General features: G+C 34.3%; 1 long non-coding RNA gene across 2 annotated transcripts; it reads left to right on the forward strand.

Moving 5' to 3' along the window:
* The first annotated feature begins 38740 nt into the window (after nt 1-38740).
* LOC134739290 (uncharacterized) lies at nt 38741-83681 on the forward strand. 2 transcript variants are annotated; one of them, XR_010125910.1, is made up of 3 exons: nt 38741-38918; nt 42182-42251; nt 83357-83681. It is a non-coding gene; the product is annotated as an uncharacterized LOC134739290 (long non-coding RNA). The 2 variants fall into 2 exon arrangements; XR_010125911.1 differs by lacking the exon at nt 83357-83681 and adding an exon at nt 51235-53823.
* The last annotated feature ends 60498 nt before the right edge of the window (nt 83682-144179 follow it).

A 144179-nucleotide genomic window follows, 5' to 3' on the forward strand; every position in this document is an offset into this window, starting at 1 on the left:
ACACTTCTAACATCACATCCATCACTGTCAGCTAATGATATTGATTCTATTTCTTTCAGAAAATACAAACTTTCAGAAAAAAGGTATCCAAAATGGCATACTAAAACAACTATTCTCTGAATCCATAGCTTCACTCTTACTACAATAGATGGACCATCCTTGTTCTAATCTAAGGTCCGTCCTTCCTTTCTGCCCTATGTTCTATTTCATCTTCCTTTAACAAGGATATTTCACTATCAATTGTCACTTATATTCCTGAATATTCCTGAATCATATATTTTTTTAATTTTTTACTGGATCATTTCTCAAGAGCATACAAATAGTCCCTGATATGTCCTGTTTTAAGAAAGAAAGAAGAAAAACTTTCTTAACCCCAATTATTGTTCCATTTGTAATTCACAACTTTATGGAAAACTCTTTACATTATTGTCTCTAATCACAATGCCTCACAGGAAATGAACCATTAATCTTATTGACTTCAATATATAAGCTAGTATTTTCTTGATTCAAGCTGTAATGGGATTGCTGTAATATCCCAATGAAATAGCTGAAATAGCTGTAACCGCCTTTTGATTGGTTTCCCAGACTCTAACTCTACTCCTTTTTTTTGTTGTTGTTGGAGTCTTGCACTGTAGCCCTGGCTGGAGTGCGATCTCAGCTCACTGCAACCTTTGCCTCCCAGGATCAAGCAATTCTCCTGCCTCAGCCTCCCAAGGAGCTGGGATTATAGGCGCCCACCACCACGCCCAACTAATTTTTTGTATTTTTAGTAGAGACGGGGTTTCACTATGTTGGGCAGGCTGTTCTCAAACTCCTGACCTCGTGATCCACCCACCTTGGCTAGCCTTACTCTTTATAGGCAGTTCTACAAGACAACTAAAATGATCCTCCCAAAATATAAGTCTGTGCATATCATCCTTTTGCTAAAACCTACTCCACTCAAAGCAAAATCCAAATCTTTATATGGCCTACAATACCTACATAATGTGAACACCATCACCTCCACAACTCTCTTTCCCCATTCCTGACATTTGGCCTCCAGCCTTAGGGCATCTTTGCCTAAAACACGCTTCCTCCAAGTTTCCACATTATTTTTCTCATACTTTTTTCAGGTCTCTGATCAAATAGTTTCTTACTATCTGTTCTTCCCTTGATCATATTGTATAAAATAAAAGTAGCACTTTACCCCTTCCTGAACTTATTTTTTTCTATAGGACTTTTGCCCCCTTATGTATAATTGTCTGTTTATCTGTTTATTGTTGGAAGACATTTTATCAGTCTTTTTAAATATTTTTCTTAAATATTAAATTTTTCATAAAACATATGACTCAACATTTTATCCATCTTGTTCATGTATAAGTACCTATTAAAGTGCCTAGAATGCAGAATATATGCATTAAATATCTGTTGAATAAGTAATTTTTAAGACTACCTCATAGGAAAAATACCACATGGTGAAATGATTTAAATATATTTACCTGCTGAGTGATGCACAGAAAGCTGCAAATTTGTAACACTTTCTACTCCAGAGTGAGTTTTATTGAAGTGGAGATTTCAGTTTATTACAATTTTTCATCTGTAATCACCAATTGAAAGTTTACATCAATGTATTTTCTGAGACTGATACCTGCATTAATGTGTAGATGTTACTACATTGATAATTCTCATAAAAGACAACTATAGGTGATTAAAAATGATGGAACATTAATTTACAATAAAACATAAAGCAAAATTGGTATCTATATTAAAATATTAAAAATTACAAGAGTAGGAAGCATCTTTAATGTTAAATTTTTTTAAAAATTCTTTTATTTTGTCATAATCCCTGGACAGACAAATTAAATACAACAGCTATGTTGACCACTTAAAAAAAAAAAAAAAACAAAACCTGCTATAGGTGTCTTACAATGGTCTGTAGAAGCCAGGGCCCTTCAACAAACTAGCCTCCCTTGTTTTATTGTTCTCCAGAGATGACTTGTCCTTAGTCTCAAGTTTTCGGGCCATGAAGTTTAGTTACCTTTACATGCTAACAGGCCAGGAATAATTTTACATAACATCTGCCGTAATAAGAGGTTTAATAAATTAAGTTACAGCAATATACTTTGCTCTTCACGGACTGTATTGAATATATGGAGTAATTCTTTTCCAAATGTTTGCTCTAATTTTTAACATGGATTGAGGCATTTGATTTGGTTTCTATTTTGGGATAAAATCTTCGTAACATTGGGGGTTGATTTTAAATTCCTCTGAAAAGTAGGCTTTATCTTTTTCTTCCTTAAGATATATTACAATTTCAAAAATATTATTTATGAACCCATTTTATCTTCTTAGTCCAGAAGTTTTTAATGTCAGAAAATGTATCATTTCTTTCTTTATTCCCAATGTCTAGTGATATGTATGCTGCATGTAGGAAGTGATAATTAAACCCTGAATAAATAAAAGTTACCTATTTCTAAGAAAATGGATTTTCTGCATCTCAATCAATTTTGCATTTGCCTCATTTGCTATGGCAGATCTATATAATTTGTTTATGTATAGATGTACGCAGTATTTCCATGTACAACAATTATATAAAATTCAATTACAATGTTACTTTATTTCATAACTTGGAAGATGAGTGATATAATGAAATGAATGACTTGGGTGTATATTTGCGTATGTGTGTGTGTCTGTGGACATATATATATATATATATATGTATATATACACACACACAATTTCTCTCCAAATCCTCACTGCACCTGGCCTTGATTTTTCTCATTGAAAAAATAAATCAGAAAAAAATTTAGTTATTTCCCAATTCTAAAATTTCATTAGCTCAAAAAAAAATATTTAAAAAGTTATTCAGTTATAAACGGCTCCATTCTAGTGCATCTAATAATAGTCTCTGTTTCTCTGTCTCTCCATCTCTATTTCTCTGTGTCTTTCTTTCTTTTTTACTAATATCAGTAGAATAGGTCAACTCAATACTAGCCCTAGGTTCATTTGCAGTGTGGCCTTGGGTGGTAACTAAACTTTTCTGTGATTCATTGTATTTATCTTTAAAAAAATATGAGCAGAGTAGATACTTTATGAGGTTACTGTGAAAATGAAATTAGATAATATTTTCAAAGTATATAGTACAATATTGAATACAATGTAAGCCACCCATAATTCCTAGTGATATTATTAAATATATCATATTCATTCATATCCTCCTTTTATTACTTTTCATTCATCTGTTTATTCAATAACAATTTATCAAATTGCTTTTAATTAACTTTTCCTTTCAAAAAGTAATGCCTATTATGTTCTAAGCATCTAGAAGACTATAATAAAAATACAGACAAAATGTTCAGCCTTGTGGATATTACATTTTATTGAAGAAGACAGACAATAAACAACATAACCTAGTAAAAGAGTAAAGCACGTAGTATATAGAAGTTATAAGTGCCTGGGAAAAAGAGAAAGAAGAGCTAAGTAAAGCGGAATGCAAATTCAGAGAGAATGGGACCCGATCTTAAATAGACTGGTCAGAATGGGCCTGAGTGATTAGATGAACAAAACTTGAATGGCGTCAATAGTAAAATCCATGCATGTCTATCATACATTTACACATAATTTTAGATTGGATATTTTATTTAGGGAAAAATTATTTTCAAAATACAACTACATGACAATATGGTTTAATGAAAGGATCATCTCCTCCAAGAAGAATTCGCTGACTTCCTTGAGCGTATTGGAGCTCCTCCTATATGCTTCTATATGCATAGGGAGTACTGAATTTATTTTTATTCTTTATAAAATGTTATAAAGATCGGTCTTCGTCCTTATTCTAACAGCAGTTACATGTACTTCTTTAGAGGGGAGAGTGAGACAGCCAGGTGGGAGGGGGGGGTCCCTGGAAAAACTTATAAACATTTTATAAAAAAATACTAATTGATCAAAATTGTCACTTGTCAATCAGTAATCAATTGACTTAGTTGGTACCTGGGCTTAAACAGCTGATTTCAAACAGTGATAAATAAAAATTCAATCAAAATGAGATGATTTGTGGTCATTGTTGTTCAATTTGTATATCTCTATCATCTATTGTGAAATGTACATATTATTGTTGCAGGACTTTTCTTTTGTTCAGCTAAAGACAGGGTTATTTGTCCTAAGACCGCAAAAATTCAGGCTTGCAGACAATTTGAATATGAGTAAGAGAGGGTTGTATTTGGTGAAAAGCAAGAAAAGGGGGAAACTGGGTCTCTGGCTAGGCCACAGTTGCTGCTAGAGCACTTCCCTCCTGGCCGTTGGAATCCCACTTTCCACACAGGAAGAGGAGGGGCCAGTCTCCTCCCTGCTGCAAAGGAGGTGAACTTCTGTGTCTTCACCCCAGTGCACATTCCCAGTGTGCATGTCAGTTACAGTATTTCCAGGGACCTCCCTCCCGCCTGGCTGTCTCACTTTCCCCTCTAAAGAAGTACATGTAACTGCTGTTAGAATAAGGACGAAGACCAATCTTAACTGCTTCCTGCTGACAGGGGGCGCTGTTTTGGAAAACTGCAGTCAGAGATCCCTCAGAGGCTGATGTAATGGTTCTTAGCAGAAAGGACTATGATCAGCAGAAAGGACAATCATCAGGAGCTCTGGTTGCATGACGGTTTGGAGTTTGATGGCCTGAAGGCAAGAACAGACAAACTGGGTCATTAAAAAACATGTTTCAAAATAAAACAAGGGGAGGGGTAAGGACAGCTCAATAATCCCAAGGCCTTTAACCGGTTTGCATAGGGCAAGGGAGGCCAAAAGCCCGACTAGTAAAGAAGTTTTACCCTTTTTCCAGCATGTTGGGCTTCTGGGTTCCCTTCCCCTGAACTCAGTCCTAAGTCAACCAGTTTAAGGTCTGGAAAACTAACTCTTTCCAGTTTGGAGGACGCATCAGAGAGGAGTGTCCCATAGTATGGAGACACAACTACCTATCAGTGAAGAGAGAACCAAGGGGGAGAAAGAATAAAAGGTGCTTTTCAAACGAGTCCCAGGTGTTCAGGATGCATTTGAAAGGGGTACAGACTGAAGATGAATGGCTATCCATCTAGAAAGAGGGGAGTAGGTGTCCCTGGTTCCCTTCTCTTCCTAGCAGATACCTGAGGTAAGAGAGGGAGAGAGGGAAAAGCATCTTCTTTCCCTCTTCTGTCCTCACATGCCAAGTCCCGGCAATCTTGGCAGGCATCGCCATGAGTGTTAAAGACGTTTGCACCCATGAAGCAGGAGGGCCAAGGGGGTGGGAATCATTTGCTCTTACCCACATATGCCAATTTTCCCCTGCTGTCAGTAGCCTTGGATTACCTAGACCTCATTTATGCCATGGATACTAACGTGGCCTTTATTCATGGAACAGGAAGCTTGGGGTTGGCTTAATCAGCAGGAATCAGCCATGCTCACCTTCATTGTGCCTTTTAACTTCCATTATTATCTGCCTCTGGATCCCTCAGATCCAGTTTTCCTTCCGAGGGCTTTGACCCAAAGCTTGGAAGTGAGTTTGTGACAAAAATGTGTATTGTGGGGGGTGGGGGGTGGGGGGGTGGGAGGGTGGGGGCGGTTGTTGCATGGACTCCTTATTATAAGCCAAACACTAAGGTGAAACTTTGGAACTGAGTCCTCCTCCAACAAGAAAGAGAAATCGATATCTTGTGACACACCCAAATAACTGATGGCTGTAAGTGTGCTTGCTAGGATTTGGATGCATGGTGCTTGGCTTTGGTTAACTCCCTTGGTCTTACTTTCCCAAAAAGGAAACGTCCGGGTGATGGGCACCCTATTTATTCCCATCACCTGTCAGAATTTGCAGGATAATTGCTCAGAACTAGAATGTTGATCCAGATTTCTACATTACCCTTCTTTTTTGTTCTAAGCTGGAGCCAGAGATTGCTGGTTAGTTCACAGGAACAAGCAGGTTTAGCCTAAAATGTAGGTAAAAACTTGAAAACAACTAATGAGTTTAGAATATAATGACAAACCTATGGTAAGTTTTGAAACATAATTTCTCTCTCTCTCTAGTTCTCATATTTGTCAAGAAAAAAATCATCATAGGACAGAGTTGTTTGCAAAATAGACTTTATTCTTACACTTGGCCTGATTATTTGCATAAAGTGCAGCAAGAATAATTATTTCTATATAGGCCTTTGGACTGACTTTGATGGAAGTGTGTTCCACAAGCAATCTCAGATAAACCTTTTTAAAGCTGAGCCCAGCCAAAGATTTGTGTCCTCAAATACCTGCGAGTTGGGTGATCCTTTCTTCTTAAGTTCCCAGCATAAACTTGGAGCTTCTAAAGCTTTTAGAAAGTGACATTCCATACTGACCACAGGTCAGGAAGCCTGTACAGGGACTGTGTAGGCAAGGCTATGAGGCCAGTTTCCCACTGGGCTTGTATTGGTTCTGCAAGTAGAGATTGACTCCTTAAAGGGAAGCATACCCTTCTAGTTAAAGCCTTTGCAAAATGATCAGTTTTTTAAATTGTGTCCAGCTGCAAAAGAAAAACGGATTTTTATTGCATGGATGTGAGCAACTATATTGTCATAAGAATACTCACAGAGTTTCCAAATTCTAGAGGAACCAGGCAGAAAGCAACAAACATGCTCCAAATTTTGTTCATAGGAGAATAACTTACTCAGATATTAAAGGCTGTAAATAGTTCAAAATAAGTTTGCTTGACTCTGAAAAACAAATCAAGGATCAGCAGTATTGCAAGCAAAAGTCAAAATGGTTGCTTCAGATTTCTCAGTTCAGTCCATTAAGTTAACTCTTGTTTTGCTTGATATTCGTGAACATTTTAGCTCTTCATGAGTCCTGTACACTTTCCTTTATTCCAATGTCACAGTCTCCAAAGTTACCAGAATGCTGTATCTGAGAGTGCCTGTTACAGTTCTATAACTTGTTATACACCATCTTTTGAAAAGGATTAAAACAAGACAACAATTGTCTGTGAATACCAAAATGTCCAGAATATTATAATTAGCAAGACAATTGATAAAGAAGTTTGATTATCTCTGTGGTTTACTATAACTTAACATAACAAGCTTAATTATGTTTGGTAGCATATACTTAGACATTAGAATTTTAGAAAGTTGCATACAATTTTTGTAACATATATTATTCACAAAAATATATCATAAAGAAGATTGAACATCATTTTGGCAATCCCATACACATAAACATGTCAAATAATCCTGTTTACCACTTTTCTGGACATTCCAGGGGCCCTCTGGATTATTTGAAAAGCCAGGTGTCAGGAAATACAATTTTGAAACTGAAGTTTGATTTTGGGAAGGCTTTTAAATATATTTAAAGCACTCGATATTATGAAATAGAATTCCAGATTACCATAAATTATTTATCAAAAATGATGACTCAGAAATTTTAAAGAAGCAAAAACTTTTATAATCCTTTATAAATTTTGCCAAACAGCAGATTAGCATTTTAAGAATACCTTGTTGTGTTTTAATTTCAATGCTCAGTTTACAGAAAAAAACTTACAATACCCTTTTGATTTCAGTTAATATGTTCACATACAGAACCTCTTCTACAAGACTATTTTCCACAATTCTTCCACCACTTCTTGGAACCTTCAGCTTTTTCTTATCTAATTTAAAACAATCCTTTAATCCTAAGCCAAAGTTTACATTTATATGACTTCTTATAACCTTTCACTATAAAAACACATTTACTATTCTTACACAACTTGCATGTAAATCTATTTTCAGTAGTCTCAATTACATGTTATAATGGTAACTTCTAGCAATTTTTAACTTTAATGTAAAACCTGCAAGTTGTTTCCATGGTGTGCTAAGTGCAGCCAAGTTTTGCCTTCTTAATTAAGGGCATGGTAATTTCCATATGCCTCCAAGCCTTACCAGTTGTAAAGCCAGCAAGTCAAATAGTTCTCAAAACCCGAAAGGAGTTTGTAACCTTAAAACATCTAGCAAACTTTGACTCTGATGTGCATAGTTTAGTTCACTTATTTACATTTTGATGACATCTGCTTCCTACCAGTAATATTTAAGGCTGTTTTTACTCCTCAAAGATTAAAGTCACATGAACTGAAAGGTACCACAGTTTTTATCTTCCCTTTAAAAAAATATTTTGCCCAATAACTTGTCTTCCTTTCAGGCTAATTTAATTAGACCTCTTTTTACAAACTTCACATACTCACACATATACAGTCAGGAGAAAACCCAGTTGCTGGGTGAGGCCCTTTAAGAGACAGAGCTAGGAAAACATACAGATACCAAATCAGAAAGAAACTTATTCCCTAAGGCAGGATTGCTAAACAAAATCTAAATTTCCTAAGGCAGGATTGCTAAACAAACCACCAGAGTCACCAGGCATACCCACACCGCAGGATGTAAAACAAAATGGAAGCTTAGAAGTTTGCTAGGTACCATACAGACATGCAAAGCACAACAGATTGGTGACAGCCCAAGACCAGCCCAACAAATCTTTTTTCACAATTAAAACATTACAGAAAATAAAAACAGTAATAGTTTGAGGAAGGGCTGGCATAGTAAAATGCTTTCTAAAAAGAATAAAAAACTTTTAAACTTAACTTGAAAAGAAACAGTTTAAAAATGCCTGGGGAAGAACCTCTTATTCTTATGCAAGTGATTTCTCCACCAGGGAGATTAGTTTAATCACTGTGTGATAAAGCTGAATCCCTTGGCTCAGGAAGACTGTTGGCTTGTGGTTGGGAACCAGCCAGCTGGCTTTGTGGGACCCTTAGGCCATGCATCGCAGCTCTGGCAGGGAGGGGAAGGGAAGCGGAGAGCCCCTACTGACCTGTCCATCCCCAAAAAAGGGAAGAAAGAGCCTTTCCCTCAACCCCCAGGAGTGACGGGGTTGGGAGCATGTTTCCCCTAACCTTAAAAGTCTGAGGATGAAAAAACTTAGAAGGGAGAGGGAAAAAGAATTCTTGGTTTGTATTTCACTCACTGCTTCTGGGCCCCACATTGGGCGCCAAAAAATATTGCAGGACTTTTCCTTAGTTCAGCTAAAGGCGGGGTTGTTTGTCCCATGGCCACAAAAATTCAAGCCCAGACAATTTGAATGGTGAGTAAGACAGGGTTTTATTAAGTTATAAGAAGAAAAGGGGGAAACAGAGACTCTCGCTAGGCCAGAATCCCTGCTAAAGTACTTCCCACCTGACTGTTTGAATCCCAGGTTTCACACAAGAAGAGGAGGGGCCAGTTCCTCCCCAGTAAAAAGGGTGTGAACTTCTGTGTCTCCACCCCAGTGTGCATTCCCAGTGCGCAGATCAATTGGAGTATTTCCAAGGACCCGTTTCCACCTAGCTGTCTCATTACACTGCAGGTAGCTGAACTATTTTAAGTAAAGAGAAAATACCATAAAACCTTCACTTCATCATTTAACCATGAATCTGCCCATTCCTTCTTTCACAATTGCTTTCCCTTATACAGTTGAGGCTTGCTTGTGTGCTAGGAACTGCACTGAGGACTGAGGAGACAATAGCCAACTGGTCTCTGAGAATAGCCTGTGTCCTTCAAATAGAGAAGCTTGCATCCACTTTCTGGAAGCTAACTCTGTAATATTTTTTACAATTAATTATTAGAGGAACATAATTATCATTGTACATGTTGCTGAGTTAATATACCTTAAGAATTTATAATTTTTTCAGTTTAAATTCAAATTTATTTTTTAAAAGATCTCTAAGGTGACAGATACCATAGCTGTCTTGAAAAATCTGTTGTTTATAATGACTCTGTGACCTATGTATTCTTTAACCACATCTTACAGAGGAGAACAGTGAATCTCCAAGCAGCTTGTTAATGGTAATCAACTAATAAGTGTCCAGAACTTACCTTTAACTGCAGGGATCTCAGACATAACAACTCATATTAATTCAACAACTTTTTACTCAACTACACCGTAACAACATTATTTGAAGAAGACTTCACAATAGCAGGGCTCATGGTAGCAGAATGAGTTGTCCTTAAATCTGTAAACATCTGAAGATATTTTTGTCTCCATGATAATATATCTGTGTGATTGCTACTTGTCATACTGGCATTTGTAGATAAATTTTGCAGCTTGTATATTTTCAGGTTTGGTCTTTTGATTTGGTTAGCATCAAGTAGTCAAGTAGTCCCTAAGACACTCACTTCACTCCCATAGTTTCAGTTGGTAAGAAAACAATTAGCTCCAATGGATTTAGACAGTTTGTTACTCAATGCAAAGTAGTGTGAGCTTTATGTCTGCATCTGTTCCATACCTCTCCCAGGTCTCATGGGGCCAATACTGAGGCAATCTTAGTTTTATTTGTACACATGAGGGTCTGCTTTATTGTTGACAATCACTGAGGTTAGAAACTTTCCAATTTGATAAGAGGTTTTCTATCAAACATGCCCATCTTCTCCTCCAAAGATAGATATTTTTATAACCTGGGAATATAATCAAGGGTGGAAAGCAGGCATTCTCTATATATAATGGTACTGGTTAGGAAATAAATCCACTTTCTGTTACAGAAAGAGACACAATCTCTAGACTCCCAGGCAATTTCCTGTCAAACATTCTTGAAAAAAAGTCCCAGACCAAAGTTGTCACTAGATATGTAGGAATGCCCTGAAGAATTGCCTCCCAACACTTGGATATCGTAGGTATCCTTGTCAATTTGCCTCAACTTAGGTGTTCATAACATTTTAGGTTATTTGAGACTTTGCTATAACCTATACTGGGTGCCTGGTCTATCTGATTTTCCAGGCCTCTTCTGCAGATTTCCTTTATTCCCTACTACATGGGTCCCATGGCAAGCTTACAAATTAAACTCAGATACTCTCCAAGCCCCACCCTGGGACCTAGGAAAGTGAAATTCCAGCTCTTTGTTCTATCATGCTATATTTCTTTGTTGACCTTGACATAGCAACAGCCCAAGGTTAAGGAGGAATAGGTTGTATGGGGTAATTTCCTTCTAAAATTCACATGCAAATGTGAACAAACACTCTCCTGTTTTCCGGGTTACCTTTAACCTATCTAACACATCTTTCTCTTGTAAAGTTGATAGCCACAAGATCAGAACCTGCTATTCTTTGGATATTTGTCCCCTCAAATCTTATCTTGAAATTTGATTCTCAATGTTGGAGGTGAGGCCTAATGGAAGATGTTTGAGTGATGGGAACAGACCCTTCAGGAATAGATTAACGCCCTGAGGGGAGGGAGTTGAGTGATTTCTCACTCTATTCATTCCTAGGAAAGTTTCTATTAAAAAGCCTGATGCTTCCCCCATTTCACTCCTTTCTTCTCTCTGGCCATATGATCTCCATACACACCAGCTGCCCTTTCGTCTTCCACCATGAGTGGAAGCAGCCCAAAACCCTCACCAAAAGCTGATTCTGGTGCCATGCTTCTTGTACAGCCTGCAGCACAATAAGCCAAATAAGCCTATTTTCTTTATAAATAACCAAGCCGCAGGTATTCCTTTATTGCAACACTAAATGGACTAAGACAGAGCCTAATTAAATGATCCCCCTCTGCCTCCATTCCTAACTTTTCCTGGCAATGCACTAGAGACAGAAGAGTCAGGCTTTATGTTTCAACTTTGGTCACCTTCATATGTCAAAAGCGTATCATATATTATCTCTCTATCTTCTATCTATCTTTCTTATTATAAATGCTATATATATTTTATTTGAGTTTTTCTGTCCTGACTCTTCTTTAAAGGCACTTAGAAAACCCTTGCTCTCTACTGTTTTCTACAAAACTTGTCTTTCAACCATATTGCTGTGCAGCAAAATATTGCAAAGAATATTAGAACATAACTAATATTAATTTTTATTTTATACTTTTATGGTTATAATCTAAATACTCCATAATCCCAATCTCAGAGCCAAGTCTTGATTTGACTAGGAAAAATGTCACCTTCAGAAAAAACGCAAATTAAAAAAAAAAGTCAATGTATCTTTAATGTTACCCCCACCTGCAAATAATTATTTATTACATCTTAATTTTTCTAGATTTAAATTCAGAACCACCATGGCTAACAGTCCCACTAAATGCTGATTAAGTTTCACCATTTTGACAGTCATAAGTTTCTGTCTGTTTTAACTTTTGCATTACAAGAAATTGTCTTGTTTTTTCTCAGTACTAAGGGTGATACTATATGTGTTGACAGCATTGTTTTGAGAAAAAATAGATTCGGTTTTAGAAGGAAAGATTTCAAGGTAGAAGGCTGACAGGAAGATTACCCTATTATGGTTCCCTTCTAGGGCATCTTTCTGTTCACATTCTTAGAAGTATGAATGTAAAATACAATAATTAATTCCTATAGCTACATCCTACTATGTAACTGCTTGCCCACATTTAATTCTTTTATTATATATTGGTTACACCATGCTCTTTAATTGTTACTGTCATATTTTTTAGTACACACTATCAAAATGAATCAGTTTGGTCAATGAAGCACTCACTTATTTTCAACTGCCTAACATTCATTATTATGCTCCCAGATGCTCAATTTTATTTATTTTTATCTCCTGTATTCATTTTCAATATAATGAACACAGGCAAAAATAATTTAAGACAATTAGCATCTCATAGCAGCTCCAAACAAATCACCCTCACTGAAGCTTCCCTGTTACAACAGATTTTTATTTTTCAACATTTAGAAAAGATTCCTGAATATTCATACATCTTTGTTTGAACTTTGGCAAAAAAATTAATATTTGGCAAAATGTTGACATGAACTTTTGTCTAGAAATTAGGCAGCCTGAATTTTCTTCTTAGTCTGACAATAACTATGAAAACTTGAGAAAGAAAGAAGATCCATGAAACTGTTTTCTCATTCCTAAAGTGAAGATGTTGAATAATACAATCATAAAATACTTTTTGGCTCTGCAATTTCAGGATTCTTTGTTTTGATTATAATGATTTCTCTATTTAAAACAAAAGTATGATTGTATACAAAAGTGTTGCATAAACATAAGTGTAATTCATTGACCAATTAATTTATTCAATAAGCATCTATTGAGCACTTAGTATGTTAAAGGCAGATAGTCTCTCCTGAGTAGAGTAAAATGAGTGACAAATAGTTCTTATCATGAAGAAGTTTGTATGTATTTAGGTGATATATACAACTAAAGAACACTGGTTTGGTACTAAACTAGAACTAAATTAATCACCAAATTCATTTTAGTCTTAATTTTGAGTAAGCTAACAAAACTACATTTTATCATTTTGTCTGAAAAAAATTGACTAGCCCATTCATTCAACAATGTTTGCGTACTATGTGACAGACACTGAACTAAATGTTGGTAAGCAAAATATTTCAAAAACACCTTTGCCTATGAATTTTCTGTTCTCTTTCCCTGGAATGTCTTTCCCAAATCTTTGTGTGACTCACTCCCTTACTTCATTCATCATTGGAAAGTAAGCTCTCTTAAGAATAAAATGAAGTGAGTGAGGAAAAGAAAAAAGTCAAAGATGACTCCCAGAATTTTTTTCCCAAGTAAATTGGTGATGATAGTACTGATTCTTGAAGTGTTAAAGAGAAAGGATGTTCAGAGTTTCAGGGAGGAAAACCAAGATTTCTGTTTCATGTCTTACAGTTGGGAAGCAAGTTATGGATGAAAGTGAATATGTGGAATTAGCAGTTGGATGTATGAATCTGAAGGCCTAGAAACCAACTGGGACTAGAGATATAAATTTGAGATTATTCAGCATACAGATAATATGTAAAGTCATGAGGCTTTAATAAAATTACCTGGAGAGTTAAAATTGACAGTAAAAAGAAAATTTTTGTTTATTCTGGGAATTGAGACAGCACTGAATGTGTTATAAATTTATAAAGATAATACATTTTAGGAAAAAACTGATTTGTTTTTACACTTGAGTCTGAATTGAAAGCTAAGACAAATTTTATTTCATGTTTCTCTTTTATTGCTAAGCTTCATGCCCCAGCATGGGAGCTATTTCAAAGATCTGAAAACTAAAATTGGGGAGAAAATAAGAATTAGTGCAGAGTGGGTGGTAAGGGAAGAAAAATGAATTTATGATACTAGCATTATATTTTATTTCCCTGTTCATTTGCATTTACATGACTACTTTAAACATGTAGTTTCTTTTGGATCACAGTTTTAAAATTATTTTTCTTTTCCCAATAATTCATGAAATGTTTCTGTTTGAAGATGAATAGTGTTTAGGATGTTCTCTTTTTTTGCTGCTGACAGGAGTATAAAAAGTTACTGGGAAATGAATTGTGTTTTATATTAGAAGTTAGAAATGTCTAACTGTTAGGTTATATAGAATATATGCTTCTAGACCTGCACTATTGAACTGTGCAGGAGGAAGAATAATAAAAATTAAGTTGCAGGTGGTGTGTAGACATGTATCCATCTTCTTTGAAATTAGTCATATTTTCTCACGGGTAACTGGGACCTGCGTTTATGGGTTCTTGGGTTTGAGTAATTCTGGCGACTTTCATGATTGTTTATAAATAATATTCCATTGATATTGATATATCTAAAGTTCATTAAATGTTTTGTGCCAAATTTCAAATCATTCATTATGCTGAAGAGTTTTCGTTTTCTGGAATGGTTCTATATTTTTAACATTTTTATCATATCTTAAATGAAGACAGAAGCACATGTAGAGATTCCCAAGATCTTTAGCAACCGGAAGAAGTGAATTAAGAGTAAACTTTATATCTATTAGACTGGCAAAACCTGAAAAGGTGGAGATTGCCGGATGCTGTCTATAATGTGTTTTGCTGTTGAGAATGCAAATGGTAGAGCCATATTTGGGAGCAAGTCTTAGCAATTCCTTTCTTAAATATCCCAAATAAATTAATTCAGTCATCCACAAAGAGACATATATGTATATATTCATTGCAGCTTTATCCAGGCAGTTCATGAGTTGTAGATGACATTGTTGTTCATCACTGAAAGAGAACATAGGTAATGTGTAGATGAGAGTGGTAGATACATACATTGAAGGCATTAGAAGCCACAAACTAGATGTATTCATAGAAATAAGTATAGGTCTTAAATGTACTGTTTAGTAGGAAAAAAAGAAAATAAGTAAGGAACAATGAGATATGAAATGTATATCACAATAAAATGTAGTTAGAGGTACATGTACATAAAACATTTTGTAAAATACACAAATTGCACATTAAATATAATTGAATTACTGCCTGTTGTTGGGAATGAGAATGAGGTGAACAAAGAGGAAAATCCTTGAACAGACCAAAGATGATAATCTCCCATGAACTGTGGTATAAAATCCTAAAAGAAAAAACATTGTGAGTTGCAAGCACATAAATGGTATTTAAAATCATGGATTAATGATGACCCCTAGGGAAAGTGTACAGTTACAGAAAAATGCCATTCAATATAACACTGTAACACTATAAAAATTTAAATAGCAAACAGACAAGATGAGGAATGAGTATGAAACTGTCAATAATAGTGTTTACATAGTCCTTACTGTGCTAGTCATTGTTCTAAGTCATTATCATGTTTAACTTATTTAATCAAGCATCAACGTAAGTTAGCCAACATCATCCTCATCATTATCTTCAGTTTACAGATTTGGAAACTGAGAGGAAAAATTTTTTTCTGAAATCGCACAATGAGTGGAAAACTTTAGTTTCAAATGCTAGGAGCATTGCTTCAGAGCTTATGGATCAAGCCATTACACTGTGCTCTCTCAATACTTGGCAAAACTAATGGTTTGGAGTCATGGATGCATGAACAATAAAGTTTCCAAATTAAGGCAGTAGTCACTTGGGTTAAATGTTGTCTGTAGTAAGGTAAGAAAAGCAAGAGAGATGAGAAGTTATAAGTGGCAAGGAGTTATAAAATCACAGACTGTGATTTTATAGAGCACACAGAACTGAGACTTCACAACCTACTCATCATTTCTACTTCATTCATTATTGAATTAGCAGTACAAACTCATTTTTTTCCATAAAATTCAAAGTTGGTAATGAAAGAATAGAAAATTGAGTGAAAAGTAAAATAAGAAAAAATAAAAAGTAGAGGTAATTACAGATTACAACAGTTGAGGTTCTTGGTCAGCTGACTAAGCTGCAATGATGAGAGATGTAAGTGAAGACAACAGATCTAAATGAATCCAGAAAAGAAGCCTCTGTTACAGAGCCTCAGATGCCCTAAAATTTTGAATGAAATGAAAACCTAAGCCTAGAATCACTTAATATCTTCTGAAGACATTACAGCATAACATCAAGTGATAATACTAGAAATTACTATTGTTGACTCTTAGTTATTCAAAGAAAGATAAAATTATGTTCAGTTAACTTTCTAATACATTTTATAGAGTGTTCTATCAAAGGGAAAAAAGGAGATTGACTCTTAAAATTGACTGGGAATGTCAAATAACATAATACTCTCCACTGAAATCGTGTGGGTTAATGAAGAGGTCATAACGAGTAATTATAGATCACTATAGAAATGTTATATATGCTATAGAAATTATATATACGCTATAGAAAGACTGTTGCTTGCTTCTGTGTGCATGGTGTAGATTTCACCAGTGTTTATAACTCATCATTCAAGGTAGTCTTAATTTACAAAGTTACAAAACTTACTCAATATAAAGCAGGACAGAATGCACCCATACATTTATAAAACAGAGTTATCAAGACACAGCAATAAAAGAGAGAGTCATATTTTATACTTAAGCCTGAATAAGAATACATGCATAGATAAGTTTTAATTTATTTGTCAAATGGTTTGCTATATCTAATTTAGGTCCTATTGAAAGCAGTATGACATTTAAGAAAGAAAGATTATATGATAAATACAAATTCAGCAGTGTCAAGAAAGAAGATAGATCTGATTAATCATGGGTTCCAGTTTGGAAAAGATACAAGTTAACAAATTAATAATTTGTTTAACAGTCTTCTGATTGAGAAGTAGGGTGACCTATAGAAAATTTGCAGGCACAACTTGATTCCATGGTAATGAGTACTGATTTTGATCCTTATTGATAGGAAACACTTCACAGAGAAGAGAAGTAGTTGCTGTCAGGTAGAACATATAGAGAATAGGAATTAAGAGATTCATTGATTCCAGAGTCAGACTGCTTGGCTCTGAATCCCAGCCCTGCAATTTATTAGAAATGTAATATTGTTGATTTACTTAACCTTTTATGCCACCTTTTTCTTTTCTGTAAATTCAGAATATTAGCACTTACCTTGTAGGGTTATTATAAATACTAAAATATCTATTTTGTGTGAGGCACGTAGAACAGTACCTGGCATGTTACTATTAAAATTAAAGACAGAGAACAAGTTAAATAATGAACAATTTCTGCTTCTGTCATCATTGAAATGTAAACTTATGCCACTATATTTATTATTTGAATGTTTTATATTATACATACTTCACACCAGAACATAATGGCTTTTGTCTTAATCAGAAGATATTAATATCAGGACTAAAATGAAACCCCCTAGCTAAATTTAAAAATCAAGGGATCTTGAAAAATTGGACAGGTTACAAATGGAAAAAGTATCAAATACAAAAATGGCTAGCTTCAAAACAGACAAGTGAAGTAAAAACCAAATAATCAGACCTAAGTCACAAAGTTCAAGATAAAGTATAAGCAGGGATATGTTATGTTCAAATAATATTTTAAAATCGAGTTCCTGAATGTTGGGCATTGCTAAATCCCTTCTGCCGGTGATCGCTTTGGTCACACAGACCATGACTGGGCTGACCCTGTAGGTAGAAGTCAAAGTACTCCAAAGGTAGACAAAGGATGAATGAAGGAAATAACACCTAGTCTCAATAGGAATAGTTGTGCCATTCATTAATTTATTTTTAGATAGAATGGTAGTATCATCAAATAAATTATGTTATAAATGTCAAACTTGAAAACATCTTTTCTTATGTCAATTTCAATGACAGAATTCTCAAAAGACTGCATTGTTATGAGTGTCTTAAGTAGCTGTACATATACCGATAAAAGAAAATACTTAGAGAATCTCAGGAAAGAAGAAAAATAGATCTTAATTGTAGTTTTTACTCATCCATGTTTTAATGAGAAATTATGTCCTGCATGATAAAACCTTCAATCACAAGTACAAAAACTGTAACTTTGGTGTTAGAAATTTTGAAAACTTCCTCTATTTAACTGTTAGGAAACAGTGAGAAAGTATGTGTTGTAAAGATAGAGCCAATTAATTTGAAAAAAGAAGACCTCAGCTAAATCCAACTCAAGGCTGACATTGAGCAATTAGTTTAAACTCCATCTCAATTTACTAAAGATGAGTCAAATGTGCTCTCTCTCCTGCACAGTTGGAAGGCCAAATCAAGGAGTGTGTAGATAAAATGTTTAAACCACTTAAATGTCCTACAGATGCAAATTACTATTGTTATAGAGCATAGCTGACATCGATATAATTCTGGGATGATATATTGTAATTATCTATGTCTGTATAATAAATGTTTTGTTTTGGCCAATCGATTTTTGTTGCTTTCTTAGAACAGGGTGACTCAAGAAGAATAAAACATTTTTAACATATAGTATCCAAAAACTGGTATACATACAAACATGTTGTAAAACACAATAGTAAAAGAACTATCACAGTTATTTATATAATTTTATAAATGCTGATTCTGTGCCTTTTATGTCATATTGCATACATCAACCTTGAACTTCATCTCAGATGGACAGAAAAATATCACCTTTAGTGGGTAAAATGATATACTGCATAATTAATCACCCAAAACAGAATAGGTTTGATAGTAAAACGAAAAATTAAAAATAATAAATATTATATTTAAAAATATATATTATAATTATCAATGATTGTTTTATTATTTTGACATACTCATAAAATATTTTATTCAAAAATAATTTTCAAAAAATAATTTGTAAAAAATTACAAATTCACATGAAAGCAAAATTTATAACCTTCATGTTTATTTTATGATTATCAAAAAATAAAAGCAATGTAACTATTCTTAGCACATAGTCATATACTTTAATCATTTTCTTACACTTAAATGTGTCTAATACTATACCTTGAGTCTTTTTCTGAATATAATTTAAAAAATAGATTCTAATTATTATTGTTTTATATATATCATTAGTCTATTATATGGCCTAGTTTTTTAAAAATATAATTGGCGACAATATTATTTAAGCTTTCATTTTAGACTAATTGCCTTTTTGTAGATGATAATCTTTTAATCGATAAATATTCTCTATATAGACAATGATATGCTTAGTAAGCTCAGGGAAAATGCTACTAAGAGGAGGTTATCTCAAGTCTCAAATTTTTCATGTTATAATATGTAAATATTTCAACTCTATTTTTTTAAGAATACTCTTTGTCTGCAAAGATTCTCTTCTTTTGATAAATATTTTATGGTTGTAATATGCAAATTCCCAGCCCATCTTTTTCTACTCACTCAAATGAGACTCCAGAAAGTTTGTATACAATCAGAAACAATGAAAATGAAGGAATGCTTTCCTCATGTGTAAATTTACCTCAAAATGAAGTTTGGATAATTTTTGTGTTTTGTCAATCAGATATGTGAAAAAAACACTTATTTAAAAATATTTGTAATTTTTAATTACTTTGTTAGGAACAAAATATATTGCCTACCTGCATTTTTATTAATTATGTAATTATGAGAATTAGTGATGTCAATAATGCTAATAATGATACACTAGTAGCAATGATAGACTTTTTCTGAGGACAGTGTAAAACAATTCAGGTTAAGCCATTAGCATAGTCCTTGTCCTATAATTAAAGCTCAACACATTTTTATGCAGCTTTTATTTCTCAAATTAATCTTCTGTTTAGCTTGTTTTTCCAATTTGTAATTAGTGCATTTATTGTTTTTTTGTAAGTTTATGAATTCTGCATTTAAACTGAGGTCATTCATTGTTGTCATTAAATGTCAATTTTTTAAATTTATCATTTCCTTTTAACTTCATAAATTTTGTTTGTTACCAGGCATTGATTTTTAATTTTTAAATAGACTTTATAGATTTTTTTTTTGAGTTTTAAATTTTGTTTGGTGTACATTCACATGTTATACTAATTTTTTGTTTTCGACTTCTATTTTCAAAATGAAGAAGTTATTCTTTCTCCTAAATAAAAAATATTTTGCTGATATTTTTATGTAATAGCTTATCCTTTTCTAAGGTAAGAAGTAGTTTATCTAGAATTTTGGTATAACGCATGAGGCATGAATTTTACTTTTTTTCACAAGTTTCAGTTAAATGTTTTACCATAGATAAAAGTCCATCTTTAACACACACTTTTAAATATACTATTATGTATTAATTTTACAAGCATAAATCTCTATTTTTGTTCTGTTTATTCTCTTGGTTTGTTAACATATGACTCTGATAGGAGCATATAGTTTTCGTTATTTTGCATTCTTTAACTTGATTGTGGTAAGTCTGAAATAATAGCAGGAGTTTTAAAAGGATATATATTCAAGCTATTTCCAAAGATATGATTATGAAATATTTTGAGGTTTCCTTTAGTGATAGGGGGTTAACAGATGGCTGTTAACATGAGATAAGTTGAGTTCACCAGGGTGATGAGTACTTAGGAGGTGGTAGAACTGCATGCACACTTTATTTAGCTACTAGATAAATATGCATTTCCATAATCTTCATCTTCAATAAAGAATTTATACATTAGAGTTAGAAGGTAAGAAAGGGTGAAATGAATCCAATCATTTTCTGAAAAATTTCATAACTAATTCTATGTGGTAGTTACACAACGAACAATCAATCAGACAAGGAAATCTAAAAAGAGAAAGCTCTTTTTCAACTTTAATTAAAATAAGACCTTATAAGTTAAAAATCCACTGTGCTAAGATTTGGCATAGTTTTGAAAAGAGATCTGCTTCTAGCTCAGGATGACATGCAGAAAAGTAGGATTTTTCACCAAAACTAATCTCATGTTTCTTTTATATAAGGGCAAATCCAAAATCAATTCTGCTTTAACAGAATTGATTCGGGATCAGGATTACATATAAACGCTGAATCAACATTCAAGACAACAAACTATACTGGAGACCTTCTTAATGCAGATTGACAGTCACTAGATGAATGTGACGTAATTGATCCTTGTTCTTGGTCTAATAATTATTCATTTATGTCCGAACAATTTTCAGAGCAACACTCATTCTCCCCTTCCTAAGATTTTTAAATTATCTCCACAGTCCTAAAGTTCAAGTTCCTGAAATTTCCTTTTTTATAGTACTAAGTACAATTTCTGGAAACCTAACAATCCTGAGAAATTTGGCAACTTAATTATCTGGAAAAACTTCCTAGGAAATAAGCAATTAAAAGTGATTAATCTTAGGGGATGTTATTTTGAAGATACTGTCTGAAGGATGTTCTAGGTGGATATGAAAATGTTTTTATTTCAAATTTGAAAGATTAATATGGTTTATGTTTGGTTTATTTTTCTTTTTTAAACTCTCTTAAATCTACACTTATATTTCTGGATTTACTGTTAACATTCTTGTCAATGGATTCCTAATTTCAGACATGTATCATTTTAATAATCTTCCAAGAATGTTTTTGTTTCCATAGTGGTATAAAACTTCTTTCAACAGGACAATGATCGCTGACCTTGCCACTAAGAGTAAAAAAATGTGCTGAACACCTTTACTGGGATACTAGTCACTGTGAGTTTACAAAGAAAACAGTTTTTCCTCCACCAACACTACTAAAGCTGACTTATTATTTTTTGTATAATTTTTCATCTTATGACTCACACAGATCTTTGGAGATTAGGTTCACCGGCCTTGGCCAAGCTAAATTTGGCCTTAGCTGATTCTGTCTTCTCTGGTGTAGAGGAAACCACTTTTTTTTTTTTTCTTGTAAAGTTGGTCTCGTCTGGCCCAACATTTGTATTGGTAAGTTTACACTCCATGATCATTTATATTATCGTACTGCTTTCATTAGATTGGTAGCTCAAATTTTAGATCTTTCTGGGGGTGAGACAAGAAGCTCATTTTTTTTCTCCCTGTCCTTGGTAATTGAGATTAAAAAAAGGGTAAAAATAATTCTAGGTTGGGTATATCTTCTCTGTAGATGCAAAATCTCTCTTGGTTGGATTTCCTATGTTCAGTCATTTAATTATTAATGAATATTACAATAATATTTAACTGTGGCCTATATCTAATCCACAATTTCCAACCAGTCTTAGTTGGTATTAATACTAATATTTTGATATCCTTATCTTTTACTTTACTGGTTTAATTCTCAATTAATTCTGAACTTATAGGTGATATATGAAGTGTAGGAAATAATTAGTAGTAAACCGTGATAGAAGAATACACCTGTTTCTACAAAAAAATACAAAAATTAACCAGGCATGGTGGCGCAACTACTCAGGAGACTGAGGTGTTCGGAAGATCACTTGAGCCCAGAAGGTTGAGTCTAAGTGAGATGTGGTGGTACCACTGCACTCCAGCCTGGGCAACAGAGTGACAACACTGTTAAAAGAGAGACAGAGAGAGAGAGAGAGAATTAATAATTCTGCTCATAGCAGATACTTGTGTTCTTGTTAACACAAATTTTCAATAAGACCTTATCTCTTACTTTCTTGTTTTCCTTCGCTATAGGATTAATTATTCAATTCCAGCTTTTCTGGAAGCCAGAAGTCAAAATATACTTGGGATTTCTATAAATATTTTTTAATTATGGTAAGAACAAACAACATGAGATCTATGTTCTTACCAAAATTTTAAATGTATTATACAGTATGATAACTATAATTAAGCACAATGTTGTACAGAAGTTATCTAGAAATTATTCACCTTACATAACTGAAATTTTATGTCCATTTAATGGAAACATTCAATTTCCCTTCCTCCCTATCTCCTAACAACCACCACTCTACTTTCTGCGTCTTTGTGTTTGACCATTCTTGTTACCTCCTATAAGTAGAATAATGCAGTATTTGTCCTTCTGTGACTAGTTCATTTTATTCAGCAAAAATTTTCTCAAGTTTCATCCATGTTGGTGCATATGGGAGGTGTGATGCTTAATATTGTCAACTTGATTGGACTGAAGGATACAAAGTATTGATAATGTGTGTGTCTGTGAGGGGGATGCCAAAGGAGATTAACATTTGAGTCAGTGGGCTGGGAAAGGCAGACCCACCCTTAATCTGGATGGGCACAATCTAATCAGCTGCCAGCACAGCTAGAATGTAAGCAGGCAGAAAAATGTGAAACAAGAGACTGGCCTAGTCTTCTGGCCTACATCTTCCTCCCATGCTGAATGCTTTCTGCCCTAGAACATCGAACTCCAAGTACTTCAGATTTGGAACCCAGAATGCTTTCCTTGCTCCTCAGCCTGCAGGTGGCCTGTTGTGGGACCTTGTGATTATGTGAGTTAATACTTAATAACTCCCCTTTATATATATGTGTGTGTGTGTGTATATATATATATAAACTCCCCTATACATAAATATAAATATATATAATAAAATATGAATAGATATCTAATATATAATAAATATATATTTATATAAATACATATTTATAGAAATAAAATAAATACACACACACACACATATATATATATACACACACACACACATTCCATTAGTTCTGTCCCTCTAGAGAACCATGACTAATACAGGAGGATTTACTTCTTTTTATAGTTGCATAATATATCTTTAAAATACGTCATATATTCATTATCCAGTCACCTGCCCTGGACATTTAGATTGTTTCTATATCTTGGCTATTATAAAAAATGCTACAATAAATATGGGAATGCAGATATCGCTTCAAAATGATAATTTTAAACCTGTTGGAAAATTATAAATAATAGAGATTGATGGATTATAAGGTAAGTCTGATGTTAATTGTTTTGAGAAATCTCTATATTGTTTTTCATAGTGGCTGCGCCATTTTACATTCCCACTGACAAGGTACAACGGTTCCAACTTCTTCACATACACATATGGATATTATGGTGTTGTCATTTTCTTAAATAATTACCATTGTAACAAGTACGAGATAATGTCTTATTATAGTTTTGATTTGCATTTTTCTTTTGATTAGTGACTGGATTATTCCCTTTTATGTTGCTATAATGGAATATGCGAGACTGGAACATTTATAAAGAAAAAAGGCTTATTTGGTTCACAGTCCTGTAGGCTGTACACAAATTATGGCACCTACATTTGCTCCTGATTAGGACCTCAGGAAGCTTTTACTCATGATGGAAAGAAAAGGGGGCCAATGTATCATATGGCAAGAGAGGAAACCCAGAGACAGAGTAAGGAGGGAGGTCCTAAACTCTTTTTAACAATCAGATCTCATGTGAACTACTAGAGTGACAACTATTTACTGCTGAGAGGGCACTAAGCCATCCATGAGGGGTATGTCTCCACCTCCCACTAGGCTCCACCTTCAATATTGGAGATCGAATTTCATCAAGGCATTTAGAGGAGGAAAATATCCAAACTATCTCAATGAAGTTGAGCATCTTTTTATACAAATTTTGGCCAATCGTATGTCTCCTTTGGATAAATGTGCATTCATGTACTTTGCTCATTATTTGTTTTTTGCTAAGTTCTGTAAATTATTTTATATATTTTAGATTTAACCCTTATCAGATATATGGTTTGTAAATACTTTCTTCCATTCAATAGACAGTCTTTTCACTCTATTGATTGTTTTCTTTGCAGAGCAGCAGCTTTTTAGTTTGACGTAGTCCCACTTGTCTTTTTTTTCTTCTTCTTCTTTTACTTGGGATTTTTTTCACAGGTAGTGAGACGAGCATGAGTGGAGCAGGAGACGGCTGTCCCCCACCCACTAGGAATATCAGATGATGGTTCAGCAATCATCACATTGCCTCTCTGAAAGTGATAAATTGGCAGCTGGCACCAGGGAGAGGCCATTTCCTGATGGTCCACACCTGTTGCCCTAAGGTGTTAATTGAATGCAGATTCCGGGGAGAAACAACTTCCTGGGCATGTGCATAAGAGACAAAATGGCAGGTATGACCTTCTGGGGACACTCCACCAGAAAAGGGAAGAATACCTCAGATGGGCATGCATACAACTTCCTAAACACACTGCTCACGCCCTCCTCCCAAGGGTAAGGAGGGCACTGCACATGCAGGCAGCCCACCCTAAGGGAAGCATCCTGGGAAAGGGGTCAGTCTATATGGTTCTGGGATCAAGATTAAACACCACATTAGACCTTCAAGTTGCCTACTTGGGTCTCATCTATGTGTATTTTTCTTTCCTTTCTTTTCTGCTCTAAAGCTTTTTTAAATAAACGTACACACCCTTCCTCTAAAACTTGCCTTGGTCTCTTTTTCTGCCATATGCAACTGAGTCAAATTATTTCTTCTGAGGATGAAAAAATTGAGGTTGCTGCAGTCCCATACAGATTCACCATCGGTAACTCAGATACCTTCTACTGGCCATAAATTTGGTGTTCTATTCAAGAAATAATTGCTAAAACCAATGTCTTAAAGTGTTTTTCTTCTAAGAGTTTTACAGTTTCAGGTCTTACACTTAAGTATTTAATTAATTTGAGTTGATTTTATGCATGATGTAGGATGTGTGTAATATTCAGTTTTTCTAACACTATTTGTTGAAGAGACTATTCTTTTTCCACTGTGTATCCTTAGAAGTGTTGCTGAAGTGTTGCTGCACAGTTTATTTTATATATGTATATATATACATATATACATATATAAATATATATATACATATATAAATATATATGTATATATAAACATATATATGTGTGTGTATATATATGTATATGTGTATATATATACACACATATGTGTGTGTATATATATGTATATGTGTATATATATACACACATATGTGTGTGTGTGTGTATATATGTATATGTGTATATATATATATAATATATGGGATATTTCTCAGCTATCTATTCTATTCTATTGGTCTGTAAGTCTGTCTTTTTCTCAAAATTTGTAATTTTTTTTTTTTTTTAAATTTATGACAGAGTCTCACTCTGTCACCTAGGCTGGAGTGCAATGGAACCATCTTGGCTTACTGCAAACTCTGCCTCCTGGGTTCAAGCAATTCTCTTCCCTCAGCCTCCCGAGTAGCTGGGACTACAGGTGCCTGCCACCACACCCAGCTAATTTTTGTATTTTTAGTAGAGACAGGGTTTCACTATGTTGTTCAGGGTGGTCTGGAACTCCTGACCTTGTGATCCACCTGCCTCAGTCTCCCAAAGTGCTGGGATTACAGGCGTGAGCCACCATGCCCAGACAAAACCTTGTAATTTTAATTAATGTCGCTATGTAATAAATCTTGAAATCCGGACGTGTAATGCCTCCAACTTTTTTCTTCGCTACAGACAATGTTTGTTTCTCCTAAAAATTTCTATGTTGAAGCCTGGTCCCCAGAAAAATGGTAGATGGAGGTGAGTCCTTTGGGAGATTATTAGGTTGTTGATAGAAAGATGGACAGTAAAGGCCATCTGATGAGGTCTCAGATGAACATAAGAAGTATGTTATTGAATGGTAGAGGAAAGGCCATCATTATCATAAAGTGGCAAGGAATTTGGCTTAATTTTTTTTGCTAGTGTTTTGTTGAAGGTCCAACTTGTGAACAATAAAACTGGATATTTAGATGACGCTATTTCTAAGCAAAATGTTGAAGGTGTATCTTCGTTTCTCCTGACTGCTGATAGCAAAACATAAGAAGAGAAAATGACTTGAAGATAGAATTGCTAATCAAAAAGGAAGCAGAATTCTCAGCCTGTTTATATTGAAAAGAATGAGAAGCCAGTTTACGAGGGAACACTAAGGAGTAAGTAAGCAATTGCTTGATAAGGATATTAGTATGGATCACCCTTCTCAACAGAAGCCAGGAGCTAATCTACAAGACAATCAAAGAATGACCAGGAAGGCAACAGAGATCATCAGGGCTGCCCCTCTTATCACAGAGTGCAAAAACCTGGAGGCAGAGCAGTTTCAAAGTAGGGGCCAACAGCAGCAGCCTGCCCTCAGTCTCTGTTGTTGCACACTTCTTGATATCACAGGCTCTACTCCCTGTACTCCAGCTGCAGGTTTCTTTCCTGTCCCAGGTGGGGCTCTGATGGGTCTCAGTGTGGGATGGGCCCTGGTAGCTGCTCCTCTGGAGAGCACAAACAGGAAACTTTGGCAGTATCTGTGCAGTGCTGTCACTGCCAGCTTACAGAAAACTGTGGTATGGGATGCACCCAGCAGAGTTGTGGTTGGGGTCATTGCTGTGTCCATCTAGACATAAAGGATTGGGGCCTTCACAAAGAGTTCCCATTATAGTGGTGCCCAGGCAAGTCATGAGAGTAGCATTAAGATTTTATATCATTTGCCTCATTTGTTTTTGAACTTACTTGGGACATATTACTAACTTTTTTCCCCCCTATTTCTCCCTTTTGCAATGAGAATGTCTATACTATGGCTATCCCACAAGTGCATTTTGGAAGTATGTAACTTGTTTGGGTTTACTGATTCACATGTAGAGAGACATTTGCCTTAAGATAAATTCTACCCTGAGTCTCACCCATATCTGGTTTAAATGATATTTGGAAGAGACTTTGGACTTTTTAAAGTTGGTGCTGCAACGAGTTAAGACTTTTGGGGTTGCTGGAATGGAATTAATGTATTTTGCATATGAGAAGAACATTAATATTGAGGCACCAGAGATAGAATACTATAGACTAAATATGTTTCCTCAAAATGCATACATTCAAACCTAATCCCCAATACAAGAGCTCTCATGAATAGGATTACTGCCCTTTTAAAAGGGACCCCGGAAAGCTTCCTGACCCCTGCTGCCAAGTAAGGATACATTGAGAAGACAGTCATCCATGAAACAGGAACTGGCTCTTCACCAAACACCTAGACATGAAAGCTGACAGCACTTTAATAAATACTTTCTAATCTCCAGAATGTAAGAAATAAATTATGTTTATAAGCTACCAGGTGTGTGGCATTTTCATGATAGCAGCCAAATTACACTAAGACATTTTTATTTTTCAAGATTGATTTGGCCTTTTGATGTCCTTGGTGGTTGTACATACATCTTATGATTAAAAAAATTGTAAAAAATGTCACTGAAATTTTGATAGGCATTGCACTGAATCTGTAGATTATTTTGGCTAGTATGAACATTTGACAGTATTAATTCTTTTAATCCATGAACAGATGTCTTTATTTATTTCTGGCTTTTTATGTTTCTGTCATCAGTGTTTTGCACTTTTCAGTGAAAAGTCATCTTGCTTGAGTTTACTCTGAAGTATTTTATTCTTTTCCAAACTACTGTGAATACAATTGTTTTATTTTTTAAATTTCATGTTTGGATAATTCATTAGTATATACAATCATAACTGATATTTTTATTCTGCAGCTTTACAGAATTTATTTGTTCTAAAAGTTTTTTGTAGCATATTTAAGGTTTTCTACATACAAGAGTGTGTCATCTGCAAAGAATAACTTTACTTATTTTTCAGTTGAAATATCTTTTAGTTCCTTTTTTTTTTTTTTTGAATAATAGCTCTGGCAATAGCTTCCAGTATTATGTTGAATAGAAATGACAAGAATGGACATCCTTGTCTTGTTCCTGATCTTAGGGAAAATGCCTTCTGTTTTTCACCAATGAATATCATGTTAACCTGTGAACCTTTCATATATGGCCTTTACTGTGTTGAGGTAAGTTCCTTCTATACCTAATTTGTTGAGAATTTTTATCATGAAAGAACATTGAATTTTGTCAAATGCTTTTCTGCATTAATAGAGATGATCATGCAATTTTTTTCCTTTTTTTTAAATGTAGTATATCACATTGACTGATTCTGCATCATAGGGGTCAATCCTATTGGGTAATGGTGTATGTTTCCTAAAAATTTTCTGTTGAATTCTGTTTTTTGGCATTTTGTTAAGAATTTGTATGTCTATGTTCATTAGGAATATTCACCTGTAGTTTTATTTTCTTGAAATGTCTTTGTCTTTGATATTAGCATAATATTGGCCTCATTAAAATACAGTTAGAATCATTCACTTCTCTTCAATTTTTTGGAAGAGCTTGAGAAGGACTGGCTTTAATTCTTTATATATTTTATAGAATTCACCAGTGAAACTATATGGTTTGGGGATTTTCTTGTTGGAAAGTTTTTAATTACTGATTAAATAACCTTTCTAGTTATAAGTGTGTTCATATGTTATATTTCTCCATGATTCTGTCTTGGTAAATTGTATGTTTCCAGGAGTTTATCCATTTCTTCCAGCTTATCCAGTTAGTTGCTGTATATTTGATTATAACAGTCTCTTATGATCCTTTTTATTTCTGTGGCATCAGCTCTAATATCTTCTCTTTCATTTCTGATTTTATTTATTTGAGTCTTCTCTCTTTTTTCTTAGTCTAACTAAAAGTTTATTATTAACCTTTTAAAGTCAATATTTTTAAAATGTCCATACTACATAAAGCAATCTACAGATTCGATGCAATCCATATCAAAATACCAATGGCATTCTTCACAGAAATAGAACAAACACTAAAAATGTATATGAGAACAAAAAAGACCCAGAATACCCAAATCCATGCTGAGCAAAAGAACAAAACTGGAGAAATCACATTACCTGACTTCAAATTATACTACAGAATTAGTATTACAATATAGTAACCAAAACAGCCTGGTACTGGCATAAAAATAGATACATAGACAAAACAAAACAAAATAGAGATCCAGAAATAAATTTATACATCTACAGTGAACTAATTTTTGACAAAGGTGCCAAGAACATACACTGGGGTAAGGATAGTCTCTTCAATAAATGTTGTTCGGAAAACCGGACATCTATATGCAGAAGAATGAAATTAGATCCCTATATATTACCATATACCATATACATTAATCAAATCCAAATGGATTAAAGACAAATCTAAGACCTCAAATTATGAAACTACTAAAAAACAAAAAATCAGAAAAACTCTCCATGACATTGATTTTTGCAGAAATGTATTGAGTTAACCACTCTTGTGTTGCTGTGCTGATGAAGTATCATAATGAGAAGAATGTCCACTTTTTTCTACCACCTTAATTGTGGCTGGATTCACACTTGTCAGAGGTGCAGGTGCCTCTGTATTTCTTTCTGGATCTCTCACAAATGAAATTGGTCCATATAGTAATGTTGAAATAGGTGTATTCATGGGGGAAAAGAAGGGTAGATATTCTGCCTTCTTGCTGATGTCATTTCTCTATCAAAGAATTTTTTATCATGGTAATAACTGAGGGAGCTTATGTGAAACATTTCTACATTCTTATTGCCTTGAACAAATATGGGGTATATAAGGCTATAGCAACTGTACAGTTTTAGGCAAATTGAATTCTGAATAGTTTTAGAGAAATTCAGCCATGCCAGCCTTAATCTTATTGAGCTGTTTAATCACTCCAAGCATCTGCCCTCTTTAGACTTTCCATTATTTATTATAAAAAGCATAGACCTTATAGGTTATAAGCATAATCTCTTAATAACTGACTTCTATTCTCTATTCTATTACTAATAGTGTTGAATTCAGAAGTGTTTTTTATCTGAATTGCTAGAAATGTTAAGGGCAGAAACATGAAAAGTGTGCTTAAGCCAAAAAGCACTAAGCCCTCTTCCCATATTGTGCATTCCTTAGCTCTAAAATTAATGAGAAGCATGAAATGCAGGTGCTTGGTCTTTAGCATATATCAAGGAAAGACTGCCGTCCAAATTACTTTAGCACAGTGGTTCTTAAAAAGGTGGTGAGTTTTACCCAAAAATACATTTGGTGAATTCTGGAGACATTTTTAATTGTCACAACTGAGAGTAAAGTGGATTATTAGCATGTAGTGGTTGGAGGCCAGATATACTACTATACATCTTATAATATACAAAAAAAAAAAACCCACACAACAATTACCTGATCCAAATGTGAATAGAATTGAAGTTGAGAAATTGTGCCATTAGCCTAATGAATAAAAATCTTTGAGTAAAGTGAGGCAAGTAAGATTTCAAAAGTTTCAATGTGACTTCCACACAGATTTATCATCTACATGTCTGTAGCAAAGCAGCTGGAAAATTTTAATCCTGTTTTTGGCTAATTTTGTTACCCTCTATGCTGTGTAACCTTCCAATACTGGTTTCCTTTTGCATATTTTAGGTAAGTAAGCCTTATTTGCTTTACATAGATTTTTATCTGTGTCTGGCCATCACATCAATCTGAAAGGGGTATTAACATTTTTCAACATGGTGGAAATGCAAATTGGTAGCAGTAGTAAGATCTAGACGATATAATCAAACCCATTATGATCAAAGAGATTTGGAAAAGGTTGCAAGGTACTATAGAACAAAAGCCAGAAAAGATATTTTGAAATCCATATCGTTTGCTAAACTTTCATAATCTAACATTACAAAAGTCTTAGAATATATAATGTGAGCAGCAGACTATAATTCTCAAAGATATTAAAATAGAAGCTGTATTATAGAAACAAAGAAACACATAAAAATTTGCAATATTCAGACTATTTTTATCTGCTCAGGGAAAAACATTGAACCAAGGAAGGACATTGATATAGCCAGGTAAAATTTACAGATTCTGGAGCTTACTGCACAGTATTTCCCAGACACTGTGATAAAGGACCTATAATGAGTAACTTTATGTGTGTGTTTGCATGTGTTTAGAATGAATGGTAGCATATGAGGTTTCAGTGATGACGGGAAGAAGTTGATGGTCAATACTAAATTTCTAACATAAATTCACTTGTGAAGAATGTGGTTATTACTCAAATATCTAAATAAATTATGCATATTATGAGTGAATGGGATATCCTTACATATCTCCCAGAGAGTAGGATTGGGAATGCATATTTTACAGTATTAGGAAGCTCTGTATTTTCCAAAGCCAAGAACTGTGGTAAATCTGAATCAATTCAGGCTCTCTAAGCAATAAGATGACATTGACTTTTTATGTTCATTAAAGGGTTCTTGGTGCCTACTGACTCTTGAATAATGATCTGGATTGACTGATGTAAAAGGTGGATATGAGCTGCAGACTTCAGACTTTTTCTGTTACTGATGCTGCCATCTTTGACATGGAAGCCAAGGTAAAGTACTTTCAGTGAGCTGAAAGGAAAACCTCTGCAGTAATCGCCCTTTTATATCGTTGAGGAGGGTCACGAGGGAGGAGATAAAGGAGCAAAGCTCTTTTGAATGGAAAGCAACAGGCAGTTTGCCCCTGGCTGAAACTCAAAAAAATGTATCTCATGTCATCATCAGTCCTTATTGTATTATTACTTTTATGGTGTTGCATGTGTAAGCTACAGAAACGTGTTCTGATTGGAGTCTCTGGCATCAGTACAAAGGAGAGTCTCAGTGGCAGTTTTGGTCTTTGAAGTCAATTAATATCTGATAAAATTGATCGTGACTCCACTTATAATTAGTAGGCTTCTACTTAGCAGAGGTTAAAGATGCAATCACTACTAAAGAACATCAAATCCCTTCAAGATCAGGGATTTCAATAACATCCTGTCTAATGTCAATAAAACATTCAAATAATGAGCCAAGTAAATACATTGATTAAATAAAACTGGTTCCTACAGAAATATGAAAATCAGCACCATATAAGAAGAATCCATAATTTTCCTAAAAATATTACGGATGTGTAGTTAAAGTGACTTTATCCCAACAAAATGATCTGTATCTAGCAAAAGATGTTCACTCACCATTGGTCATAATTTGCAACATTTGTCTTATATTTGCAAATCTCCCCTCCATATATATATATATATATATATATATATATATACACACACACTGTAGTGAATGGCAGCATTATATCACAATATCGAGAGAGACAGAGAACATAGTACATAGTATATTGTATACAGATATAGGGTATGTACATAGTGTATTATATATTCTATGTTATATTTATATAATATATTGGCTGGAAAATTGGAAGGCAATAACATATATCACAAGTCACTCCAAAATACTTATAAATGTGTTTTCGAAGAAAACAGGAAAAAATATGTTTCAAAAAAAAAGGATCTTATTTTAACTTAATCACAAATTACTAAATTCAGAAAATTTAAAACTCATAAATCATTAATGTATGTCAATATTCAAATATCACCAATTGTCTAATAATGTCCCCTTCCAATATCAATGCATAGTCAAACATTATAATACACATTTGAACAAAGAATTTCTTTTTTTTTTTTATTTTATTTTATTTTTATTATTATTATACTTTAGGTTTTATGGTACATGTGCACAATGTGCAGGTAAGTTACATAAGTATACATGTGCCATGCTGGTGCGCTGCACCCACCAACTCGTCATCTAGCATTAGGTATATCTCCCAATGCTATCCCTCCCCCCTCCCTCCACCCCACAACAGTCCCCGAAGTGTGATGTTCCCCTTCCTGTGTCCATGTGTTCTCATTGTTCAATTCCCACCTATGAGTGAGAATATGCGGTGTTTGGTTTTTTGTTCTTGTGATAGTTTACTGAGAATGATGATTTCCAATTTCATCCATGTCCCTACAAAGGACGTGAACTCATCATTTTTTATGGCTGCATAGTATTCCATGGTGTATATGTGCCACATTTTCTTAATCCAGTCTATCATTGTTGGACATTTGGGTTGGTTCCAAGTCTTTGCTATTGTAAATAATGCGGCAATAAACATACGTGTGCATGTGTCTTTATAGCAGCATGATTTATAGTCCTTTGGGTATATACCCAGTAATGGGATGGCTGGGTCAAATGGAATTTCTAGTTCTAGATCCCTGAGGAATCGCCACACTGACTTCCACAAGGGTTGAACTAGTTTACAGTCCCACCAACAGTGTAAAAGTGTTCCTATTTCTCCACATCCTCTCCAACACCTGTTGTTTCCTGACTTTTTAATGATTGCCATTCTAACTGGTGTGAGATGGTATCTCATTGTGGTTTTGATTTGCATTTCTCTGATGGCCAGTGATGGTGAGCATTTTTTCATGTGTTTTTTGGCTGCATAAATGTCTTCTTTTGAGAAGTGTCTGTTCATGTCCTTCGCCCACTTTTTGATGGGGTTGTTTGTTTTTTTCTTGTAAATTTGTTGGAGTTCATTGTAGATTCTGGATATTAGCCCTTTGTCAGATGAGTAGGTTGCGAAAATTTTCTCCCATTTTGTAGGTTGCCTGTTCACTCTGATGGTAGTTTCTTTTGCTGTGCAGAAGCTCTTGAGTTTAATTAGATCCCATTTGTCAATTTTGGCTTTTGTTGCCATTGCTTTTGGTGTTTTAGACATGAAGTCCTTGCCCATGCCTATGTCCTGAATGGTAATGCCTAGGTTTTCTTCTAGGGTTTTTATGGTTTTAGGTCTAACATTTAAGTCTTTAATCCATCTTGAATTGATTTTTGTATACGGTGTAAGGAAGGGATCCAGTTTCAGCTTTCTACATATGGCTAGCCAGTTTTCCCAGCACCATTTATTAAATAGGGAATCCTTTCCCCATTTCTTGTTTTTGTCAGGTTTGTCAAAGATCAGATACTTGTAGATATGTGCCATTATTTCTGACGGCTCTGTTCTGTTCCATTGATCAATATCTCTGTTTTGGTACCAGTACCATGCTGTTTTGGTTACTGTAGCCTTGTAGTATAGTTTGAAGTCAGGTAGTGTGATGCCTCCAGCTTTGTTCTTTTGGCTTAGGATTGACTTGGCGATGCGGGCTCTTTTTTGGTTCCATATGAACTTTAAAGTAGTTTTTTCCAATTCTGTGAAGAAAGTCATTGGTAGCTTGATGGGGATGGCATTGAATCTGTAAATTACCTTGGGAAGGATGGCCATTTTCATGATATTGATTCTTCCTACCCATGAGCATGGAATGTTCTTCCACTTGTTTGTATCCTCTTTTATTTCCTTGAGCAGTGGTTTGTAGTTCTCCTTGAAGAGGTCTTTCACATCCCTTGTAAGTTGGATTCCTAGGTATTTTATTCTCTTTGAAGCAATTGTGAATGGGAGTTCACTCATGATTTGGCTCTCTGTTTGTCTGTTATTGATGTATAAGAATGCTTGTGATTTTTGCACATTGATTTTGTATCCTGAGACTTTGCTGAAGTTGCTTATCAGCTTAAGGAGATTTTGGGCTGAGACAATGGGGTTTTCTAGATATACTATCATGTCATCTGCAAACAGGGACAATTTGACTTCCTCTTTTCCTAATTGAATACCCTTGATTTCCTTCTCCTGCCTAATTGCCTTGGCCAGAACTTCCAACACTATGTTGAATAGAAGTGGTGAGAGAGGGCATCCCTGTCTTGTGCCAGTTTTCAAAGGGAATGCTTCCAGTTTTTGCCCATTCAGTATGATATTGGCTGTGGGTTTGTCATAAATAGCTCTTATTATTTTGAGATACGTCCCATCAATTCCTAATTTATTGAGAGTTTTTAGCATGAAGGGTTGTTGAATTTTGTCAAAGGCCTTTTCTGCATCTATTGAGATAATCATGTGGTTTTTGTCTTTGGTTCTGTTTATATGCTGGATTACATTTATTGATTTGCGTATATTGAACCAGCCTTGCATCCCAGGGATGAAGCCCACTTGATCATGGTGGATAAGCTTTTTGATGTGCTGCTGGATTCTGTTTGCCAGTATTTTATTGAGGATTTTTGCATCAATGTTCATCAAGGATATTGGTCTAAAATTCTCTTTTTTTGTTGTGTCTCTGCCAGGCTTTGGTATCAGGATGATGCTGGCCTCATAAAATGAGTTAGGGAGGATTCCCTCTTTTTCTATTGATTGGAATAGTTTCAGAAGGAATGGTACCAGCTCCTCCTTGTACCTCTGGTAGAATTCGGCTGTGAACCCATCTGGTCCTGGACTCTTTTTGGTTGGTAAGCTATTGATTATTGCCACAATTTCAGCTCCTGTTATTGGTCTATTCAGAGATTCAACTTCTTCCTGGTTTAGTCTTGGGAGGGTGTATGTGTTGAGGAATTTATCCATTTCTTCTAGATTTTCTAGTTTATTTGCATAGAGGTGTTTGTAATATTCTCTGATGGTAGTTTGTATTTCTGTGGGATCGGTGGTGATATCCCCTTTATCATTTTTTATTGCATCTATTTGATTCTTCTCTCTTTTTTTCTTTATTAATCTTGCTAGCGGTCTATCAATTTTGTTGATCCTTTCAAAAAACCAGCTCCTGGATTCATTGATTTTTTGAAGGGTTTTTTGTGTCTCTATTTCCTTCAGTTCTGCTCTGATTTTAGTTATTTCTTGCCTTCTGCTAGCTTTTGAATGTGTTTGCTCTTGCTTTTCTAGTTCTTTTAATTGTGATGTTAGGGTGTCAATTTTGGATCTTTCTTGCTTTCTCTTGTGGGCATTTAGTGCTATAAATTTCCCTCTACACACTGCTTTGAATGCATCCCAGAGATTCTGGTATGTTGTGTCTTGGTTCTCATTGGTTTCAAAGAACATCTTTATTTCTGCCTTCATTTCATTATGTACCCAGTAGTCATTCAGGAGCAGGTTGTTCAGTTTCCACGTAGTTGAGCAGTTTTGAGTGAGATTCTTAATCCTGAGTTCTAGCTTGATTGCACTGTGATCTGAGAGACAGTTTGTTACAATTTCTGTTCTTTTACATTTATTGAGGAGAGCTTTACTTCCAAGTATATGGTCAATTTTGGAATAGGTGTGGTGTGGTGCTGAAAAAAATGTATATTCTGTTGATTTGGGGTGGAGAGTTCTGTAGATGTCTATTAGGTCCGCTTGGTGCAGAGCTGAGTTCAATTCCTGGGTATCCTTGTTGACTTTCTGTCTCGTTGATCTGTCTAATGTTGACAGTGGAGTGTTAAAGTCTCCCATTATTAATGTTTGGGAGTCTAAGTCTCTTTGTAGGTCACTCAGGACTTGCTTTATGAATCTGGGTGCTCCTGTATTGGGTGCATATATATTTAGGATAGTTAGCTCTTCTTGTTGAGTTAATCCCTTTACCATTATGTAATGGCCTTCTTTGTCTCTTTTGATCTTTGTTGGTTTAAAGTCTGTTTTATCAGAGACTAGGATTGCAACCCCTGCCTTTTTTTGTTTTCCATTTGCTTGGTAGATCTTCCTCCATCCTTTTATTTTGAGCCTATGTGTGTCTCTGCACGTGAGATGGGTTTCCTGAATACAGCACACTGATGGGTCTTGAGTCTTTATCCAATTTGCCAGTCTGTGTCTTTTAATTGGAGCATTTAGTCCATTTACATTTAAAGTTAATATTGTTATGTGTGCATTTGATCCTGTCATTATGATGTTAGCTGGATATTTTGCTCGTTAGTTGATGCAGTCTCTTCCTAGTCTCGATGGTCTTTACATTTCAGTATGATTTTTGCAGTGGCTGGTACCGGTTGTGCCTTTCCATGTTTAGCGCTTCCTTCAGGAGCTCTTTTAGGGCAGGCCTGGTGGTGACAAAATCTCTCAGCATTTGCTTGTCTGTAAAGTATTTTATTTCTCCTTCACTTATGAAGCTTAGTTTGGCAGGATATGAAATTCTGGGTTGAAAATTCTTTTCTTTAAGAATGTTGAATATTGGCCCCCACTCTCTTCTGGCTTGTAGGGTTTCTGCCGAGAGATCCGCTGTTAGTCTGATGGGCTTCCCTTTGATGGTAACCCGACCTTTCTCTCTGGCTGCCCTTAACATTTTTTCCTTCATTTCAACTTTGGTGAATCTGACAATTATGTGTCTTGGAGTTGCTCTTCTCGAGGAGTATCTTTGTGGCATTCTCTGTATTTCCTGAATCTGAATGTTGGCCTGCCTTGCTAGATTGGGGAAGTTCTCCTGGATAATATCCTGCAGAGTGTTTTCTAACTTGGTTCCATTCTCCCCGTCACTTTCAGGTACACCAATCAGACGTAGATTTGGTCTTTTCACATAGTCCCACATTTCTTGGAGGCTTTGCTCGTTTCTTTTTATTCTTTTTTCTCTAAACTTCCCTTCTTGCTTCATTTCATTCATTTCATCTTCCAGGGCTGATACCCTTTCTTCCATTTGATCGCATCGGCTCCTGAGGCTTCTGCATTCTTCACGTAGTTCTCGAGCCTTGGTTTTCAGCTCCATCAGCTCCTTTAAGCACTTCTCTGTATTGGTTATTCTAGTTATACATTCTTCTAAATTTTTTTCAAAGTTTTCAACTTCTTTGCCTTTGGTTTGAATATCCTCCCGTAGCTCGGAGTAATTTGATCGTCTGAAGCCTTCTTCTCTCAGCTCGTCAAAGTCATTCTCCATCCAGCTTTGTTCCGTTGCTGGTGAGGAACTGCGTTCCTTTGGAGGAGGAGAGGTACTCTGCTTTTTAGAGTTTCCAGTTTTTCTGCTCTGTTTTTTCCCCATCTTTGTGGTTTTATGTACTTTTGGTCTTTGATGATGGTGATGTACAGATGGGTTTTTGGTGTGGATGTCCTTTCTGTTAGTTTTCCTTCTAACAGACAGGACCCTCAGCTGCAGGTCTGTTGGAGTACCTGGCCGGCCGTGTGAGGTGTCGGTCTGCCCCTGCTGGGGGGTGCCTCCCAGTTAGGCTGCTCAGGGGTCAGGGGTCAGGGACCCACTTGAGGAGGCAGTCAGCCCGTTCTCAGATCTCCAGCTGTGTGCTGGGAGAACCACTGCTCTCCTCAAAGCTGTCAGACAGGGACATTTAAGTCTGCAGAGGTTACTGCTGTCTTTTTGTTTGTCTGTGCCCTGCCCCCAGAGGTGGAGCCTACAGAGGCAGGCAGGCCTCCTTGAGCTGTGGTGGGCTCCACCCAGTTCAAGCTTCCAGGCTGCTTTGTTTACCTAAGCGAGCCTGGGCAATGGCGGGCGCCCCTCCACCAGCCTCGCTGCCTACTTGCTGTTTGATCTCAGACTGCTGTGCTAGCGATCAGCGAGACTCCGTGGGCGTAGGACCCTCTGAGCCAGGTGCGTGCTATACTCTCCTGGGGCACCGTTTCCTAAGCCTGTCGGAAAAGCACAGTATTCGGGTGGGAGAGGCCCGATTTTCCAGGTGCTGTCTGTCACCCCTGGAAGGGGAACTCCCTGACCCCTTGCGCTTCCCGAGTGAGGCAATGCCTCGCCCCTGCTTCGGCTGGCGCACGGTGCGCTCACCCACTGACCTGCGCCCACTGTCTGGCACTCCCTAGTGAGATGAACACAGTACCTCAGATGGAAATGCAGAAATCACCCGTCTTCTGCGTCGCTCGCGCTGGGAGCTGTAGACCAGAGCTGTTCCTATTCGGCCATCTTGGCTCCTCCCGGAACACCGAAAAACAGAACAAAGAATTTCAAGGGATAGAATAGCTAATTCATTATTATTTTCTAATAAATTTTATACATTTATTTGCAAGCATGACTGGTGAGAGAGAGTACACAAAATAGAAAGCCACAAATATGTGCAAAATTTGACATAATTAAAAGTTAAGGTAGCTTCTTTTTAGAATATGTTTTAGTATACATTTTTCCAGAAACCAAATAGTAGTCCTCTTGTGCATTACTGGACAAGCAAACAATAGCTTTCATTGTGGACTATGTATAAAACAAACAACTTGCAATGAATTCTTGAAGGGAATATATGGTGCAAAGCTACTTTTCACCCAGTTAACATAAAGACATACCTTGTTTTTCTGAGTAAGTAATCTATACCCCAAAATGCACCTGTGCCCTCAGCTGCCTGCTGAAAAAAAAAAAAAGTATGGTTAATTAACTAGGATGTGGTTCATAAGGTTTGTGATGTTATCTGCCTAAGGAGTATTGAATCAATTATTCACTTTTGGAAATGAAGGAAATGACAAATAAAATGTACTTTGGGGGGACTTGAAATATTCTTCTTTCAAGAATATATCCAAAGGTGGAAGTCAGCATGGCATCATGTAGACACTTTGCAAACATAGCGGATAAAACTCTGAAGTTCTTAACCCGATGAGAACACTCATAATATTTGAAAAAGGTTTAGGTGTTGATTTCAGATTTCTAATTATTTAACTGATTTTAGGCATATGTGCCTGAAGATGACAATGTCCAATAATTTTTTTAATGATATGCCAAGTGAGTCCTTAAGATGTGGCATGACACTACTATATTATATGTCTTAGCATGCTAATTTCTAAATGCTAAATGAGAACAGTTCTAGCAAATAAAATGTTAGCACAGTCTCGAATGAAAGGTTAGTGAAGCACAAGCACTCATACTTGTCTACCATTCTTGGGTGTTCTTTGTTTTTGACCACAAACATAAAGGAACATAGAATTTGCAACATTTGCATGGTATCTATACTGATCTTCCATGCACCACATGGCATTTTCTATTTCAGTATGTATGAATAACCATTATTTTGTAAGTTGGTTCCATTTTTCAGTAGATTATAGACTCTCGTTATTGCCACAACAATCATTTCACTACATATCATACAGATGTAATACAAACATTTATTATATTATATGTTGCCTTTTAATATGAAGAACCTTTATACCAGACATCTTAGAGATGCTGAATTAATATCAGAATTAACCCAAAATCCTGGTTAGACCATTACATTAGATACATATTGAAAACTATGAGTTTAGTGTTCATCTGTGTCACCCAGTATTTTAAAAAACCTCTACTCAATAAAGCAATGATAAAGGTGTCACTAGTATAACAGTTGTTCCCTCTACAACTATGTTGACTGTTTCTTAGAAATTATCTTCCCATGGGAAATCACTTATTAATAATCAGTTACTCCAGGACAAAGGGAAATACAGTGTCTGGTAGGGTGGATCCTTACATGACAGTTTTTAACTTCTTACAAACTTTAATTGCAAGGTCACTTCTATAACATAGTGTTTGTTTCATAGTACTCAATTATAACAATTCAAAAGATGAAATTGTAATTTGACACTAACATGATGAAAACTGTGGTTCTAAGGAATATAAAGGTTTTAGGAAATCACTCTCACTGAGACCAGTGTTTAATTAGTTTTAGATACCTTCTCTACTTAAAACTGATATATTAACTTGCTGGAGCTTTATTTTTCATTACCAAAGTCCCAGACTGATTAACTTGTTTTATGATCTGTGTAATCAATTGTTTATCATGAACTGAACCAACAGCTGCAGAACACAGTTGGAAATAACCCAGGAGCAAAGGAAGACATTATTTCAGGAAGAGAAAACAAAATAGAAGGAATAAAGCCAACTAAAATGTAACTTACGCAAAGATGAGTTTAAAGGTGTCTCTAGTGTGCTACTTCTTAGCTATTAACAAGAAACAGTCTCAGCCCTCAGGTCCTAAAGTAAACACACTGACACAGTGTAGGAGTAAATTATCCATGAGAGTAAAAGACAGTTTGAAGATCTTGTTTTACATGAAGTTTAATTATGTTATTTAAAAAATGATGTTCTTCATATTTTTATTGTTATAATTGTATATATCTGTTGAACCTTAAGTGATTGTTATCTTCATACATGAAGTAAACGATTTGTTTCAATTTTTGATACACATATTCAGGAATGTCTATTTGAAATAAATTTATAAGTTATTAATACTCCGTAAATTAAGTATTGTGTTAATTATAATAAGTACAATTATGTTGATACTTGGTGTGAGCAGAGTAATGGTACATTATTCAGCAGAGAATATTTTCTTTTAATTTCTTCATTTTTAATTGATTAATGTATGTACCCTTAACAATAACATAAATTAGATTTTTAAAAATATTTTGAAATTAAATTTCAAAACCAGAAGTTTTCAAAGAGAACATAGTGTGGAATAAATAAAATTAATTAAAATTAATTTTTTCATTATAATACAAATTTAAGTTGCTTTTTATTTTAGAGTTATTATTTATTTTTCAGTGACTTGCTCTACTTCCTCCCAAAGGATATCAGTCCAATCAAAAATGGTGCATATCACTCTCCTCAGCATCCATTTCTGGAAAACCTAATTAGTGACAATATCCCATAAGTAAATCAGATAGAATTCATTTTATAGCATTTTCTTCTAAACAGTATTAGTTTTATTAATTGAGCCTACTCCATTTTTCTTCCTTGATAAAATTTTGATGACTTAGGGAAATATAAAGTCACTTTATAGACAATGATTGAAATGATTGATCTTATTAGCTTTAGCAGCTTTATTTTAAAAATTAATAATATGTCTTCCTGAACAGTTCATTGACAGTCTCCACTATAACAATTCATTTTCTCAGTACAAATTAGAGAATGAGATCAGAATATGGATACACTGCAAGAGGTGGAGCCCTGGAACAAAAGTAAGAGGTAATATGCTTTCAAGCTTTTTTCAAATTTGCTTTACTATTTTTCTGTATCATCTACATATCATCTATCTATCCATCTATCTATCTATCCACCTATCTATCATCTGTCTGTCCAATCTATATTTCTGTGTGAAGGAGGAAGGGGAAATACTATATTAGAATCTTCTTTCAAATAAAAATATTGCAGAAATATTTCAACTTTTTTAAATTTCAAAGTCAGCTTTATCCAGGATTCTGTAATTGCCCATGTCATTGTTATTTTGAAGAATGTACAAATTCACTAATCTATTTAGGAGTGAATATTAATTATGTACACCTATTGCAGATATAAAGTTTCATAATATGATTCCAAGTTTGTTTTGAACAAACAAGTTAGGGCAAAAATAATCAAAAACATTAATGTGTTCATTCATTCACACATCTTTAGTATTCCTTTAGAATCATTATAAGAAAGATTATCTGCTCTACATGGAATATGCAAGGATAATTGACAAATTCTGTTATTCAGAGGATTTACATCTACTGAGGGTGATACACATATCAATACATTGTTAGAATATGGTGTAATAGCTGTGATAAAGAAGCAGTGAAGAAAGTCATATGTACTCAAATCCACAAAAGTCAACTTTAATGAGTGGATTAGGGAACACACACAATACACACACAGATGCACACACACACAGACACACCACCCCTCCCAAATTCTAATACCATGATTGTCTATGTCCCCATTTTGGCTTAGTCAATATTGTGACCAATGAGGTAATTTTAAAAAAATGTAGAATATGTAAATACTAGTTTAGACAAGACACAGTTACATAGTGTAATATGCTTTCACTTTATTCTTCTGCCACATTTTGCATCTCCTGAAGTTATTTTATATTTTGCTTTTTGCTTTCTTATTATTTTCACCTACTTAATTACTATTCTTACTCAACTGCTTTTCTTCAGTCATTTCCTGAGTTGTCCCTCTTCTCCCTTTAAGAGTTTTGTTATCTTATTCCAGTCTGCACTGGTATGCTTACTATTTTAAAAAAATGTGTTTAACCTTTATTTTAAGTTCAGGGACACATGTGCAGTTTTGTTACATAGGTAAACTTGTGTCATGTGGGTTTGTTGTACAGATTATCACCTAGGTATTAAACCTAGTATCATTAGTTATTTTTTGTGATCATCTCCCTCCTTGCACCCTCCACCTTCCTATAGGCCCTAGTGAATGTTGTTCTCCTCTATGTGTCCATGTGTTGTCATCATTTTGCTTTTACTTGTAAGTGATAACATGCGGTATTTTATTTTCTGTTCTTATCTTCATTTGCTAAGGATAACAGCCTCTAGCTCCATCCAAGTTCCTGAAAAGGCAAAGGGCATGATCTTGTTCTTATTTTTTGGCTGTATAGTATTCAATGGTGTATGTGTACCACATTTTCTTTATCCAGTCTGTTATTGATGGGCATTTAGGTCGGTTCCATGTCTTTGCTTTTGTGAAGTGTGTTGCAATGAACATATGCCTACCTGTGTCTTTATAGTAGAATAATTTATATTCCTTTGGGTATATATTCAGTAATGAGATTGCTGTGTCAAATGGTATTTCTGTCTTTAGGTCTTTGAGGAATTGCCACACTGTCTTCTACAATGGTTGAGCTAATTTACACCTTCCATCAACAGGGTATAATTCCTTTTTCTCCACAACCTCACCAGCATCTGTTATTTTATGACTTTAGAATAACAGCCATTCCACCTGGTGTTAGATGGTATCACGTTGTGGTTTTGATTTATATTTCTCTAATGATCGGTGATGTTGAGCTTTTTTTCATATGATTGTTGGTCGCAGGTATGTCTTCTTTTGAAAAGTGTCTGTTCATGTCCTTTACCAACCTTTTTATAGGGTTATTCATCTTTTTCTTGTATATTTGTTTATGTTCCTTATAGATGTTGTATATTATATTAGATCTTTGTCAGATGCATAGTTTGCAAAAATTTTCTCCCATTCTGTAGGTTGTCTGTTCACACTGATGATAGTTGCTTTTGCTGTGCAGAAGCTCTTTAGTTTAATTTGATCACAGCATTTGCCAATTTTTGCTTTTGTTGCAATTGCTTTTGGCATCTTCATTGTGAAATCTTTGCCCATGACTATGTCCTGAATGGTATTGACTAGATTGTCCTCCAGGGTTCTAATAGTTTTGGGTTTTACATTAAGTCTTAAACTACCTTGAGTTAATTTTTGTGTATGGTGTAAGAAAGGGGTTTGGTTTTCATCTTCTGCATATGGCTAGCCAGTTATCCCAGCACCATTTATTGAACAGGAAGTCCGTTCCCCATTGATTGTTTTTGTCAGGTTTGTCGAAGATCAGATAATTGTAGGTGTGTGGTCTTATTTCTGGGTTCTGTATTCTGTTCCATTGGTCTATGTGTCTTTTTGTAACGGTACCATGCTGTTTTGGTTACTGCAGCCTTGTGGTATAGTTTGAAGTTGGGAAACGTGATGCATCTGGCTTTGTTCTTTTTGTTTAGGATTGCCTTGGCTATTCAGGCTACATTTGGGTTCCATATGAATTTTTAAATAGTTTTTTCTGGTCTGTGAAGAATGTCAGTGGTAGTTTAAGAAGCATAGCATTGAATTTATGAATTACTTTGGGCAGTATGGCTATTTTAATGATATTGATTATTCCTATCCATGAGCATGAGATGTTTTCCAAATCAGAGATGTCATCTCTGATTTCTTTGAGCAGTGGTTTGTAGTTTTTCTTGTGGAAATCTTTTACCTTTCTACTTACCTGTATTCCTAGGTATTTATTCTTTTTATGGCAATTGTGAATGGGAGTTTATTTCTGATTTGGCTCTCAGCTTGACTGTTGTTGGTGTATAGAAATGCTTGTGATTTTTGCACATTGATTTTGTATCCTGAGACTTTGCTTAAGTTGTTGATCAGCTTAAGAAGCTTTGGGGCTGAGACTACATGTTTTCTATATATAGAATCGCGTCATCTGCAAAAGATAGTTTGAATTTCTCTCTTCCTATACGAATACCATTTATTTATTTCTCTTGCCTAATTGCCTTGACCAAAACATCCAATACTCTGTTGAATAGGAGTATTGAGAGTGAATATCCTTGTTTTGTGCTGGTTTTCAAAAGGAATGCTTTAGCTTTTCCCCATTCGGTATGATGTTGGCTGTGGGTTTGTCATATACAGCTCTTATTATTTTGAGGTATGTTCCTTCAACACTTTCTTTCTTAAGAGTTTTTAACATGAAGCCATGTTTAATTTTATCAAAAGGCTATTCTGCATCTATTGAGATAATTATGTGGTTTTTATCTTTAGTTCTGTTTATGTGATGAATCACATTTGTTGATTTGGTATGTTGAACTAGCCTTGTATCCCAGGGATAAAGCCTAATTGATAATGGTGGATAAGCTTTTAGATCTGCTGCTGGATTTGGTTTGCTAGTATTTTGTTGAGTATTTTTGCATCAATGTTCATCAAGGATATTGGCCTGAAGTTTTCTTTTTTGTTGTATCTCTGCCAGGTTTTGGTATTGGAATGATGTTGGCCATAGAATCAGTTAGGGAGGAGTCCCTTCTCCTCAACGTTTTGGAATAGTTTCAGTAGGAATGGTACCAACTCTTCTTTGGTAGAATTCATCTGTGAGTCTGGGCTTTTTATTTTCTTTTTTTTCTTTTTTTTGGTAGGTAGGCTATTTTTTACAGCCTCAATTTCAAAGCTTGTTATTTCTCTGTTCAGGGATTCAATTTCTTCCTGGTTCAGTCTTGGGACGGTGCATGTGTCTAAGAATTGATACATTCCTTATGTTTTCTATTTTATGTGCATAGAGATATTCTTAATCTCCGCTGATGGTTACTTGTATTTCTGCAGGGTCAGTGGTAATATATCCCCTTTGTCACTTCTGATTGTGTTTATTTGAATCTTCTCTCTTATTTATTAGTCTAGCCGTTCCTCTGTTTTGTTTATTTTTGTTTAAAAATACAGGCCCCGATTTCACTGATTTTTTGAATTTTTTTTGTGTGTCTCTGTCTCCTCCAGTCTAGTTCTGATTTTGCTTGTTACTCGTCTTCTGCTAACTAACTTTGGGCTTTGTTTGCTCTTGGTTCTCCAGTTCTTTTAGTTCTTTGTTTGCTCTTAGTTCTCTAGTTCTCTAGTTCTTTAGTTATTAACTTGAGATCTTTCTAACTTTTGATGGCAGCTTTTAGCGCTATAAATTTTCCTCAACACTGCTTTCACCATGTCCCAGAGTTTCTGGTATGTCATATTGTTGTTCTCATTAGTTTCGAAGTACTTTTTCATTTCTGCCTTAATTTTGTTATTGACTCAAAAGTCATTTGGGACCAGTTTATTCAATTTCCATGTAATTGTATAATTTTGAGGGAATTTCTTAATCTTAATTTTGAATTTGATTGTGGTGTAATCTGAGATACTTTGTTATGATTTCAGGTTTTTTTTTTTTGTATTTGGTGAGTATGTTTACTTTCCAATAATTTGATCAATTTTAGAGTATGTGCCATGTGGTGATAAGAAAAATATATATTCTCTTGTATTTGGGTGATGAGTTCTGTGGATGACTAACAGATCCAGTTGATCCAGTGCTGAGTTCAGGTCCTAAATATCTTTGTTTATTTTCCTTCTCAATGATCTGCCTAATATTGTCAGTGGGGTGTTAAAATCTCCCACTATTATTATGTTGGAGTCTAAGTGCCTTTAAAAGTCTCTAGGAACTTTCTTTATGAATCTGGGTGCTCCTGTGTTGGGTATATATATATTTAGGTTAGTTAGAGTTTTTTTGGTGAATTGAAGCCTTTACCATTATGTAAAGCTAAAACAAAACAACAAAAAAATTGGACCTTTTACCATTATATAAATGTATTACCCTTCTTTGTCTTTTTAAAATCTTTCTTGGTTTAAGGTCTGTTTTGTCAGAAACAAGGATTGTAACCCCTGCTTTTATCTGTTTTTCATTTGCTTTGCAGATTTCTCTCCATTCCTTTATTTTGAACCTATGTGGTTTTTTTTGCCTGTGAGATGGACCTCTTGAAGACACCATAGCAATGGGTCTTGGTTCTTTATCCAGCCTGCCACTCTGTGTCTTTTAATTGAAGCAGTTAGCCCATTTACATTCAGGATCAGTATTGATATGTGTGGATTTTATCCTGTCATCATGTTAGCTGGTTATTTTGCAGACTTGTTTATGTGGTTGCTTTATAGTGTATTTCAGTGTGCTTTTGTGGTAGCTGGCAATGGTCTTTCATTTCCCTAATTAGTGCTTTCTTCAAGAGCTCTTTAAGGCAGGTCTGGTGGAAACAAATTCCCTCAGCATTTGCTTGTTTGAAAAGGATCTCATTTCTCCTTTACTTATGAAACCTAGTTTGGCCAGACATAAAATTCAAGGTTGGAATTTCTTTTCTTTAACAATGTTAAATATTGGCTCCCAATCTCTTCTGGCTTGTAGGGTTTCAGCTGAGGGGTTCACTGTTAGTCTGATGGGCTTCCCTTTGTAGGTGGCCTGCCCTTTCTTTCTAATTATTTTCAACATTTTTTCTATCATTTTGACCTTAGAGAATCTGATGATTATGGGGTTTGGGGATGATCTTCTTGCAGAGTATCTTATTGGAGTTCTCTGCATTTCCTGAATTTGAATATTGGGTTGAGAAAATTCTCATGGATGACATTCTGAAATACGTTTCACAAGTTGGTTCCATTCTCCCCATCTCTTTTAGGTACACCAATGAGTCATAGATTTGGTGTCTTTACATAATCCCATATTTCTTGGAGGTTTCATTCATTCTTTTTCATTCTTTTTTTCTCTATTCTCATATGCCTGTCTTATTTTAAAAAGATGGTCTTCAAGCCTTAAGATTTTTTTTCTCCACTTGATCTATTCTGTTATTAATACTTGTGATTGCTTTATGAAATCCTTGTAGTGTGTTTTTCAGCTCTATCAGGTTGGTTATGTTCTTCTCCATACTAGCTCTTTTGTCTGTCAGCTCTTGCAATGTTTCATCATGATTTTTAACTTCCTTGCACTAGGTTATAACATACTACTGTAGCTCAATGAGCTTCATTTCTACCCATATTGTGAATTCTACTACTGTATTTCAGCTGTTTCAGCCTCAGTCCAGTTCTGAACTCTTGCAGGAGAGATGATGTGGTCATTTGGAGAAAAGAAGGTTTTCAGAAACTTTTGAGTTTTCAGCATTCTTGTGCTGATTTTTTTCTCATCTTTGTTGGCTTATCTACCTTCAATCTTTGAAGCTATTGACTTTCAGATTTTTTTTTTCTTTTCTTTTTTCTATTTGTTGACCCAGAGGATTTGATTGTGGTATAAGGTGGGTTCAGCCACCTAGCTTTGCTTCTGGAAGATTTTAGGGGACCTTTGTTCAGCTTCCAACTCCTAGACTGTGTGCTCTAACTCTGGGGGACTTGTATTGGGCACCAATTTTGTTATCTGGCTACTTGAGATTTGGAGTTAACTGTGCTGGAGAACCAACGTGTGGCAGCTGCAGCTGAATGCTAGGAAATGCAGGGGTGCCTGTCTCCCTGTAGGCAGTTACCACAGTGGTGGAGGCAAGAGAGTTTTGGAGACTGTGTGGTATTACAGTGGAAGTGGTTTGGGTTTGCAGCAGGGTATCGGCCAGCACAGGACCATGTGCCTTCTCTGTGACCCACAAGCAGTAGTGATTGCTCCAGATGTGGGAGGATGACCCGTTCTCTGAGCAACTTTGGCTAAGCAAAGTGATGTGGGGAGTTGCAGTGGGCTTGGGGGAAGTTGCAGTATGGGGAGGAAACATGCAGGCTGGTGCATGCCACAGAGGTCATCTTTCTGGCGCTCTCTACTGGTCAGGCATGGTACACCTGCATGGAAACTATGGTGTAGGCCCCCAGGGTGCCCAAGACTGCCCTGTAAGCTGGCGTGATAGGTTACTATTTATTTTCATCTTTACTATTAATTACTTCCCTCATCATCATCCTTGGAATTCCTTTATCTCTGTCATGATTAGATACAAAATTTCTGGATACCTGATTTTATACTTCTAAACATGTTTGGTTGATTCCTTCCTTTTTATAGATCATTTTCTGTAGCTATGTTGCTTCTTCAGAAAAATTAGTTAATTTTTATTTTAGTATCTGATAATACTATTCTCTCAATGACTTGATTGATATGGAGTTGCATATAGATTTTTTTTAATCAGAATTTTAAGTTGTCATTCCATGGTCTTCAATCTATCATTATTAAGGTTCCAGTTTCTATCACTGATCCTTTATATTTGTCCTACTGTTATCAAACTCCAAATGTAGGTTTGTGTACCCAATGCACAGTAAACCAATCACTGACACATCAGCACCTAGGAGCAGAGAAAGGTTTATTCAATTTGGCAAAAGTAAGAGAGTAGGAGAGAGGGTCACTCAAATTTGACTTCCTTTCAACATAAAGGAGGGCTTTTATGAGCAAGATAGAAATATTGGAGATGGGATCTCCTAGTGATCAAAGCTGATTGCATTCTTCAGATTGTAGATCTCATCAGTTCATTTCAGAGTTATAGACACCAACTACGAAGTCTGCATGATGTAAGAAGCATTGTTCTTTGAAAGAAAAACAAATTTATCAATCTTGCAGGGAGTTCTGGAGGTTAGAATACGAATGAAGTTAATCAATTACCAGTGACTACCCTCTACCAAAATGATTACTTTCAAGCAAGCATTCATGGAAGATGAAACGGTTAACATAAAAGGAAAATAAGGAAAATAACCATCTTATGATCTTTATAATAAAGGTTTGGTCGCACTACCATTATCTTCTGGGGAGCTTTTAAGTTCTGTTCATGGATTTTAGTATTCTAAAAGTCCATGAAAATATGCTCTGATTAATAAGTATTTTAAAATTAATTTTATTGGACTTCAGGGTAATCTTATTTTTTGTGTGTATTGGAGGAGGAGTGAAATTCTTGTATTTTTTTTAATTATTACCTTCTCTCTTTTTCCTATGTTCTTAATTTCTGAGCACCTTATTGATATTGGATCAGTTTTTATGTAATGTTTTCCAATATTGTTTCCTTTTTGTTCAATCTTTAGAACAACATATTTGATGCAAGATATAAAGATACAAAATATTTTAATGTTCCCTCTGTGTGGGTGAATCTCACACAATGGCCTTACCTATTCTGGAACTGGTGTCATAGACAAATATGACAAGGAATTGGGGTGCTACTTTTGATGTTCCAGACATCTCATTGCCTTGTCTGAACTTTTTAATTTCTTATTCAAATATTTAGTAAACATTGATATTAGGTAAGGTTTGACAATCTCAGTCTGTGTGTTAGCTTAACTAATTTCCAGCATTCTGAGAGTTAAGCATAGTAAGACAGAATTCTTTTTTATTCTGTTGGCTTCTGCTTAATTCAACCTTTTGTTTCAATATGACTCATTTTTATTACATACATTGTGCCTGATATACTGTTATTTGGAATCTCTTAGGTTTAATTTTTTTTTTCTCCAGAAAGTAAGCTTCATCTCTTTTTCTTAGAAGAGGGTAAGTGCCTGGATACTTGGATGAGTGAGGGAGGGATGGAGAATTATCTAACTTAGTTTTCTAAATACTTTCAAGTAACTCCTCTATTTCAGCTCTACCATTATCTCACACTTAAAAAGTTACTGGGGTCTCCAATGTCTGAAAGTTTTAAGTTACTTTAGTTCATTTTTCTTGTTAACATCTTTAACTCTAGACATCTTTTTCTTAGTTACTCTCTGACCATCTGCTTCATATTTTGCAAAATTGTATTGTAAACTGTTTTACGTTGCTTCTCTTTTCCCTTTGTGTTTATGCATGTCTCTGCAATATAATCATTTACTATGATGTTAGTAGACTTTTGAGTGGGATTGGACATCATATGCATGTAGAAAATCTTTTTCAAAACAAAATTTACTGGAATATATTTCAAATCTCAGTAATACAGATTATGCAATGTCACTCCCCCAGACATCTATAAAGATTTCTACTGAACAAGTCAACCATCAAAGCAGATTATTCACCATCTGTGGTCATCAATTCCAAAGGAATTTTTGTTTCTGGTAATGGCCAAATAAGCATCTATATGAATATTTTCTACAGATAATAAATATAAACTCTGAACAAATGTAAAAAGAAAAAAAAAAAGACCAGCCAAAGGCACTGGATATGACCCTAAAAGAGCATATTCTGAAGAGTAGTCTACAATAGAAAAGGGAAAATGACACTGACTGAGTCTCTCATTTACTCTAGCTGTTAGACTAAAGGCAGTTCTAAACCATGCCGTGGATAGTGGCCAAAACTGCAATAGAAACTAGAAGAGAGAGTTTGGGACAACCGTAGCTGCTAGGAAGTGAGAATACACACTGCACAGGAAAAGAGCCAGAAAAAGAGAAGGTCACCAACTTGAAATTATAAACTGTGTCCATGTTTCTAGAATAATGACTTTGTGGGTCTGACTCCAAGCAAGTCACCTAAGGATAAAATAACTGAAGCAAGACTTCAGCTGCCACACAAAGATAGATTTTGCAGAGGTGTGATTTCAACCAAGTAAATTACTTTACGGACTAAATAGAAATAAAAGATTCAGAAGACTACAAAACTCATGATCTCCAAAAGATAATATTCATAATTTCCAACATGCATCCTAAATTACTCCAAAACATGAATAAAGAAGAATGTTTTTTATTCTCAAGATAAATGAAAATCAACAGAGACTGACAGCAAAATGACTCAGATGTTGGAATTAGCATAACAAAGATTTTAAAGGAATTATGCTGAGTGATATAAAGGAAAATATGTTTGAAATGAATGAAAAATTAAGAAATCACAGCAAAGAGACAGAAATTATAAAAAAATGACTACATAAAGACAGTAATAAGGTGTCATTTCAATTTATATGGAAATACAAACTTCTAGCATATTCAAAGCAATTCTGAAAAAAAAAGCACAGTTTAAAGCAATTCTAAGAAAGAATAGCATAGTTTAACTATAATAAATGTTTTCAAGAATATTATAAAGCTATAGGAATCAAAATAATATGGCAAACATACAAAGATTGATGAACAAAGCCATAGAATAAAATTTGAAGACCAGAAATTGATTTGCACGTATTGGGGGGGTTATTTAATTTTTTACGAATATATTAAAACAATCCAATGAATGTGCAGGGAAGGAGTAATTCACATGCCTGGGTTGCTCAAACCCTGTATATTTCCCATAAGCCTCTTTCTTCAGAGCGGGCTCTTGGCTGGCTCCTCAAAAATGAGCTCTGAGGCTCTGGAATATTCTGCCTGAGAAGAGTGCTTCTGTACGTCTGACACCTCCGTCCATGTGGTAAAAAAAAGGATCAAACTGTTTACGCTAATGATGTGTTTTATTGTGATCAACTGTTTTTGTAAGCCTGAGACTTTAGATTACAAAGTACAAGTTCAAATGGGTAGTTTTTGTTAACAATGAGATTTATGGTAAGTGTCTGAGGAACTAAAATATCAATAGCTGAGGACAGTTATACAGGTGTTGCATGCCTATGTGACTGACCCCTAATAAAACCTCTGAAGACCAAGGCATGATTGAGCTTCCTGCATGTATTGCCACACATCATTGCTGGGATAATAAAGCACATCCATAGGACTCCACTGGGGGAGGACACCTAGAAGCCTATGCTTCATGTCTTCTAGACTTTATCCCATGTACCTTTACAATTTGCTAATTTTAATGTGTATCTTTTCATTGTAAAACACACTAAACATGGAGATAGTAGCTTTTTCTGAGTCTAGAGAATCTTCAAGGCTGAAAGTGGTCATGAGGAGTCTCTACCTCATAAATAAAACATATTTTTAATGAATGATACTGAAATAACTATATTTATATGGAAAAAAATGAATCTCCACCCATAACTCACAATATACCTAAAAATAATTCAAAATGAACTATTGACTGAAACATAGAAGCTTATACAAAAGATTTTCAGAATAAAATACAGAAGAATGTCTATTTGACATAGAGCTAGGCAAAGATTTCTTATAGGTAGATAAGATACAGGACAAATGATGACATATGGAAAAAGTGATATGTTTGACTTTACCAAAAATAAATCATCAGTGAATCAAAATATTCACAAAATACAACTCCTACGGCAAAACATTATAAAGACAACCTTTTAAAATGGGAAAAATTTTTGAACACACATTTTATACATTAAGATGTATAAGTGGACAATAAACACATAAAAACTGTTCAGCATCACTAAGTAGGTAGGGAATGGTACATTAAAGCAACATTGTGATACCATTACACACCCTCTAGGAATGGCTAAAATTAAAAAGACTGAAAACATCAAATTTTGGAAAGGTTAGGGCCAATCAAAATTTTCATACATTGCTGGTAAAAATGAAAACGTCACAACCACTTTGGAAAACATTTTTAAAATTTTTTACAAAATTTCATATACATCCATTATATGACCCAACCATTCTATTGCTAGACATACACTCAAAATGAAGAAACACATACAGAAAGATTTCTACAAGAATGATTTTAGCAGCTTCACAACAAACCAGGTGTTGGTCAATAGGAAGATGAAAAATCAAAATATAGTATAGCTATAAAATACAATAATATTTAGGATAAAAATAATGAATGTTATAACTAATATCATGACTGAATCTCAAAAATATTTTGCTGAGTTAAACAAGCTTTGCACAAAGTAGTATATTATGTATGATTCCATGTATAGAAAGATCTAGAATAAGGAAAAACAAATTATGATAGAAAAGATGTTGCTTCTGGTGATTGGGGTGGAGCTCTGATGGACTGGGAAGGAGCATGAGGGAGATTTGTGGGTTGATGGTAATGTTATGTACCCTGACAGGGGTTTGGTTTACATAGCTGTATTCATTTGTCAAAACTTATATTAAAGGGTGCAATTAATATTGATGCATTTCATTGTATGTAAATTTTACCCTAAAATAATTTTAGATAAATTGTAAAACCTAGTTAAAGACATATATGTTGATATTTTCATGGTTACCTCCCTTGATGTCTGCAACTTACTTTGAAATGCTTCAAAAGGAAAATAGGATAATGGATGGAAATAGGGAGAGAGAAATGGATCGATGTGTAAATAAAACAAACCTATCTAAATGTTAAAGCTTAATTGTAGATGATGAATGTAGGAGTGTTGAATGTTAAATTCTTTCAACTTTTATGTTGAAAAATTATAATAAAATATTTGAAAAATGTATACATTGGAATATTACAGCAAGTATACTATTTTTACTGTGATTTTGGAACTGAAGTTACTATTACTGATAGTATACTGAAGTATACTGTTTTTACTGTGATTTTGAAACTCAAGATAGTTTCCTGAAGAAAGTTTTTTGACAATTTTACTGTTGAAAATTCCCATTGATCTGTTAGTTATCTTCAAAACGTCTGGAGAAAAGTCAGGAAACATATATAACAGCAAATGGGCAATTTCTACTGTTTTCATTACTTTGGTTTTAGAATTGCCACTACTGCTTGCTTAATACTTAAAATTTGCTGGTCTTAAAGCAACAGTCTATTTTCCAATCTTGGGGAAGATTATGGTCATGTAATATACCAGATGGATCCATTAGTACTGTTAAAAAAAAAAAGACTAGTTGCCGATATGATTGCAAACTTAATAAAGAAAATGAACTAGGAAGAATGAAATAAAAAGTTCTATTAGGTTTATTATAGTCTACAATGTTCTCACTGTCCAGAAACAGTCTACTGGAATTTGGAGATATTTCATGATTACGTCCCTATTCCTTCTGTTTAAATTTTTATAATAGCTCTTTAAAATACATTATTTGTTACCACCTTTTAATCTATCTCTATTTCATGCAAGCAATAAGATAAATGACTAAATAAGCTCAATTTGACAACATTGTAGGCATATTCTCATACTTTATCTTATAGATCATCTTAACACACTCATTGCACTTCGCTGAAATACCATGCCTAGTTCTTAATATCATTTCTAAACTTAATAAGGAACAAGTCAAAACCATAACAGAATAAAACAGTCTTCAATAAATCTTTTCAATGTTTTTGCTTACTTTATAAATAACTGTCTAAAGTATGAACTTTTATTATTTTTTTCACATACTATTATATTTTTACAAGTGCAACTGAGACCCTCCCATATTCCTTCCTATATTCAATTCCTTTCTTATTTCTCCATTTGATAGCATTCATCCTGCAGGTAACATCCTTGTTGCTACAACATTTAAAAAATAACCGATGTAAAGTTTTCAAAACAGAATTATTTGTACACCTCTATTTTATTAGTTTATACCTATTTGTATAATATAATAATAGAGGGACTTTGTGATTGCATGTGGCTGGCATCTCTCTAACTTTATGCAATACGTTTCACTAATGTGTTGGCTGTGAATAAAACCACCCTTATCTCCTAGGATGGGCCCTAATTTGCATAATGCATTCAGAACCATCTAAATACTCTGGTGACTGTAATTGCTGTGATGGTAACATCTTAATGCTTGAAGAGACATTTCAGGTCACAGTATGAGGCATAGTGATAATCAGGTTAAATTTGGTGTTTTTCTGAATGTAGGGCTTGAAGGTGAGGAAGCAAGGAGGCCATATTGTTTAGTGTGCACAGGACAGTGTAGAAAAGAGCAGGCAAATTGCAGCTCAAGACACTTTAAATTCAAGGGTTGGAAGAAAAAAGTTTCTAGGGCATCTGAAGTCTCATGTCTACACGCCAAACTTTCAACAGTTTGGAGTGTAGATGTGAGACTTCAGATGCCCTAGAAATTTTGCTACCAAAAAGGAAGCTATCCTTAGGATTGAGTGAAGATACAACAGAAGGGAGAGGTACACAAATCACAAGAAATATAAACAAAAATATGATCAAACCATGCTTCCAAAGTAAACTTTTTCAAGATATGTTTAATGATATAAAGCAATACATTCCAGTATGGTTACAATTAATTTGAGTTGAGTTTTAAATCTTTCATAGCTGATATTATCCTGACTGAAGCATGTACTTATGACATTGCATGGTTACTTCTTGTATGACTTTCTCTCTATTCAATCAAGAGCTCCTGAGAGGAAAAGCCATTCCTTCATCCCATATCTGGAAAATTTAGCATAGAATCTGACTCATATAATAAATCAGTAAATAGTTACTTAAAAATGAGTGGTAGTCATGGTCATATACATTTTTAAAAATTCAACATCCATTTTTTTTGGTCAAATCAAGACGCACATATGCTTGATTCTCATTATTTGTGGATTCCATGTGTGTGAATTCACCTGCTCACTGTTATTCTTAACCCCCAAGTCCATGCTCACTGAACTTTTGCAGTCATTCTCTCAGATAATGGAAACAGGTGAGTGGCCAGATGTGCTGCTTCCATAAGGGTGGATGCTCTGCCTTCTTGTTTTAACTCTCACACAGTGATGATAAGAGAGTGGTAGGAGGCAGTGCATCCTAATCCAAGAAGCTTCACTCTGGAGTCAGTTGAAAGGCCAGATAGAAATTTGTCATCTGGTAGTTGGGTAGTCTCAGGTAAGTCACCTAACACTTCTGAATTTACTTTTCTCTTTTGTAAGATAAATAAAATAGAAGCTATTAGGATGACCTGGTTTTTGGGATTTAAGATTATAATCTATGTGACATATATGTGTACACATACACATTTCTCCTAGAAACAGTGTTTCAGTGTCTGCTAATTCAGCGTTTGTGGATGACTTTGTAAAACGTTAGTGTTATGAATAATAAAAAATTAACTGTATATGCAAAATCGTACTTAAATAAATGCATGAATATATTTGTTTGGGTTAGGCTATAATAAGATATATTAGAATAAGTCATCTCGACAGAGTTCTTGCAACTTGTGGCTATGTCTGCAATAGCTGAACTTGAAGGTCCCTGTAACAAGGGAAGAGTAAACAGAGAAGGCATACTGGACATTAACTACATTTAAAGTTATGTGAATCACTTTGCTTCAAGCTTTATTGATTATACTCATAATGGCCAAACCTAGTAGAAGAAGGAACTAGGGAATTTAGGAGAGCACATTGATATTTGTTAAACCTACACATTTGCAGCCACAATGTATATACTATTTGATTGCATAAACTACATTTTCCAAAATAAACTATGCAAGTTCTTACATAAAAATTCTCAGGAAATGTTCTAAAATTTAAATGTGTAGTCAGATAATAATAATGTTATGCTCCTATTGGAGTCTGTAAATATTTTAAAAATAAAATTAGAGAATTGGATAGCTCCCATAATCAATGGTAATAGTAGAGATAGTTTTCTATCAATAACTTCCATAGCATTGTTTATAAATATCCCTATGAGTTTCAAAATATTAGTACACATGGTATCCGAAAAGCAAATAAAATAGGAAAAATTTATTTTAAAACATTATATTATCTACATTTTATAATAATATACCTAATATGACTTTCTTTAATCTCCAGATACATTTTCAGTAAAAGCACTTCTAAGTATAAAGCAACAGTTTCAGTTATTAATATACAACAACACTTTTAGTGAATGCAGAAACTCAGAATATTGTGCACTTACTGTTTTTTTTAAGATTAGCAATTTTTTTTTGTAATTTAAAAGTACCTCACCTGAAAAAGCGTCTTGAAGTCAAAGTGAAACATTTGAAAAAAATACAGCTTGAAGGGGAATTAGGATAGAGATCAGACAAAAATGATTAAGAATCTGAAAAGACGTATCTTTTTTTTTAGAATATTAAATTTATTCCTTTCAAAAAAGAAAGTACCAGGCCCAAATGGTTTCACTTGTGAATTCTTCCAAGGATATAATTATGAATGAAATGATGTAAATTCTCCAAATTTTTTTAAGAAACTAGAAAGAACAACAGAAAGAAAACTTCCTAATTTATTCTGTGATTCCAGAATTATCCTAATACCAAAAACAGATCAATACATCACAAGAAAGAAAAACTACAGAGAAATATCTTTCATGAGCATAGAGGTAAAAATCTGCAACAAAATATTAGCAAAATAAATACAACAATGCATACAAAAAAATTAAACACTGTGACCATGTGGAATTTATTCCAGGAATGAAGAGATGGTTCATTATTTGAAAATCTATCAGGATAATCCACAACATTAACAGGCTACAGAAGAAAAATTATGTGAGTATAACAAGTAATGCAGGAAGAAAAAGCATTAAAAAAATACAACACCTTTCATGATTAAGAACTCTCAGGAAAGTAGGGATAGAGGAAAACTTTATCAACATGATAAAGAAAAGCTACAAAAACAAATCAATAAACAAAATCAGCTAACATCATTGATACGGTTTGGCTCTGTATCCTCGCCCAAATCTCACTGTGAATGGTAATAATTCCCACATGTCATGGGAGGGATCCAGTGGGAGGTAATTGAATCATGGGGGCAGGTTTTTCCTATGGTGTTCTCATGATAGTGAATAAGTCTCATGAGATCTGATGGTTTGATAAAGGATAGCTCCTCTGCACATGCCCTCTTGCCTGGCACCATGTAAGACATGCCTTTGCACCTCCTTTGCCTTCTGCAATTATGGTGAGGCTTCCTCAGCCATGTGAAACTGTGAGTCAATTAAACTTCTTTACTTTATAAATTACCCAGTCTTGGATATGTCTTTATTAGCAGCATGAGAACAGACTAATTCAGTCACATTTAATGGCAAGAAACTAGCCTTAATATTAGGAAGAAGGCAAATATGTTCACTCTCACCATGCATATTTAACATAGTACTGGAAGTATGTGCTAGTTGAGTATGACAGGAAAAGGTAATAAAATGTATACAGATTCGGAAGGAAGAAATAAAATTGTCTTTATTCAGCATGATTATCAATATAGAAAGTCCAACAAATCTACAAACACACACATGCACACACACTCTCACACACACACACATGCAAATCTCCTGTAACTAAGTAGCAAGTATAGCATTAAGCAATTGGAAGTTAAGAGAACAGGATATCAGTAAACATGAGTTAGGATGGATAAAAACCAAAAAAAAAAAAAAAACTGTCAATACCAATTGCTGAAAAGAATGCATAGCAACAAGAACCCTCATTCATTGCAGTGAAAATGGCATTGTTAATTTGAAAACTACTTTGCCATTTTCTTAGTAAATTAAACACAGTATTACCATATAATCTGGCAATTATACATCTAGGTTTTTATCTCACTAATTTAAAAACTTACATCCACACACATACAAAAACGTTCACATAAATATGTGTAACAACTTTGTTTATAGTGGTAAAACTGAAAGCAACAAAGGTACCCTTCAATATATGAATGAATAAACAAAACATGGTGCATGCATAAAATTGAATGCTGTTTAGTGATAAGAAATTAGCTATCAAGCCAAGAAAAGACATGAATGAATATTAAGTGTGTATTTCTAAGTGGAAGAAACCAGTCTAAAAAGCTGCATACAGCATTATTCCAGTTACATGATATTACTAAAAGGCAAAACTGTAGTGACGCTAAACATGTTAGTCGTTGCTAGGGATTAAGGAGAAGGAAGGGTTGAATAGCTGAAGTACCAGGGATTTTTTTTAGGGCAGTGACATGATTCTGTATGATACTGCTGTGGTAGATACTTGATACTTGACACTCTGCATTTGTCAAAATCCCTTGAACTTTACAGCACAGAGTGAACCTTAATGTATGAAATTTTAAAAAATTGGGAGGTTAGAAATTCCAGGATGGAATGCAGAATGCTCAAAATAAATCTAACTATATTACAAATGTATGAAATGACCTCACTGAAGGGAGTGGGGAAAAAGCATCCACCTACTTAATTTTGGAAATGAATAGAATCTGTTAGACTAAAGAAAAAATTAAAATGAAACAAAAAACAAAAAATGACTTTACAAAAGCCCTGTATGCTAGTTTATAAAATTGTTGCTCACATTGATACTAGTTAAAAAATACATACCACTATGCATGTATTAACAAATAAGTAAATGGATGGTGGGTAGTAGAAACCAGTTTTCTGACTACTGGAGTTGAAAGTTGTAGATAGGCAAGGTAAGGAGGCTAGAATAAACCATTCAGTAGTGAATTAGTGTTGGAGACGTCAGCAAGAGACCATGTTTATCTTAACATAGTTATGAATTGTTTACATATAAATATTTAGAGATCTGTATATAAACATGGGTTAATATACACCCATATATTTCCTTGTTCTGTCTGCTAAAAGGGCCTACAAGCAATGACACCCAGTAACAATGAGCACAACTAACACCTAGATCTTGGTTTTTAGTGCCATTATTAAATAAAAGGAAATAGGAGTCCCTTGAGAAGTGGCTGCTTTTAGGATTGGGGCAGGAAATGTGCTAGATGAGCCTAGGGAATCTTTTAGTGCCAGAAACTAAGGATGAGCCGATAAATACATCAATAAATAACTACAGAACCCATAATGATGCCAGTGTGTCAGCGAGAGGGTAACCAATTTAAAGAGCTCCCAATGGCTAAAGCTATAATAATTTGGAAACAAAATAAAGTAGTATTTGATTGAAACCTAAACTATAAAATGAATATCCACAAATAATACTGATATAAATAAATAATTGAACAAATAAATAAATTGGGGAGATGAGACAAATCTCCAGTATATAAAAATTCTGAATAAGGTATGTAGACTGCCATCATAAGAGTTCAGTCCTAAAGTGTGGGCTGGACATAGTTATTTCCTTTCAAAGAATACAAGAACACAGTGGAGAAACCTGACAAATACTACCTGAGTCAGATGATCAAGGTCAACATCATAACGGTAAGTCATGTTGACAGTGTGTATCCTTGATATGATGGGATAAAATGGCACTTTACCTTTGTAGATTTTGTTTCAAAAATCCATAACACAATTAATCATGAGAAAACTATCAAATGAATCCCAATTGAGGGGCATGCTACACAATCCATGAGCAGTACTCTTCAAAACTATCAAGGTCATCAAACACAAGAAAGGTCTGCGCAACTGTCACAGTCAAGAGGAGCCTTGTCTTAGAGAAATAATAACTAAATGAGGTATGAAATCCTAAATGGGATCCTTGACAAGAAAAAGGATATCAGGTAAAAATTAAGAAAATGTGAGTAAAGTATAGTTTTTAGCGAATAATAATGTTATCAATATTGGTTCATAAATTGTAACAAATATACCATAATATGAGATGTTAATAATAGGAGAAACTTGATTCTAGGTACATGGGAACTGTTTGTTCTAATTTTGGATATTTTCTGTGAATCTAAAACTATTTCAACCTAAAAAGCTTATTTAAAAAAGACAACAGTGAGAAAATAAGTAGTCAAACTATAGATTGTGATGAATAATAAAATATTGACCTGATAGAATACTTATATTTAGCTTATATAAAAATTACTAAAACTAAACAATAAAAAGACAAAAATTTAAAAATAGGAGAATAGTTATTTTCATTAGTTACTTTTAAATGAATTATTCCAATTGATATTTTTTTTCTGGCTGAATATTTTGGTGGGAATTTCAAAATAGTCACTCTACTCTTTAATTGATACTTTAATATATTAAAAGAAGCTCAACTCTAACCAGAAAGTCTCACAATGGTTTCATCTTGGAATACGAAGTGAATCATTGCTCTGTGAAATGATGTGGTTTTGCTTTATAGATTGTATATTTGTGTGGGTGAAACAGAGGGAGAAAGAGGGTAAGGCCATAACTCATGAGGCTCAGCTAAAAATTTAAATTGCATAGTCTGCCTTCAATGAGAAAGTAAATTGCATAATCTGTAAATACCCAGTATTAAGGCATTTGTCAATGTCTTTTATTGATTAAGCTTTTTCTTAAATCAAAGTGTATATTTCTTAACTACTCAAACTCAGAGACTATATTGTTTATATAAATTTATTCTACTATATTTATTCTTTACTTTGTGAGAACATTTGTATGTTTCACTAATAAGCATTCCCTTTTCTAATGTTACTGGTTTGTGTAATAGGTGGAAATAAGTAGTAAAAATTGAATAGAAATTTCCCCTAAATGAATATATCAGTACAAAATAAAAAAGTAAGATTTGAGGGTTGTGGACAGAGTGCTTTGTTTCAGATATAAATTACTATATTTTAAGTTCACAGTAGGAGCCTCTTCATTTAAAAGTTAAATGGAATGAAGCAGATACTGTAGTTGTTGCTTACTTCAAAATTAGCCATTCAATTAATGAGCGACGTTGGCAAGGGTTAAGGATCAAGGACTCTGCATTATTCATTCATGTATTTATTATGTATTTCATGCCACAGTACATTACCCTGATTCCATGTCTTATAAATAAGAATTGGGAACCTTGTAACACACTGAATACCAATGTATCTTAGCTGCGTAGAAATGTATTACAACCACATGCATTAAAATCATAGCATATTAGATCTAAGACCTTATAGGTCATTTAGTACAATTTTATCATTTTTCAAATGGTATGGGGTAGGCATAAGAGTTGTTTTGCAGAAATGAAAGAAAGGGTAGGTTAAATAGCTTCTCAAAAGTCATATGCATGCTTAGTTTCTGAACTAGAGCAAGAATCCAGGCATCTTTATTTTCAATGTAACACACTCTTCACTTCATTAGGCTAATAATTTGAAAAATGTGACAAATAACATGATATCAACTTTATGTAAAAATGTATGAACTCTAGTAAAAAATAAATAGAATATAAATAACCTGTGTATATATTTTAAACAAATATTTTTTGATACTAGAAATTATATTAAATACAATTTGTTATTTTACATTTTACTGTAGTTGAAAAGAAACTCTGTTTTAAAGTAATGACAATCAGATACTTAACATTTTGCATTTCAAGACTTTTAAGCTCTTTTCTTTTCCATCATTTTGTATCCGTAGTTTAAGTATTTATTTTTCTAAAAATACTTAATTTGGATAGATAGTATCTGATTTAATTTTCTATATTGGATATGTGTAGTCTTACTCTTCCTAAGTGTGGAAAGGTAGGTAATTTAATCCTGGAACTTTTCTATGTAAAATAAATTTTACTGAACTCTAAATATGTGCTAAATATTTTTTAAAAGCATAGAAAATGGTCATAATAATATTTTATTTATGGCTAGCTGATATTATCCCAAAGTGTTTCTGTTCTTCTTCTTAATCTTCTGTTTCTCTTACTAATAGCTTAAATAATCTACAGTTAAGCTGAGGATTCGAAGCAGCTTCATACAGTAGAAAGAAAAATGAATGGGAGGTTAAAAAGCATACATGACATCTAGCATCACCACTGACCTGTTTTATTGAACAAATGATTTGTCTTCAGTTTCCTTAATCCTGTAAAAGAAAAGGGACAAATAACATCTTTGTAATTATTTTATCCACTCCCTAAATATCATAGTTATGATTTTGACTACGAAAAATAGCAAGTCTTACAGTTTATTTCACTGATCTAACATCATATAAAATGAAATTCAAAAATAATGACATTTTAGTTAAAATAGAACAGTATCCATTAAAAATGTTTAAAATGGAGACTGCTGGTATTTAAATAAATATAGACTACAAATCAACTATTTAGGTCACTACAATTTAATTAAAGACTATTGAAAGTACCATTTATGAATTGTTTAGCTCTTGAAAAGGTGTACGAATAGTTCAAGAGGTGAACAATTCATAAATGGTACTTTCAATAGTCTTTAATTAAATTGTAGTGACCTAAATAGTTGACTTGTAATCTATATTTAATTAAGTTCCAGCAAAGTGGTGACAAATTCATATATGGTACTTTTTCATGGTAAATAATACCATTTCCTTGAGTATTTTTAGAATCAGCTTTTCAAAACTCTAGCAGAGTTTCTGAAATAAAATTTGATTTTTGAAAGAAATATGAAAAACAAGTCATTTCTTAACCAAATGATCTAGATTAGGTTAAAATTATGAAAGCTTAAGAAGATTCTAGTTAATTAATAATTATAGATCAGGGAACCAATTGGGTTTGAGAGTTTTAAAAACTATATACCATGTACTTGTTTTTGTATTCCATTTAGCTGTAAAGGATCAATATAGAAGCTTCTATTTCTGGCAGTGCAGCAGATCCTATAACCTGAATCACCTTTGAAATCTATATTTGAGCTCCCAGGAAAATAAGTAAAATTCCTATTAGCCAAAGAAGAAAGAATTGATAATTAAAACAATAAGAACATAAGCTGACTTTATGGTCTTCTTAGGTGATGCTGGTGGCTTCCAGGCTCAGTAACCACAGTCCTTTCACTTCATGCCCAGATATAGAAATAAAGGATGAGACTTGGGCCCCATGAAGTGAGAGGTTATAACTGTTTCCTCCATAAAATGACAAGGACTATAATAGGCTATACTGTCAGTGAAAAGGTAGCAGAAAAATAAAATAAATCCCAGAGAATAAACCTTATATTTACTTTTTAAAAAAGCCTTCAAATGCTATAACTTTAAAATCATGGTACATTAGTGCCTGTTTCATGAAAAGCACTTTCTGAAAATATATTCATTTATTTGCAGATATCTGTCAAAATATACCAGGTCACTCAGTCCCAAATATTATTTGATAAAGGAAAATTGTAAGAGTGTATACAAAGCAGAGTTTGTCTGAAAAAGGAAAGGCTAAATATGAGATTGCAAATCTTTTTGTATATTTATGGCATTTTTCATACAATAATTATACATGCAGAGTAGCCATTTAGAATGTTTTTATAATCAATGGTGGGAGGAATCTCTTTTTACATATGATAAGAATAAGCCATACTTTTGATTGAAAGAATAGCTATTGTACATAATGCATCTGGAGCTTTTCACTTAGAAGTCAGATGTTTCATTCATGAATATCACAGTTAGTGAATGTCAAAAGAAGGCTAAATGATTCTAGATTGGTAAGCCTGCACTAGCGTCCTATTTTGTAGGGCATCTGTAATAGCTCTATAATTACAGGAGAATTATATGTTCCCACAAATTACTTGATAATTATACTTGATATTACCAAGTAATTCAAAGATTAGTTACTACATAACTTGCAATTTTGATATCTCATTGAAACATATTTCTTGCCTTATTTTAAGGGCTTGCTGATACTCTAAATAGTGGACATCCAGAATGCATTTCTAATTATTTTTAGGTTACTTTTCTGCATAATTTTTTGAAAAAGCAAATATCACAAAGGGCAGATAAATAAAGGTATATGAGTCATTTATCTTGATATCTAATTTCTGTTCATCATACATTTCATCATTACATTTTCTTTAATTGAGGTGGCTCTGTGGAAACAACCATAGGATTCTAATAAAAGTGACTTTTAAACCAAAATAGTTAACTGTGTAAGTTAATACAGAGTACACTGATATAATGAAAATATTTATTTTGCACAAGCACTTATAACTATATTTGGATTGAGAGCAAAACTTAAAGGTCAAATGGCAAGTCAGTTAGGTTACACCGGAGACTCAACAACATTTGCATAACATTAATTTGCATATAGAAATCATAAGATTTTAGAACCAATGGAGCTAATAAGAGCGCAACTGTAGAGCAACTGAAATGTGTTTGAGTATTTGCGTGTTTTAACAAAAACTGAGAAAAAAATATGGAATGCTTCCTTGATATCCTATACCAGCTGATTGTCAGTTAACATTTTATGTTGTGATTATGGGATGCATAGATCTTTGCTAGCAAGGAGACAACTCAATGAGGAAGTAAGAGCTGTGGCTGGTACTATGTCTCCCTTTAAACATGTTACAAAGATCATTTAGTTCAAAGAACATGAGGAATTCAAGCAGATTGGCAAATTTCTCATGAAAACTGAAGTATTAGGCTTCTCAAATAAAAATTTGTACCCTCTTAAAAAAATATTAGGAATTTAAAGGTAGTAACAGCTGAGCATTAAATAAAACATGAGGTCTTTCTGAGCATGGAGTCTTTGCAGCTACACAAGTTTGCATGCCTATGTAGCCGGCCCTGGGAGCAGGGTGTAATATATTTACATTTGTGGCCCACATTGGCCATGGCACAACAAGAGGGAATCCAGAATGGATAATGCTTACAATTCCAAGCTAGCAACTTAAAATTTAGAAATAAAAAATATAAAATTCGAATGGTCAACTATGTAGAAAATAATAAAATGATTTCACTGTAAAATGCTGAAACACCTCTAAATTTTCTCCCCCCAAATTCTTTACCATATAAACTTTATTATTATAAATGAAAAGACTGAAAATAAATGACTGAAATATTTATCTTAAGAAGTCAAAGAATAAACCACATATGAAAATACAAGATCTTACCATTACTTTATCGAAGAACTATTTTAACTAATAAGACAAATTAAGAATCATGTGTCTTCACATGGCAAAAGCTATATATACAATAGGTTAGCTATTTTTTCAATCAAAAGTATGGCTAATTATCATCATATGCAAAAAGAGATTTGTCCCACATGGAGTTTAAATACATTCTAAATGGCTACTCTACATGTATAATTATTATATGAAAAGTGTCATAAATATACAAAAAGGTTTGCAATCTCATATTTAGTCTTGCATTTTTCAAATGCTGCAAGGCAAGGGAGCTCCGTGGAGTCTCTTTTATAAGGGCACTAATTCCGTTTTATGAGGGCTCCCGTCACATGACCTAATCACCTCCCAAATGTCCCAATGCCAAATAACATCACATTGGTGATTAAGTTTCAACAGATGAATTTTAAGGAAACACAGCCATTTGGTCTATAGCAGCATGTGAATGAAACTCACAAGATGTAGTAGTGTTTTAGTTATCCACTGGTACTTTACAGATAATTTCCACTCTATTTTCAATTTTTGTGGGTACGTATTAGGTGTACATATTATGGGATAAAGAAAATATTTTAATACAGGCATACAATGTGTAATAGTCACATTAGGGCATTAGGGAAAATGGGGCACCCATCACCTCAAGCACTTGTCTTTTGTGTTACAAACAATCCAGTTAAACTCTTTGGTTATTTTAAAATGTACACTTAAATTATTATTGACTATAGCCACCCTGTTGTGCTGTCATATTGGATCTTATTCATTTTTTCAGTTTTTTTTTTGGTACTCATTAAACCATCCCCACTTTCCTGCCTCCAGGCCTTCACTACCATTACCAGCCTCAGGTAACTATTATTCCACTCTCTATCTCCATGAGTTCAGTTGTTTTAATTTTTAGCTCCCATAAATGAGTGAGAACACATGAAGTTTATCTTTTTCTGCCTGGCATATTCCACTTAACATAATGTCCTCCAGTTCTAACAATGTTGTTACAAACGACAGAATCTCATTCTTTTCACTGTTCATTATAAAATTCAGGAGAGAAATGTATCAAAGAAAGAATTGTCCAGTTTCACGGGAAATTTAGAGAAACTATTTCTACCCTGTGACTTGCCAGATTGGAAAGCAATTTTTTTTCTCCTTTCTAGCTTCTCTAGCTGGCAAAATGTTCTCAAAGTAAGCAATTGCCTCAAGGCAGAGAAGAAATTGAGGATAAAGCTACAAGACTCTGTTAATATAGCAGAAAGATATATGCCATTGCTTTTTAGACCCTGTTTTCTAAACCAAAGAACTTCTGAAAAAAATCGTACAGATCTTGATGTCCAGCAACTTGACTGAAGTCCAGGCAAGGTAGAGAGCAGCATGACTTGAGGTCAGCTGTGTGTTTGGCTTTTGTCTAGTTAAGCGAATCTCAGTAAGATTCATGAAAAATCATCCGAGTTTTGAAGAGTTTTTTGTGTCATCAAGAGCACCACAAGACTGGAATTAAAAATGAAAGATGTTAACATGGAAATAATCTTCAGTGTTCCTAAACTTCTATGGGCAGAAAGCACTCTAAGAATGCTACTCACCTGCAAACATAGGTCACTTCTTAAGGATAAGAAAAAATGACTCAGAGGTGGGGCCAAGTGCTCAGAAAATAGAGCAGAGAATGTTAAGAATGCCAACTCTCGGAGCAAAACTGGTCTTACTTACATGCAATTTATGCTTCTGAATAGATGGAGTTGGTGATATATGCCTGGCAGTCTCTCAGCAATGCTATAGCGCAGTGCTTGCTATGTGTTTATCATTTTTCACTTTTGGAACTACTATGATTACTAGAGCAGCGTGACTGTGACTACTATTTCTATTACTATATAACAACTACTTTCCTTGAAGGTCTTTTTTTTTTTTTTTTTTTTTTTTAGATTTAGAGCTCTAATTCTTTCAATGTCTATGCAAAAATAAAGCAGTTTATTGCTCAGATATTCTAGATAGCTAATTATCACAGTTTTGAAAATGTGGCTCATTTGGTAAGTCTTTGTGATCTTGAGATATCATTCAAATATTAATAAAAATAATTAGTGAATCAATTTTGAAAGAAATTGGGTTATATTGTTTGGGTAAAGTGCGGTTAATGTGCGGCCTAAACACAATTCTCAAAACTGCATTTTAAGTGGAGATTACCTACTTTTCTATAGCCATCCATTCATGACAAATTAAATTGTCATCCTGAGCACTTCAAAATAACCATAAGATCTCTGGTCAAAGTCAAAAGTGTGAAATTAACTTCCCCAGATACTTCTAGATAGTTGAGTTTTGTTTTTGTTTTTTGTTTTTTGTTTTTTTTTTTGCCCCGGGAGTCAAATGTTAACATTTCTATCTTTATGTATGGAAAAATTCTGATGTAGTTACACAGCTATAAATTAGGTAGATTTTCTACAGTTCAAGAGAAAGAAAGTGAACAAAATAAGGAAACTGAAAAAACACTAGTTGCATTATAAAGTTTTAGTCTTGGGGACTATGTTATTAGAAATATTATTTCTAGAGACAGAGAACAGAGCCTTCAAAAATGGGTAATTTCACTGTAGTAGTATCTTAATTTAAATGATATATATTGGTAAGATATATTTTAAACTTAATCCATTCTGCGTGTTATCTAATCTACATAAATTATACAAACTCCTACCTAGAAATACACTATGCCAAACGAAACATTGTCAAAATCCAAAAACGTTGTTTAAACCTAAACTCACTTTGGCACATTAAAATGTAGTGGGCCTTTTAATGAAAAATACATTAAACTTATTATTTTTAGGCCCTGAAATGACACGACATTATATTATAAGTGCTATTTAATAATTTTCTTCTGTTTCACCTATATTTTTGCAATAGGAATTTCAGGAGTTTTAAAAATCTGTGTGCATTTTTGAAACTAAATTTTCTTACAGCAAATCTTAAGGCAAATTTACAGGGAAAAGAAGGTTGTTAAAATAAATTTTCCTTCAGTTTGGAGTAGACCAAATATTCATAATTCAAAAGAGCAAATAGCTACACATTCTGTAATAGCACCTATGACAATTTGCATAGATTTCTAACCTTATGTTAAAGGTTTTTGTTGTAAAACCGATTTTTAAGTAGTTTCACCTGTTTCTCCTCTGTGCTCAAGTAGAAATGATTGAAATTCTTTTCAAAACCCTGAAAAAATGCCTCATAGACATTCAGCTACTGTCAAGGAGAGGGAATATATATAGCTAGGCACCATCATCTAACATCCTTCTAAAGACTTGTCAAATCTGTACGTAACGGAGAGATCATTTCTGCATTATAGGCATGAAAATGGTTGTAATTAACTTCTCAAATCCAACAGCATGGTGAGAGAGATAATTATAAAATAATTCAAACCAATCTCATTTTAATTATTCTGCACAGAGATGGGGAGGGGGCATTTCCAACAGCCTTCTGTTGTGCTATTGAAACCAAAGCAAGCTTGATTAGGACAGATTGTGTCAAGTTTCTCTTCATCCAAATAGTTATATTTACTCTCAAAGTAAAATGCAAGTGGTAACCTTTCTCAACTTACAGAACTATTGCATAAAATTTAGTTTAAAAGTCTTTCAAAGAGAAAGGTGGGTAATGAATTAGGTTGAGGTTATATACCTTGGCGAAGAAAGTTTCTCAGTCAAGTATTCAAATCTGATTTGACAACAGTGGCAACGCATTAAAATGTGTCATTGTTTTTGACAGGTTTAAAGGCCCCTCTTATTTGATTTGTGCCATTATAATCTTCAGTGTGAAGGGAAGGAGAGCACTACAATTTCTATTAACAGAGGAACTATACAAGTGATATTATTATTGTTATTATAAACCTGAATATCTGCATATTTCTGTTCTTTAGGTTTTTAATTTGTATATCCTTGAAAATTAGTAAAAAATTTTTCTGTCTTCTTCCTTCTTTTAAATAGAAGGAATATTGAATTATTTCACTGTTATTGTGTTGAGGTGTTCAAATGATTACAATAATGAATCAAGGACACAGAATGAAGTGAATAGGTATTGAGGAGAAAGCTACTAAAGCCTAATTAATATTATTATATGAGTACTTTTTATGAAATGCCCAGTCCTGATCAACTAAGGGACATTGCTTATGTGCCTTCTGTAAACATCATTTGTTTTTGTATTATGTTGTAAAATAAAACATACACTCAAACATATTAAAACAAGAATTTAAAAACATGCCATGCAGAAGAGACTGGGGATTAAAATAAGCAACATGATCTTTGTTTGCTAACATATAAGAGATGGCAAGTATTTGTGAAATATAAAGCTAAGAAGACATTGTTATGTGCATTATTAAGCAATCTGGTCTTATATCAACTTTTGTTTAGAGAGTATGGGCATGAACATTAATTATTATTTCAGGTAACCATTGTTCCATCAGTAATAAAATATATCTGGGAATCTAATGTTATATAGACCAATAAATAATTGTAATATATTTTATTTATTCTTATTTGATGTTTATATTCAGGTTTAAGTTTTAATTTCCAATCCCATTTTTATATTTTTACTTCATTTGCTGTTTATTCTATTAGTACTAATGAAATAAAATGTACATTAAAAAATAAACTACATGATAGTCTAAAAATGTTTTGAAGAAAATGAGAATCAATTATCTCATGATTGTATAGGTATAAGAAGTATGTGGAATGCTTTAAATGATAAAGCTTGATTAAGTCAAGTTAAGCCACACTGACTTATTTTTCAAGTCTATCCCTATTAAAGACCAGTGTCTATGACTGCTCAGCACGTGTAGCAAACTACAAAAGATTAGCTCTTTGCAAGGTTATTTCAAGTGCTGGTAAGTAAGTGATTATTCTTAGTTATCTTTTCCCACTTTTGATTTTTTGCCTTGCCTTTCAATGAGTACTCTAAATTATTTTACCCCAAAATGTGTTAATAATTGGTTCCAGAAAAATAAACCATAGAAGCAGAATTTGCAATGTTAGTTCTGAAAATGTTGATGGCAGCAAGCGATCAAGTGATCATATCTTTGTATTTTTTTCTAAGATGGGGTTTCACTCTTATTGCCCAGGTTGAAGTGCAATGGCATGATCTTGGTTCACTGCAACCTCTGCCTCCTGGGTTCAACCGATTCTCCTGCTTCAGCCTCCCGAGTAGCTGGGATTACAGGTGCCTGTCACCACGCCCAGCTAATTTTTTGTATTTTTAGTAGAGACAGGGTTTCTTCACGTTGGCCAGGCTGGTCTAGAACTCCTGACCTCAGATGATCCACCAGCCTCGGCCTCCCAAAGTGTTGGGATTACAGGTGTGAGCCACCATGCCTGGCCATGATGATAAGGTCAATGACTAATATTTTGGTCAAAAAATACAGGAACTAAACATTGGGTAGACTCAGATACAGGGAAAAAGGAAATTTACTTCAAATAATATTTTATCAGCAAAAAAAAATCAGCATCTTTTTTTTAACCCCCAAATTGCTACAAATTATCAAGGGGTGATCACTTACATTACTTAGTTCACTTGTTGCCAATCCCATCACAGGCACATCTTTAGAATCTCTAAATAAAATTGATGTTAAGAAAACTATTACCAATATTATAAATACTTGGACTTAAAAATCCTAAACTTATAAAACGGCTTATAAATATTGTGTCCAAATTATCTACCAATTTAAAGATTCCTTCTGCCAACCCTGACAAGTTGAAAGCTTCCAGGAAAAAAGTAGTTTACATTTTTAAGGAAAAAAGAAAGTTCTGCAATGCACCAAACCCAAGTGATATTTTGCAAATACAGTTGTTCTTAAAAGTTTTATAAAGCAGTAGATTGACTTAAGTGATAAGTGGCTGTGTGTGTGTGTGTGTGCATGCATGCATGCATTTTTATGTTCATATGTGTGTGATCACATATGAATGTATTTATGTATATTTTATTAACATTGATGAATTTGATGACAAAGCAGGTTTCAAATTTCTATCTTTTGACAGAACCGCCCCTGTTTTTTCACTGTAGTAAATTTAAGTTTTACTTTATAATGATAATTCAGTCAAATGGTATGAATATTACCTGACTTAGTTTAGAGCGTTCTCTGGACATGGAATGTTTCCCTGCTTTATTTGGGAATGACCTTTGAACACACTGTTTTTCTATCCTACTTGTCAATGAACAAGGCTTCTGCCCTTGAGAGTCACTGGCAAGAGATTGGACAGTGCAGGGTTGAGGGAGAAAGCTGAGCAGTTGTGTCTCTTTCTTTCTGCTTAGTGGCATCTTGTACAGTGCTTCTGCTTCATCTATAGTCCTTGTTTCCACCAGCAGATTCACTGGGGTTTCTTCTACTGAATGTATCCAAATCATGGGCTCTGATCCTTTTGTTTTCTTCCTTTGTGTTTCCATCCCTCGGAATGGTAGGTGATTCTTGCTTTTGCTAATCTTGGAATTTCCTCACTACCCACTGTTTGAGCATTCTAGGCGTGTTTGTACTTAAATCCTTTTCTTAAATTCCCTTTATTGAATTATGCAACATTCTTTTAGATTCCCTGCTGGAACCTGACTTAAACACTTGAACCGCTGTCGTTAGTTGATCATGGACGAGTAGGTGATAATCTAGAGGAAAAAATACATCACATTAATATTATATATTCCAACAAGTTATGCAAAAATTTTAAAAAGAGATAAACAAGAATAGTCAAAATCTGTCAACAATGCCCCTAGATATTACTTTAGGGTTACTGTTGAGACTGAGAGACCTGAGCTGATACAGTCACAGTTTTCCTCAATGATAATATGAAGTTTGAAAAAAAATTACAATAAAAATTTAGTTTGGGCCGGGTGCAGTGGCTCATGCCTGTATTCCCAGCACTTTGGGAGGCTGCGGTGGGCGGATCACCTGAGATCAGGAGTTCGAGACCAGCCCGACCGACATGGTGAAACCCCATCTTTACTAAAATTACAAAAAAATTAGTCAAGCGTGGTGGCACACACCTGTAGTCCTAGCTACTTGGGAGACTGAGGCAGGAGAATTGCTTGAACCTGGGAGGAGGAGGTTGCAGTGAGCCAAGATCATGCCACTGCACTCCAGCCTGGGCAACAGAGCAAGACTCTGTCTCAAAAAGAAACAAAAAAAAACAAAAATTAGTTTGTAACTAGTTTTTTTAATGTAATCATATTTCATATTTTATAAATAAGTAGTAAAATGTAAAGTACATATTTAGTTGAGTTAGAATTTGTTGGAATTCCTCAAAAAATGTTCAATAATACCCATTCATTACTAAACATTCATAAGCTTACTTTAACGAAATATGTACTATTACATTGTATAAGGAAATAAATGTGACATACCTTCAGCTTTGTCTGCCATTGATATGAATCTCTTGGTCCTTTCTGATATAAATATCTAGAACATTTTTCTTTGTTCTGAAATGCAATTTCCTGTAAATAGCAGATTTTGGCATTTGGATTTCAGGGGATGTCTCCATTAAATAGTAATTTGTAAATAATGAAACAAGTAATACTGCTTTTTAAGGTCTTTTATTTTTGAATCTATTTTATCTCACAGTAGTTTTATTTTTTTTTTACTTTGTGGCAAGAAAAAGTAAGATAAAATATTTTGTTTCCCTGTATTTGTGTTACCTAGAAGTGGTTCATATTTAAAGTTTATTCTTTTCACCTCAGACAATCTGACAAGGACAAAAGGTTCATATATCAGGAAATACCCTGAACTGGGAGGTAAGGCTCTCTCACACATTGTGTACACAGTGTCCTACAGAGGTGACTATAATGACTGTAATACATCATCCGGAAACGGGGCTGCAGAAGCAGGGTGAATCCACGTCCCAGGAACAAAGGTTATTTATTTCTACTGTTTTGATAGGAGCTGCCAGAAACATTTTTCTAATGGTCCTAATGAGTCTCCGAAGACCTTGCTTCTTGTCTTGTTTCTTACAGTACCTAAAAATAGAAGTCAGTATTTGGTAGCAATAGAACTAGAAAAATAGATTCAAAAGCGTTCAACAAACCACTTTAAAACATTCATTTATTTTTTTCCTGGATGGACTGTAGAAGAGTTTAAGCTTGTATCCTATGATTGTCTTTAATCTCTTTAGGCAACACCAACAGTTGATATAAAATATATGTAATATATGCTGAAAGACTGTCTCAAATCCTTTGGATCTTAAAGGTATGGCATTTCCTAATCATGTACAGAATCATTCAAATCTATTTGAATTCTGTTCTCTGATTATATATTTAATACGTTCACTACCACGATCTCCAAATATCAAATATACAAACTTCTCTTTGAGAAACAGCTTTGTTTACTACAAGAGTAATGCTGAAAAGTACTCTTGGTAATTTTACAATTTCTGAGTTATACAAAAATACTTTAGCTGCACAGTTTTCAGAATGCTGCCAGCTGGACATCACCCTCTGTATATTTTTAAATATTAGGAATAAGGGGGCCTTGGGATAATGCAGGCAGTTACACTGGATTAATCTTGACTTTATCAATATGACAGCCTGGTGGCTAACCAGGCATCCCAGAACAGTCATTCATTGTCATAGGCCTGAGACTAGAATAGACCATCCCAAAAGGCATTAGACTCAGAAAAATTTGTTCAATCTGTAAATTTATACAAACATAATTTTGAACAGAGAAAATATAAGAAAGATTTTTGAGAAAATAAATTACTAAAATAATGTTACATTTACATTTAACAACTAGTTTACTTTATATAATAGAAAAAAATGTATATGCACTTATATGAACTTTAACTTTGGCCCAGTAACTTTGTCAAGTCACTTGGCATTTCATATGTTCTTTTTCACTTTCTGAAAAGATACCACTATTCACTCTTCCTCCTTCCTTTGTCATTTGATAAATCCAATTGCTTACTTTTTCCCCTTCTTCCTTTGACTTTCACTGCCAGAAAAATTCTGTTTCACTTTCTATTAAAATGACACATTAAGATTCCTACTTAAACTTGATTATTAGTAATAGTATAAAAAAAGTGTAAATGTTAACTGAGTTCTTTGAATACATAAACAAAAAAAACTTAAGTCTTTCAGTATAAAATAAACAGTGCACACAATGGGGGAGTGCTTTTATTTCCTTCTCTTACTGACAAGAGTAGAAGTCTGTTTTTTGCATAAACTACATAAAACACATTTATGTATTTTAAAAATATACTACAGGTTTTAGTTTATGTTAGTTTAATCCTGACAAAATATTTTAAGTGAGATAAATATGGTATATGTTCAAAGTAACAAAAGAAAAATTGAAATTATGTTGAAACCTATCATGAAAAATATAGACTTTTACCCCAAAAATGTAGAACTAAGAGAGTATGGCACTTCTCAACTCTGTATGCAGTTACCTATTTTAAAATTTGTTCCAAGTCTTTGCTATTGTGAATAATGCAGCAATAAACATACGTGTGCATGTGTCTTTATAGCAGCATGATTTATAGTCCTTTGGGTATATACCCAGTAATGGGATGGCTGGGTCAAATGGAATTTCTAGTTCTAGATCCCTGAGGAATCACCACACTGACTTCCACAGGGGTTGAACTAGTTTACAGTCACCCCAACAGTGTAAAAGTGTTCCTATTTCTCCACATCCTCTCCAGCACCTGTTGTTTCCTGACTTTTTAATGATTGCCATTCTAACTGGTGTGAGATGGTATCTCATTGTGGTTTTGATTTGCATTTCTCTGATGGCCAGTGATGGTGAGCATTTTTTCATGTGTTTTTTGGCTGCATAAATGTCTTCTTTTGAGAAGTGTCTGTTCATGTCCTTTGCCCACTTTTTGATGGGGTTGTTTGTTTTTTTCTTGTAAATTTGTTGGAGTTCATTGTAGATTCTGGATATTAGCCCTTTGTCAGATGAGTAGGTTGCGAAAATTTTCTCCCATTTTGTAGGTTGCCTGTTCACTCTGATGGTAGTTTCTTTTGCTGTGCAGAAGCTCTTTAGTTTAATGAGATCCCATTTGTCAATTTTGGCTTTTGTTGCCATTGCTTTTGGTGTTTTAGACATGAAGTCCTTGCCCATGCCTATGTCCTGAATGGTAATGCCTAGGTTTTCTTCTAGGGTTTTTATGGTTTTAGGTCTAACGTTTAAGTCTTTAATCCATCTTGAATTGATTTTTGTATAAGGTGTAAGCAAGGGATCCAGTTTCAGCGTTCTCCATATGGCTAGCCAGTTTTCCCAGCACCATTTATTAAATAGGGAATCCTTTCCCCATTTCTTGTTTTTCTCAGGTTTGTCAAAGATCAGATAGTTGTAGATATGTGGCATTATTTCTGACTGCTGTGTTCTGTTCCATTGATCTATATCTCTGTTTTGGTACCAGTGGCATGCTGTTTTGGTTACAATCCAAATGTCCAACAATGATAGACTGGATTAAGAAAATGTGGTACATATACACCATGGAATACTATGCAGTCATAAAAAATGATGAGTTCATGTCCTTTGTAGGGACATGGATGAAATTGGAAATCATCTTTCTCAGTAAACTATCTCAAGAACAAAAAACCAAACACCGCATATTCTCACTCATAGGTGGGAATCTAACAATGAGAACACGTGGACACAGGAAGGGGAACATCACACTTCAGGGACTGTTGTGGGGTGGGGGGAGGGGGGAGGGATAGCATTGGGAGATATACCTAATGCTAGATGACGAGTTAGTGGGTGCAGCGCACCAGCATGGCACATGTATACATCTGTAACTAACCTGCACATTGTGCACATGTACCATAAAACCTAAAGTATAATAATAATAAAAATAAATAAAATAAAAAATAGAATTTGTTTTAGCAGTTCAATCTAGATGTTTTACTAATAATTTGACCCCCACCTAAAGTCATTAAAATTTATAAAAATGCATATAAAGTAGAAGACTCTTGAACAAGAAAATGCTATATAGATAGATATTAAAAAGGAACAAAGATTGTCTGAACTCTAAATTAATTAAATGACTGGATCTAGTCTTAAAAAGTGAGAATGACATCCCATGGAAATTTTAAAATAAAAAGATAGAGGAAAGTGTTTATCTGCAGAAGATTTAGCAACTTCTATGTTTTAAGTTAATTACTCTTGAATTTGTCTCTTGGGTACATAAACTGAGAATAGGGATTACATGTGAGTTTTTTTAATTTATTTAAAATTTATCTATCTGAAATATATTGAAACTCTCTAAGCTGAATTCCTGTGAGAAGTCTTATTATAATACATCGCTTCTATTGCCTCATTTTGGTGAGCAAGATCATTTATTTTACTTAACATGGGTGAGGAGTTTATTCTCATGAACTATATTATCTTAAATAACTTCATCTTGCAAGAATAACAATGATTATTATTCTTACTGCTTATTACGATGTACATAATGTGTAGCTAGGTCATAACTTTTCCATTTAGAATCAGTTCTCTATAAAATACACATAAGGATAATTTGTTACAAGAATTTTAAAATATGCTTGTTTCCAAACCCCAGAAATCTATCAACTCTCCTAATAAATTTGCAATAACGGCAAAAATATTTTTCTTTTATTGCATATCATTTATAGTAATAATGCTTTCCTTTCATTATCTATCATCTATAGAGACCTAATCTTTTTTCTTCAGTCAAAAATCTAAATGATACCATACACTACTGACTACTTTACCATTTTATAATACAAAATCAGATGTATGCTCATTTGAATGACACAAGAAATCGATGTACATACTTATTTAAAATGTTTTAGCATGTTTAAAATGAATGAATAAAAATAATAGGTTTACACTTATAGAACAAGTGAACATTGTGAGGAAGGAGAAACATAGAATCCAAAAATTAATTTTAATGATAAGATTTTGGAGAGTGGAAAATCTAATAGAAGTGATATATTTAAAAGTCACAGAAAAAGAAAGTTTTAATATACATTTAAAGCTGATGAATTAAAGGTGCAGATATAATGCAAATGCTACATTCTTGTGTGGGTTTTTATTTATTTATTTTTTAAAGCCTTCCTTTGCCTCTTTTTGGAAAAGCATGATTCAGGGAATAATGAATAGCTGTATTTTGCTTCACCACTAAGCAAGACCATAGCCTTTTTCAGAAATGCAAACGAAACCATCCTTGGAGTTCTTTTAGGATGGTAGCCAGGAAATTTGCTGTATTGAATGGATAAGGAAAATGAATTGTTTAGGGTGATCCAAGGGTGTATAAGTAGAAGTAATGGCATGAAACGAAGTAAAAAGAAAACCTGGGCTGATCTTCAAATTGATGTCCTGAGTGAAGTTTATTAGGCTACATAATTGTCTCCCAAGGGAAATAGTGAAAGCACCATTATTTTAGTCACTTAAAATTAACCAGGCAGAATATTCCAGGACACAATGTAAAAAATAATCCTGTATTGCCAGAATCAGATGGAAGAGATGATCTAACAGGTCTTTCCCATCATTAATTTCCAGTCTATGAACGACATCGTAGGTGCAATTAGCACTGTTTAAGTGAAAGAGCAATTTTAGTACTACTCCTAGCTTCCCTGGAGCTAAAAAGTCTGGACCTAATTCAAAGTAAAAACAAGAAGAGGAGTGCTGGAGCCAAACACAATTACAATAAGTATATCTAGAAGGGTCGAAAGAAGGAAATTCTAATGTTCTCAGTGCTACTATACACAACTGTTCAGTCTGTTTTTTTTTTTTCATTATTCTAAAAGAAACTTTGGTGGCTATCCCAGTATTATTCCTTTTCACTCATTCTTTATCTTGATTCATTGATTTATTCTCAAGCTCAGGAACAATGAGTGGTTGGAGAATTTAAGACTTGGCTCTCTAGGTAGCCACTTAAAATTTTTTCATGTCTTTATTCTCCCCATTTGCATGTTATTTTATCAAGTAAATTCTAAAAATTCAAAACATGCAAATCACTCCCCAGTGATTCTGTAAAATGAGACTGACCAGAGCCATCAATTGCTGGATATTTAACTCACTCAATACCCTTAGTAGCTCTCCATGTAATAATTTTTTAAAATTATGTAACTTTTCTTCAGATGTCTGTGAATGATTTATTCTCTTTTTTGTTAGGTAAAAAAATTAGAGAAATGTAAATAAGCAGCTCTGTGTTTTTGTCTCTGATTTTAAATCATAACATAACGTTCAGAATTTGAATGAAAGGACAATTTGACTACCATACTTTTTAGCAGTAAACAGGCAAAAAGGCAAAATGAACACAAAATTGCAGAAGACTTTTCCCAGTGAAAGGAAAACTATTATTATGTCAGTAATTGTGATCACAAAAGTTTATCCAGCGTTTGTGGGAAAAAGAGTTTAGCTGATTGTACCTATAATATACTGGTGATATTTTTCCTACTTATTCAAAAGAAATAACTCTGTTTTTTAACTCTATAGTCATTGACAAGCCACAGTCTCTACCTTCAAAAAGCCCACTTATTTATTATTCCTGGGTGGTTCAAGGAGAGAATCACAGTTTGCTAATCCATATATGTGTGTGTATATAGCGAAGATACGAAAAGGCATTTCTGGACTTTAGGACTTTAGGGCAGAATGAAAAATAACACACAAATTATAAGTATGTATCTGAGGAATAACAGTTTTATATGGCCAAAAGAAGAGCATTTAGCAAATAGTGTTAAGAAAAAGCTAGGAACAGTAGAACAAGGAATAGTAGAACAGCCCGTGGCAGAATTGAGGCCTTGCAAATGATCACCATGAAGATCCCAATACTAGAATTTGGTGTTTGGACTCCTTTCCAGACACAACACTGCCCACCATCATGGCTGGTCCCATCAGGCTGTGTCCATGGGACCCCTTACTCCCTGGGGAGCTGGACGTCTGGCCTCCTGCTATAGCCCCTGCTACAATGCTGGGCAAAGACCAGGTGCTTACAAATAGCCGCAGTTTCTATTATTTTAGGAAGGAAGAATAAAGTGAATGGCATTTGGGGGTGCTTTTATGTAAGCCTCACCCCACCACACTGGGGCCTTCCATTCTTCCAAGGACATCCATCCATGTCATTGCTGCGTTCTTTCACCTCCCTGCTCAAGACAGATTGTCCCGTTTTGCAGATCCTCTTCACAACTGCTCACTAAGGGACAGTTCTACAGCAGGCATCCCATGTAGGAAGCTCAAGGAGGCTGTCACTGGAGAGAGAACCAGAAGAGACCTTAGAAGTTAGCTTACTCAACCCTCCTGCCTCCAGCCCCACTGTACAGATGATGAAATTCAAGCCCAAAAGGGCAGGGTTGCCCCGGGTTCCACTGTGTATAACAAGGATTCTGAATACAGGTTTGCCTCATTTTATTTATTTATTTATTTTTATTTTTTTAGAAATTTAAGATTTGTGGCAACCGTGCGTTCAGCAATTCTATTTGCACCATTTTCTCAACAGCATGTGCTCACTTTACGTGTCCGTGTTGCATTTTGGTAATACTCACATTATTTCAAACTTTTTTTTGTTATTGTTAATATCTGTTGTGGTGATCTGCCATTAGTAATTTTTGACTTTAAAATTACAATTGTTCTGGAGTACCACAAGCCACACCTGTGTAAAATGGAAAATTTTCGACAAATACTGTGTGTATTCTGACTGCTCTACTGACCGGCCGCTCCCTCATTGCTCTTTCCTCTTCAGATGTCTCTGTTCTCTGAAGGAAGTCATTATTCCCACAATGATATTAAAATTAGGCCAATTCATAACCTTAAAATGACCTGTTAAGTGTTCAAGTGAAAGGAAGTGTCACATATCTCTCATTTTAAATCCAAAGCTAGAAATGATGAAGCTTACTGAGGAAAGTATATCTGAAGCTGAGATAGGTTGGAAGCTATACTTCTTGTGCCAAACAATTAGCTAAGTTGTAAATCCAAGGAAGAATTCTTGAAGGAAATTAAAAGTGCTCCTCCAGTGAACACATAAATGGAAAGAAAGTGCAACACCCTCATTGTTGATATGAAGAAAGTTTTCATTATCTGGAAGGAAGATCAAACTAGCCACAACATTCACTTAAGCTAAAGCATAATCCAGAGCAATGCCTTGACTGTCTTCAATTCTGTGAAGGGTGTGAGAGGTGAAGAATCTGCTGAAGAAAAATTTGAAGCTAGCAGAGATTGGTACATAAGGTTTAAGGAAAAAAGGCCTATGTCTAGCATGAAAATACAGGGCACAGCAGCAAGTGCTGAAGTAGAATTACAGCAAATTATCCAGAAGACCTAGCTAGGATGATTAATGAAGATGGCTACACTAAAAAACAGATTTTCAGTACAGATGGCACAGCTTTCTATCAGAAGAAAATGCCATCCAACATTTACATAGCTAGAGAGTAGAAGTCAATGGCTGGCTTCAAAGCATCAAAGCACAGGCTGACTCTTTTTTTAGGGACTAATGTAGCTGGTGACTTGAAGCTGAAGCTTATGCTCATTTACAATTTTCAAAAATCTAGGGTTTTTAAAAATTATGCTAAATTTACTCTGCCTGTGCTCCATAAATAAAACAACAAGACCTGGATGACAGTATATCATCATGGTTTACTGAATATTTTAAGTCCTCTACCAGGATCTACTGATCAGAAAAAATATGTATTTCTTGCAAAATATTGTTGCACATTCAAAATGTACCTGGTTACCCAAGAGCTCTGATGGAGATGAACAAGGAAATTAATGTTGTTTCCATGCTTGTTAAAACAATATTTATCCTGGAGTACATGGTTTAAGAATTTTAACTTTCAGGTCCAATCATTTAAGAAAGATGTTTCCGATGGCTATGTCTGCCACAGACAGTAATTTCTATGATAGATCTAGGCAAGGTAAATTAAAACTTCCTGGAAAGAATTCACCATTCTAGATGCCATTCAGAACTTTTGTGACTTATAGAAGGAGGTTAAACTATCAACATTAACAGGAATTAGAAAGAAGTTGATTTTAATCCTTGTGGATGATTTTGAGGGGTTCAAGACATTAGCAGAGGGATTAACTCCACATGTGACAGAAATAGCAAGAGAGCTAGAATTGGAAATGGAGCCTGAAGATGTGACTGAATTGCTGCAACATCATGATAACACTTGAATGAATGAAAAATTGCTTCTTATGGATGAACAAAGAAAGTGGTTTCTTGAGATGGAATCTGCTCCTGGAGAGTGTGCAGTAAATAATGTTGAAATGACACCAGTGAATTTAGAATATCTCATAAGCTTTGTTGAATTTAGAATATCTCATAAGCAGCAGGGTTTGAAAGACTGACTTCAATTTTAAAAGTTCTATTGTAAGTAAAATGCTATCTAACAGCCTTCCATGCTACAGATAGATCTTTTACGCAAGGAAGAGTCCATTGAGGTGGTGAACCTCACTGTTTTCTCATTTTAAGAAATTGCCGCATTTATCCCAACCTTCATTAACCACCACCCTGAGTAGTCAGAAGCCATCAACATCAATGCAGGGCCCACCACCAGCAAAAAGATTGCAACTTGCTGGATGCTCAGATCATTAGCAATTTTTAGCAATACTTTTAAATAAAGTTATATATGTCGTTTTTTAGGCATTATGCAAGTGCACATTTAATTGACTGCAGTATAATGTAAACATAGCTTTTATATGCACTGAGAAATCAAAAATTTTCCATGACTCACTTATTCTGATATTTGCTTTATTGCCGTTGTCTGAACCAAAACTGTAATGTCTTCAAGGCAGGCTTTTAACATGGCCTCCATTAACTGGCCATAGAAAACCATTGAAATACTCTTTATTCGTTCGTTTGTTTGTTTGTTTGTTTAGCTGACGACTATCCTGATCAAATACGCATACTTCAAAGATTGCTTCAATGGACCGAATGGAAGGAAGAGGTTGCTGAAACCATGGAAATCAGTTAAAAGGCTCATGAAAGAATGCAAACAAAAAGTTTTTTCAACTGAGTTTGTCCTGCTCTGCACCTCCTCCCCCACCCCTCCAAAATAAAACAAGATAATACTGCCAGATCTTGGATAAGTATTATTCTTTCTATTATAATCCAGAGGAAATCAAACACAGTTAAGCTAAAGAGATTTTTAAAAGTTTATCCATGTAATTTATGGCAAGACAAATAGCACAGTAACCTTGGCTGAATCAGTACGTAGAGCAGCAAGCTGAATTTCAAAAGGATAACAAATGGAAGCAGAAACCACCCTGTAATCGAAGCTACTAAGTTCAAAATTGGCCCGAGGAATTTCAGTTGCTGTTGTGGACTTATTTCACAGGTAAGATTGGGAGTCAGTGCTGTCACTCTCCTAATATTAGATGAGAGAGCTAATAGAGTAGAGGCAAAGTTTCAAAGACCATACCAGGGAAGGGGCTTTTAATCTAAACAGCATCATTCATTATCAAAAAGAAGCACCACAAAAAAATTACCATAAAGGTAGAATATGTATTTTTCTATGGCCACTTTTAGAAATTTTTTTTCTTGGCCGTATTTTCTCAGAAACACAGCCATGGCAACATGAACATTCACTTTATAAAGATCATGTCACTCTGCTACCTTTAAGGGAATGTTATTTTAATCACATTTAAAACAACCTCTATTATTGTTACCTACATATAATTTCCTCTAGCAATTGATCTACATATTTTTTGTTTATTTTAAACTTTTCAACTCATCTTTATTATAAACACTGGAACTTTCCCAAAGCCTGTTACTACAGAATACACTTTACTATTGAAGAAGCTTAGACCTTATCATTGGAGATGTTTTCACCCATCAGATATTTCTGTAGAAATAGCTTCTCTGTTTATCAAGTGGGCTCCAGTGTCTTTAATGTCATAAGATGTTTTATGTATCCTATCTCTGTATATTGAAAGGTGAACATACATTAACTTAAAAGCTTCTCTAGAAACGACTGGCTCCTCATTCACCATAGTGACCTTATATCCCAAGGTCATTGGAGAAAAGAGAAAAGATAAAACATCAGAACCCTTACAGATTTCTCAGCACCTACACATGCACTTCCCTGCCTCACAGTCCTCTTCCTTCTCTTTGTTCACTTGCATTAGAATAGATCTTCTAGGTGTATGTGGGAAGTATTAAATATCACAAGGTACACAGTTAAATGGGAAGGATGAAGGGTGCTTCCAAGGATAAATGTGTTTAAATAATGGAGCAAAGTTGGTATACTCTTTGTGTCTCACCTAACAATGTTCCTTGACTATCTTTCTTGACATGTGAAACTTTATAGCATGAAAGAAAACTGAATTTGGAACAAGATTGTCAAACATTATACTCAAAAAAGGTATTTTCTTAAGGCATTTCTGTGTTGATCTAAAAGGTGTCCAATTGAAATTTATCTGTCAAAACACAATGCCTTTCTACTAATCTTGGGCTCTAAGAGGCAAATGAAATCTCCCAAGAGATGCAAATCATCATCTTCTTTATCTTTATTAAGTTACCTCCACATATCTAGGGAGCTTGATTACTGAAGAACAGTACTAATACTAGCTTTCCTCTGCAGCGTATGAACTGCTTTTCAATCATTTTATAGAAAAGAAAAGTGATCAGTAGGTATTAATAACCTATCTACAATAACAATCGTATTTTTCTGAATTCACAAAAGTTTTTCATAAACATTTTTAAAATCTACTTTTTTTTCCTGCAAGTATTTGTATGCTTGATTTTTGCTACGTGCTTTGCAAATATTTTCTCTACTTCTCCTGTAAAGTAGGCATCATTCTCTAATTTTTGCAGATATAACAACAAAAGTTGAGTCTGGTTCTGGAAGTAAAGCGTGAGTCCAAGAAATCCCTGAATGGATCCATCATCTCTGGCCTAATCAATGTCACCATGAAGGGGACCTGCAGGCATTAGAGTGAGTCTTAGTCATCATCTCCATGACTGAGCGGTGAAGAAGGAACCCAGGTGCCACTCATTATTGGATCTCTCTCAATCTCAGAAATTGAGCTTTGCACCCTGGGCAGAGATGAGGAGCAGATAAAGTAGCAGCTCCCAGTGACCTCAAATCCACAGCATCTTTCAGTTATGTGTACTGTAAGAAATATTTAAGATATAATTAACTGAAACACACTAAGAAAGATACTATGTGCAGTAGATTGTCATAAAGAAGGTAAACCAGGAAGCAACTCTGTGATTTATGAGGTGGAAAGGCTTGAGGTTTGATGTTGTTAAAGGGAATTAAGTACAGAGGCCACAAATGTTACAGGTGGTGCTGCAGTTGAAGGCAGAAAATATGCAGCAGATCATAACTCTAATACATATTACCCACAACAGATTACCTCCAAAATGGTGAGAGTCAGGCCACCTCCAAAATGATGAGTCAGGAAAAGATGAAGTTAGAGAGCTCTCCTTGAAAGCAACCCAGTAGCTTCTTTCTTATTAAATGAGAAAATACTATTACTCTCTATCACTATATATTAAGCTTCCCTGAGCTGAGAACACTGACAGCCACGGCTAAGGTACAGGAGGTAGACCAATGAGACAGAACATGCACTAGGAATGAAGATGAACACTTTGAAGAGGACCAGCTTACCAATGACAGCTTACAGATACCATTAGTAAAGAGGATAAGAAAAAATCAGACAACAAAACCCAGGAAAAACAGCTACCTCAATTTTGGTACTGCTATCCTTTTAATTACCTACCCAAACACAAGAAAATTGATAAAGAGGGGAAATCTAGCATATTACTCATCTGAAAACAAAATCCCTTATCACAGAAAATCTTAAACTCTTGCTACACAAAGTATAATTCAGGGACAAGCAGCAGTGCCATCTCATAGAACCTTGTTAGCCGTACAGAAACTGAAACCCCACCTGAAATCTACTAAGTCAGAATCCTCACTTTTACAGTTTTCTCAGTTGTACACATTAGGGTTAAGTAGCACTCCCTTAAATCACAATAAGCCTGCTACAGACTGAATATTTGCATTCCTCCAAAATTTATATGTTGAAATCTAACTCCCAGTATGATGGTATTAAGAGGTGTAGCCTTTGGAAGGTACTGAGGTCACGAGGCAAAGTCTTCATGAATGGGATTAGTGCCCTTATCCAAGACATGAGAGTGCTTGTTTTTTCTCTATCTGCTCTCTGCCATATGAGGATACACTCAGACAATGGCCATGTGCAACAAGGCAGCTGGGTCCTACCAGACACCTGCTCTGCCTGCATCTTGATCCTGGACTTCTTAGCTTCCAGCAGTATGAGAAATAAATTTCTGTTGTTTGTAAGCCACCTAGTCTAGGGTGCTTTGTTGCAGTAGTCTGAACTAATTAAGATAAGGGCAAAGGGACACAAGCAGCAGATCAGCCAGATGGGCACAATACATCTGCTGCAAAGCTGTGCAAGGGAAAACTGATTTAATGCTGCCTTGGCAACTCTATATTCATCTAGTTTAGTTATTCAACGAGAAGTAATTGACACGAAATTACAGCAATAAGATTTGAACTAAAGGAGATAGAGCTCAGATGGTACAAAATGTTTAAAATGTATGAATGTGTGAAGTTTTCTGTCTTAAAATTTTTAATAGGTTTGAAATATCTTAAATAATTAGTAAAATAATAATCATAAATAAAATATGACAAAAATAAAAAAGAAATTACCTGCCAACAGAATAAAAAGGTCAGTGCATATGAGGAATCCTTTTGTTATATTTGTGTCTTAGTCCATTCAGGTTGCTATAAAAAATACTTTAAACTCAGTAATTTATACACAACATAAATTTATTGCTCACAGATCTAAAAGCTGGAAAGTTCAAGATTAAGTCACCAGAAGATTCATTATCTGATGAGGGCTCTCTGCTTCACAAATGGCACCTTCTTTCTGTATCTTACATGATAGAAGAGCAAGGAGAAAGGCAAGCTCCCCTAAATCTCTTTTTTTTAAAATAAGTGAACTAATTACATTCATGAGAATATTAGTCTCTACACCTAGTCACTTTCTAAAGGCCCTGTCACTTAATACCAACATATTGTGGCTTAGATTTCCACATATTAATTTTGGGGAGACACAAAATTCACACCATAGCATTTCCCCCGGCCACTCAAAATTAATGTCCTTCTCACATGCAAAGTACATTAATTTCATTCTAGTAGCCCCAATTTCTTAACTTTTTCAAGATAAACTTTAAAGTCTAAGTCCAGTCTCAACTAAATATCATCTAAATCACATAGAAGTGAAATTCAAGGTGTGATTCATCCTAAGGCAAATTTCTCTCCAGCTGTGAGCCTGCAAAATCAAATAAGTTACGTGCTTCCAACATAAAATAGTGAAACATGCATAGAATAAACTTTTCCGTTCCAAAAAAGGAGAAATCAGAAGAAAGCAAGGAGTAACAGGTCTCAAGTAAGTCTAAAACCCGAGACGAAAAACAACATTCAATTTTAAATCTTGAAAATAATTTTCCTTGACTCAATATTACAACTTCCAGACACACTGGCTTGTGGAATGAACCTCCCAGGCTCTGGACAGTCCCTTTCCCATGGCTTAGCTGGGTGTAGCCCAGTTCTAGGGATTGAGAAGTTGGAGATGAAGTTTGCAGCTGATTTGGTGTCTGGTAAATGCCCTCTGCTTCATAAATGGTGCTTTCTTCAGGTATTCTCATATAGCAGGAGGGCAAAGGGGAAAACGAGCTCACTCAGACCCCTTTTATAAGGGCACTAATCCCATTCTAAAGGGTTCTATTCTTATAATCTCCTTACCTCCCAAAGGTCCCACTTTTTTTTTTTTTTTTTTTTTTTTTGGAGACGGAGTTTTGTTCTTGTTGCCCAGGCTGAAGTGCGATGGCGGATCTCGGCTCACCGCAACCTCCGCCTCCCTGACCTCAGGTGTGCCGCCCGCCTCTGTTTCCTAAAATGCTAAGATTACAGGCACGAGCCACCGCCCCTGGCCTGGCCCCACTTCTTAATATCAACATATTGGGGATTAGATTGCAACATACGAATTTCGGAGGCATGCAAACTTTCAAACTATAGCACCTTTGTCACTAAGTTTTTCAGGTAAGAGACAGGAGCTACGGATGTAGGATTTAACATATTAGGATAAAAAAACTGAAATTCTAAGTTTGAATGGAAATATTTATTTGAACTAATGATTCATATCTTTAAAATGTACAATTTATTCCATCTTCCCTTTCCTTCATCCTGCTCCTCTTCCTTCTCCTCCTTCTTACCCCTTCCTCTTTCTAAACTTTTGAAATATAAGGACTATAATTAGATTCAGGTTAGATCTTTTTCTTTTCTTTTCTTTTCTTTTCTTTTTTTTTAATGCAAGAATGCCTTATAGGTGGCTTGTGTTTCTTCATCTAGAGGTACAAATAAGCTTTTTGTCTTTGTTTTTGTCATACTAGTGGCTATTATTGCCTAAATCAAGAATTTTATTAGGAGTTTATAAAATGGGATTTTTATATAATTTCTTCTTTTTCTACCAACTACAATAATTCTAAAGAGAGACACATTTTCTTGAGAATTATTTGGTTATCTATGGTAGATTTAGAAATAAAAATCAGATAAATATTTGATTGTCTTCTTTCATTTGCCATTTTTCAAACAAGTTATTTCTAGACATTTTCCAAAAGTACCAATGGGAATTAATCTACAATATTTTAGTGTCTTAATAAACTAATGGAATTTGACATACTATGTTTCAATCCATTTCAGTTACTCCTCTTGACGTATCTCCCACCTTTGATCTATGGAAGCCTCCTCCAGGGAGTTTATTTTGCATCTCCAGCAGTCTTTGATAGCATTCTTGCTCTGTGATGGCAATGTAATTTGTACCTTTTATGTCTCAGACTGGGAGTGAACAATTTAAACGCACCTTTAGAGTTTTTCACATGTCCTGGTATACCGTCAATTTGAACAAGTTAAAATTTTTAGGGAACCTCATCTTTCATATAACGTTACCAACTGTTTTCTAGTAGGAACCACCTGTAAACCATTGCTAATGAAGAACTTAAATAACAACAACAATAACAACAAAACAACGGTGGAAATATAAGTAGGATAATCTTTGAGAGTATAATCATTGAACTGAATGAGAAAGGATGAGCTTGGCCTTCAGAAATAAGATGTTTTATAAAGAAAAGGTGAAGGGGTTTTAGAAATGTTATCAAAGAAGGTAAGGCTTGAATGCTCAATCTAGAATAAATGTAGGCCACTTAAAAATATTTGATTGCAATTTTACATAGAGAAAATTTACAAATGATAATTCTATACTTCTATGAATTCTCACAAATGTGACCAGGACCCAGATAGAGAGCAGAAGATAAGCTATACCCCAGAAGCCACCTTCGTTGTTCTGATTAAAGGAAGAACCAAGAATGAAAAATAAGTATGATGATGCTGTTTTAGTACAGGAGAAAAAGATAAACACAGAAAAGAAAAGGAGAAAAAGATGGAAGAAAGAAGGAAGGAAAGGAGAGATAGAGGAGGGAAAAAGATTGAAAAGCATCCCAAAGGTTTAAAATCACTAGAAGGAAGAAAGTTCCTAAGAGAAAAAGAAATCACATTAAGTCACATTAGGAAAAAATATACACCAGATTCTGAATCAAGGATAATGAAACTCGTAATAGGATATCTCCATCTCAGATTCCCCCTAACTCTAACAATTAGCTTCTTCTTCTTAGCTAAGGAGTGTCAAACATAGAATAATACATTTAGTAGGAGACTAAATTTTAATAGCATATTCCTTTCCATTCTTAAATAGAATTTTACCACTGAATGTATCAAAGTGAGAACAACAGGTTTTCCAAAAGGGAGAAATGATGATATAATTTACCTGATACTTTTGTTAACTCATTTTCAAGAATGAACTGCTAAATATTCTGAAAACTCTTTAAACGCTACAGCATGTCAGACTCAGCACTCAAAACAATTTTGATGTTTCTACAATCTATCATATTTTGCTTAGTGAATGCATCTTTTGCACTCAAGAGTTTAAGTCCGGATAGTACAATTCTGTTGCTGCCTAATGCTGAGCTATATTTCTAAAACAGCTCTTTTCCTAATACTTCTAAACCTTCACTGATCCAAATATACAAGCATATTCCTCAATAAAGGCAGATATATTTTAATTCAAGTACACTTCACAAATCTTGAATTGTTACAAGCTCATTTACAGTTCAGCAAGGCAATTGTGATTTAATAAAGAACAGATAACAACAAATTTTTTTTTCAAGGAAAGTACATAAAATAGGAGGATGAATACACTGGCAAAATGCTTTTATTTACTCAAAAAATAACCTTGAAGTAAACTAAAAATATGTACTGACAAAATGATATAAACTGAGAAAATGTCATTAGATCACTGTGATATTCAATCTCTTACTAATGGCAAGATGTGACAAATATTGTGAGTACCTACACAGCTGCTTAATACAACTAGAAGGAAAACTCAACTATTCTATTTCAAAGCTATTTCTCCAGAAGTCTATGTTGGAACCATTTTTATTTCTAAAATACACATAATTTTCAGTAATAAGAAATCAGTCAAAACTCTTACTACAATAGAAAAATTTAACTCCCCAATTTTATGCCACTTTCTATGAGGTTAAATTTAACTTAATGTATCTTTCAACTAATGCTTTTAAATCTGAACATTCCTTTCCAACATCTATACAATGTCTTGTGCATGCACAGTACTCCATTTTCCTTGGAAATTATAGGTATTTCTCATTTTATTGTGCTTCATAAATATTTTTTTAACAAATTAAAGTTTTGTGGCAACCTTACATCAAGTAGGTTTTTTGACACCATTTTTTCCAATAGCATGGGCTCACTTCATGTCTCTGTGTCACAATTTTGTAATTCTTAAAATATTTCAAACTTTTAATTATTATTATGTCTGTTATTTTAATTATTATTATGTCTGTAATGGTTATCTGTAATCAGTGATCTTTGATGTTACTATTCTAATTGTTTTGGGGCACCAAGAACTGAGCCTATATGAGACGACAAACTTAATTGATAAATATTAGGTGTGTTCTGACTGCTCCACTGACCATCCATTCCCCACTCTTTCTTCCTCACCTCATTCAGGCCTCAAACAAACCACAACATTCTCTTTACCCAAAGCCCAAACCAGAGCAAGGCCATAACACTTTTCTATTCTATAAAGGCTTAGAAGGGTGAAAAAGCTGCAGAAGAGAAGTTGGAAGCTGGCAGAGGTTGGTTCATGAAGTTGGCTTACAATCTCCATAACACCAAATGTCAAGGTGAAGCAGCAAGTGATGATGTAAGCTACAGTAAGTTATACAGAAAATCTAGCTAAGATAATTAATTGATAGAGGTGGTTACACTAAACAAATAATTTTCGGTGTAGATAGGACAGCCTTCTATTAGAAGAAGATACCATCTAGGACTTTAATAGCTAGAAAGGAGGAGAAATAAATGCCCCACCTCAAAGCTTAAAAGGACAGGCTGACACTCTTGTTAGGGTTAATGCAGATGGTGACTTGAATTTGAAGCCAATGCTCATTTACCATACCAAACATCTCAGAGCACTTAAGGTTTATGCTAATTCTACTTTACCTGTATAAATGGAACAACAAAGTAATATAGTCAACACTATATTATTATAAATTGAACAAATGGATGATGGCACATTTGTTTACAGTATGGTTTAGTGAATATTTTAAGTCCACTGGTGAGTCCTACTGCTCAGAAAAAAAAGATTCCTTTCAAAATATTACTGCCCATTGACAATGCACTTATTCATACAAGAGCTCTGATGGAGATGTACAAACAATTTAATATTGTTTTCATGCTTGATAAAGACCACATATATTCTTCAGCCCATAGGTCAAGGCATCATTTCACTTTCAAGTCTTAATATTCACATGTACCCTAAAACTTAAAGTATAATAATAATAAAATAAAATAAAATAAATAAAAATAAATTAAAAAATACATTTCAAAAGGCTTTAGCACCATAGATAGTGATTCCTCTGATGGATGTAAGCAAAGTAAATTGAAAAAATTTTGGAAATTATTCACTATCCTAGTTTTCATTCAGCATATTCATGATTCATGAAAGAAGGTCAAAAAACAAACATTGACAAGAGTTTGGAAGAAGTTTATTTCAACCCTCATCCGTGACTTTGAGTGGTCAAAACATTAGTGGAGAAAGTAACTGCAGATTTGGTGGAAATAGCAAGAGAAGTAGAATTAGAATTGGAATCTGATGATGTGACTGAATTGCTGCAATCTCATGATGAAACTAGAAGGGATGAAGTGTTGCTTCTTATGAATGAGCAAAGAAAGTGGTTTCTTGAGATGGAATCTACTCCTGGTAGAGATTCTGTGAACATCATTGAAATGACAACAAAGATTTGAGAATATTTTATAAACTTAGTTGAGAAAGCAGTGGCAAGGACTGAGAGGATTGACTCCAATTTTGAAAAAAGTTTTACTTGAGTGAAATTCTACCAAACAGCACCATCTGCTATGGAGAAAATTTTTGTGAAAGGAGGAGGCAATCCATGTGGCAGGCACTATATTTGTGTCATTTTTAAACATTGCCACATTCATCCCATTCAGCAACCACCACCTTGATCAGTTAGCAGCCATCAACACCCAAGACTCTCCACCAGCAAAAACACTACAACTTACTGAAGTCTCCGATGCTTGCTAGCACTTTTTAGCAATAAAGTGTTTTTAATTAAGGTATATAAATTGTTTTTAGGCAAAATTGTGTTGTACATTTAATAGACTACAGTATAATGTAAACATAACTTATCTTGTATGCACTGAGAAACCAAAAAATTCATGTGACTTGTTTTATTATATTTGCTTTTTGCAGTAGTTTGAAACTGAATCCACAGTATCTTTGAGGTATACCCACACATAACAAAGTTTCTTTAGAATGTATTACTTTGTAATTAACCATAACAGAATGCTCTCAATAAAATAATACTTGTTTTGATAGTTTAATTTATTTCTGTTAAGAGGTTGATTATCAAATATTTATGTTATTAGTTTCATATAAATACATGATTTTTTGATATATATATTTTGTTGAATACTACACTTGAAGAAATATGTATCTTGACATTTTAAAACCTACCAACCGCAACTTCTGCTTCTAGCCATAAGGGCATATTCCCCTGTATTTTACAAAGTTATTAGTTTGTAACATATTGGAAAAAGAAAACTGGTCCTTCATTCCAAATCTTTTGAGAAGCAAATATCCATTCTACTGCAGCCTAGATTGGAAGAAAATTCAAAGGAACTCTGCTTTGTTCCTATGTTTTGGAGCTAAACTTTCCCTTTCCATGCTATTATATAAAAAGAAGTCCAAGTTCTTTCAACCTCTATTCCATAGGCTTTGAAGTTTGATTGAATTGTTAATGCCCTAAAAATCTCCCAAACACAATGAGGCATTCATTAATCGAAGATGAGCAATCAGTAGGCAATTGATTGGCTGCAGGCCAAAGGATGGTAACAAAATGCGCACATTGGCCCTGAATTAGATTCCACAAGATTCCCAGTACTTGGACCTAACCACCTACATTTGGTCTTCTACAGACTTCTCTCGCTAAAGATGAATAACTCAGTTTTTCTTCTCTGGTTCTTGAGAACTTGAGTTTCCAAGGCCCTGGTGTTCCTTCTCCTTCTTTCCTATTACTTCCTTAAATAAATATTAATCTAGTTTCTGCTGCCTGAAGAACTCTTTTTAAAAACATGAACATGAATCTTTTTGACCAGTGCAATATTCACAGCCTTTGTGCTAGCCTTGTAATAGAGGGCTCAAACACAACTATGAGCGGTAGAAAAAGAGAAGGGGTATGCAGTAAAATTGATAGAAAATGGGATAAGAAAAGCACACAGATTAAAACTCTGATATATAATCCCACCAAGTTTTCATACATTTTAAATTTATTGCTGCAAAAACCATTCATCCTTATATTATAGATTTTGAAATGAAGTAAAGTATTAACTTGTCAAGGGCAGAGCACAGTTAATGAGTAGTAGACCCAATTGTCAACTCAGTTCTTTCCAACTCCGAAATTCTTATACTAGACTTATTGTATTTCAATCAGTTCAGTTTCACTCACAATGATAACATATAAATAATTAATACTTTTTATAACTTTCATTTGTTCTCTTTGGCAACCTAACTGAGATGAGTGGAGTTGGTAAATGACATGTTCAGAACAATCCTACTACATTGAAAATAATGTATATTACTTATCAAGAGTAAGCCTAAATCTTGGAAAAAACTCTCGAATAAATAAAACCTAAAAATAAATAAAAATATTGCATGGCCAACTCAAGGGAAAAAATTGTAAAAGACTTTAGGTTCAAAAGTAAAATTAGTCTGTAAGTGACGTTTGTATAAATGGAGAAAGAATTCAGAACATTTGCAAAACAAGAATTAGGGTTTAGGATGTTTAGGTAATATAAATAGTATTTTTTTAGTATTAAAGTGAGTATGAAAACAATGATATGAATCAGAATATTATCTTAAGATGTTTATTTTTTCCCTATTTTCCACATTTACTCCTTTTTCTCCTTGCAATGAGAACTGTATTGGATGGAAAGAATAAGTTTTCATTCTACGTACTTTACCTTGGCCAAATGCAAATGACTTAGAATGGTATTTATCTTATTAATCTAAATAGCATTAGGGAGAGGAGCAAAATGAACAGAAGTACAATTCTGATTTCTGAGTCTGCAAATGGAAATACTTATCAAAAAATATAGTCAAATGGTGTGATCCTCTGAATAGGAATAGGGGGACAATGTGCATGATTTGTTAACTATGTTTATTCTATGAAGTATAATAATGTAATTGTCTGCTACATCAAACAAATAGAAGTATGCTGATTCACTCACTTATTTAGGTACATCTTGTGAAGTGTCCTAATTCTGTTTTATGTTATATATTTTGCTTTATTTTATTTTACCTTGATGAGCAGAGTACATATTCCAGAGGAAGAAAGTGAAAAGGGAACGTAATTTATTTTCTACAAATGCTTTAAAATTTTATTTTGGACCTTAACATTTTATTTATAATAAAGCCAATTCCAATGAGTAACTATTTAATAGTTTCTAAGTGTGTGTCTATTCTCAACCATAGGACAAATAAACACTTTTCAATGCAACATTGTGTTTTAGGGCCAGGTAAGTTAAAAGTTAAGCAATACTATTTAACTTGTGTTATGCTTCCAAATTCCCATCTTTTTGAGGTGGCATGGTGTAATGAGCCATGTGTAGCTGTGTAGGCAGAAGCATCCCTCTCTAGTTTACTACTGTTATCAAGGGAATAAAGTATCACTGCTGCCCAACAAGAGGTGTTCAGCACACAGTTAGTAAAAAAATTAATTAGCTCTTTTGTTTTTGTTTTTGTTTTGAGATGAAGTTTCTCTCTTGATGCCCAGGCTGGAGTGCAATGATGTGATCCTGGCTCACTGCAACCTCTACCTCCCAGGTTCAAGCAATCCTCCTGCCTCAGCCTCCCAAGTAGTTGGGACTACAGGCACCAGCCACCATGACCAGTTAAATTTTTGTATTTTTAGTAGAGATGGTGTTTCACCATGTTTGCCAGGCTGGTCTCGAACTCCTGACCTCAGGAGATTCACCCGCCTTGGCATCCCAAAGTGCTGGGATTACAGGTGTGACCCACCGCACCTGGCTGAATGAATTAATTAGCATTTAATACCAGTTTCTGCATGTGTAAAGTGAGAAAGTTTGACTAGTTTTAGACATTAATAAGTAGAATATAGAAAATATGTTTATTTTTCTTTTTGGCCAAATAAATGTGGAGAAAACCATATATTATATATTTTTCCTGAAAATTCACAGTGTTTATTGACATGTTAATGTCTCATAGAAGTCTTAAAACAAATAAACTAGCGAAAGCCCCTGTTAACTCCATTCAAAGCGATAGTTCCAAAATTTAAATTAAAAACTTTCCTCCCTCTGGCTGGGCATGGTGGCTCACGCCTGTAATCCCAGCACTTTGGGAGGCTGAGGTGGGCGGATCATGAAGTCAGGAGATGGAGACAATCCTGGCTAACACGGTGAAACCCCGTCTCTACTAAAAATACAAAAAAATTAGCCGGGCATGGTGGTGGGCACCTGTAGTCCCAGCTACTCGGGGAGGCTGAGGCAGGAGACTGGTGTGAACCCGGGAGGCGGAGCTTGCAACAGGCCGAGATCACGCCACTGCACTCCAGCCTGGGAGATAAAGCCAGACTCCTTCTCAAAAAAAAAAAAAAAAAAAAAAAAACTTTCCTCCCTCTCCAACTCCTATAGTTCCAACAAACATTCCTTTTAATTTTCCAGTGGGCATTTCTCACATGAATTCTCTAGGTTTCCAAGACATATTTAATTTTGTACACACCTTACAAATGCTACCTCAGCCAGGTGATCAAGGTCAACATCAACAGTAGTAAGTTATGTTTGGTGTTTTCCAGGACACATAAAGAGACCTGTGACACTGGAGCACATTGAGGGAGATTAGAAGACTGAGAGATACAATAGGAGGAAGGCGCATGATATCGAGAAAAGAGTGAGTTTCAAATTTCAGTTGTGCATGTAGTTATCAATGTATTTTACAAAATTTCCAAACATCCTTACTTATTTTGTACTTCACCTAAAAAGATTACTTCTCATTTGAATAATTTCCAGAATTTCTTTGAATAGAATGTCAGAAATTCTCTAAAAAGAAAAATATATGCATTAATATTATAAACTAATATTGCACCCTGATTGAAACTGTGGGCCTTCATCACAAGCTGATTTATATGCAAACTTGTAGTTTTCACTTTTATATTGGGTGATTTAGGACAATTAATTAAACCTTTCTAAGCAGCAATTTTATCATCTAAACATTAAAGATAGTAATAACACCTTCCTTGTAATTGTGTGGAGTGAATGAATATACATATAAACAGTTACTATTGTGCTAACACATTCTAGTGTTAGGATTAGAAGTTTAAAAGAGCCCATCAATGATGGACTGGATAAAGAAAATGTGGCACATATACACCGTGGAATCCTATGCAGCCATAAAAAAGGATGAGTTCATGTCCTTTGCAGGGACATGGATGAGGCTGGAAACCATCATTCTCAGCAAACTAACACAAGAACAGAAAATCAAACACCACATGTTCTCACTCATAACTGGGAGTTGAACAATGAGAACACATGGACACAGGGAGGGGAATATCACATACTGGCACCTCTCGGGGTTGGTGGGGCAAGGGGAGGAATAGCATTAGGAGAAATGCCTAATGTAGATGACGGGTTGATGGGTTCAGCAATCCAGCACGGCACGTGTATACCTATGTAACAAATCTGCCCATTCTGCACATGTATCCCAGAACTTAAAGTATAAATAATAAAAAAAAGACACCATTAGTTTGAAAGCTAAAATTTTTTTTGGTTTTCTTCCAAAGCTCTACCTAGTACCTTACAGAAATCTGTTAATAATTGAAAGGAGGGAGATCTCCATCCATGCTGTGCCTAATGGTATACGGTTAAGATTTGAAATAGAGCAGATAGCCACTTTTATCTAGCAGATATTTTTCTAACTATTTTACAATACTATGGAAGTACAAGAAGAGCTGGAATAAAATAAAAATTATTGTGAGTAGTAAAGTGTAATTTCACCCATGCTGCATGGTAATTAAAACAAATCAAATGTATGCAAGGTCACATTAATATATGCCTTTAGGGACTGCTAAGGTTTGACCCAAATCCTGGTCTATAATTTAAGATTTCTTCTATTCAAATATAAAGTTACTAATAGTGTAGAATGTAGTGTTGGAAACTCCATATAAATGGGGCTATGCATTGAACTGTGGATTGTCTTTCTGTCTTATTGTTTTGTCAATTAAGAACCTGAGTCTTTGAAGTAATCCCCTCTGACAACTCGTTTTGACACACAGCTGCCAGGAATCATCCATTCCAATAAGAAGTGACAGTACTAAGATTAAACTATCATTTCTTTATGAAGACTGTGAAGGTGCATTTACTTATAATTAGTATGCATGCTTTGACAGACCAGACATTTTTAGCATTCTTTCAAATAAAACGTCTAATTAACTATAAATTAATATTTATAAGACAATCTAGTGCCTCAAGTTGACTGTATGTATAGGAAGAAGATTTCAAGAAGAAAAATAATAAACTAGCATTATCTGTCTTTCAGGGGATAGGGAAAAAGATACTTTAAAATAAGACCTGAGCTGTTATATATTTTCCTGGTTTGAAGTATTTTATTTTAGGCTTTTAAATCTTTATTTAGGAAATGCTTTTTAGATCAGCAGATTTTTCTGTGTAGACAAATGGCTAAATTGGCTGATCCTTCATGTCCTAGTTAAAAAGGATTGTCCACTGTGGAGTGCTTCCCATTTATAAAGGGAAGTTGTATTTGAAATTTCTGCAGCTTTAACATAGATAGGTAGGTAGATTAACACTATAGAAAGATAATACAAAACAACATTTAGAGGGCCCCTCCAAATCTGGGTGAAACCTAAAAAAGGTATAGTAAAATCTAAGGAATGAATAATGGTTTTATTGATGTTGGAGTAGAGAGCAGCTTTACATGTTCTACCTTTTCTTTGTTATTTTTTACATACAAATATGCAGTATTTGAAATTGAAATTACAATCTAATAAAATATCTTTTCAATCTTAAAAGGTCCAACCATAATAACTCTATTTGGTGTGACAAACTCACTTGCGTAATATCAGTCCTCCAGAAGTTTCCTACACCATAAACGATTTTTTTTCCCAAAGCACTGCTAGAAATATAATATACAAATTACTATTTTTTTTGTTTCTTGTTTATTGATTGTCTCCTTCACTAGACTCAAAACACCTCAAGAAAGAAGTCTTTTTGTAACGGTTTTCCTGGCACATGATCAGTGCTAAACAAATATTTCTTAAATAAATTGAGTGAATTTGAATACAGTCTTAAGGTTTGTTTTCTGCTTTTCATTTCTTCTAAAGTGTACAGCAGACAACATTTCTGTCATTTTCTTGGAAAAAAGGCATGAAGAAAGAATGTGTTTAAAAATCAAACATGGTTACAATAATTCTTAATTTCCTCTTGGAAAATCTTTCTAAGTGAAAAATTAAATGTCAAGTTATAATCTAATTTTAGGAAAGAACTTCAACTCTCTTAAGTTATAAAAAAGGTGTGTCTTCTAAATTATATCGCTCTTAGTCATTGTCTTGTATGGGTAGCATATTAGAGAAAGTAGGAAAAAAGAGTTTTCCTTGTATCAGAATATTGCATGATTCAGAATAGAACATCAAAATTAAATAAAGTGCATACAAGCCACGAATATGTTTATGGTGGTATTGCCAATGGCTGGATGTGAAGGAGATACAGGGACAATGGGTCAGAATAAAGATAATGGTCATGATGACAAATAAACGTGAATGGTCAAAATATGCCAGCTCTGGAGAAGCTGGAAAAGGTGAATCTGCAATCTCGTTTCAGAGATTTTTAAGCCAATCATTTACTATCTGTGTTTGGCAGAACCCAGTTAATACCTGTGGGAAGGCAAATTAGAAGCCCTATGATACCTGTTTCAACCCTTCTGACCTTTCTGAGTAGCCCCAATGTATTGGCTTATCATGGCATATCACGTAATGACATGATAGACATTTTGAAAATGCAGCTTCTCTCTATATATATATATGTATATATATACATACACACATCTATGTATATATGTATATACAAACACATATGTATACATACACGCGTATGTATACATGTATACATACGCGTATGTATATATACACACATATGTATATATGTATGCACACACACATACATGTGTATACATATATGTATATATGTATTTATAAACATGCACATATATTTATAGTATTTTAAAATGTATATATTTTGTATACACTTATATTTTTAAATAAATATATGTTTAAATATATTATGAACCCACACACACATATATATGTATAATATAAGCCATACAAGCCAATATATGTATGCCAGCTTGGACATTTGGACATAGAGTAAAACACCACCATAGAACTCTGGATATCCTCTGGAATTCTTCCAGATCATGAATTATTTTTACTGTAATATTTTCCCCAACCCTTCCCTCACTCTCTCCTCCAACCACTGGCTTCCTCGCTTTGACCCGATCCTCTGGGCTTTATAGTAGAGTATTTGGAAACTACTCTAATAAACTGAAAATTAAATATAACAATAGTAATAGTGCACAGCACTAACGGTTAATAAGATATTTCAAGATGTTCAAATACACTTTTTTTTTTATAAATCCTAAGTTCCATCACAACTAGGAAGGAGCTTTCTTTTCAAAGCATTTTGTTCCTAATGGTACCTAATAGTTAATGCATGCAAGATGATGGTAGAGATAAAATGAGGGAGGATGACTTCTTCTAGGCTGCAAAATCTTGAAAGCAGAGTAGGCACTGACTTTTGCTCACAATTTTATTTCTTGCGTATCACATACTGCCTTCACATGCATTCTGGATGATTTATCTAGCTCTATACATCAACTAGGTTACTGGTTTAAGTGTTCATCTGGATAGTATCACAAATGTAAAGTTACACCATGGTCCTTCAGGACTGCTCATGGATACCCCAAATCATACACATCAAACCTGCAAGAGCCATGAACCTACTGCAGTTTACATATGTAACATCTTCATATGTGTTAATATGTACATTTCAGCTTTATCTAGGACACGCACTAGTGTTACAATGGACTGAAACGAGCTGTCAAGAGAAAAGAAAAGAAACGAAGTGCAACAAACATTCCCTGATTTATATTTTCTTTCCAAACTCAGCTATTGAAAATAGAAATTTAACTTCACTAAACATGAGCATGAGTTCAAGTAACTGCCTTCAACAGCCTATTCAGCCCTTTTACAGACACACCTTGGGGGGAAACCAACTCATATTTAATTAATTTAATTAAAAACAATTTTGTCAATTAACCTAATAAAATGAAGCTACCTGTGGGCTGTCTGCTTCTGTGCTCAAGAGCCCTGCTGCCTGGTTCCTGCCTTTTGAAAAGCCAGCTGCTATTATTTGTCACACTTGTAGGCAGTGCTTTTGTTAAGGATACTGCATTTATTGAATCTTTAACATGTTTTCAGCTGACTTTCTGCATTCTAGAATTTATGTCAAACGACATCTGTTGTATGTTGTAAGCCCTGCATACCTTCAATTACACATGTTCATGTGAAGTGTTTAACTTGGTATATTGTGCCTGAAATATTTTCTACAGATAATTAGGAGAACTGATAACTATCAGTCCTATTATGTCAGAAAGAAATTATCCCCTGCTCATGTACACAAGACACGGCTCACAGCATGTGCTGCAACAGTCATATCATTTGATATCACTGTGTGTAAAAAACTTGGCTATATTTTTCCTATTCTATTTTATATACCTGGTAAATTATTTAAAATACAAATATTTACCATTGACAAAAGCAACAAGACCCAGTTTTTGTACAAATTATTTACCTAGCAAGATCAAGAGGAGTGATAGAAAGAAATCAAATCTCTTCAGTAGCAAAGGCACCAATTTAGCCTTTGTATTTCTGTCATTGGCAACTACCTGAATATATATTTATTGGCTGGAGGCAAGAGATGGCATGGACCAATAAGAGTGACCTAGCTGATTGAAAAAATTTAAAAAATTACAGAAGATTCCAAAGCATTTCTCTCTAGAACACACTATGTTTAAGTTAACTGAGCTTTATAAACATAAGCTATATGTGTAGAAAAGAAAAATTTCAATTACATACATTTATTTTTTCTAATAGTCCTCAAAGTCCTTGGTACAGAAGGAATATGTATTATATCCACCTCACAAAATCCCTCATAATGTTTTTAATATTAAATTATTAAATAGAGAGTTGAGGATCATAAAGAATTTGGTATTTCAAAATTCCTAGCAACACAGTCAAAATTCCATGACACCTTTCTAAAATTTTGGATGCCAACGATTGATTAACTTGCCCATGATTTTATATTTTATTACATATACTTACATATAACTATATTACATATATGTACACATACTGGCAATTGAATCCTGATAATTTCTGGATGAAAAAAACACCAGTCTAATTCCAATAGGAATAGTACTTGGGAGTGTTTTTAAAAGAGTAATTTTAGCATACAAGATAAAGATACTGAGGCATGACAAGCGAGGGATATGATAGAAATGGAAGGAATACGAAGGAAAAGGAAGGAGGAAAGAAAAAGACTGAGACAGCTGTTATACCAGATGCTTCAAACAAAAGTGATGGAGATTGACAGAATAGGAGAACAGCTTTTCAATGAAATTATGCAAAATGGGCAAATTGAACCAAAAGCTTTTATGTTGACAAAAATAAATTCTTTGATTTTTTTAAGTCTAAAAGCCTAATGTGCTCAAGATTCCAAAAGTAGACAACACATGAGCAACTAATAACAAAAAGAATATGGAAAACATTGCCAAAAACATGATCACATGAAAAAGAAGCTATGGATTCCTCACTTTTATCAATTATTGTTGATTCTTAGAAATGATTTATAAACTGATCATTGTATAATAAAATCACAGAGAATCATTTAGGGAAATAAAAGAAACAATGAAATGATGAAAATTACTGAGCCTAATGTAAAAGAACATTTAAATGCATACTTAAAGATCTTGCCAACCAATAATGATGGAATCTTGACATCCATATTAAATATGTTTAAGCAGAGTACTTGTCATCATAGAATCAAAGAATTCTATGATTAGAAACAACTAATCGAAAACTTCAGTTGTACCACAGCCAAGAAAATTATAAGCAGTGAGCTGTTAAAACCATCCCACTAAAGTTAGGGCACTTTTCGAAGACATTTCTGCCTATATTTATTGTAATTGTCTTCCTTGAAATAAGTGTATTTGAGGGAAATAATTGCTTTTAACTAAAAGAGCCCACTAGCTTTACTTCTTAATTTTAATTAACAACTTTCAAGGGTCAGTATTTATATTTTTCTTAGTTGCTATTTTTTAGAACTATATAATAATCATAAAACCCCATGCACATCTCTTAAATTTCTTTTCTTACAATAGTTCCCCAATCTACAAAGTTTAGAACATGAGTTCTCACGTGTTATAAACTTGGAGCTACTAAAAATATAATTTTCTTACCCCACCTATTGATTCATCAAGTCCGGAGGCCCAATAACATGAAATATTAAAAATCTTCTAGGATATTGTATGAATATTTTCCACAAACCTAACTTTAGACTACACAATCCCTACCTTAGAATCCTGGCCTTTGAAAGCACCTTAACCAAAAAAAACCTCATTTCCTAGTTTCAAATAGAATGAAAGCTTCACTTTATGGGTTTCCATTCACTTATTCCTTTTATTTGCCTTCCTATTTTTACCATCCTAAAATTAAAAAAAAATAAAAAGCATATATGTGGTCACTTTGAGTAAATACTTTCTTTTCATTTAAGACTGGACTACAATTTGCAGGAGGCTCTAACCTATTACTGGGGGAAAAAAAATTAGACAAAAGGCCTCCAGGAGACTTGTTGGTCCAATTACCATTACGAATTTATTTCACTTTTGTTTTTATATAGCAGTTGACCAAGACAGCCTTAAAGTTGCTTTCAACTTCTCTAAACTTTAGATAGGATTCTTGCTGACTAGACTCCTGACCTCCCTTGTCTCAGAGCATTTACATTAGAAAACTTGTAATTGTACACTCTTTCTCTGCCCCTCTGAAATGTAAGTTTTTTAGAAAGCATCTTGCACGTATGTTTATAGCGGCACTATTCACAATAGCAAAGACTTGGAACCAACCTAGTTGTCCAACAACGATAGACTGGATTAAGAAAATGTGGCACATATACACCATGGAATACTATGCAGCCATAAAAAAGGATGAGTTCATGTCCTTTGTAGGGACATGGATGAAACTGGAAACCATCATTCTTAGCAAACTATCGCAAGGACAAAAAACCAAACACCGCATGTTCTCACTCATAGGTGGGAATTGAACAGTAAGAACACATGGACACAGGAAGGGGAACATCACACACCGGGGACTGTTGTGGGGTAGGGGGCACGGGGAGGGATAGCATTAGGAGATGTATCTAATGCTAAATGACGAGTTAATGGGCACAGCACACCAACATGGCACCTGTATACATATGTAACAAACCTGCACATTGTGCACATGTACCCTAAAACTTAAAGAAGAATAATAATAAAATTAAAATATATATATATATACTCTTAAAAAAGGCAAAAGAAAAAAAGAAATAAAAAAGAAATTATCATAGCCAAGAGGAGTCTAAGGAGATATGTACACTAAATGTAATGTATGGGACCCTTGAACAGAAAAAGGACTTTAGGGTAAAACTCAGGAAATATGAGTAAAGTGTAGACTGTAGTTAATAATAATATGTCAATTGATCGGTTCTTTAATTGTAATATATGTACCATATTAATGTAAGATGTTAATAATAGGGGAAACTGGGTGTAGGGTATATGTGAACTGCACTATCTTTGCAATGTTTTTATAAATCTAAAACTACTCTAAAAATAAAATGTATTTAATAAAAAAAAGCATCTTGCCAGTTTTACAACCCAAGAATGTTTTTCTCAAGAACCCGGGAGCCATCTCTTTGAAACAGGAACATCGGGGAAGATAATGCCCCTATCTCTGTTTCCATGGGAAGTGAGGAGACTAACTTCCCCTGGAAAAGGTGTAAAACTACCTCCTGTCATTAAGGTAAGAGAAAGCCTACCTTACCTTTGCGTGAAGCAAATTAGCAAACATGGGTGGCCTATGATCCCCCACTCAGGCTTTTAAAAACTCTTCATACCTTTGTTTCACTGGAGCTGTGCTCAAGCATAGGTCTGGCCTCTCTCTTCTATTGCATTGGCCTTGAATAACTGTTTTTTGCCTGTTTAAATTTGCTAGATGCAATTTTTACTCCGACACAGACCTGATTCCTTTTTTGTACTAGTTCTCCTGACTACATAACTTTGTACTTATTCCATCTTGAGTAAATCGAGTGTCCCTTAGCACAGTCTTCTCTCTTCTCTCTTCTCTCCTGGTGCATGTTTTTCATTTTGTAGTGATGTTCTGACTCTTGTGCAGCAGACATATTGATTTATAGTGAGAAAACAAGACACACTGAAATTTCACAAAGGTTAATCCTTGGAAAGGCGTAATTATTTTTTATATCTCTTGATGTGATCCCAATGTTTTTCATTAATTGGAGAATAGAGACAAAAAGAAGCATCAAAAGAAGATGATTACAATGAAAGACTGACAATATTAAATGCTGGAAATTAAGTGAAAACTCTCATATACTGATGAGGGGAGTGTGAAATGACACAATCACTTTGAAAAATGATTTAGAAGTTACTTAAAATGTTAAACATACATTTTTTTTTGGCGTGACTCAGCAATTCCATTCCTTAATACTTTCCTAAGAGAAAAGAAAGCATATGAACAAAGAAAGACTACCTGGTTCAAGAGTGATCATAGTAGCTCTATTTCTAAAACTTTCTTTCAAAAATTTCTGAAGTTTTTACTTATACACATATATATATAGACACACATCCATATATACACATACATATGTCCAAGTAAAAGCAACAAATTACAGATAAAGTACATCAAGAATAGATCTCAAAACCTTTACACTTACTGTATAATTTCACTTATATAAAATCCTCAGATAGACAAATTAACTGTGGAAAGAGACTAGGAAGAGACATAGAAAACTCGAAACTCCCTCAGGTGACAGAAATGTTGTTTTTTGATAGTGATGTATTTATATGTGTGTATGTAGTTACTTAAGAAATGCAATGCTGTATTTATTATTTGAGTTTTTCACTCCTTTAAAAAGGAGTGGGGAACTGAAGTTCTATATGAGACCAACTTAAGATATCTTATCATTTAAAACTTAACCTGTCTCTCCCTGTCCTAATTTAGTTTACATAAAATTCCTAAATTGTGTCTCCTAGAACCCTCTGACACTTAATTTAATAAACTATTTTATGTATAGATGCTTAAATGTTTGAGGTGATTATCTATAAATACAGCTTTAATCAGAACTAAGAATAAAAAATTAGATTCAATAAGATCATTTTAAAAATAGTTATTTTGGTGAGAGATGCAGAGAAATTCACAAAGCTAACATTGTCTTGAACTGGCTCACATCATCTAACATTACACATGTAAGGACTTTCTTAGTGTCTTCAATTATTATCAACATTTTACCTCTATTTTTCTAACACAATTATCTTCCATGAAAAAGATGGCATTCGATGCTCAGCTGTCATTAAAATATCTGAAACAATCCTTTAGTTATGCCCTCGGTAAGGTTTTTCAGCAGCATTTCCTTATAGGGATATTGAGAATCAAAGCTTTCCAACATTATTTAGACTCAAATATAATTGTGAAGTTGTAATTTCTTATACATTTTTACCTTTTGAAAAAAGCATAAAATGTAGTAGAAAAGTTGCAAGATAAGAAAATCGAAGGTTTAAAAAAATTATATAATGAGTTGGAAGCAATCTTCAAGCTCTTGATTAAGCACCTCATTTAATCAATCAGGAATTTAAAACTTAAATACAGTGTTTGGAAGTGAGAAAATTAATATTTCAAAATCAGATCTTTGGAATTCCTTGTGTTTTTTTCTAATCTTTCATGCTATTACTTAAAACTAAAAGTGGATTTTTTGGTGCCAAATATAATTTCTACAGTATCTTTATTATATTGCCATTGATACATTTCTAAGATTAGAACTCTTAGTCAAGTACCTTGATGCATGATACAGCATTTATAGAGTATTGAATACTTAATGATTTATTTGTTAAAACTAATAGGATCATTAATTTGCAAAGTGTTATAATACATGTTTTGCTAACTGTATTATTCTGTTCTCATGCTGCTATGAGGAAATACCTGAGACTGGGTAATTTATAAAGAAAAGAGGTTTAATTGACTCACAGTTCCACATGGCTGGGGAGGCCTCGGGAAACTTACAATCACGGCAGAAGGCACCTCTTCACAGGGCAGCAGGAGAGAGAATGAGTGCAAGCAGGGGAAATGCCAGATGCTTACAAAACCATCAGGTCTCATGAGAACTCACTCACTATCACAAGATGAGCATGGGGAAAACCACCCCTGTGATTCAATTACGCCCGACCGAGTCCCTCCCATGACACACGAGGCTTATGGGGATTACAATTCAAGATGAGATTTCAGTGAGGACACAGCCAAACCATATCAATAATTATTTTAAAAATGAAGAAAAATATATATCACACCTGTAATCCCAGCACTTTGGGAGGCTGAGGTGGGCAGATCACGAGGTCAGGAGTTCGAAACAAGCCTGACCGGCATGGTGAAACCCTGTCTCTACTAAAAATACAAAGATTAGCTGGTCGTGGTGGCACGCACCTGTAGTCCCAGCTACTCAGGAGGCTGAGGCAGGAGAATTGCTTGAACCCGGGAGGCGGAGGTTGAAGTGAGCTGAGATTGTGCCATTGCACTCCAGCCTGGGCGACAGAGTGAGACTCCATCTTGGGAAAAAAAAAAAAGAGAAAGAAAAATCCATTCATAACCGAAACTCCTACCACCAGCTATATTATCTTATGATAACCACTATATGAATGTAATCAGGAATTTTGTACTAAAAATTCCTTTATCACTTAAAAATATATTTTAGATATGCCCATATCAATATAAATAATTAGACTTTATTGCTACAGATTCACTATTTCAGTCTTCCCTAAATTTATATGTTGAAATCTTAACTCCCAAGATGGTGGTATTAGGAGGTGGAGACTGTGGGAGGAGATTTAAGTCATTAGGGTAGAGTCCACACGAGTGGGATTAGTGGTCTTATAAAAGAGGCCTGAGAGAGACCCCTTGCCCCTTCCACCATGTTAGGCAGGAACTTGTAAAAAAAAGTGGGGCTTTTCCAGACACTGAATCTGCCAGCACCTTGATCTTAGGTTTCTGGCCTCCAGAACAGTGAGAAATTAATGTTTGTTGTAAATAAGCCACCCAGTTTATGATATTTTGTTATAGCAGTCCAAATGGACTAAGATATGTATTCTTTTTAATGCTTCATACCACTCCACTTTATGGATATAACATTAATTATTTCATCTGCCCTTTTGGGGGTAATTTATTTAATCTCATTACTTTTCTCTCTATAAAGACAATGTTACAAATAACATTACTTATATATTTTTAAATTCATAATCATATTTATTGAATATATTCTAAAAATGTGAATAGTATCAAACATGTTTTTTGCTAAAAATTGCAAATTATTCTATCAAAATAAAATCTCATCTTCCTTGTGTGAGCTTGTTTTTATATGCTTGGAACCTGAGTAAATGGCATCATTTAATCTTTGATTTTGTCAGTTTGATAGATGAAAACATGCGATGCCCTTTTTAAAAAAAATTGAGTATTTTTTCAATTACAAAAAATAATTATATACCATGCAAATATATTTGTAATTATTTTGTGTTATACACATTCATAATCCTTGCCAAAACTCTGAGGTAGTCGTCTTTTTCTTGTGAATTTTAAATGTTGTTTATATCAGGGCATTAGTTTTTTAGTATATTTTATGGAGTAAAACACTATCAGCAAGTTAAAAACAAAGGTTCTGTGAGACTGATATCCTTAGATTTTGCCAACATGTAGAAAAAAGGGGCTAAAGTTTGCAAGTAAATTTTATAAAAAGGAATGTGAAGACTTAAATGATCATGCCACAAATTTACCTTGAACTGACTAAAGTTAAATTTCTGAAAGGTGTTGCATTGTATAAGGAGGGCTTTTCCCCAATTTCTCTTTTCACTAGAGATGAGAGCAGTACTCTCAGTTTTCTTTCAATGACAGATAAGTGAACACACTTAACGTCCATATGAGCCAAGGATGGCTCTGTGTACCCCTAAATATCCAGCGGAATTCTGTGAGAAATCTCAATGTCAGATAGCTCAGACTGTTACCTGGAATGGAAACTATTTCACTTTTCTCTTCTTATTTTTGCTATAATTTAGGGTTTTCATATGTATGCCACTATTATTTTCTTATTCTTTACTTCAATATAACCTTCCTACAAATCATAGCATTATTAGTTGATATTTAACACCATTGCATTTGAAATATATTACTTTACAGCTAATTAGAATTGGTAAGAGTAGCAGTAACTCCTACTAGTATGTGTTAGGCAGTATTCTAGGCACTTTATATTTCAATTACTTTCAGCTTCACAATAAATCCCTGTGGTGGTGCAGAAGCTGGTAATTTACATACTTATGGTGAGGTGGGCTACTATAACAGAATATTATGGACAGTGTGGCTTAAACAAGAGAAATCTATTTTTCACACTTCTGGACCCCGAAAGTCGAGATCAAAGCATCAGCACAGGCAGGTTCTTGGTGAGGGCTGCCTTCCTGGGTATGTCCTCACATGTCCATCCTTGTGCAGAAATAGAGAAAAAGACCTCCTCTCTCTTCCTCTTTTTTTTTTTTTTTCTAATTATACTTTAAGTTCTGGGATACATGTGCAGAACGTGCAGGTTTGTTACATAGGTATACACGTGCCATGGTGGTTTGCTGCACCCATCAACCTGTCATCTACATTAGGTGTTTCTCCTAATGCTATCCCTCCCCTAGCCTCCTACCCCATGACAGGCCCTGGTGTGTGACATCCCCCTCCCTGTGTCCATGTGTACTCATTGTTCAGCTCCTACTTATGAGTGAAAGCATGTGGTGTTTGGTTTTCTGTTCCTCTGTTACTTTGCTGAGAATGATGGTTTCCAGCTTCATCCATGGCCCTGCAAATGACATGAACTCATTCTTTTTTATGACTGCATAGTATTCCATGGTGTATTTGTGCCACATTTTCTTTACCCAGTCTATCATTGATGGGCATTTGGGTTGGTTCCAAGTTCTTGCTATTGTGAACAGTGCTGCAATAAACAGACGTGTGCATGTCTTTATAGTAGAATGATTTATAATACTTTGGGTATATATCCAGTAATTAGATTACTTATAAGGGCGTTAATCCCAACAGGAGGATACAGCCCTCATGATCTCATATAAACTTAATTACCTCCTAAAGGCCTCACCTACAATTACTATCACATTGAGGATTAAGACTTCAAAATAATAACTTTGTGGAAGACATAAATTTAGTTTATAGCGCTGACCAATTCTTTGGCCAAGAGTTAAGACTTATTCTCAGACTTTAATTAAATACCAACTTTTATTAACTTATCACTAGTGTCCAAATATTAGAGATCTTACTATAAAATCCTTAGTCTGTAGACACATGACATTAATGAACTCAATGATATGTCTTTAGATAAGGAACACAGTAGTCCACTATAAATTTATTTGTATTAGATCTACATACAGAGACTAACATACATAATAGGGGAAATGTGTTTCACTGTTTTTACTAGCGATATTCCATCTAGTCAATCTTGGTCAGATGCAGGAGCCTTTCCAAACACTCAAAATCTCTCTAGGTTTATAGGTCCTAACCTTTAATTCTCAGATGCTTGCAATTGTCCTGGATTATCTATCCAAACTGTGACACCAAAAAAAGCTAATGACTAGGTAACACACTGGCTACTGTTGATTGCTGGACCTTAATATACAAAGACAAAGAATAATGCCTCTGGTTTCAGAGAATTTTCTGGTGCTGGCAAAAGACTGCATTGATTTTTGAGGAGTCTTGTGTTCTCTTGAACCTATTCTGCTCCTGATGTGTGGTCCTTCATTTCTTACTCTCCTAGAGTAGAGTGGAAAAAGTGTTAATCTATTATGCATACAAATCTTTAAATCCAATACCTATGTGCCCATCTTTTAAATTGTTATTATCAAGAAATACTTTCTCTTTTCCAATTTCATAATTGTCTTTTCCCCCAAACAGTGGATAATTTATGTCTGGCTATTTAGGCTAGAAAATAGAGTTGGAGAATCTTTTTGTGCTCAAGTGAAGGCATTTGAAGACTGTAAGGATGGAAGATAATATCATTGTTAATACTTTGAAATATTTTGTTATTACAAATATAATAAAATGGGTAATTTTTTTTTACTGAAGTTACAGCCAAATGTACACAAAAATAATTTAAAAATCAAGAAAAGATTCACATATATGGTGCCAATTGAATACAGTGGATTCAGGACAAAGATTCTCTTATACGTATTGACAATGGAAGTGAAAACTGACACATTTTATAGCCTGAGAGTTGGCAGTAACAGAAGTAAAATGTGTTTCTCATTTCAGGGCCATTAATTCTGTAATTAGCTGATAATTTTCCCAGATTTCTTTTTAGTCTTCAGGAGACTGATATTACACTAAATATTTTTAAAATACATTTTTAGTAATGAGTTTACAAATCTTTTAAACCCTTGTCAGAGACAAAGTACTTGTTCATTTTTGTCTAGTATAGAATACATTTATAATATAGTATGAGGATTTAAAAAGGTCCATTAATTTTAGGATGCAACATTTTATCTTTCAGGTACCTATAAACAAATCTTGGTTTATACACATACAACATAATTCAATCATATCATTTATACAAGCAAACATTCTGTACTTGATAAATTTTTGACTACCTTGTCTATGTTGACTTCTGGTGATTAGAAAATAGTCCAGAGCACAATTTTGTTATATTCTATATGTATTAATTTGCATATAATGACATGTAATTTTCTATAAAAAGGTTTATGGAAGTCTGTTTTGATTTCTAATATTAATTTTTATGTTACATTGCTTTGTCATATAATCACCTCATTTTTATTTTAAAATTGACTATGCCTGAAATTAGTGTTGCCTGCTTTATATTTGTTTCTATTTGCATGATACATTTTTGCTCATCCACTATGCAGCACAGATGTATATGTATGATTTTGAGTCACGTATTAGTAGGTTTTATTTTTTGTGTTAAATGAAAGTATTTTTCTTTAAGAGAAGGCTAGCTAATTTATACTTGTCAAATACTTATGATTTTTAAAAATATTTTTATTTGCTTATTTTTTAAAAAGTATTTCAGCGTTTAATATTTTATCAATAGTATTGCTTTCCTGAGTAAGCAAAAAGGAAAATTCTAAAGAGATTCAAGCTAATTTGTCTTTAGGAGGCAGTTGCCTAAGGTAATTTCCTTGTTGTACTCTAACCTAAATGTTGGAGAGTGCCTTCTGTCTGGTTCCTAGTGTGTACGTTCTTAGCCTCATGCCTATAGGATTCTGTACTCCAAGGTGGAAAATATAAAAATCTCATAAATTTATTTTTAGAAAGACATAGTAGCAGATGCTAAAAGTTCATGTCTTACTCCTTCCTCTTAACTTAAATGTCAATTGAAGAAATGACTTGTCTCCTACTTAGAATTTATCTCTTAACCTAGAAATTCTAATTTTTGTCACCCTGTGAACATATGTCAATGCCTGAAGACATCTTTGTCATGACAGGTGAGGAGCACTATTGGTATCAGCAAGTTGGGACCAGGGATCTGGCAAACATGCTATATTGCATGGGAAAGCCCACACAACAAAGAATTATTTGGTGAAAATATCTGTTGTGCTGTGGTTGGAAATCCCTGCCTTAACCTAAAATTGAACCTCTAACATTAAAAATGTTCTGATATTAAAGATAGATTAAAGAGAGCTTTGTAGGTCAGAAGTTTGGGATACCCATAGCAGTAGCCTGCTACACAATTGTGTTTTCCTGGATCAATTACTGAGTAAGGAATGTAAAGTCGGCAAAAAATAAAATGAAAATCCTCCACAGGTTCTTCCCTTCTGTTACGGGTTTAATTGTCTATCCCCAAATATAATAAGTTAAAGTTCTAGTCGTTAGGACCTCAGAATGTGACTATATTTGGAGAAAAGGCCTTTATGAAAGTGAATAATGTAAAATGCAGTCATTTGTTTGGGTTCTAAGCGAAGATAACTTTGTCCTTTTAAGAACACAGACACAAACAAAGGGAACACAATGCCAACACACTGGAAGAAAACAGCCATCTACAGGCCAAGGTGAAAGGCTTTCAGAAGAAACCAACCCTGCTTGTAACTGAACTCAAGTCTGGCTGAATATACAAGACATAAATTGTGGTGAAGGGAAAGCAGCTTTATTTATCAAATGTCGGCAGTTGAGGAGATGGCTGGGCTAAGGCTTCCAAGAAACCATCTCAAATTTTAGTCCGAGTGAGGGGGTTTAAGAAGGAAAACTTGTTGTGGGAAACATGCAGGAGTGGGACAGGGTACAGGTCTGCATGTCTTGTTCCCATGACTATCTTGAATTGCAGGCTGGCACTATCTCCACAATGGCCAGGTGGTAGATTAGCCACCTTGAAATACCATTTAGATGGGGGAGAATTCCACATGTGGGTCTCCATGCCTGATTTATTTCCATATTAGCCCCTGGAATTTCTAAGCAACCACATAATTAGATGAGCGAGCTCAGTGCAAGAGAGTACCTGACGGGAAGGGAGGGAAACTAAGAGTTTCAAATTATACTTCAAGGCTAAAATGAGAGAAAAGAAAAACAATTTCAAAATGCATATTGAAGCTAAGCTACTCGGTACAGTAACATGCTGACACCTTGATTTTGGATTTCTGGAATCCAGAACTGTGAGGAAATAAATTTATGCTGTTTAATCCAGGGGTCCCCAGTACTGGTCTGTGGCCTTTTACGAACTGGGCTGCACAGCACGTGGTGAGCAGAGGGCCAGCAAACATTACCACCTGAGCTCCACCTCCTGTCAAATTAGCAGTGACATTAGATTGTCATAGGAGCGTGAACCTTATTGTGAATTGCGCATGCAATTTATCTAGGTTGTGTGCTCCTTGTGAGAATCTAATGCCTTATAATCTGAGATAGAGCAGTTTCATCCCAAAACCCAAACCATCCGCCCCGCCTCCCCACCACACACCACCCCCACCAGTTCATGGAAAAATCATCTTCCATGAAACCAGACCCTGGTGCCAAAGAGTTGGGGACCGCTGGTTTAAGCCATTTAGTCTGTGGTACTTGGTTATAGTGGCCCTAGCAAACTAATGCATCCTCCCTGTAACCAGGTCCCCTGGCCGTGCAACTTGAAGTGCCTTCCAGTGACTTGTTTGGCTAAAGGCGTATTAACAAGCATGATACAAATAGAGACTTGAATAAAACCTTGTGTATGAGGCTCATCTTTTCTTGATGCCCTTGAAAACCCTGTAACCACCTGCACGTGAACAACCCTTGGGCTAGTTTTCTGGATATTGAGAGACACGCTGCCCAGTAATGCTCACCTCGACACCCACTTCAGCCCCATTCCCTGAACCGACAGTCACCCATTCTTCAGAGACAGAGGCACTTTGATGAATAGGATAATTGCTTAGCTGAGTACAGTTGAAATAGCTCACTCAAGGAAACTTGAGTTAAATAAATAGCTATTTTGTCAAACTAAAATGATTTGGGTAATTTATTATGGCAACAAAAGCTAACTGCCAGGTAATCAACAAAACATTTACCAGTCAATTGCATTAGAATTTTAGCGTTCCTGCAACTAAAGTTATATTCATTTTCTAGTATCCTAACTAGGAAATGTCTACCTGTTGCAATTGCCATCAACGGGACTGCACACTTTTCTTAGTCCTTTATTATAAAGCAGATAATTTTTTTGAGACCACAGGATTCAGCAAATGTAGGCCAACAGTCAAAAGCTATTAGACTGTGGATATTATCAAGGGGTTAACAAAATGCCTCAACTACTCAGGTAAGTGCTAAGGTTAAACTCAAAAGACTGACTATAACAAAAGTTTTGGGAGCATATTTTTTATACCATTTATTATATTGCACTGTTTGACACCATGTAGTATATTGCACCTATAAATCAGTAACAACAAATTATTTAATGATGCATTAACTGTAGAATTTCACATATATTACTGTTCCTTACCCAATGTTGAGTGCTTTTTCAATAGCTTAATCCATCCCTGAAGTACTGGAACAAATATAGTCATCCATCATTTTAGACCACAGTTTGAACTGCAGTTTTCTTATACTATTTTATTTTATCCAAAAATAACCCTACCAATAATAGTTCAAATTCTAAATGAGAACAAAAGTTCACCAAATATACAATTATATGCACAGATTAGCATCCTTCATCCTTTTTTAAACTTGTTTTCTTGTTTGTTAATTAAGTTGTTTTTTCTTTCCCTTCTCCTCTCTCTATTTTACCTCACTAGTACAAATTAAAATAAAAATTAAAGTAAGAGATATATTTTAAAAAGATGACTTGAAAAATGACTTCAAACATTATTATATCTTTAGATAGAAATAATTAAAATAATTTGAATAAAACCCAATATTATCTTGTTTCTTGGGAATTTTGTATCATTAATTTTGTTGTTTAATTGAATAAACTGAATAAATGCCATATACATCCCAAGTAGATAGCATATAGAAACTGAATTAATGAAGCTTTCATTAAACAGAGAAGACTGAACAAGCTTATTTACTTCTACTCCCTTCTGAAATTTAACTGAAATGATGGTAATTAAATATGAAAGCTACTAATCCACAAGGAACCTTCAAAATTAAGTCTGGGATTAGAGTTTTAATTTTGAAAGACTGCATGGATATTGCATTTCTTCAAATACCCACTCTCAAAACTTGAATTTATCCTTAACTACTCTTTTTCTCAATCCCCACCTAAAATCCACCAGCAAATCTTACCTCTAGCTTCAAATTATATCTGACTTCTCATCATACCCACCAAGGTCGAAAACCCTATCATCTTTAATCTAGATTATTAAAATAAAACCTTCTTACTTGTTTCCCTTCTCATACCCTTACTCCTTTCCATAAAGACAAATGTGAATCTAAAATGAAAGTCAAATTAGATAAGTCATCTGCTCAAAAATCTTCAATATGAAGAAATTCCACTGGGCAAAGAAGCACTAGTGGTAGGTGTCCGACAAGGCCTCTCATAGTCAAATACACTTCTATCTGAACTTCTCTCCTGACTCTATTCTTCTGGTTTACTTTACTCCAGTCCCTAGAACGCACCAAGTAAGATTCTACCTTAAGATCTTTGAATTTATTCTTCCCTCTCTCTGAAACATCCCTTTCTCAGTGTGATTTATTCTTCTTTCTTTTCAAGTGTTTTCAAATTATCACTATGCTAGCAAGGCCTTCTATGTTTACTCAATAAATCATACCTCCCACTCTACTCTGACTCCTTAACTCTTAGTCAAAGAGTATTTTTCTCTGTATACATATCTCAAATATGTTATGATCAACAAATAAGTACTATTTTTCCATGTTAACTTCTGTCATGCTCCCTTAATGATGGTCAGGCCTGAGAAATTCCTACTCTCTGCTTTCTCCGCTTCTATTGTCAACCTTCTGGTTATTGCTACAAAATTTCACAAAACTGTACTACGCACTATTGTTTGGCACAATCAACTCATTGATTCTCTTCTTCTGATTCTTACTTACTTTCGCATATGAAATGACTTATCACAAATTGTAGCTACAGAGGCTATCATTGACATGATGGAAAACCCTACTATCACAGTAAGGGAATTAGAGATAGCTCAGACTATGAAAGACTATCAAAAACAAATGAGAATTATTGCTTATTTTATTCTAATTTGGGATGTCTAGCCCATGAGTTCTAGCCCTGTCCTGATCATTTTTATTACAGTTTTAGAAAACGGACCTGGCTGGGCACGGTGGCTTACGCCTGTAGTCCCAGCACTTTGGGAGGGCGAGGTGGGTGGATCACGAGGTCAGGAGATCGAGACCATCCTGGCCAACATAGTGAAACCCCGACTCTACTAAAAATACGAAAATTAGCTGGAAGTGGTGGCACGTGCCTGTAGTCTCAGCTACTTGGGAGGCTGAGGTAGAAGAATGGCTTGAACCCAGAGGCGGAGCTTGCAGTGAGCCGAGATCTCGCCACTGCACTCTAGCCTGGCAACAGAGCAAGACTCCATCTCAAAAAAAAAAAAAAAAAAAAGAAAAGAAAAAAGAAAAGAAAAAGAATAAAATGGACCTTGGACCTTTATCATGTTCCCTAATGTTTGAGTATTTTTTTCCAGAACTGTGGGAACAAATTTCTCTCTACTTTATTCCAGTGTTCCATTGACTAAATAATGTCATGAATTTTAGTTTCAGTTATTAGGTCTTTATCACCTCCTTCCAAACCTATTCAGTGCCAAATATAAGCATTCATTATCCTCTGATCAATGCTCAATTAAATATCTCTCTGACTCTTGATTGTGTTCCTGGCGTCTTGGGCATTTGTTGTCTGATTGTCAGGGCCCTTTTATTTCAGGAAAGACCAGTCTGTACACAATCCTGTTTAATGTCTTGTTAGCTTCCAATTGTAATCTTTTATATAAGTTATTTATTTCAACTTCTCTTTCATTTTCCTCTTCTTTTTCTTCAGCAATGTCTCCCCACCTCTAAAAGGTAATCTCACCTAACATCAAATTTCTATTATTTCTTTTTTCTCCAGAAAATTACTTTCCTCTTTTTTCTCTCCCTTTCTGATCTTACTTCTTTCTCCTCTGTGAATAAAACCATACCTACTTCTTGTCTCTAAAGGGCATTGAAAATAATTTCTCTGAATTAAATATCTACTATGAACTACAGAATTAATTTTGTGTTTATATAATTGACAAACTCTCTGAAAGGACAGTATATTGTCCTTATTTCTACTTTATTCTCAAATATTTACCCATTCAGTCCTTAATATATCACAAAAGCCATTGTTACCACCCCATTCCATATACTAACGTACATATTTCAGTAATTAATATCTTCATTATTTCCAGATTATCAATAATTATTTTTTAGTTCTTAGGTTTTTCTACACTATTTAAACTATCTTTTATTTTTGATATTATTTCATTATTTGACTTTAATAGTCTACATGCTTTTAGTTTTCTTATCTTGAATTTACTTTTTTCTTATTTGCCTCTTTGAAATCTCTTCCTCCTTGATATAGCATTCTTTCTCTGATCCAATATGTGTTCTCTAGGCTTTTGTTTTAAGTCATTATTCTTCTCTTTATACTTTCTGTCAGATGTCTCATCAAAATATTTGTATAAATATAATAGTTAAAGATAGCTAGCAAATGTATATATCTCAATCTCTTTCTCAAGTTCTATGAGTGGATTTAATAGACTACTGAAGGAAATGACCCAAATATACAATGACATGTCACAGTTATAATCATGTTAAGATTCAACATTTTCCTACAAGTGAGATATTTATCCTGACTTCACAGGTAAGGATACTGGCACCTCTCTTATTGCAATCGCCTAGAATTAATATTTAGAAATCATATTTTACTTTTTAAAAGTAGTCATCTCATAGATCCTAATAGTTGCCAAAATCTGTAAGTATGCTTTATACTATCTTGTCATTACCCTGATATAAATTATTGTTACCTTTTTATGGGGTTGTTTCAGTAGTTTCTTAAATGCTAGTAAGACCTCCAAACTTTTTTTTAACACAATGCACAAATAAACACTCCCAAATAATTGCTTAATTATTCCCACTGTTTCTAGTTCTAAATTGAGCTTTCTTTTTAATCTTTAAGCTCTTAACAAAGTATATTAAAAGTCTTTTCAACCAGTTCAATGAGTATTTTGTCTTATTCACTTATATATCAATCAAACTTACCAGTCCGTCATAAGTATCTTTGTACTTTCTTATGTTTTCTTGTAACATTTATTTATAATGAAACACATTGCCAATAATTTATATTTAATATCAATCTCTCAAAACCTCTAAACCTCTACACTGCTTAAAACCTAGCTCTAATATTCCTTTATCAAATGATCCCTAATTTATTTCATTTTGATACATTTATTTTTCCCTAAATTCCCATGGCATTATTGCTCTCTTTGGAAGCATTTGTTAAATCGTCTTTTCTTAAAGTTCATGCATTCTTTGACAAATATTTATTGAGCATATCACTTCCTTCTCAATGAGGCATACCTACTCACTCATTTAATGTTCAAGTCTTTCACAATTTCCATTATGGTCAATTTCCATAGCAATCATCACCTTCTAAAATACTACACATTTATATGCTTATTAGATTATTTTATATTATCTTTCTTTGTGAACTACGAAGAAAGCTTCATGACTGCAGGAATCATTGCCTATTTTGTTTACTGATATATTCCCAGTACCAAAAAGTATGCCTGTCTAAAGGTCACATTCAACAAAATTTTTTAATGAACGAATGAGCACTGACTTTCTTCCAGGTACAGTGTGGACTGCAGTAAACAAAACAGGCACATATTATAGTATATTATTTAGACGATTCCTGTTTAAGAGTGAAAATAGACGTTAAACCCAAAATTAACCGATAATTACGAAGACTGAAAAGGAAAAAAATAACATAGCCTGTTCAAATGATATTTAAACTGTCTTGGAAGATATATAGGTGTTACTCTGTAATGAGCTTTTCAGTTGAAAAAATAGCATATGTGAAAGCTCAAAGCTCAGAAAGAAGTTTTCAAGAAGCTTAAGTGATGTGAGTAAAATATGCACCATGAGTGAAGCCCAGGTCATATCATGTAGGATTTTATTCTAAGAGTATTGAGCAGGCATTACAGAATTTTTAAACAAGAACCTGCAGTGATTAGACTCATATTTTTGAAAATATCACTATCGCTGTTCCACAAAAAAAATGAATTGAACATGAACTGGATTGATGTAAATAAATAAATTGCGGTTGGGCGCCATGGCTCACGCCTGTAATCCCAGCACTTTGGGAGGCCAAGGCGGGTGGATCACGAGGTCAGGAGATCCAGACCATCCTGGCTAACACAGTGAAACCTCGTCTCTACTAAAAATAGAAAAAATTAGCCGGGCGTTGTGGCGGGCTCCTGTAGTTCTAGCTATTCTGGAGGCTGAGGCAGAAGAATGGCGTGAACCAGGGAGGCGGAGCTTGCAGTGAGCCGAGATCGCGCCGCTGCACTCCAGCCTGGGCGACAGAGCAAGACTCCATCTCAATAAATAAATAAGTAAGTAAGTAAGTAAATAAATAAATAAATAAATAAATAAATAAATAAATAGATAAATAAATAGCTTAGTAGCAGATTAGAACAGTTTATGTACAGTAAATGGTGGCTTGATTTAGGATGGTAGCATTGTAACATAGAGAAAAATGAAACAGTTACTTTTTTACACAGATGAGTTTCATAAAGCAATTGCAAATGCCTTGAGAGCAAGAAAATATATTTTGACTTTTATTTGGGGTGGCTCCTTCAAATGGAGGAAACCATATTAGCTTTGGATTCAGATATACAGAAATTGTAGTTCACTTCAATTCTGTTTAAACAATGTAATTTTACTAATTACTAAACTCTTTGAGCTTCCGTTTTTCCCCTGTAAATGGCAAATATTAACGTATCACTTATGGAGCTGTAGTAAAGACTAAATAAAACTGTGCATGCCAATATCCTAACAGAGATCTTGATGTGCCTGATAGCAGGCTCGCAATAAATACGCTCCCCAGTAGATAGTCCAGTTCCTATGAATGCCACTGCACTCCAGCCTGGGCAAGAGAGCAAAACTCCATCTTAAAAACAAACAAACCAAAAAAAAATTCATGAATTGTTTGTTGTTTATTTGTTTTTGAGATGGAGTTTTGCTTTGTTACCAAGGCTGGAGTGCAGTGGCATGACTTCCAGTCACTGCAACCTCTGCCTCCTGGGCTCAAGCAATCTTCCCACCTCAGCCTCCTGAGTAACTGGGACTACAGGCGTGCACTACCACCCCTGGCTAATTTTTTTGTATTTTTGGTGGAGATGGGGTTTCGCCATGTTGTCCAGGATGGTCTGGAACTCCTGAGCTCAAGGGATCCACCCTCCTCGGCTTCCCAAAGTGCTGGGATTACAGGCATGAGCCACTGCAAAGGGCCACACATGTTTTTTATACACCAATGTTTAATTGAACAATTTTAAGTATCGGCATGAGATGTTATGGGGAGCCCTGATTTATTTTTGAAAAATGTAAGCAGATAAACCTTTAAGTTGTATTACAAATGACCTTAGAACTTTTTTGAATATTACAGACATTCAAAGCCACTGAGTGGAATATTAAGATATCTAAAATAAATGACTTATCCTCTAACATTTAATTTATGTGTACTTTAAATATGATACTTTTTAGTTTGAGGATTACCATTCTTTCCACAATTTATTGAGTTTTATCATCTGATTTTTCATTTAAATATACCTTCTGGGTCAAAAGCAGAACAGACAATCACTTAAAGACATATATAGGAGGCCGGGCGCTGTGGCTCATGCCTATAATCCCAGCACTTTGGGAGGCCGAGGCGGGTGGATCAGCTGAGGTCAGTTCAGTTTAAGACCATCCTGGCCAACATGGTGAAAACCCGTCTCCACTACAAATACAAAAATTAGCAGGGCATGATGGCGGGTGCCTGTAATCTCACCTACCCGGGAGGCTGAGGCGAGAGTCGCTTGAACTCAGGAGGCGGAGGTTGCAGTGAGCCGAGATCGCGCAGCTGCACTCCATCCTTAGCGACAGAGTGAGACTCTGTCAAAAAAAAAAAAAACAAAAACAAAAAAAAAAGACATATAGAAAATGTATGAAATGGATTTAAGAAAATTGACTTACCAGCTGTTTACTTGAAAATGTAAAATTACCATTATTTTTCTACTACCATTTTCTTCATGTATTTTCTAGAAGTATGGTATATCTATCTATATCTGTATATCACATATAGATATCTATTCTAGAAGTGCTTCATATACAGGATAATTGGATAATTATTTTTTCATTTTATAAGTGAGAAAATTCAGTTCTAATATGATTAATTGGTATGCTCAATATTACATAGTTATTTGATGTCGAATTTTCTTTAGTCTTTTCTTTCCAGGTTAGTACATATTTTAGTTATACCGACTATTTCTTTTCTTACATATATCTTCTCCTAGTAGCATTATACTCCTGACAACCCAGAAAGTTTCAATGCAAGCAAAGAGAGAGGGGAGAACAAGAAGAGGTGGAAGAGGAGATGTAATGATGGAGGTTGGGGAGATTTCGAGCCCTAATAAAATTCCACACAAACACCTGATGTTTACCAAGTGCATCTTCAAAGTTCAAGAAAATTGTATTTCTAATGCTTAGCATAGAGTTTAGCAATAAAATTAGTTATGAAAAAATAATTGATTTAAAGATGAAATAAATATAGGAAAAATAAAGAAAATGGATTCACAATAACAAAAATAAGAGCAGCTTAGAATGCTGTAGCCTTACAAAATATTTTTTTGTTTACCTTGGATGTGTTTTTTTTTTTTCATCCTATGACATATGGTGGTATTATCCATTGTTTTCTAGGAAGGAAACATACTCATATGTAAGATAAGTGACGTGTTAATATCATAATATGTTGATCAAACAAAATAAATTCCCAATCTTGAGTCATAGTCCTATGTTCTTTTTAAGATATGACACTAGAATAATTCATTAAAAGTAGTAAATGTCCTTAGAAAATTAATAAAACACTTGCAATTACTATTGCATTTTAGAATAGTTCTGTTGTTGAAATTATCATGCTAATAATGAGTTTATAAATACCTGTTGGGGTCAGGTTATACAATTATTATAAAAATAATAAAAATTATGTAATTCTTAGTTCTTCTTAGTATTTATAGTTTGTAGTTATTTGTAGCAAATATAGAATCTATTAATCTTCGCAGGCCCCTACTCTCCTGTGCACCCTGTGTCCTATGTTTGCACATGTGAAGAAAAATATTAGGAAAGTTTGTTTTATAATTTCTTGTTATCTTGTTTAAACATACATAAGAAAAAAATTATTTTATTTTATTTATTTATACTTTATTTATTTATTTATTTGGAGAAATAATTTTAATGCAAAGGAATGTAAGAGTTCTTAAAGTGTTCCTCAGGTCATAACTCAAGATGTAGAAAAGTAAAAAAGCTAGCAGTGTAGCTTTATACATACTAATGTTTTTTAATCTTCTTTTTTATTTCTGTAGGTTTTTGGGGAACACGTGGTGTTTGGTTAGATGAATAAGTTCATTAGTGGATATTTCTGACATTTTGATGCACCCATCACCCAAGCAGTGTACACCGAACCCAACTTGTAATTTCTTATGCTTGACCTCCTTTCTACCCTTTCTCCTGAGTCCCTCAAGTCCATTGTATCATTCTTATGCCTTTGCATCCTCATAGCTTAGCTCCCATTCATGATTGAGAACATACAATATTTGGTTTTTCATTCCTAGGTTACTTCATTTCGAATAATGGTCTCCAATTCCATCCAGGTCACTGTGAATGCCATTATTTCATTGCATTTTATGGCTAAATTGTATTCCATGGTGTATTCCACGGTGTGTGTGTGTGTATGTGTGTGTGTGTATATATATATATAAAGTTTTTATCCACTGGTTGATTGATGGGCATTTGGGCTGGTGCATATTTTTGCAATTGCAGTTGTGCTGCTCTAAACATGCATGTACAAGTATCTTTTTCATATAATGACTTCTTTTCCTCTGGATAGATACCTAGTAGTGGGATTGCTGGATCAAATGGTAATTCTACTTTTAGTTCTTTAAGGAATCCCCACACTGTTTTCCATAGTGGTCATGCTACTTTACATTCCCACCAGCAATGTAAAAATGTTCTCTTTTTACCACATCCCCACCAACATCTACTATATTTCAATTTTTTTATTATGGCCATTCTTGAAGGAGTAAGGTGATATTGGATTGTGGTTTTGATTGCATTTCTGTGATCATTAGTGATGTTCAGCATTTTCTTGTATGTTTGTAGGCCATATTTATATATTTATATTTATATTATATCTTCTTTTGAGAATTTTCTATTCATGCCCTTAGCCCACTTTTTGATGGGGTTGTTTGCTTTTTTCTTGCTAATTTGTTTGAGTTCCTTGTAGATTCTGGATATTAGTCTTCTGTTGTATGCACAGAATGTGAAGATTTTCTCCTACTCTGTAGGTTGTCTGTTTACTCTGCTGATGATTGTTTCTTTTGCTATGCAGAAGCTTTTTAGTTTAATTAAGTTCTATCTATTCATCTTCGTTTTTGTTGCATTTGCTTTTGGGTTCTTGGTCGTAAGTTCACACCTAAAGGAGCTAGAGAAATAAGAACAAACTAAACTCAAACCCAGCAGAAGAAAAGAAATAACCAAGATCAGAGCATTTGCTTTTGGTGTTTTAGACATGAAGTCCTTGCCCATGCCTATGTCCTGAATGGTATTTCCTAGGTTTTCTTCTAGGGTTTTTATGGTTTTAGGTCTAACATTTAAGTCTTTAATCCATCTTGAATTGATTTTTGTATAAGGTGTAAGGAAGGGATCCAGTTTCAGCTTTCTACATATGGCTAGCCAGTTTTCCCAGCACCATTTATTAAATAGGGAATCCTTTCCCCATTTCTTGTTTTTCTCAGGTTTGTCAAAGATCAGATGGTTGTAGATATGTGGCATTATTTCTGACGGCTCTGTTCTGTTCCATTGATCTATATCTCTGTTTTGGTACCAGTACCATGCTGTTTTGGTTACTGTAGCCTTGTAGTATAGTTTGAAGTCAGGTAGTGTGATGCCTCCAGCTTTGTTCTTTTGGCTTAGGATTGACTTGGCGATGCGGGCTCTTTTTTGGTTCCATATGAACTTTAAAGTAGTTTTTTCCAATTCTGTGAAGAAAGTCATTGGTAGCTTGATGGGGATGGCATTGAATCTGTAAATTACCTTGGGAAGGATGGCCATTTTCATGATATTGATTCTTCCTACCCATGAGCATGGAATGTTCTTCCATTTGTTTGTATCCTCTTTTATTTCCTTGAGCAGTGGTTTGTAGTTCTCCTTGAAGAGGTCTTTCACATCCCTTGTAAGTTGGATTCCTAGGTATTTGATTCTCTTTGAAGCAATTGTGAATGGGAGTTCACTCATGATTTGGCTCTCTGTTTGTCTGTTATTGATGTATAAGAATGCTTGTGATTTTTGCACATTGATTTTGTATCCTGAGACTTTGCTGAAGTTGCTTATCAGCTTAAGGAGATTTTGGGCTGAGACAATAGGGTTTTCTAGATATACTATCATGTCATCTGCAAACAGGGACAATTTGACTTCCTCTTTTCCTAATTGAATACCCTTGATTTCCTTCTCCTGCCTAATTGCCCTGGCCAGAACTTCCAACACTATGTTGAATAGAAGTGGCGAGAGAGGGCATCCCTGTCTTGTGCCAGTTTTCAAAGGGAATGCTTCCAGTTTTTGCCCATTCAGTATGATATTGGCTGTGGGTTTGTCATAAATAGCTCTTATTATTTTGAGATACGTCCCATCAATTCCTAATTTATTGAGAGTTTTTAGCATGAAGGGTTGTTGAATTTTGTCAAAGGCCTTTTCTGCATCTATTGAGATAATCATGTGGTTTTTGTCTTTGGTTCTGTTTATATGCTGGATTACATTTATTGATTTGCGTATATTGAGCCAGCCTTGCATCCCAGGGATGAAGCCCACTTGATCATGGTGGATAAGCTTTTTGATGTGCTGCTGGATTCTGTTTGCCAGTATTTTATTGAGGATTTTTGCATCAATGTTCATCAAGGATATTGGTCTAAAATTCTCTTTTTTTGTTGTGTCTCTACCAGGCTTTGGTATCAGGATGATGCTGGCCTCATAAATTGACAAATGGGATCTAATTAAACTAAAGAGCTTCTGCACAGCAAAGGAAACTACCATCAGAGTGAACAGGCAACCTACAAAACGGGAGAAAATTTTCGCAACCTACTCATCTGACAAAGGGCTAATATCCAGAATCTACAATGAACTCCAACAAATTTACAAGAAAAAAACAAACAACCCCATCAAAAAGTGGACAAAGGACATGAACAGACACTTCTCAAAAGAAGACATTTATGCAGCCAAAAAACACATGAAAAAATGCTCACCATCACTGGCCATCAGAGAAATGCAAATCAAAACCACAATGAGATACCATCTCACACCAGTTAGAATGGCAATCATTAAAAAGTCAGGAAACAACAGGTGCTGGAGAGGATGTGGAGAAATAGGAACACTTTGACACTGTTGGTGGGACTGTAAACTAGTTCAACCATTGTGGAAGTCAGTGTGGCGATTCCTCAGGGATCTAGAACTAGAAATTCCATTCGACCCAGCCATCCCATTACTGGGTATATACCCAAAGGACTATAAATCATGCTGCTATAAAGACACATGTACACGTATGTTTATTGCCGCCTTATTCACAATAGCAAAGACTTGGAACCAACCCAAATGTCCAACAATGATAGACTGGTTTAAGAAAATGTGGCACATATACACCATGGAATACTATGCAGCCATAAAAAATGATGAGTTCATGTCCTTTGTAGGGACATGGATGAAATTGGAAATCATCATTCTCAGTAAACTATCGCAAGAACAAAAAACCAAACACCGCATATTCTCACTCATAGGTGGGAATTGAACAATGAGAACACATGGACACAGGAAGGGGAACATCACACTTCGGAGACTGTTGTGGGTTGGGGGGAGGGGGGAGGGATAGCATTGGGAGATATACTTAATGCTAGATGACGAGTTGGTGGGTGCAGTGCACCAGCATGGCACATGTATACATATGTAACTTACCTGCACATTGGGCACATGTACCATAAAACCTAAAGTATAATAATAATAATAATAATAAAAGAAAAAAATTAAAAAAAAAAAAAAAAAGATCAGAGCATAACTAAATAAGATTTTAACAAAAACATGCAAACAAAAAATGAAACAAAAAGCTGGTTCTTCTAAAGATAAATAAACTTCATAGACCATTAGCAAGAATAACGAAGGAAAGAAGGGAGAAGATCCAAATAACCTCACTAAGAAACGAAACAGGAGATATTACAATCAATACCACAGAAATACAAAAGATCATTCAAGGCTATTATAATCACCTTTATGCGCATAAACTAGAAAACCTAGAGAAGATAGATAAATTCCTGAAATATACAACCCTCCTAGATTAAATCGGGAAGAAATAGAAACTCTGAACAGACCAATAACAAGCAGCAAGATTGAAATGGTAATTAAAAAGTTACCACCAAAAAATGTCCAGGAACAGATTCACAGCTGAATTCTGTCAGACGCTCAAAGAATTGGTACCAATCCTATTGACACTATTCCAAAAGATAAAGAAAGAAGTAATTCCCTAAATCATTCTATGAAGCCAGTATCACCCTCATACTAATACCAGGAAAGGGCATAACAAAAACAACAAAAACTACAGACTAATATCCCTGATGAACATGGATGCAAAAATACTCAAAAAAATACCAGCTAACCGAATCCAACAGCATATCAAAAAGATAATCTACCATGATCAAGTGGGTTTCATACCAAGGATGCAGAGATGGCTTAACATATGCAAGTCAAAAAATGTGATACAACACATAAACAGAATTAAAAACAAAAACCACATGATCATCTCAATAGATGCGGAAAAAAGACTGTACATAATCCAGCATTCCTTTATGATTAAATCCTCAACAAAATCGGCATGAAAGGGACATACCTTAATGTAATAAGAGCCATTTATGATAAACCCGAAGCCAACATAATACTGAATGGGGAAAGGTTGAAACTATTCTGCCTGAGAACTGGAACAAGACAAGGATGCTCAATCTTACCACTTCTATTCAATGTAGTACTGGAAGTCCTAGCTAGATCAGTTAGACAAGAGAAAGAAAGAAAGAGAGAGAGAAAGAGAGAAAGAGAGAAAGAAAGAAAGAAAGAAAGAAAGAAAGAAAGAAAGAAAGAAAGAAAGAAAGAAAGAAAGAAAGAAAGAAAGAAAGAAAGAAAAAAAGAAAGAAAGAAAGAAAGAAAAAGAAAGAAAGAAAGAAAGGAAGGAAGAAAGGAAGGAAAGAAGGAAAGAAAGAAAAGAAAGAAAAAGAAAATTGGTAAAGAGGAAGTCAAACTGTTGCTGTTTGCTAATGATATGATCATATACCTAGAAAACCCCACAGACTCATCTAAAAAGCTCCTAGATCTGGTAAATGAATTCAGCAAAGCTTTGTAAATATTATTATTAAATTTTCATGACTCTACAAGTTAGGTATTGTTATTCTGCTCCAAATTAACACATCTAGTAAGTGAAGATTTTAAAATTTCAATTTAAACCAGTGTTTTCCAATACTGACATAATTTACTGTGATAATACCTGGCCACTTGGTTTCCAGCTTTTATATTCAATTCCTGATATATTTAGTGTGTGGGGACCTATATCTATGAGTGGTCTGTATAGCATAGTTGCTGTCACTACATGTCTCACCAAGATTCCTTCCATGACAAGGAAGCCTAGGAGAGAAAATGTTAAAATGTTCAACAGTGAAAGGACTTGGAAACTATTGAGTAAGCAAGGAACATCTCAGAACTATATAATTAATAATTTCGACAAAATATGCCATCTTAGAGAACTTATATTACTGAAATGAGACTTTGTATGCGACACCAGCACTTCAAAATACAGGGGCTAAAGCTGGAAAACTTTCTAGAAGCTGCTAATGTTGGAGTCCATTGCTTGGGGAAACCAACTGCCTGCAGATAATATGGAGAAATAGCAGCTGCCATTTCTCCAGGGCACTGCTGCCAGTGGAAATAATGTTGTCAATTCACTCTGTTAACAGGGTCATTGTAACACAAGATATACTCAGAAAAATCTAGACTCTAATCCTTGCTCTGACACCATAAAATCTTAAAAAAAAAAAAAATCAGTTCACTTCCCTGAGATTCAATTTTCTCCCAGATTAAGTGGAAATCATAATTCTCATTTTGCTAAACAGTAGTAAGGATTAGACATTATGATTAAAATAATTCAAAAATATGTCTCTCTGTGTTATTATTATAGTCATGGTCATTGTTATGGCTTAAATTGTGTCCCCCTAAAAGATATGTTGAAGTTCTAACCCCTGGTACCTCTGCAAGTAACTTTACTTGGAAATAATAGGGTATTTTCATATATAATAAAATTAAAGTCATTACAGTGGATCCTAAATCAATATAACCTGTGTCCGTTTAAAAAGAGGAGAAGAAAGAGACACAGGATAGAAAGCCACGTGAAGATGGAGGCAGAGACTGAAGTTATGTGACTACATGCTATGGAATGCCAAGTTTGAGCCTCCAGGAGCCAGGAAAAGGCAAGAAGTGTTTTTCCCTAGAGTTATGGGAGAGAACCTGGCTCTTCTGACATTTTGATTTTGAACTTCTGGCCTTAAGAACTGTGAAACAATACATTTCTGTTGTTTTAATATACCCAGTTTGTGGCAGTTTGTTACAGAAGCCCTGGAAAACTTATACGGTTATTATCATCATCATCTCCTGAGGGGTTGTGTGGCTGAGTTTGTAAATGGCTATTATTTCAACTGCTTCCAAAGGCTCTCCTATGGGCAAACAGCATGTCAGATTTAAAGAACACCAGTGGTTCCAGAATAGCTTGATCTTTTTTTTCGCAAGAATATAAAGGAAGGATAATTTGTTCAGGAAGATGTATATTTGAAGGCCTCAAAACTCAGTATGGAAGTTTAAGTGAGCTATGGATCTTTGATGGGTCTTCAGATTTTCGAAAAAACCACCTGGCTTTGGAAAAAAGGAAAGAAATCCTCAACTAATTACCAGGATCAAAAAGTACTGTTTCAGTTATCAAGTAGGCCACATGGAGATGAAAAAAAAAAAGCCACAAATTAAGATATTAGACTATTAAGTCATTGGCTATGTTATTTTTCAAAATGGACAGAATCATTAATTATTTATAATCAATATCATTACTATAAGATGTAGATTTAATTATATTGAGCAATCATGGAAATTTCAATCAGCACATGTACATAAGCAATATAAAACCAAAATATTGAAAAATATCTTCTTTGGTTATCTACATGGAAACATTCAAGTCTTGATTTAACCTCATTTGATTGTAGTGTGGCCCGTAAAAATATGGGGCAAGCTTTTAAATGGCACCATTTAAAATGACATACCAATGAAACATGGCAAAATGAATCTCAAGGGAAGACAACTTAATAAGACTATGAATTTCTCAATATAAATTTAAATGAAATGCCTTACAAGATTGTGAGGGGTTGCTGGTTAGCCCCTGGCTATCAAGGAAATGGTGGATACCTCCCATGAGAACAAGAGGTTCTGATAAAGAAAGATTTTCTTTAAAAGGGCAATGTTATGTTGGGAAATTAATCTCAGCTGGAAAACCTAAAAGGGTCAAATTTAATGGGTTTTTGATAACCCTTATGTATATATATGGTATTACCTAGCTTTGAAGAACATTCTCTTTGTGTAATGGGCTTTGACATAATTTACAACCACTACTCATCTTTTGAGTTTTAAGGGTTGTATTTTCCTAACCACCCCAGAAGAGACATGCTGTGTGTCAAATCAGAAAATGTTTCACTTCATATAGAAATAAAATGCTTTCATCAAGAACTTGTTTCTTTCCAGAGAAATACTTGGAACACATATTTTTGACATACATTTGGGAGAAAAATTTCATTTTTATTATCACAAAAAGTCACTTCAGGCTGTGCTGAGGTACTGATTAATGCTTGTCTACGTTACAGTGAAGGTACTCATGTTTCACTGTGCTCTCTAGATAGGCATTAATCGCTTCCAACACTCCATGTTAAGTCATTTCTTCTCCCGGGTTGGAGGCACTTAAAAAATAATAGCTTCAAACATAAGTAAAAAAACACAGTAAGAAAAGAAAAATACAAAGACTAGTGGAAGTAGAGAGAATTATTATTCTCATTACTTAATTTGTATTACCTAATTTATTTAAGTTGTTGCTGAATTATGAGAATGTGCCAAGACAACAACAAGAAAAAAAAAACTGTTTTCAATCTTTCATCTTTAAATCTTATTCATAGAAGTAAAGTAAAAATCAAAGTGAAGATAAATGTAAATATGCTAGAGTTTTTAAAAAATAAGCCTTACTGTTACATTTGTCTTTGATTGTAATTTATAGAGAAGATTTTATAAATCTTGGGTCTCCATTTGTCTAATCAGAATCACTTGTTTGATGATAGACTTAGACATTGATTAGGGTATGATAGCATTTAGATGTGCACTGCTAGTACTGGCTGAAAAAACAGAAGCATTCAGGCAAAATTTTCAGGTGTTTCCCCTTTGCACTCTCCTGAATCAGCTGCTAAACTTCCTCCTTATCATCCTGTCAAAATGATTAATAATAATAGCAGTAAAAAGTGCATAAATAATGATAATAACTAATAATATTGATAGACCATTTTATGTGCATTATAAATGTTTTATGCATATCAATGTAATTCTTAGAATAATCCTAAAGTGTCTTATAATACTGTATGCATTATGCAGACTTTTACAAATTAAGGTGCACAAAAATTAGGTAAGTTTTGCAAAAAATACGAGCTAATAAGTGGAAGAGCCAGAATTTAAAGATAGTTATTTCTGATTATTTCGCTGAAATCTTAGCCAGTATTCTGGGATGCATTATCAATAGCATTCTGAGTGTTTTAAGTTCTACATAGAAAAAATAGAGGTCCAATGATTATGAGCTTTATAAATTTATAAATAACAAATTTAAATATTGGATAAAATATGTTGGGATGACAAAGAAAAGCATTTTATATGCATGGCACTTTGGCAATTATTGTAACAACCATTATTAAAAGAAAAAATTCCTAATTTGAACTAAGAGCCTTATCATATGAAAAGCAATTTCAACTATAAATATTTCCCTTGGTCAAACCTACACTTGAAATTTCCTCTCTTAAATCTATCACAATAAGACAGAGTAAAGATAATATGTTATTGCTAAATAAATAAGTTAAATAAATAAATACAAATCTGAGCAAAAAGTATAACAGAATGATCTTTCTAAAAGCAATTCTCATTGATCTTCATTGCTTTGACAACAATTTTTCAAGCTCAGGTTAATTCTATAGAGTATTTTTAAACTATAAAGAGGGAGAAAGGGAGAGAGGACAAAGAGCAATAGAGAGAAAGGGTTACCTTTATCTGAAAGACTAGTCAAGTTGCTGTAATACCGCAATCACTACTTTTATAACTCATCTGACCTTTCTGTATAACTATATTTTTTAATTTTATTTTTGCAATTTACATTGACATTGACTCCTAAAGGAAGCTTTAATTTATAGTAAGTATATTGCAACAATAAAAGTAAAATGAAAATATATATCATATATGACAATATATGCTACAAGTGTTAGGGATTCAATGTTATATGTAACATATATATTAAATGAATATATATTGCACACTATATATTATACCATTATATGCCTATATATAAGTAGTTTTTAAATTATATATATAAAATTTAAATGTTAAGTAGTCTATAATGAGGCATAACAAGATGTTGCAGGCAGTTGACGTCAGTGAACGTCATCCTTCTCTGTGTGAACGCGGAGTTCTTCCCTTATTTAGGCAATAACTTTTATTTCATAAAGTTTCTGATATAGATTGCTTAAAATCTTGAAAGTTGTCTTGATTCACAAGCATGTCTGGAATGCATGCAATTTTTATAAAAATTACCTATAGAGAATTAAATACAATAATAGAAAAGAAAGTTTTCTGTTTTTTATTAATACCTATGCATTTGTTTGTTCTAAATAATGCCAACAAGAAAATATTTATTAATATAGTACTTGTTTCTGTGATGCTCCCCAAGACACTATGATAACGATTTATGAAGACCAAATAAGAGTTAACACTAGTTATATAGGACAATTGTCTAATTAAGCAGAAATCACTATGTTAATATATTATTTATTTTATGTTTGTTCTTTCCTGTATTCTCAGTAAATGTTTACCATATATCTGCTAAATGCAGGCCTAGGAATTTCATAGATGGCCATGACAATATCTTTCCCAAAGGAGCCCAGTAATAAAGAAAAAATAAATTTTAATACACAAGTAAAATATTGTACATTCCATATTTTAAACTTCATATCAGAAAAACACATCAAGATATACACTATGCCATGTACTTGTCACATGTATTTTAAATTTCAACAAAAATTTATTAAAAACTGAAAAGTAGGCCAGGTGCGATGGCTCACACCTGTAATCCCAGTACCCTGGGAGGCCGAGGCAGGCGGATCATGAGGTCAGGAGATCGAGACCACGGTGAAACCCATCTCTACTAAAAATACAAAAAATTAGCCTGGCGTGGTGGCAGGTGCATGTAGTCCCAGCTACTCGGGAGGCTCAGGCAGGAGAATGGCATGAATCTGGGAGGCAGAGCTTGCAGTGGGCTGAGATCGTGCCACTGCACTACAGCCTGGGCAACAGAGCAAGACCCCCATCTCAAAAAAAAGAAAAGTTTAATTGAACATACAGGTGTATCTTGTTTTCTTGTGCTTTGGTTTCTTGTACTTCACAGGTATTGCAACTTTTGCAAATCAAAAGTGTGTGGCGACCCTGCATAGAGCAATCTCTCAGTGTCATTTTTCTAATAGCACAAGCTCACTTTGTGTCCCTGTGTCAAATTTGTGTAATTCTCACAATATTTTAACCATTCTCATTATTATTATAGGCATTATAGGCACCTGAGATTGGTGATCTTCAATGTTACCATCATAATTGTTTTGGTTTACCATGAAATGCGCATATAAAAGATGGTGAACGTCATAAATATGTATGTTCTGATTTCTTCATTGACTCACCATTTCCCTCTCTCCCTCATCTCACTCCAGCCCTCCTTGTTCCTTGAGACACAACAATATTAAAATTAAGTGAAGTAATAACCCTACAATGGCCTTTAAGTGTTCAAGTAAAGTAAGAGTCATGTATCTCTCACTTTAAATCAAAAGCTAGAAATGAATAAGCTTAGTGAGAAAAGCATGTCAAAAACTGAGATAGGTTGAAAGCTAGGTTGTTAACCTATCCAACAGTTAGCCAAGTTGTGAATACAAAGGAAAAGATCTTGAAAAAAATTGAAAGTGCACGTCAGTGAACACACAAATGATAAGAAAACGAACAGCCTTATTGCTAATATGGAGAATGTTTTAGTGGTCTGGAGAGAATATCAAACCAGCCACAACATTCCCATAAACTGAAGCTTAATCCAGAGCAAGGCCCTTGCTCTCTTAAATTCTACGACGCCTGTGAGAGGTGAAGAAACTGCTAAAAAAAGGTTGAAGCTAGCAGAGCTTAGTTCATGAGGTTTAAAGAAAGAAGTCATGTCCATAACATAAAAGTGCAAGGTGAGGCAGCAAGTGCTGATACAGGTGACACAAGTTACCCAGAGGATCTAGCTAAGATCATTAATGAAGGTGGCTACACTAAACAACAGATTTTCAATGTAGATGATACAGCCTTATATTAGAAGGAGATGTCATTTTTAACACTTTCATAGCCAGAAAACAGAAGCTTCAAAGTACAGGCTGACTCTCTTGTTAGGGGCTAATATAGCTGGTGAATTGAAGTTGGAATAGTACTCATTTACAATTCTGAAAATCCTAGAGCCCTTAAGAATTATTCCAAATCTACTCTGCCTTTGCTCTATGAATGGAAAAACAAAACCTAATGAAAGCATATCTATTTACAGCATGATTTAGTGAATTTTTAAAGCTCACTGTTGAATCCTGTTGCTCAGAAAAACATATTCCATTCAGAATATTACTGCTGATGGGCAGTGCACCTGGTCATGCAAGCACTGATGAAGATGCACAAGGAGACTAATGTTGTCGTCTCTTTTTTTTTTTTTTTTTTTTTTTTTTTGAGACAGAGTCTCGCTCTGTCGCCCAGGCTGGAGTGCAGAGGCGCAATCTCTGCTCATTGCAACCTCCACTTCCTGGGTTCAAGCGATTCTCCAGCCTTAGCCTCCCAAGTAGCTGCAACAACAGGTGCGTGCCACCATGCCCAGCTAATTTTTTGTATTTTTAGTAGAGACGGGGTTTCACTGTGTTAGTCAGGATGGTTTCGATCTCCTGACCTTGTGACCCGCCCACCTTGGCCTCCCAAAGTGCTAGGATTACAGCGTGAACCACCACGCCCGGCCAACTAACGTTGTTTTCACACCTGCTAACAAACATCCATTCTGCAGCCCATGGGTCAAGGAATAATTTTGACTTTCAAGTGTTATTGCTTAAGAAATATATTTCATAAGGTTACAGCTGCCATAGATAGTGATTCTTGTGATGGATCCAGGCAAAGTAAATTGAAAACCTTCTGGAAAATGTCACCATTCCTGATACCATTCAGAATATCCCTGACTTTTGGAAGGAAGTCAAAATATCAACATTTACAGGAGTATGGAACAAGCTGATTTTAATCCACATGGATGACTTTGAGGTGTTCCAGACTTCAGTAGAGGAAATAATTGCAGATGAGGTAAAAAGGGCAAGATAATTAGCAGTGGAGACTGATGATGTGACCGAATTGCTACAATGCCATCATGAAACTTGAAGGGATGAGGAGTTGCTTTTTATGGGTGAGTAAAGGAAGTGGTTTCTTGAGATGGATTCTACTCATGGTGAATATGCTGTGAATATCATTGAAATGATGACAAAGGATTAATAATATTTCAGAAACATTGTTTATAAAACAGACGCAGGTATTGACAGGGTTGACTCCAATTTTGAAAGAAGTTTTACTGTAGATAAAATACTATCAAATAGCATCACATGCTACTGAGAAATATTTCATGAAAGGAAGAGTCCATCGATGTGACAAAAATTCACTGTTATCCTATTTTAAGAAATTGCCACATCCACCCACACCTTCAGCAACCACCACCCTGATAAGTCAGCAGCTGTCATCATCGAGGCAAGACCCTCTACTAGCAAAAAAATAATTTACGATTGCTGAAGGATTGGATGATTGTTATCATTTTTAAGCAGTAAAGTATTTTTAATTAAGGTATGTACATTTTTTAGACATGTTATTCTACACGTAATAGACTAGAGTATATAGTGTAAACAACTTTTATATGCACTGGGAAACCAATAACTTATGTGACTTGCTTTATTACAATGTGCACTTTATTGTGGCTTTCTGGAACCAAACCCACAATATCTTCAAGGTATTCCTGTATATGGAAATAACATCATGCTGACTTCATTAACTCCTCTTTTCCTATTCATATCTTTGCCATTATTTATTTTTTTAAAAATTTGGAATGTAAGTTTATTTTATTTTACCTTTTTAAATTTTATTTTAAGTTCCTTGGTACATGTGCAGGTTTGTTATATAGGTAAACTCATGTCATTGTAGTTTGCTGTACAGGTTATTTCATCACCCAGGTATTAAGCTTAGTACCCATTAGTTATTTTTCCTAATCTTCTCCCTCCTCCCACACCCCGCCGTCTGATAGGCCCCAGTGTGTGTTGTTCCCTTCCGTATGTCCAAGTATTGTCATCATTTAGCTCCCACTGATAAGTGAGAACATACAGTGTTTGGTTTTCTCTGCCTGCATCAGTTTGCTAAAGATAATGGCCTTCAGTTCCTTCATGTCCCTACAAAGGGCATGATTCACAGAGATTCTGAGAATGCATGTTAATTTTTATATGAAACAAACAGTTGCCATTAAATACTTTTTCCTTTGGCTAATTTCAAAAGAAAAAAAACAAAAAACCATAATCTTTTTAAACTATTATGAAAATAAAAATTTTACTTAAAGTGAAATTAGGACACATTTTTAATATGTAATATTAATATATAATATGGATTAAGGTCCTCCAAATGGCCTCATTCTCTTTTTGTGGTCTCTATAAAATTTTCCTAGCCAGAATTGTACAATTGTACAATTTCATATAACCATTGTAATATTTCTAGTTAAGAATTGAGAGGGAAACTGCTTTTCAATATCCAGCATTTATGCCAAACTTTGAAGGCAATGTCAGAGTGCTCACTATTTTATTGTGACTCATATATACATTGATGTCATTTTTTCTCATTCTTTAGGTATCAGAAGAAACTAGTCAAACTTAAGAAAATTATACAATGCTTAATATCTAACATTATGCAACACGACAAATATGTAGACATATTAGAAATATTTTGTTCATGCATTGTATATGATGATTCAGTGAGCTAATTCAGAAAATAACTATTTCTTAAACAAAGCTTTGATTTATTTACATAGGCAAACTAATGTAAATTAAGAAAAAGGTATTAAATTTGTCAGAATTTTGTAGAAACCAGGAATATCTATTAAACCTTAATTAACACCTAGTAAATTATAAATAGAATATTAGTGACAGTAAAATTTCACACAACTGATCTACTTTGTTCTTTAGAAGGGTAATTTTCACTGGAAGAGGCAAGATAAGTCTATGTTAACTAAAAATTTTATCAAAAAACATTTTACTGCCATTAAATTTTATTTTTAAATTAAATGCAAACATAAATTTTTAAGGGTTTTAAGCCAAGAACCAAGTAAATGTAATATATTTATTTTATGCATCTTTTTTAAGGCTTATTTGCATGGAAGAAAGAAAAAAAGAAACTAAATGAAACTAAATTAGAAGAATGAATAGAATTAGACAGTGGTTCATGGGGTTTAGTCCCAACCATAGAGATTAAGATGCAGCAGGTGTAGGAACAGGCCATACATTTCCCTTTCTAACAACCTTCTAGGGGCCACCTGCTTTGCTGGTCTAGACAGTCTGCCCCAACTTTCTATTCAGTGTCCTCTGTAGAACAGCAACACCCACATCCCCTGGGAGATTCTTAGAAATGCAGAATCTTAGATCAGCCTAGTCTTATTAAACTCAATTTTAACAGGATTCTCAGGTGAATTGCAAGTACATTATAGTTTGATAAGTACAGCCCTAGAGCAAAAAATGTTCGTTTTCTTCATAAAGGATGAAAATATGAAAAATAATGAAATTACTGATAGAGATCTACCATACCATATCCCTATATACTCTAATGTTTTGTGTACATTAACATGAAACAAGAGGGTAAAGCAAGTCGGAATGGTTTACTTTCTATGGTACTTCATAAAATGCAAACATATAAATAAAAAGATTATGGGAATTAGTAAAAATACTGAAGGCAGATAAGATTATTATACAGCTGAATAATATATGATTACTGGATTAGGTAAACTATGGGGATTATAACTTGAAAAATTATAGTCTTAGTTTAAACACTATTAAATCAATATTAAGTATACTGGCAATAAATAAAAGCGTCTTAGAAAAATAACCCTATAGGTACCCAAATTCTACTAAATATGGACCCAATGTTTACTAAATCTTTCAGGAATTCAAAATAACTTTTCACTGTTGTTTAATGTAAAGTACAGAATTTTCTGTTTCTTTTCCCATGATTCTTATTCCTCTAATGGGATCATTTCTAACTTGTCAATTCAGATGCCTCATGTCTGTTGAACATATTTTCTAATGTGTCACTAAAGTGGTAATTTATCTGTCCTTGTCCCTTATCACTGGGTATGAAATACTTAATAATTGACACTTTGCACAGTCTGTATTAAATCATTTCGTCAACAGATGTTCATTTATTGGTCTCCACACAATCATAGTTCTTGCTTTCTATGGTTTGAAAAAAAGCAAATCTAAATTGCTGTAAGGAACATCACATTGTTCAATGGTGGGAGTGTTGAATAATCATCATGTTTGTTCTCTAGTGAGTTTCAAATAAGTTGAGAAAGGATCAACAGTTTCAAAATATCCTGCATTTTTGGAAATAGCAATAGTTTTTTTATATTTTACATTTCTGGAAATAGCGATCAATGTGCAAAAAGGGAAGCACAGTGATTAAAGGAAAAACATTGCTGTTTGCTCATAGTTAGAAGAGCCAAACCATGATTTTACGACTGTGAGCAAGATATTGACTTGGAACCTAGTTGTTATCTATAAAATGAACAGACGATAAGCACTAGCCTCCATTCTAGCTCTAACATTACATGATTTTACAAAATTGACTTATACTACTTCTTAGAGAATAAAAAGGTTATAAAATCTTCTTTATAAATTTCATATAGGCATCTGAAATTAAATGTGACCACCTCTTACTTCAAATGCCTCTTAGTTCATATACGCATTTGAAATTAAATTAAATACTGACCACCTCTTACTTTATTTACTCTGAAGCAATGAGCTCAGTGATGAAATCTGAATCATCATATGCCTTAAAGACATAAGAATATCTGAGCCAGTGAAATTTTTAACATCCTATTAATAGCACCACAATGGTAACCACAAAGATGCAGTTTTTGCCATAATTTCTTGATATGCATGGTCATATTAACACAAAGAATAATTGTCTAGAATCTGAAAACATGACTAATGAATCATGTGGAGAAAAGAGAGAGAGGAAGGACACTTCAGAAAACAAAATGGAAATAGAACAGAGGCTTATGCCTAGATAATAATTCCTAGGTAGATATCCTGCTTAGATAATTACATTCACATGTTGAAGTAAGGGGGTATAAAGTATAATTGTAAATACTTTAAAGAATATTGTGGTTAAACAACACACTTCTAAATAAAATATGAGTAAAAGATGAAATATAAAAAGAAATTGTAATTGTTTTTGAACAAAATAAAAAGGAAAACAGATTATCAAAATTTGTGGGATGCAGCAAAAGCAGTGCTTAGATGGATATTTATAGCATTGATTGCATATACTAGACAAGAAGAAAGATCTAAAATCAATATCTAAGCTTCTACCTTAGGAAACTAAAAGAAGATTTAATTAAATCAAAAGTAAGTAGAAGAAAAGAAATACTAAAAACTACAACAGAAAATGATAGACAAAAAGGAATGAAACAAAAAGTTGGTTCTTTGAAAAAACATTAATATACTTGATAAGCCTCTAGCCAGGATAACTAAGGAAACAAAATATAGAAGAAATTAATATCAAAATGAAAGAAAGGACATTACCACAGATCCAAAGAATATTAAAATGATAGTCAAAAAATACTGTGAAGAACTCTATGTCCACAAATTTGATAATACAGATAACATGTACCTATTCCTTAAAAGGTATAATCTGCCAATACTTACACAAAAAGAAATAGACAATGTGAATATGCCTACATCTATTTAATAAATTAAATTAATAATTATTAAACTTTCAAAATAAGAAGCACCAGGCCCAGATAGATTCACTGGTGAATTCTACTATGAATTTAAATAAAAAGTTATAAGAATTCTCTACAATATATTTCAAAATGTAGAAACAGAAGGGATACTTTCTAACATACTCTAGGAGGCCAACATTACCCTAATATCAAAACAAGATGAAGAAATTCCAAGAAAAGAAAACTACAGACCAACATAGCTTATGAATATAGGTGTAAGCATTATTGACAAAATATTTGTTAATTAAGTTAAACAATGCATGAAAATAATTATACATCATCTCCAAGTGGAATTTCTACCACACATGTAAGGCTGGTTCAACATTTGAAAATCAATTAATGTAATCCATCACAATAATAGGCTGTAGAAGAGAAATCATGTGATAATTTCAAGAGACGCAGATAAAACACTTAACAAAATCCAACATCCATTTCTGATAAAAATGTAAGTAAACTAGAAATAGATGAAAATGTCCTCAATTTAATAAAGAATATCAATAGAAAACCTATAGCTAATATCTTACTTCATGGTGACAAGCTTGAAGCTTTCCCGGTAACATCAGGAAGACAAGGATCTCCCCTTCACTACTGTGTTCAGTATTGTACCGGAAATCCTAGGTAATGTGGTAACACAAGGAGGAAATATATAAAGATTGTGAAGGAAGAAATAAAGTTTCCCTTGTTAGCAGATGACATCATCATCTATGTAGGAAAAACCAAAGAACTGACAACAAAAAACTCCTGGAATTGATAAGCCATTATAGCAAGGTTGAAGGATACAATTTAATAAACAGAAATTAATTGTTTTCTATAAACCAGCAAAGAAGAAATATAATTTGAAATTAAAAACATAATACCATTTACATTAGCAATTGCAAAATGAAATACTTAGATGCAAATTTAACAAACTATATACAAGATCTTTATGAGGAGAAGTACAAAACTCTGTTGAAACAAATCAAAGTACAACAAAGTTAATAGAGAATTCATGTTTACAAATACACAGACGCAGTATTGTTACTAGTTTGACAATATTGTTCAAGATGTTATAGTCTCCCCAGATTGACCTGTAGATTCAATGCAATTCCAATCAAAATCCCAGCAAGTCACTTTTGTGGCTATTGATGAATTAATTATAAAGTTTATATGGAGAGACAAAAGATTTATAATAGCCAACACAATATTGAAGTAGTAAAACAAAGTTGAAAGACTGACAATACCCAACCATAAAACTTACTATAAAGCTACAATAATCAACACAGTGTGATATTGGTGATAGAATAGACAAATAGATTCATAGAACAAAATAGAGAGCCCAGAACTAGACATACATAAATATCATCTAGTAATATATGACAAAAGAGTAAAAGCAATACAATAAAGAAAAGTTAGACATTTCAACAAATGGTGCTGTAACAACTGGACATCCATATGCAAAAATATATATATAAAGAATATAGACACAGACCTTACAATCTTCAGAAAAATGAGCTCAAAATGGATCACATATCTACATGTAAAACACAAGTCTACATAAGTCCTAGAAGATAACATATAGCAAAATTTAGATGACCCTAGATTTAGTAATGACTTTTCAGAAACAACACCAAATCCTGATCCATGAAAGAAAGAATTGATAAACTTGACTTCATTAAAAATAAAAATTTCTGCTCTGTGAGAGACACTGTCCAGTGAATAAAAATAAGAGCCACATAGTGGAAGAAAGTATTTTTAAAAGACATATATGATAAAGGACTGTCATTCAAAATATGCAAAATAATTTTTTACAACTCAACAATAAGAAAACAAACAACCTGGTTAAAAATGGACCAGGGACCTTAACAGGTCATTACCATACACAGATTGCAAATAAGTAAGTGAAAACATGCCTACATCATATGCCATTAAAGAGATGTAAATTAAAATGGCAATGAGATATCACTACTTATCTGTTAGAATGGCCAACATTGAGAAAACTGGCAACACCAAATGAGGATGTGGCACTTTCATTAACTTCGGGTGGGAATGCAAAATGTTATTAGTATTTTGAAAGACAGTGAAACATATTATTTTCATACAATCCAGTAATCATGCCCCTTTGTATTTGCCCAAAAGAGTTGGAAACATATGTACTCACAAAAACCTACACACATATTTTTATAGAAAATTTATTCATAATCTCCAAAACTTGGAAGTAATCAAGGTGTCCTTCAGTACATGAATTGATAAAACCATGGTACATCCATACAATGTAATATTATTTAGCTTCCAAGTCATATATGTATATTACTAAGTAAAATCTCATCTGTGTACTACTAAGAAACCTTACATGTATAGTACTAAGTGAAAGAATATAATGTGAAGAGATTTCATGCTGTGTGATTAAACTACACAACATTTTGGGGAAGGCAGTTACCAGTGGTTATGTGGGAAGGAGAGAAGGATGAGTTTGCAGATCGCAGAGCATTTTTAGAACAGCGTGTTTATTTTTTTCTGGTACCTTAATGGTGGGTACATATTATTATAAAATGTCCAAACAATAGGATGTACAACACTAAATGTAAACACTCATGTAAACTGTGAACTCTGTGTGATAATGATGAGTCAATGTAGGTTTACCAGTTTTAACAAATGTACCACTCTGGTTGGGGATGTTGATAATGGGGAGAGGTTATGCATGCAGATACAGAGGATATAGGAAATCTTTGTACCTTACACTCAATTTTGCTGTGATTTCAAAATTGGTCTAAAACACTCTATTAAAAAAATTCTGGTCGGTGTTATATTGCACTTTTGTTTACTACACAGCATTTATATTCTGTAGAATATACCATAGCTCATAGTCCCTGAAACATATTATTATTAATTAAAACCTGCTATATCCCAGGTGTGGCATAAGACAAATACCATTAAATAATTTACTTAAGTAAAGTTAAATATAAAAAATCAGCATTAGTACAAATTTAGCATACTCCTTCCATAACATACCATTAATGAGACATTGCTTATCTTTATATTTGATCCGTATAAACTGTCTCTTCTTATAAGCAAAGGACAGCTATGTCGGGAGATGTTAAAAAAAAAAAACACTTTTGTTTCCTTGCGGTACATAGTATATTCTGGCACAATTGCTACTGAATCCACGTAGAAACAGTATCACCTGAGTTTACATATGATAGTTCTCTTACATATGAAGATTTATTATTTGATTTTATTCATTCTTTCTAATGAATTTGGATTTTAATAATCAAATTAAAATTGATTTTTGTCTTTAAATTAATATGAAAAATACCATCTGGAATAGGCCTAAGACATCATTTCTTATTAGCCTAATATAAGTTCACCAATTTGATACAATCCTGGCATACAGCAGACAAACTGGGGGACTTATATTCAAACAATAGCTTAATAATTGTTATTTTTAAGAGGGTTTTATATTATTTTCCTACTGAGAAGTTTTCTAT

The sequence above is a fragment of the Pongo pygmaeus genome, chromosome 3 (assembly GCF_028885625.2).
Source record: "Pongo pygmaeus isolate AG05252 chromosome 3, NHGRI_mPonPyg2-v2.0_pri, whole genome shotgun sequence".
Classification (NCBI taxonomy): Eukaryota; Metazoa; Chordata; class Mammalia; order Primates; family Hominidae; genus Pongo; species Pongo pygmaeus.